This window comes from Cyprinodon tularosa, unplaced genomic scaffold (genome assembly GCF_016077235.1).
Source record: "Cyprinodon tularosa strain WSP-4 unplaced genomic scaffold, ASM1607723v1 ctg197, whole genome shotgun sequence".
Lineage (NCBI taxonomy): Eukaryota > Metazoa > Chordata > Actinopteri > Cyprinodontiformes > Cyprinodontidae > Cyprinodon > Cyprinodon tularosa.
In genome coordinates, this window is record NW_024038720.1 from 1,869,507 (window position 1) to 2,013,685 (window position 144,179).

Genomic DNA, 144,179 nt, shown 5'->3' on the forward strand with positions numbered 1-144,179 from the left:
CATATTTTCCAATATATGAGGTCTAACTAAAAAGCCAAATTAAATGCAGTTTTCATCACATATTTCAGGTTGCACTCAGTGATTATAATCACTTTTCCAATAATTACCAGTGAAGTTCCTCAATTTTTAAAATTAATTTTCCATCTAGTCACACTGCAATGACTTTTGGTGATGTTTTCGTCCACAAAACTAACTCACTAATTTATTAACCTACCTTATCTGACTACTAAGAGAGATTGAGAATCCATTTTACTCAAATTTTCCAAAATATCTTTCAAAGTCTTTTAGTACATTTTGTTTTCTTGGTAACACTCTTACTTTAATAGGCCTTAATTTTTGCTTCCTCTTCCTATTTTATTAACAAACTATTTACCACTTCATCTTTATTATTTTTTTTATTGACCGCTGTCATTCTCTTTTCTGCACTCCTGGTAGCCAAGCTAATGAACTTACCACGGCCCTTTAAAAAAAAATAAAAAATTAACTGACTTCCTTTAACTGCTGCGCAAAGACCTGGATTTTTGAAGATTTTGAAGATATTTTCTGCATAATCTAGTCTTCTTATATTGACATCTCCAGTCCTTACATTCCATCCCAACAGAGGTGTAGCCAGCCAGTTTGTATAAGGGTGGCCAGGCAACCAATGAACACTGAGGGGTGGCCAAAAGCAGATAGAAGCCAGAATCTCAGGGTCAAGCCAAAGATAAGACTTACTATACTTTCCTAATGCCTTTGCTAATAAATAGACGCATATATCTAAACACCCGTGCTTTCTAGATAAAAGGTGTAGTGAATAAAACACTTTCAGGTTTAAATTCTGGGGTGAAAATATTTTCTATTGTCATTACTTACCTGCTTTTATTAGTTATCATTCTGCATAAAATTGATATTTACAAGTACTAATGTCTGCATAAATTGATTATTTAATAAGTTTTTATTAAAATAGTAATTTATCTCTGATTTCACTGAAGAGTCCTAGATGAATGCAGAAACACATCATTTTCTCTTTACCCCATAAAACACAAAATCTAGTTCTGAAAAGGGCAGGAATTCTGTACTTATCATCTTTAATATTACTATATTGATGTTTATAATTAACCACAGTGTTTTTGTTGTCAAGTAATTATTAAAGCTACAGTGTGTAATAATTACAGGGATATACAGTCAGAAATGTAATATATTATACATAACTATGTTATTTATCATCATCTACGAGCTCAGCCTCTTAACCTTAATATTTGCGTTGCCTTAGAATTCGTTATTTATAATTACATAGGAGCGGGTCTCGCAGCCATGGAGGCAGACATCTTTGCGCTAGAGCCAACAAACTAGTGATTGCGAGATCGCCCATTACGCTCGAAAGTAACTACGGCAAGTTGAGAGAGATGAACTGAGACGGTACTGAATCTATACCCTACACAGACTAATGAAATACTATCTGTAAAATGATCTATGTAAACAAACCTCATCACTTGAGAAGGTAGGTGATGCGGACGTCGTGGAAGACATTTTGTCCCGTAACGCTTGCCGTAAAACAGGATAATAGAATCAGGAAGAGATGTAAGGAGTCTAAAGAAACCACCATAGAATCTGGAATCTGCCCTGATTTTGTGAGCATTTAAGGCTCAGTTCTGTTCTTAGCTTTGTTTCTATATTCTGATTCCATCTGCTCCATGGTTGGATGTGATGTGTTCAGAGATGGTATGCATACCCTGGTTGTAATGAGTGGCTATTTAAGCTGCTAATGCCTTTTAGTCATGCCATCCTAAGGATTTTTCCCCATAAAACTCTTGCTGGCTAGATGTTATCTGTGAGCTGCAAAGTCACAGGGTATCTTGCTATTTTACAGGGTAGGAAGCAGTTCGGTGGAGCGGACTGCATTTTAGGAGATTTTTGTAACATACCTTTATTGTATTTTTTCGCAAATATAAACTACAAATGTCTATTTTTTTTAATTCAGAAACAATGTAGCAACAGGATACTTTAAAATGTGGTGCTTTGCACCAAATTCAGCTGAATCTTTCAGAGATTTTAAAATAAAATATTTCTTACAGTTTGGTAATGCTGCTCCACATGCAACCTTTTTATAAATAAATTATAAGCTACGCTAATGCTGTATCTTCAGCAGCCTTCATAAATCCCAGTTAATACTTTTAATATGCTGCTGGTTCAATATTTTATACTTTCTATGAGAACTTTAAATGTAAATTATGCCACTCTTGACCTTTTGTCATGTAAGTAACAAGAGATTTTATTTTATTTTTTTCAGTCATGTTGCATTAAGCATGAAAGAGAACACATTTAAATTTTTGGATAAACCTAAAATAGGCATGACGGAAATAGCGTTGGTCCAGCTGCAGCTCTCTGTATCAGAAAATGCTTGTGTACATTTTATTTTGTATGTGTAGTCAGCTGTGATCAGTCCCACTTTGGCCTTGACAGCAATGTGAGACTCTGATAGGGATGATCTCCCTGAACCTAAATGATATATATATACATATATATGTATATATATATATATATATATATATATATATATATATATATATATATATATATATATATATATATGTATATATATATATATATATATATATATATATATATATATATATATATATATATATATATATATATATATATATATATATATATATATATATATATATATATATATATATATATATATCATGTTGGATAAACATGAGGAGTCCTTTTTTTTGAAGGAAAAGCACTGTACTTTTCAATGAAGATAACTTTAAACGAGTCTTAACTTTAAAGATATACACTCTATACATTGCTAATGTGGTAAATGACTATTCTAGCTTCAAATGTCTGGTTTTTGGTGCAATATCTACATAGGTGTATAGAGGCCCATTTCCAGCAACTATCACTCCAGTGTTCTAATGGTACAATGTGTTTGCACATTGGCTCAGAAGGCTAATTGATGATTAGAAAACCCTTGTGCAATCATGTTCACACATCTGAAAACAGTTTAGCTCGTTACAGAAGCTACAAAACTGACCTTCCTTTGAGCAGATTGAGTTTCTGGAGCATCACATTTGTGTAGGGCTGGGTATTGTTCAAAAATTTTCGGTTCCGGTACCAATATCGATACCTTCACTTCGATACCGGTTCCTGAACGATACTTTTTTTGATACCAGTTTTATAATATCAATTCGAAGAAAAAGAAAATTACACAACATAAAAAAGTACAAATCTTGAGTTTTATTTTAAGCTTTGATTTTTCCATTTACATTTTTCCCCTTTTACATAAAAAAAAATTCAGTGTCTAATATTCACTGTTACATTGTGAGGACCTTTTTACTTAGCAGTTTTCCTTTAGAAAAATTACCATGTCTGACAAACAAGCCCGTTGAATGGGATCCTATTGACAGCGTACCCCTGGTATGTGGGGGTCTGAGCGGCTCCAACGGAAATATTGGAAGGCAGGATGAACTGACTGCACTGATTAAGTTTTCAGGTGGATTTTCCCACTTAAAAACATAATAAAACTACTTTATTCCCACTGATCACAGCAAATATAGCTGCAAGGCAAATAAAGGATAGAGTAGCTCCACCGATCGTGCGTCAGAGCCATTTTTAGACCGCGCAGCCAGAGCAGCAAAGCTTCTTCAGCCGCGCGTCAGAAGCTGGTACAAGCAGCAAAAAAGAAAGCAGCAGACATGATTTTGCTGCTCTTGCTGCGTCCAGTTTGAAAGCAGCATGATTCACTCCGCTCTGGCTTTGCTCCGCCCACGGGCTGCTGAGAGGAGGATGGTCGCGCCGGCTGCGGTCCGCTCTTCTTGCAGTCAAACACCAAGCAACTTTCTGCTCTTAAATTGTTTCCGTGCACGATGTATTGCATTGCGCACTATTGGCATCAGTCTTAATAAAGTGAAGCCGCACTTTTGACCTGGGGGGGGGCATTTTAAAGGGGTTCCACGACGCTCGCAACCAGTTCACAACAGATACACATGAACCCTGGCTGTAGGCGTGACCACCTGTGTATTTTTCCTGGATGACGCAATCAGGTTAAGTGTTACAGCCAATCACCGAAACTTGGTACCGAAAGACGAAGCATGTTTCGATACTCTGTAGAACTGAAGCATTTCGGTCGGTACCATAAAAGAACCGAAGTTCGGTACCCAGTCCTACATTTGTGGGGTCAATTAAACGCTGAAAATGGTCAGAAAAAGAGAACTTTCCTCTGAAACTCTACAGTCTGTCCGTGTTCGTTGAAACGAAGGCTATTCCATGCGAGAAATTGCTAAGAAATTGAAGATTTCCTACAACGGTGTGTACTACTCCCTTCAGAGGACAGCACAACCAGGCTCTAACCAGAGTAGAAAAAGAAGTGGAAGGCCGTGTTGCACAACTTAGCAAGAAGATAAGTACATTAGAGTCTGTAGTTTGAGAAACAGACACCTCAAAGGTCCCCAACTGGCATCTTCATTAAATAGTACCCACAAAACACCAGTGTCAACATCTACAGTAAGGAGGCGGCTGCGGGATTCTGGGCTTCAGGGCAGAGTGGGAAAGAAAAGCCATATCTGAGACTTGCCAATAAAAGAAAAAGATGGGCAAAAAAAACACAGACATTGGACAGAGGAAGACTGGAAAAAAGTGTTGTGGACGGATTAATCCAAATTTGAGTTGTTTGGATCACAAAGAAGAACGTTTATGAGACGCAGAACAAATGAAAAGATGCTGGAAGAATGCCTGACACCATCTGTTAAGCATAGTGGAGGTAATGTGATGCTCTGGGGTTGCTTTGGTGCTGGTAAGGTGGGAGATTTGTACAGGGTAGAAGGGATTCTGAATAAGGAAGGCTATCACTCTATTTCGCAACGCCATGCCACACCCAGTGGACAGCGCTTGATTGGAGCCAATTTCACCCTACAGTAGGACAATGACCCTAAACACACCTCCAAGTTGTGCAAGAACTATTTAGAGCAGAAGCAGGCAGCTGGTATTCTATCGGTAATGGAGTCACCAGATCTGAACCCCATTAAGCTGTTGTGGGAGCAGCTTGACCGTATGGTATGCAAGAAGTGCCCATCCAAGCAATCCAACTTGTGGGAGCTGCTTCTGGAAGCGTGGGGTGCAATTTCTCCAGATTACCTCAACAAATTAACAGCTAGAATGCCAAAGGTCTGCAATGCTGTAATTGCTGCAAATGGAGGAATCTTCGATGAAAGCAAAAAAAAATCTTATTTCAGATACAAATCATTATTTCTAACCTTGTCAATGTCTTGACTCTATTTTCTATTAGTTTCACAACGTATGGTGGTGAATAAGTGTGACTTTTCAGGAAAAAACAAAATTGTTTGGGTGACCCCAAAGTTTTGAACGGTAGTGTATATATATATATATATATATATATATATATATATATATATATATATATATTTATACACTCACCGGCCACTTTATAAGGTACACCTGTCCAACTGCTCGTTAACACTTAATTTTTAAGCAGCCAATCACATGGCGGCAACTCAGTGCATTTAGGCATGTAGACATGGTCAAGACAATCTCCTGCAGTTCAAACCGAGCATCATTATGGGGAAGAAAGGTGATTTGAGTGACTTTGAACGTGGCATGATTGTTGGGTCCAGAAGGGCTGGTCTGAGTATTTCAGAATCTGCTGATCTACTGGGATTTTCACGCACAACCATCTCTAGGGTTTACAGAGAATGGTCCGAAAAAGAAAAAAACATCCAGTGAGCGGCAGTTCTGTGGGCGGAAATGCCTTGTTGATGCCAGAGGTCAGAGGAGAATGGCCAGACTGGTTCGAGCTGATAGAAGGGCAACAGTGACTCAAATAACCACCCGTTACAACCAAGGTGGGCAGAAGAGCATCTCTGAACGCACAGTACGTCGAACTTTGAGGCAGATGGGCTACAGCAGCAGAAGACCACACCGGGTGCCACTCCTTTCAGCTAAGAACAGGAAACTGAGGCTACAATTTGCACAAGCTTATCGAAATTGGACAATAGAAGATTGGAAAAACGTTGCCTGTTCTGATGAGTCTCGATTTCTGCTGCGACATTCGGATGGTAGGGTCAGAATTTGGCGTCTACAACATGAAAGCATGGATCCATCCTGCCTTGTATCAACGGTTCAGGCTGGTGGTGGTGGTGTCATGGTGTGGGGAATATTTTCTTGGCACTCTTTGGGCCCCTTGGTACCAATTGAGCATCGTTGCAACGCCACAGCCTACCTGAGTATTGTTGCTGACCATGTCCATCCCTTTATGGCCACAATGTACCCAACTTCTGATGGCTACTTTCAGCAGGATAATGCGCCATGTCATAAAGCTGGAATCATCTCAGACTGGTTTCTTGAACATGACAATGAGTTCACTGTACTCAAATGGCCTCCACAGTCACCAGATCTCAATCCAATAGAGCATCTTTGGGATGTGGTGGAACGGGAGATTCGCATCATGGATGTGCAGCCGACAAATCTGCGGCAACTGTGTGATGCCATCATGTCAATATGGACCAAACTCCCTGAGGAATGCTTCCAGCACCTTGTTGAATCTATGCCACGAAGAATTGAGGCAGTTCTGAAGGCAAAAGGAGGTCCAACCCGTTACTAGCATGGGGTACCAAGTGGCCGGTGAGTGTATAGATAGATAGATAGATAGATAGATAGATAGATAGATAGATAGATAGATAGATAGATAGATAGATAGATAGATAGATAGATAGATAGATAGATAGATAGATAGATAGAGGGATAGATAGATAGATAGATAGATAGATAGATAGATAGAGATATTGATGCATCACGCAGTGTTCAACTATTCCAGTATGACTCAATTACCCTCCTGCTGTATGTGTGTTTTAAAAAAGTTTGACTTTTTTAAAACACTGTAATCCTAATCTTTGTTCATGGCTCAGAGTGTTTACAGCACAGAGACTGTAATATCTTATCTTCCAGCTGTGCATGTGTGTGATGTTGTGGATCTGTAGAGGATGGGGTGGAAAATGACGTTTTCCTAAATTAAATAGGTTTAATCAGTGAGTTGGTGGGGAAAGGCAGGGAAATTACAGAAAAAAGGAAAATAAAAGAAAATTAAAGGATTTAAAAAATATATATGCATTGTGTTAGATAAAGATATAAAACTATTTTACTTTAGTAGGGGCTGAAGATTTTAATATATTGCCTAAAAATTATAATGGTTTATAGTAATCTTTTGTATTCTTTCCTCCTAGGTAAATTTTTCGCCGGTAAAGTATGTTAATTAATTGAGAGAATACAGTTCTCACATTCCAGGCAAACATGGGTTAAATTAGACTTTTTTTTCCATTTCTTGTGGTTCTGGTCCCTGTGTGGGCTAATTGAGTCTCACGAAACTGAATCGGTTATAAACCCTGCACACACTAGAATGACTTAAAGTCATCTCCCGTTGGTTTGTAGAGTCATATGACCACATTAGCAAAAAAATAAAAAATTCTCAGTGAATTTTCCAACAATGTGTCTGCTATGTTCTCAAGGTGAAAAAAAAAAAAATAAATGAAAAAAGAAAAAGAAAAACAACATTCACATGCATTTTTTTTATGGCATTGGAGAAAATAATGCTTTCAGAAGAACCCAAAGCTAGGAATGTTGTCCCATCCGAGTTGGGAGCTTTATTGTTGTAAGTGAGGAAATTGGTGTCATTTGTTGCTGAAAACAAGCAACAGTCAAATGTGAAAATGCTAATATATATTTCATGTCATAAAACAGAGAGGAAACATTTTTTACAGATCATTTTCACTGCTTTGTATGCACATACTTAAATTGCATATTAGGCTGAGGGTTTGTTGACCAGCTCCAAATTTCCCCATCAGGGTTGTAACTTTAGAATTAATGCTGTTTTCTGACTGAAGCTTCAAAGATATGATTTTTGAGTTTAAAGAGAATGCACCACAACTTAAAGTATCTGGAAGGGATGAAGTTTAAAGATCCCTCCTGATCAGTGGGTTGTCCCATGCGAGGGAAGCAGGAAGGAGACCCTCTAGATTTGTTGCACAAGTAAACAACAACATGAGCAGAGGATAAGATAACGATTTATATCAACTATTACAACATGTGTACTTTGGAGGAGAGTAATTGGTTAATATAATTGTAAACTTTCCATTTTAGCTTTAACATCCTGGTTTAAACCTTTCTAATAATGTTTTTTATTATTTTTTTTTTATATGTTGAACACTCATTAAAAAGCTCTGTATGTTGTGTTAAATGTGCATTTAAATGAATAACCTAATGTCACTTGGGGAGTTATCACGCCTTTTTAAAATATTGTGCAGTGTAAAAAGGTTAACAAGTTAGATATATTCACAGTTCACAGTAGGCTGTCTTTATCACCTGTGAAGCAGATATTTAAGTGAGAAACTGTCACAGAGGAGAGCCCTTGATGATGATTGGCCAGCGAGGGAGGGGACAGTGTATTCTCCGCTGATAAATGTGATGCTTCATAGTCTTCTCTGACAAATCATCAATAGCCAGGAACCTGTAACAGGCACACTTGAATGCTCCCACCCACAGAAATTTTACAGAAGTAAAAAGTTCCTTTTTCATTTTACTGGCAAACACCAACGAGGCCTTGTTCAGTGCAGCTTTGCCTGACAGAGCTTCAGGCCTCCGAGCACAGCTAAGGTCACAACCTCCTGCTATACTATAAGAGCGAGGGAGACATTTTTTGGGGTTGGTTATCGTTGAGTGAGAGGAAATTTTGAAACATTGTGCAATGGTGCCACAAAGGTTTTGAAAGGTTGTGAGAGCGTTTTTGCCAGCAAAGCGTCTGAGAGTCGGTTTGTTGGTGAAGAGGTCTCCATGTTGCATTCATACAGAATGGAGAGTTACCTCATCCCTCCTGTAAGTATATTTTATTCTCCTATTTTTATCGAAACCTTCTGGAAGCTTAAGGTGCGACGGCTGAAACTATTCTGGTCCAGTTTGACGTTGTCTACTTTTAAAGAAGAACCCAGAAAATTACTTTACATTCAAAAGAATGGATGATAGATTTTTTTTTCTTTTTCGTATTGGATGACATATTGTGGTCTCATCTTCAAGTTTAGAGAAAGACACAAGTTCATGGCTTTTATACTATCGACGACATGAAAACGAAACTCTAAAGTTCGAAAGAGTTTCAGGACTGTAATGGCAAGGAAAGAAAAAATAGACTTTATGTGAAAAATTGCCTTTTTTTTGTCTAAAAACAGGTGAATTTATGGCTTATTTGAAGATTATATAAACAACAAATCTTGTTTAATTAACTTTAAGGCTTCGTAGGTGTAAAGATGTGCTGTATTCTCCTGAAACTGCATTACAGCGGTACAAACTGTGTTCATTTTTATGTTTCTGAAACAGCTTTTTTTTTTTTTTCTATTTTCTTTTCAGCATACAGAAGAGATGTACGAGTCTGACATCTACAGACATCCAATTACAGAATATTATAATCCATATGTATTAGATGCTGATATCCAGGCAGGTGAGTTTTCTTCAAAATAAAGTTTAAATTCTAATATGTAATTTCAAATTCGTCAACAACTCAAAAAAAAATATATATAAATATTCCAATTTTTAATGAATTGATCTAAAGACGTACAATGGTTTCCAACCATCTGCACTCCCATTTTTATAATCTATGATTTTATTTTTTCTTTACTAATTTGATCATCCAGACCTGTATTTTTACTTTAAGTCCATGACCCAATGTGGTTACACAAACCTTTTTGGTTTATTGTACATAAAAAGAAAGCAGTATGCGCAGCTGGAGCACACCACATTAGGGTGTATGGAAACACAGGAAACAGATGCCTTGTCTTTCGGCCGCTACAACTACAGACATAGAACAACTTTCGCCCCTTGGGGTTTTGTTAATACATGAGAGGGTGCTTTACTTTCTCTCAAAATCAACTGTTTTGAATGTTGCACCAAAACAACTGAAAATAAGTGTTAAGTGGGAGGTAGCTTATGGTAAAATGTCTGACACGAATGATGATAGAAAATGCTAGAAAACGTATGATTGGATATAAGTAACAGCAAATAGTCAGAATTTGATCTGATTTGAAAAACTTGTTTATGTTGCACCACTCTCTATCTTTAAATTTATTACAATCGAACTTTAAAAGCATGAAAACATAACTACGGTAAGTAAAAAAACATGCTTGCTTCTGATAAACTATTTTTAAACACGCTCAGTCCCACATTTGCATAAATGTGTCTACTTTATCGAATTTTGATAAGGACCTTTGTTTGTGTGAAAAGGGAAACTAAATTAATTTCCGGGTGTCGACATCTGTAAAAATGTGAGCTTGAAATTGTACCGACCGCATATAAGACATAGTGTGAAAAGCCATAAAGCTTCTTCTGATTTCATCATTATCATGTTTTGTCCACTTTGTCTTTGTTTAGATCACTGGGATTACCATTCACACCCCCATGTGCATCCTGTCGAGTTTGAAAGCCTCCCAGAGAGCAACTTCACAGAGCTGCAGAGCGTCCAAGCTCTCCATCCGACGGGTCTCATACGACATGATCCTCTGCGGTATGATGCAGAGAACCTGCTAGATCCGAACCTAGCTGCACATTCACATGTGTTACAGCAACCAGTAAGTCTTCATGCCACAGTTTAAGCAACACATTTTGTTGTGTTATTGTCAAGGGCAACCATTAAACCTCTATAAGTCGATTACAACAAGTGAAGAAATGTTTTCAGTCTTCAGTCTTAAGGTTAAATTACAAAGAAATTCCAAGTAAATAACGGAAAAACTTTGTCATAGTACTCTTAAACGTCCATGTCCTACAGTAATTTATTTTTTTTGGATCAGAATCAGTAGAACAAAAATTATTTTAGTCAGTTTTCAGGACTCGTCTCCAAAATCAGGAAGTGAATCTTAGCTAACAAGAAACTCCTCATTTTTAGTCTTCTTACACTTTTATAGTCCGTTCCAAAACAGAGTTTTCTCTGAATACACCCAGTTGACTCGGCTAGGGCCATTCAAAGTCACATCTGTCGGCTTCGGCCTCAGTTTGTGAGCCAGTGAGTTAGAACAGAGGCCTGTTTTTGGATGTTTAACCTCAGCATTTCAAACCATATCAGCATTTTCACTTCTGTGCTGTGTGGTTGCAGCATTTTACAAACTATTGCACTTTATTAAAAAAAAAAAAAATTAGGTAAAAACATCCTGCACTATGTCTGTTTGGTACATTATACTGCCAAGAACATTAAATCAGGATATTAGAACCTTGACATAAAAGAGATTTTAATTAACCATTTGCACAGAGGACTCAGAGCATTTGTACTTTCAGTTCATTGTGTAAGTTTCACTTCAAATGCAAAGCATTTTTTTCCCCTAATCTATTTAATAGTCAATTTAAAAGCGATATGTGTGTTTGTAAGGGGAATGTCACTTTGTCAATTTAAATGTCATATTCAAAGTGAAAACCAATGTTCCCTTGCAGATTCCTTGTCCACATTTAGCCGTTTGATAATTTTTTTAACAGAATATTATTAATAGACTGGGAGGCTGTACCCAGCCAGGCACATAGATACAGACGCGTCCACACATCACAGCTCATGCAGAGAAAAGTTTGTGTCAAACTCTTGAACTCACAGTGAGAAACACATAATAGAAACCCGACACAGTTGGGTATTTTTGTTCACTGTAAGAGGTATGGTGTGAAATACTGCCAGTCACAAACCGATATGTATCTCGCCAGTTTGAATGCATTTAAAGAAAAAAAAAAATCTGTCAAATCCTGAATTCAAAAATATTAATATAAATATAAAAATGTCATATAGTCATATCAGGACAAAGAATGTCAATAAAAAGTTAAATACATATGCTCTTTAATAACTTATATTCTTATCTGGAAACTTTACAAAACAGTTCATTCCACATAGTTTTTGCCACAGTTTGAGCCCTTTTGATATGTCTGTGAGAGCACTTTATTAAAGCTGAGCTCATAATGGTTTAAAGTGAGATTTTATTTGAATTTAAAATCAAGAATCCTTTTGTTTTTAATGGAATCATCAGTTGCTGATAAAATCCAACATCCCATTAATTCCAGGTATTGGAAAAGGAGTTGAAGTTTATTACTTAACTAAAATTGGAGAGTAATTTCAGTGCCTGAGATTAGGAATTTAGAATATCTTATTTATTCAGAGCTGCATGATGGATGGTTCCTGCTGGCTCTGGAGCAACGCATGCAGCAATCCAGATAAGATTTGTTGTGTAAGAGGAAAGTCTTTCTTATTTAGGCAAGGCAATGCAACTATCATATATTTCATCACCTTGGGTTCTTAGAAAGACAAACGTATTTGTTTTACCATGAAAACCATTTTAAGAGAACAGAATATAATTTTGTAAGCAGGGGTTTACGAGGTATTACAATTTTTCTACAGTTTACAACTCAGTAACAATTGTGACTTTTATTCACACTTAGGTAGCTTTCTTTCCTCGCTCTGTATATCCACCACGTATATCCCAACGCAGCTCTGATGATGAGGAGCATGGAGGAAGGAGTCCCCCACTCGAAGTGTCAGATGAAGAGTGCTTGAGAGATCGAGTATCTTATGTCACATCAGCAGAGATAGGTAAGAATTTATATGAATCTTCACATTCTTATTAAACACAGTAAAAAAAAAAAACTAATCAAAAATGTGTTTACGAGAACAAAAGATCTGAAAGACCAGAATTTCTGTCAATTAAGATTTGCTCACAAAAAAGCTTAATCCAGTCAGCGTTATCTATTTCTTTACTAAAGCAGATTTGAATGAGGTATTTTTGCATACATGTGAGGCAAATTTACCCAATTTTAAAGAAAATAAAATACATCCCAAGCACTGGTGTCTCAAAGGACACTTCTATTGGAGGCATGAAGATTGTACAAATAAATACAACTGCAATAGACTGGAGGACATTTTGATGAAAGGGGATTTTCAATAAAAACTTTAAAATGACTCTAAGGTGGGGTTTATATGTCAGTGACAGGGTGGATGAGTACATAAGAAGCAGGAGAATCCACACCAAGTGACACAGAGCTGGGTGGATTCCTTAAGCTGATATAAATAGTAATACTCAGGAAAACACAAATGTATCAATATTTATTGATTGATATAGAACAGTAAATATTTTTATAGAGTTTGTGCTCTATTAATCGACTGCTGTTTTATTTAGTAAAAAAATATTTAAATCAAATTTTTCAAGGTGCAAAGGTCATGATTAAAAAGTCATTGTCTTTGTAGAAGCACCGTTCTATTTCACCGTTCGAAAACAAGAATTTTCTTCTGGTTGGAGCCATGCATGGACACTGAGAAAAAGTTTCTGGGAATACGTGTCGTAGTTTTGTTTGATTTAAGAGCAACTGTGAGCTTTCGAAAAACGGGTCGGGAGTTTGTGTTAGTGTTTGAATCAGATGCCTGTTTGTTTTGTGGTGTGTTTTGAAAATAGAATATGGTAGTTGTACTTATAAACTACTTTTTAAGTCATGCTGGCCATATAAGCTTTTAACACTTTCACAATGGAGCCACATCCACATAGCTGGAATGAGAAACGTGCATTCATACCCCTAGTTTCATAGTGTACCAAATCTTTTGTTGTCAATTATTGGTTAAGTGATTTTCCTAGACAAAAAAAAAAATCTGACAGGGATAAGAAAAGAAATAAAAGGCAAAACCTTCAAATTGTAAGACAATTATTCATCCCAATGAGAAAATACTTGATTTTTAAATAGAAGGCACATGGACTTATTTAGACATTTTATCTCTTATTAAGACTACTGTCATTTTAATAATGATTGGCATCATTATAGTCAGAAGAGTTAACCTTTAAGGATCAATAAATTACATACTTCCTAACCATGTCTTTTTATCAAGTCTGTAATAAGAGGTAAACCATCTTTAAGAAAAGCCCAATAATCTCCTATTTAAGCTATTCTTGGGTGACTGGTCATGTTTTACCCACGTTCTACACACAGTGCAGAAATGAAACAGTGCAAAAGATCTGAGCTAAAGAAATTGAGCAAAAAGTACAACCTAACAACTCAAACCCAGTAATCAAAATGCTGGAATTTTTTTTCATTTATCAGGAGATTTGCTGCAGCATTGCTTTTTATCTTCTATCAAGTGATAAAACGTTTGTGTTGAAATAGATAAATATTACCAACGTACTAAGAGAGAGAAGGAAAACATTGTTCAAGCTTTATTTTTGGAAGAATAAGACAGCTTTAATTTTCTTGCTTCGGAGCCTTTTCCTGTCCTTTTGTCAGCGTTTTGTTCTACTGACAACTTAAGCAAAATTCTTAGAACAGAGTATTGGTTGCACAGCTGTTTTTTTTTCAATGCTCATTTGGCGCTTTTTATTTAAGACAGTCCGTTAAAGTATAGTAGATAAAAAAATTACATAATTTTTAAAGGATGCTTGCTAAATAATGAAGCAAGTAAAGTTTTTAATTCACTGAATGACACCATTTAATGACACGCTTTGATATCAGGAAGATTGGGGTTTAAGTTTATCTTCTCTATTCTGTATGAATAGAATAGTCAGCTATTTGTTTAACTGTGGGTAACTGCACCACTACGTCATATTTTTTTCCTCTTCATGTTTATGGAACAGGAAGAGGAACATGCTTTAATGGAACAGAATAGAAAGAAAATAGAAAAAAAAATTTTTTTTAGAAACAGGTAGATCACAGTTGCAGAATTGTTTGTAGGAAGAGACATAGACTTCACTCAAATAAAAAAGACCATATTGTGTAAAAAAGCCTTTGGTAGAAGTTCTATGAATAAGCTAGACTCATCAACACTCAGCCAATTCTGAGTCACAAAATCCAAAATGCAAGAAAGAAATCCTTCTGGACCAAACATTTGTTTGCCAAAGATCTGGCATTAGTCTTGCAATCCTGGAAGGAACCAGTAGAGCCGTTTCCTCGGCTGATCCACACTACAGCAGTTACTATATGTCCATCTAATCATAAAAAAAAAAACCTTTTGAGTAAAATTTTTAAACGTTGAAATATATGTGTTCCATCTACTACTGGAGCTGGAAGTGAATTAACCAGGCTATACTAAGGGTAATTTAGTCAGAACTGGACGTTACGCACTGCAAGCAATGGCTTGTTCACATTGCGATGTAAAACGCTGTCCGGAGCAGTAGAGAAAGAAATGCATTTCTGATGTGCGCAGTGAGGGCCACACGCCAATAACAGTCATCACACATATAGGAGAGACATAGTGCTTAAGATTTCTGGGAGATACACATCTCACAGTTGAGATGTTGACGGCAGGAAGAGCTGATCAATCATGCGAGGCAAACATTCGCTACATCAGAACTTATTCAACAAGCGCACATTAACTGCTCTACAAGAAAGCCTCAAATGATCAACTAAGTGTAAAAAAAAAAAAAGAAAATTTAAATGCTGCAAATGCAGGAAGTTATTTCTAATTTTGCTTTAGCCATCCACCTTTTCTAGATTGATACTTCAAAACTGTCATTACAAATATAGATAGAAACATGGCTTATGTGGATGGGAGTTGCCAGGCTGGAGATTCTATTTAGCCTTAATGAGAGGTACAAGATAGCTGTAAATAAAGTCCAAGGATCCTTTAAAGATCCTTGATCAATGATCTTTAAATGAAGCAGACAAAACAAATTATAGGGAAACCTGCTGCACAATCTGCCTTCTCCTGAATCCACCCCAGCCATACCCTCCTTTTTGGTGCAGAGGTGGAATCGGGGCTTAACCCCTAAAAGAATGGGTGGCAAATTGTTATGTTCAGTATTAATTATTTGTACTAAAGAATCGGCGATCATACACCAGCAAAGAGTTTATATTCATTGTATCATTATAAACCAAATATACAACCACACAACATTTACTATGACAGATGAAAACACGTGAACACTGTATCAACCATCAAGCTAACTACATGGTGACATATTTTATTTTTTTTGAGGGGTGGGGGAGCTTTTTAAAAGTTTGCTTGGTTACTATTTATATCTCAAGATCTCCACACACACAAAAAAAAACTCTACCTAAACTTGTTAAAAGTGGCAACACTCTTTATGACAATGAGTTCCAAGAAAATGAAACAAAAATAAAACCCTTGAACAGGCTGTCAATTGCGTTTTTGCACCAGGGCAACATATTCAGTCATGTGAGCAATATTTTCAAGATATTAAAAAGGGAACATTCCTTCATTGTTGCATAAAATAATGTTGGTATAGATTGAGCACAGAACAGGAGATAAAACAAAACCATTAAAGAGACCTGTTGTGAGTCTGCACTGGTCTGATAGCTACAGTGATTAAGAAAAAAGAAAGGTTTGTTTTAAAATTTTTGTGTGTGGCTGGTCATTGCATATCTCCTTTAATCTCAGCTCATATATTACCTTAATTTAGCTGTATTTAAATTAGTTTGTACTTATTACACTGCGTTGTCTTGAAATGTGCTACTTTTGAGCTATACTAGCTGAGCAGACAAAAGACAAAGACGTTGCGTAGGTGTTGATTAAAAATATGACAAGATGTGTCACTGACACATGTGCTTAGTGCCTTTTCACATAAAAGTTGACCAAACATGTATTGAGATCAAGTTTCTTTTTCCTGTGTTTGTACAAAAGATTTAGAGCAAACAGGCTCTAATGATGCGGATCATGTTGTTTCCATAGGTAACAAAAAGAAGATCCGTCTGTACCAGTTCCTGTTGGACCTTCTAAGGAATGGAGACATGAAGGACAGTATCTGGTGGGTGGACAGAGACAAGGGGACATTTCAGTTTTCCTCTAAACACAAGGAGGCCCTTGCACACCGCTGGGGAATCCAGAAGGGAAACCGGAAAAAAATGACATATCAGAAGATGGCTCGAGCCTTGCGCAATTACGGCAAAACTGGGGAGGTGAAAAAAATCAAGAAAAAGCTGACATATCAGTTCAGCGATGAGGTGCTCGGAAAGGGTCATCTGGAGAGAAAATCTTACATTTAGGCTGTATATATAATTTCTACCGTGTCTTTGGCTACACAGTTATATCTGTCAATCTGATAGATACAGTAGCATTATAGAAATAAAAGATATGATACTGTACAGTACCAGAGTATGGTAAATATTTTAGTCAGTGTGCTTTCATGGTCTCCACTTATCGTATCAGAAAAGTTGGAATCAAGTACAACTTATAAAAACAAACAAGCTATTAAAAATATTTTTTCCTCTTGTTTGATGTAAACTTTTTATTTCCTTTATCTGCATTTTAATTTAAAATGACCTCGTAGATTTACCCAGAAGGGATAGAGCGGTACTCTCTAATGAAAGGGACAAATGTGGCGTCCATAACTGTTTCGTATTTTAATTCTCTATCAGTCTGAATGTGTTCAGACTGGATGCATTAACATCAGCAGGCTCTGTTGTAGTAGCAGAAGGTTGTCAGTGCTCACATTTTACCGGGCCTTGCCCATTCTCTCCATTGTGTTTGACAACTCTGTTGTTTTAAGTTCTCTTAGTTGTGTAAATTTATTATGTTTATGTAGCCTTTTTATATCAGGTTAGTATTTAAACAGCCTGCAAAGGGATAATTAAGCAACATACTCCGTGTTAAGGTAATATATATATTTTGTGCCATGTTATATACCATAAAATGTACAATCTGTATGGCTGAAAATTGCTTGTAAAGAATAAATTCTCCATTAATGATTGTGTGTTATGCATTTTTGCAAAGAATATGTGGAGGAAACTTCATCTAATATCAGAAGTAATGAAAAGAAGAGGGAGATATAAATAAACCGTACAGTTGAAGAGTGTTAGGTTTTACAGATGAAGGTTATATTTCATTACATCTTAAAGATAACTGCTGAACTATGAGGAACTTTGAGGTTAATGAAGGCCTGAAGAGATGAAGTGGCTTCTCACTCAAATCTTACACATAACCGAATCCCGACAAACTGCAGGCATCAGCTTTCTGCTTTTGGCTGCTGTTAGGACTCTGCAGTGACACATCTGGTTTGTCCGTGCCGGTCTCCACAAGTATAAATATTTTGTAAGTGTTTAACTACCGTCTTATTACTAAGGGTTAGTGTTTCCTTTAAAACATTAGAAGGCACTTTAGGTTTTCTTTTAGACAATGGATATTTTTGTTTTCTTTCTTTACTGGTTCACCACTAGCAGAAAAAAAGAAAATAAAAAATGAACAGCTGTTTTTGTTGTACATTTAAAATCATTTCCCAAAGTTGAACTTCTCAAATGAAAGTTAAAATTGTGTTATTAAAGAGTTACCCGTTTTGTTGACATGTGCACATATAAACTGTCCATGGGCTTCTTAAGAACCAACAGCTCCCCACAATGGTCAGTTAGTGACTATAAATAACAGATGGGAGGATTAAGTACTACACACCACAATAAAAAAACAATCTACTGTACAGTGCTGAATGCTAGGTTTTCTTATGCTTTATGCACATGTTCAAAGCTTGCTTTAACACGTAAAGAACAGCAGTGTTCTGCAAAGCTTTTAAAGTAGCTTTTATTTCTTAGTATTTTTCCTCATTTTCCTGTTTTTATTTCAGATTTGTGCAAACCAATAGTTCTTCAGTTTCTGACTCCAAATGCAAACAGGATTGTCTTAGTATCTTTGGTTTGATAAACCAGGGAAAGAGACCTGAGATACAAAATCCCTTATGTTCTTTTTTTTTTTTATCTGTGTACATTTTTTTACACTCAAACTTAATCATGAATCACCCTTATTTTGCACAAATCCTGTCTGTCAAATTGTGTTATAAGCACCGAGTCTAGGGGCCTTTTATGCTTCAGTGATTAAAAAATATTTATCTTAGAAATTGACATGTACTGAACCAAAACTATGCACCGTCGTCTAGAAAATAAATAACAAAAAATACAAAGCTAAATCTACACCATATCAGCCTCCTAGGAAGAATGCATATGAAGCATCTGAATAAATTAGAAATTTACTTGGCAGCATAATTTTCACAAAATATTTTTCTTCATTTTGACTGTATCGATTCGGTATGTGAAAAAGCCCAACAAACCAGATATTTCATTTGACAGCGAGATGAACGTTACCAACCCACTAATAAAACAGTGAAAACTTTACGTCCCAATGTTATAATCCAGTCAGAGCAATGACCAAATAGCAGTGGTGGATGAAGTACTTAACAGTAGTACTTCAGTGAAAGTATTGACACTCAGTCAAATCTTACTCCACTACAGTAAAAGTTGCTCAGTCAATAATCTACTCAAGTGCCATTGAACTCAAGCATTGAACTACTCATTTCTGAAAATACTTAAGTATTCAAAAGTACATGCATTTATGTATATGTACATACATATATATATGTATATGTATGTATACATATATATATGTATATATACATATACATATATATGTATATATACATATATATATGTATATGTATATATATGCATATGTATATATAATATACCTATTATATACATATTCTAATGTTACATATTATTTGACCTCCAAAAAACAACCTTTTTTTTTTATCTTGGCTGCTGTGGCTGATAACGCTGCATACCTTACGATCTCCTATTTTTGCAGGGGCTTGCTTTAAATCATATATATATAAGATTATTGAGGGTAGAATCATTACAAAGAGCTATTCTCAATAAAACTGTCCATCAACTCTTTTGAGCCTCACTGCATAGAAACACTGAAGAATTGCTGTTTGAGTGTATCATAATCTACAAAGAAGCTCAAAAGTTGTCAATAATGTGAAAGCTTGTCTTAAAGGGCTTCCTGAGTGCAGGAATGATATGCATAGAACTGTTTTCCAGTTCGTGAATGAACTGCTTTCAGTTTCTTTCACAAACTTCTGTTTGCCATAAGCAGGCACCCCAAAGCCATTCTGAAATCAGCAATTGGCCTCCACGCTGTCATGGCAGACGTGAAAAGCAGAGCATGCACTTTGTGGAAGAAAGCACTAACCAGGGAAGTACTTCTCTGCTAAGGTAGTGATTCCCAACCGGGGGTACGTGTACCCCTAGTTGTCCGCAAGTGCAGTGCATTGGTGCATGAAAATATTATATTTCTTAGTTGTAGGAAGATAAAACGAAATTAAACAAGCTTTTATCAACCATAAAGTATGTTTTTCTTTTACCATTGAGTTCAACTTCAGCTGTGACACACATCCAAACCAAGCAGAGGAACAGACTGGCTGTAGAGAACAGCCTGAGATCAGCTGTTTTTCACACTGAGCTATTGGAGCTCATCAAAGCAGCTCAGGTGTCTTGATGAAAACAAAGTCAAACTATTTAATCAGTCTGACTTTAATTTTTCTTCTTTATTTTGTTCCCAATTCATCAAGTTTAAATTGGATTACAGGTGCTGGTCATAAAATTAGAATATCATGAAAAAGTAGATTGATTTCAGTAATTCCATTTAAAAAGTGAAACTTGTATATTATATTCATACATTACATACAAACTCATATATTTCAGATGTTTATTTTGTTTAATTTTGATGATTACAAATGACAACAAATGAAAATCTCAAATTCATCATATCAGAAAATTAGAATATTGTGAAAAGGTTCAAAATTGATGGCCCCTGGTGCCACACTCTAATCAGCTAATTAACTCAAACCACCTGCAAAAGCCTTTAAATGGTCTTTCAGTCTAGTTCTATAGGCTACACAATCATGGGGAAGACTGCTGACTTGACAGTTGTCCAAAAGACGACCATCGACACCTTGCACAAGGAGGGCAAGACACAAAAGGTCATCGCTAAAGAGGCTGGCTATTCACAGAGCTCAGTGTCCAAGCACATTAATAGAGAGGCGAATGGAAGGAAAAGATGTGGTCGAAAAAAGTGTACAAGCAAGAGAGATAACCGCACCCTGGAGAGGATTGTGAAACAAAACCCCTTCAAAAATGTGGGGGAGATTCACAAAGAGTGGACTGCAGCTGGAGTGAGTGCTTCAAGAACCACCACACACAGACGTATGAAAGACATGGGTTTCTGCTGTCGCATTCCTTGTGTCAAGCCACTCTTGAACCACAGACAGCGTCAGAAGCGTCTTGCCTGGGCTAAAGAGAAACAGGACTGGACTGCTGGTGAGTGGTCCAAAGTCATGTTCTCTGATGAAAGTAAATTTTGCATTTCCTTTGGAAATCAAGGTCCCAGAGTCTGGAGGAAAAGAAGAGAGGCACTTCATCCACGTTGCTTGAAGTCCAGTGTAAAGTTTCCACAGTCAGTGATGGTTTGGGGTGCCATGTCATCTGCTGGTGTTGGTCCATTGTGTTTTCTGAGGTCCAGGGTCAACGCAGCCACATACCAGGAAGTTTTAGAGCACTTCATGCTTCCTGCAGCTGACCAACTTTTTGGAGATGCAGATTTCATTTTCCAACAGGACTTGGCACCTGCACACAGTGCCAAAGCTACCAGTACCTGGTTGAAGGACCATGGTATCCCTGTTCTTAATTGGCCAGCAAACTCTCCTGACCTTAACCCCATAGAAAATCTATGGGGTATTGTGAAGAAGAAGATGCAATACACCAGACCCAACAATTCAGAAGAGCTAAAAGCCACTATTAGAGCAACCTGGGCTATCATAACACCTGAGCAGTGCCACAGACTGATCGACTCCATGCCACGCCGCATTGCTGCAGTAATACAGGCCAAAGGAGGCCCAACTAAATACTGAGTGCTGTACATGCTCATACTTTTCATGTTCATACTTTTCAGTTGGCCAACATTTCTATAAATCCTTTGTTTTTATTGGTCTTCAGTAATATTCTAATTTTCTGATATGATGAATTTGAGATTTTCATTTGTTGTCATTTGTAATCATCAAAATTAAACAAAATAAACATCTGAAATATATGAGTTTGTATGTAATGTATGAATATAATATACAAGTTTCACTTTTTAAATGGAATTACTGAAATCAATCTACTTTTTCATGATATTCTAATTTTATGACCAGCACCTGTATAAGGGAGTTACTTAGAGGAGCTCCATTTTTATTAATAAAGGATTATTATATGAATTTATTTTGATTACTTACTGACTTCCAGGCAACATATTTATGTTGTTTTTTTATTTTAGATGGAAAGCATAAAATGCCTAAAAATTAAATGTTCAAATTAAAAGATTAAGTATAATTGTTTTTATTATACAATCAGTTACTGTACGTTCCTCTTTTGGACAATCATAAAACTTTAGACTGAGAGGGGAACTCATGGTAAGACAAAATTCACTAGGGGTTACACAAGTAAAAAAAAAGGTTGGGAAACACTGTGGTAATGGAACAAGACCCAGGGAACTCCAATGATTTTAACACCATTATAGAGAGCAAAGTAGTAAAACAAAATCCAGATCCTTACCTGACCTGGAAGTTCTTTTTATTCTTATCAAAGCTAACCTTAGGTTTGATGTACCATGTCAAAGAATCACCAGATACTCCTCATTTAACGTTTCCACCCAATACAGTTATGTAGCTGCAATGTTGTCCAGAGAAACAAACTTGGCATTATTTTCAGCAACACAATAGCTGATCTTTCCTCCATTGATACCTGCACATCTGCTGAATGTGTGAGCATAAAATTAATGAGACGATTAGATATTAAAATGATCTATTACCTATCATGGCCTGTGTTTAGTAGGTTAGAATGCAAACAATAAAGCTTGCTGTCCACCAGTTGTTGCAGCATTGAGATATCTTGTAAGTAACTTTTCTGGCTAAGCAGAACCTAAAACTCCTCAACTCTATTAATGACAATTCCCTTGGTACTGGAGAGTCTTTAACTGTAGTTCAGGAATATAAAGAGGAAAGCTACTGGGAGGGGTGGCTATACAGTGGGGAAAGAGGTTGGACTCTGTGATATATATAATTACAGTACTACATACATCTCATTGGAGTACATGTACTGTAGTACAGCAGGATAAAGAATGTAATATTTTCAATGAATGTGCACCATTCAAATACCATCATAATGAAGATTAATATTTATGTAATCTTGCTTTTATTAGCTCCTACATACAAAATGTCAAATTTATTAGTATTTATCTAATACAAAATACAATATGAATACAGATACATATTTTTGACAAAAAGCCTTTGACAAGCATCTGGATCATTTTTAAACAGACACTAATTAAATCTCGTTAAGCAAAGCAATTTTGCCAACAGATTGGTATACGTGTATTAGTGAAGGGTGGCATACAACATCCTGGTTGGATCATTACATCAATACTTCTGATCCTCATTTACACATAATTTTTTGTATAACCCATCAATCAAAAACCATGTCATTTATGAGATGATAATAAGATTTAAAGAACTAGCCATTAATGTGTGCTTATACAGATTTGCTATTGTGTTTAATAAAAAAAATTATAATAATCACAAAAAAAAAAAAAAAAAAAAAAAAAAAAAAAATATATATATATATATATATATATATATATATATATATATATATATATATATATATATATATATATATATATATATATATATATATATATATTATGTGTATTCTGAAAATTAGTAAAGCTTTAGATGAGGCTATATCTCCCTTTACATACTTATCATAGTAAGACTACACTTATCGTAGTAAGGCTTGGTTTGCATACATATGTGTCTCAGTATTATGCTGATACCCGGGAAGCTACTCCATCTTCGGTTTTGCTGGTAAATATAAACAGGGAACAACATTCGAAGACAGAAGGCATGCAAATACTCAATACAAATAAGCAATCTTCTTTATTAAAGAGATGGGGGAAGCCATGATGGCTGACTCCATGGCTAAAAAAAACGCAACACAAAAGAACACAAAAACCTTTTAGAAAGTAGTAAAATCACTAATAATAGCAAACTCTTTATAAGCAGTTTCAAAGTTTAAATCTGTGCACAGAGCTTTTTATTTATAATCTAGTCATATAAGGTGAATTGAACCAATACCTTCTGTCTGCATTTTTAAATGGTTAGAGTTTACATAGCTCTAAATGGAGCCTAGGCGGAAGTTCAACTGAAGAAACTGATTGCTCTCCTACATCCACCTGCGACACAGCCAATCAGTTTTGAACCACACCTCCACGAAAGCCAATCGGCATCCAAAGCTCATCTTAAAAGGCCTCCAATCCGCACTTGTCTGCTCCTGGAGGCAGGCGGCGGATGCGCTTTGTGACTTCATTCAGATGACACCGTTTTAACCCACCTCCAGCCCCTCCTCCACCATTGTAGCTAAAGCTTCATCAGAGTTCCATTCCTCCCGGACTCTTACTCCTTTTCCTGTCTCATCTTAACCGATCCAGCAGAAGACCGCCATGTTGAGCCTGGTTCTGCCAGAGGTTTCTTCCCAACAGGGAGTTTTTTCTCTCCACTGTCGCTTCATGCTTGCTCATCATGGACAAGTTCTCTTAATCTGTGTTATCCAAATTGGACTTCCATCTTCCAGGTCCCTGAGTGAAGCTCTAGAATCAGCTCACACAATCCACTGGATCTCCCCATAAAGCTCAGCATACCGTCTCGCTAACCAGCAGTCTACAGACTGACCAACTTCCTCTATCTCCACTCCAGAGATGGCAAAAGTACTCCCTTTCCGTACTCGAGTAAAAGTACAGATACTTGTGTTAAAAAATACTCTGGTAAAAGTGGAAGTACTGATTAAACTTCTTTACTCAAGTAAAAGTAACAAAGTACAGTTGTGAATTTACTTAAAGTATAAAAGTAAAAGTAGAAACCACTTTTTTTAATGCTGTTGCCTACATTTTAAATGGATGTCTGCCAATAGGACTAGATCTCCGTTGTGTTCATTTTCAATCATCTCGTCGTCCATACTACTATGCTAACGCCACCGCCACCAAGCTGCAATGATTTGCCGCGAATGAATATCGCCGAATCTGTCGATTCATCTTGTAGTGGTGCGTCAAATGCAATGTAGATTCCCATCCAATTAGATTGAATTTGGTATTGATGACGTGAAAAATAATAACGGTAACTCCATTAAAATGATTCAAAACTAAAGTAACGAGCCAATTTTTTAAAATGTAAGGAGTAGAAAGTACAGATATTTGTCTAATAATGTAAGGAGTAGAAGTAAAAAGTCGCCATAAAAATAAGTAGTAAAGTAAAGTAAAAATATCAGAAAAATCTACTTGAGTACAGTAACGAAGTATTTGTACTTCGTTACTTCCCATCTCTGCTCCACTCCACCACCAGTTTCAGGCCTGTGGGTGAAACAGACCTATTCTTTGCTCCTGTTCATGCATGTCTATCAAATTTAAGCGCTATGTTTCCTGCCGAGGCCTGAGCGCCAAAGACAAAGTAATTGTATTAATAAATTTCTCCTAATTGTCTTTTCTCTTCGTGTGAGTTTTTCAGATTGAAATGACATAACTACTTACCTAAAATGACAATTAAATGAATGCAATCTTCGTTGGTCCAGCGAAAAAGCAGACAAAAATCTTAATCCAGTTCCCTATACCCTTCAATCATCCCAAATGTCATTTATGGGTTCATAAGCAGCAGATATAAAACCACATATCACTACCGACAGAAGAGTCACTTTGGCAACAGGGTTTTCCCCAACAGGTGGCTTCTACAGTGCATTCAAGTACAACCGGTAGTCTGACCTTTCTATTTAGAAAAATACAATATTAAAAATAACTGGATTCTCTCAGTGAAGAATTTGTTAAATACAACACTGACAGTTTTTTGAATGATTAGATTTTTATCATTTTGTTTACTCCATATCAATCCTTATTCTATGCATACTTGTTTTTTATAAACTGTCAAAATGAAACCAAACCTCCTGCCAGTTCTTTTCTGCCCCTCTTTAAAGCAATGTAACATCTTGATAAAAATGTTTTTCACTGTTTGATAAAGCACTGCTATAACAATATTTATACATTGTATTTGTTTTTCTTAAGCAGATTTGAAAACTGTTCTGAACTATGTTTTAAAGGTATGTGGTTTTTGTGCAGTTGCACTGAAAAGATATTTAGAGGAATAGTAGTCCAGAGTGTTTCAGCTTTACAGAACTTATTATCTTTAATAAAAAAAATTGACTTAAGTCTTATCTTTAATTAAAGGGAGAATACAGCCTGTGTTAGGCAGATAGAGACCAAAGAAAATTTGAGACATGGGACACAGAACAAAAACTTCTCCTGAATTCTTTGTTCTAATTATAACTGCTGTTTTGCATCCCTTCCCACACTCTCTAGGCCTATCATTCAGCTGAGGTGGTGTGGAAAGGATGGTCGAAATATAGCTCAAGGTCAGACATGACCAGGGTGGGGTGGTGGGAGACAGGTCATTGCTCTCATGAAGAAACAGAGGCTGTTTTTTGTTTTTTTCACACTGTGTTAGGTTTGGGGTGGAAAATGGTGCAGGGGTGGGTTGGGTTTGGAAACAGGACCACTACTAAAGGCAGAGGTTTGACCCTGGGAGCAAACTGGAGCGGTTGTAATACTGTAGAAGAGCGAGGATATCATTCAGGATGCCTGAACCAGCCAAGAAAGGTATGTTTCCTCATTTATCAGCTCTATGGGACACAATAACTTTATATATGTATGTGTTTTATCAAAATAAAACAAATAAGGAAATACAACCAAACAGTATGGAAGAGGATTAGGGACACTGAAAAAAAAGTTAACTGACTTTTAAAAAATATTTCACTTTAATATGGGAAAAAAGTCAGAATATTGACTTTAATCTCAGAATTCGGACTGAATTCTGACAGCTAACAAACATGTTCATCAAGCCGTAGCCATGTCGGTTTTAGAGAATAAACTAGCTCTCTTGTTTTAATCACCTTCTGCTCTTCCATTAACGAAACAGTATCAATGGAGACCCATCAGGGCACGTAAAAATTCTGCTAAATCTATCGTTTTCCATCAATGTGTCACTGGCCCTCTCAAACAACTCACATCTTTGTCAGTGAAGCTGAGTGCTCCCATATCTCTTTTTTAATGGTGCCCATCTATATTAAGATCCAAAATTCTGAGATTAAAGTCAGAATTCTGACTTTTTTCCCATATTAGACTGAAGTGAAATTTAAAAATCAGTTAACTTTTTTTTGTTTTTTTCAGTTGCCTTAATCCTCTTCTGTAAACATCAGATACAGTATCAACAAAGTTTTTAACTTTTGTTTAGTAAATCTTTGAATTAAGATATTTGACAAACACTAAAATGTGTACAAGGTGTTACAAGTAAATAAAGCTTAACATAAATGACACTGTGAAGCATTAATTATTACACCTACATGTGCATTATGGTTTTAGCTCATCAAATTCAGCTAGATTGTTTTCTGTGGCTCAGTTTCATGATGAAATAACAGTAATGGGAGCCAAAAAAAAGCACATACCAGGTGCAATAGCATGGTCCACATTCATTACACTTTCAGCAGGAAACGACTTAGTCACGTCAGGAACTCTTGTCAAAGCACCCGCAGGTGGAGACATTGTATGAGGTTAACTCAACACTTGTCACATTTCCCACATTGCTGCATACTCAAAATCATCCAGAGAGTCAAAATCCTCAACAGGATTCCAACGTGACAAATGATAGCCATGGTTTTCCCTTTGAGATTCAGGATGAGCTGCTTGTATGAGCTATCAGATGGCACAGTGGTGTCCAAATGGCTCACTTGTGTGTGATAAGACCTGCAGTGTGAAGGATTTGTGCAGCACAGTAACTGTTTGGATCATCTTGAGCCTGTAGTTATACTAATAGCTGTTATTAACACCCTGCGGTCTCTTTGATGGAGAAATCATTTTAAAAGGAACTTAGTTCATAAGTCTACCGCTTTATTTTGTTTTGTTTTTTTGTTTTTTTATTTTCCAATCCATCAATTCAATTTTTATGATGCTCAAAAAATAAACTGAAACATACAATATTTTATTTTGTGAGCTTTCCCCATCACCACGTTACCTCAGATGTTTGCTTTTGATGTGGTTACTCCATACAGAGGAAGGCACAGGCTTTAAGATAAAAATGACCTCCAATTTGAACTTAGTGGTTGCATGACAAAGGAAGTGAGGTCAGACTTGCCATCCAAAGCAGCAATTTTACTACCCATATCTTTTAGAAAAAAGGCAAATGTGTAGGATAAACCTGTCAAACTGCATACAACTGGAGAACCACTGCAGTGGAGAGGAATGACATTTATTATTTTTCCCTTTGCATGCATTAGTTCTCTCAAGGTATTTACTCATGCAGTTGCATGTTAGTTTACCTGGAAGTCATGAACATTTCCTAATAAATATCCTGAAGACCTTATTCAAGGGAAAAGCTCACACATAGTTAATAAATGGAAGGACCTTCAGAGAATGCAATGGGAAGTGTTGCAATGTGGATTGTAACACAAAGGTTTAGGTTCCTCTTTGAGATGATAACTGCAATAAATTGTAGTGTTTTTAATGTGCCTTGCTAAAAATTATTATGCTTTTATATTTTATATATATATATATATCCTTCACTTATTTAGTCTTTATTTCACGCCATGCTCCTGTGTCGAACTGTCCCACATTTAAACATGAAAATAGTATCCCTATCTATGTAACACCTACATATAGGTCAGGATTCCAGGCGAACCACGCTGTGTGTTGAACACTTCAACCATCAGAGCTTTTACTTGTACTATTTTTAGACCCCTTTTGAGGATGACAACTGTTTGGGGGCAGCAACTTTTCCAAACAGGGACAAAGCAAGAACTTTAACAGATGGTGTATTACGCAGGCACAGTGTGAAGACCTTTACAAGGAAATTGGATGGTTCTGTTTTTATTCTTTCTGTAGATCACTAAAGACACTGTGCATTGCCATTAGTTCTATAATGTTTATCAATGTTTAGTTTTGTCAAACATGGTCCTTTCCTGATACCTGATATTTAAACTTACATTTTTGATGTCTAATCATTACCAGCCATAACTGAATTGAAAAATAATTGCCAGTAAATATAATTTAAAGAAGAAGATTGTTTGTTGGAAAGCTCTTTTTTGTCAGGATAAAAGTGATCGTCTTCACTGCAGAAATCATCATGTTATGTTAAAGAATGGTAAGATACGGAGCGGCCTGTATAGATATGATATAGATAATGATAATATAGTTACTCTCATGGGCCAGCTTTAATAAAAGGGAAATATGCCTTTAGCTTTGGTAATGAAGAGCAGGCCACACACGGATAATAATGACACACCCTATCAGATAGACACCTGATATGTGTGAAAAATAGTCTGCAGATATCTAAAGCATAAGAGCCAACCGGAAATGTTTTTGCTGGCTCATTTCCAGCTGACATGGGCCCAGAGTTGTAAAAAATCTGCTTTCCATTTCTCTGCTAAACTTAGATGAAATGATGAAGTTTAAGTCCTGTTTGAGAGATATTCACTGTAAGAAGTGTTATTTAAAGAGTGATCTCTCCAGGCAAAATAAAAAGATAAGCCCCAAGACATAAGTGTTGTTAGGGTGCAATTGCCTACATCACAGAAGTATGATGTATCCATCCAGAAGGAACCTTGTTCTTGTTCTTATCACCATGAGTAAAGAACGTTACTGTATTGGTGCAGGGGATGGAAAGTGCAAGTATGCAAAGCCTCTCACAGTGAACAGAAAACAAAGCCTCAGCACTTGATGTAAAGACCATAAGAGTAAAAAGCATTTATTTGGTAAACTGGCAATGCTTCCCTAAAAAGGTAAAGGAAGAAAAATGTTAGAAAAGAGGCAATAGTGTTTTTTTTTTTTTAAATGTCTGCCCAGTTGTGTCATTAATGTTTCAAACTTCCTGTTGTGTTTTAGTTTTTTTTTTTTTTTATCACATTTTAAACTCTTGGGGGACTTATATGCGATGCCACTTATATATCCTTAACATATATATCCTTAACACTTAACATTTTAATCTTTAATAGTATTCTCATGGATCCATTAATTCAATGCATTCTGCTTGTACTCGCTCATGAAAGAAAATAATCTGTTCTGCATCAATGAATGACAATTTTAAAATAATATATAAATTGTTATTTTCTTTGGCTTTCAACTGGCCTCACAACAAATGCATTGTAGACTTGAAACATAGGAAGAGATTTGTCAAAAACCAGTAACCAGTCTTAATTGTTACTCCTAAAGTCAATAAGCCTTTTTCATTACTTGAAAAGTGTTTAAGATGAATCAGAGCAACTGACCTGTCAAAGTTTGACTAAATAGTCGCAACAAATTGTAAACATTTACACTTAGTAAATAGGAGATCAGTGAAGTATAATAAGATCATCAATGATTGAGTTTGAAATGTATAAACTTTAATTTCCCCTTTGATGTGCTGGTAGGTATTTATTGTTTTTAATTAGGATATACCTCTTGTGTGTATGTTTAGCATGCAAATAATTTATTCTGTTTATAATGAGGTCGTTTTTATATGGTATTTCTGGTGATGTTTCTCAACACTCTAATGCTTTCTCATTCAAATGAGTAGAAATCAACATAAGAGGAAGCAATGCACCTTTCTCAAGCAGGCGACTTAAGGCTTAATAAGTTGCCGCTTTCCAAATATGACTTGTTCTTTTTTCCATATAGATTTCCATATGTTTGCAATGATAGTGAATAAATCTGCTGAATGATCTCACAGCACACACAGTGAATCAGCGCTCAGCGACACAATAAAAAAAAAATAAGTTCACAGTCAAACTTCTTTACATTTCAAAGATTTTGACTCCTTGTTTTTAGTTTCAGCATTTACCAAGAAACCAAAGACTCGGGAGGCAGAGGAAGGCTCTCTCGTTGTTTTTGAAGCTGAGACAGAGAAGTCTGATGTTAAAGTGAAATGGCAGTGCAACTCAAAAGACATTGCCAATGGCGACAAATATGCTGTGACAGCCGATGGAAACAAGCACTCCCTCACTATAAGAAATATCACCATGGAAGATGACAGTGTCTATGCTGTGATTGCTGGTGGTTCAAAGGTCAGGTTTGAGCTGCGGGTCGTATCAAAGCCAGGTGGGAGACTTTGATGCTGCAGCTGTACATATGAGGCCTCTGATCACTTATCCACAGCATGCGTAGTTATCACCGAGCACAAAGCAGATCACTCAATTCAGAAAACCACTGAGGGAGCTAACACCTGATGCACTGCATGCTAATGATGTTTCTCCACTGCGTTCTCCATCCTCGGATCAAATCTCTTGAACAGAGTGTTTTCTGTTGGTTTTTAAATATTTGGTCAATTTGGTTTAACATGACATGAATACTTTTATATCCAATAAACTTTTCAACCGATAAATCTCAGTTTACAATTTGATTTAAGATCGAAAAAATTTATAAAAACAACTAGCCTAATTACTGGGTTCAGACCTACAAAATATTGAAGTGTTGTAGATGAAGTCACATGGGGTGTTAATCAGAGGGTTGTTGGTTCGAGCCTTGGCTCCAGCTTTCAGTGTTGTTCTGTCTTTGGGGAAGATACTTCACCTGCATTGCCTACTGATGGTGGTCTGAGGGCACAGTGTATGGCAGCCTCGCTTCTGTTAGTGAAAACCGGGGCAGCTGTGGCTACAATGTAGCTTGCCACCATCTGTGTGTGCGTGAATGGTTGAATGACTGAATGTAGTGTAAAGTGCTTAGGTCAAATCTCCTGACTTGAAAAAGTGACAGAACTTTTACCAATTTTACCATACATTTCAGCACTAACTTGTTGGGAAAAGCTGAGGCATATGAGATTGGTGCTGTTCGGTACACGGGTTCTGCAAAACACTTCAGGCTTCCAAAACAAGAACACGATGCTCCTCAAAAAAAAAAAGCTCACAGCTTCCTTGGGGTTCGCCAGGGGACACTATGGGGTCCTCAGAAAATTTGGTGTAAATAATCAAAAGTAACTATTTGCATTTTTAAAAACAATGCAATATTATATCATAACTTAAAAAAGAGGATTTAAAACTGTACTTTGAGGCTCTACAGTTTGTTGAAAGGTTGGTTATCTAGTGTGAATATAATACACTATTGAAAAAATGTTGACTAGTAATCTCATGCTAAACAGAAGTAGAAGTTAGAGCTTCAAGAGAGATAAAAGTAAAAAAGAAAAAGCATAAAAGAATTAGATTTTTTTTTTTACATTAATTTGTAGCCTTGTCCATTAATTTGCAAAAGCTGTGAGGGGGCCTACACATGGTTTGGGATCTGCTGTATTAGGGAACTAAATGTAGAGTGAAAAAACTCTTAGTGCCCTAGAGGTAGAAGTACTGAAATGTACGGAAGCAAATTATACCAGATATAAAAGCCTACCCTACCCTCCAGGAAAAACTTTAAACATAATAATAATAATAGTGCTTTCTTTGTATGTTTAGCTAAGTGTTTCATTTACGGATTTGTGCATAGTGATAATTTGGGGAAATTATCTGTTAAGGTACCTTAAATGCTTTGTTTTCCCATATATTTTTTTTAAATCCTAAAATGTTTCAAATTTTTCTTTCAAAACCACCAGTGCTATTGAACACTGTATTGTCCTCTGTTTGCTTTGTGAGACTGAATAGCATTGCACTGCTAGACAGTTACTCTTGCATCCTTAGGATGTCTAAATCCCAAGGTAAAGGCAAATGCTGAGAAGAAAGCCAACAAAATAAAAGTTGTGTATGCATGGCTGAAGCTGCCCACAAGTACACCACTCATGTTTTTGCTGTATGTTCAACCTCAGTAACAGCACTTTATTTACCCATCAGTAACCATCACTCAACAGGCTCTGAGCCCACAATAAGAGGCTGCTGATAACAGGTGGAAATGTTGGCTGGCCTTTTAGAGATGATAAGACAAAGGATTATTTTAAGTTAAATGCTCAACCACGCATGTTTTCACTCAGATAAAAAAGGGTTATTGTGATGTCATAGATGAAATGCTCTTAGTATTCTCAATTGGGAATAAGAAAACATAATAATAATTCCTATTGTGTTACTGATTTTTTTTTCTCTCTTGTGTGTTGTTTTGATATCAACATAATGAAATAAACATAGAGGTTCCTGTAGAGCCCCCCACTGCTGAACCTGGGGATGTTAAAGCTGATCAGGTTCCACCTCCTGCAGCTACACAGGGAGAAACCTCTGCTCCAACAGATCAGGCTCACCCAGCTGAGGGTGAGTTACTGGGTACCACTATCGGGTCACCCACACATTTCACTTTTCAAACCCTCTTACTTTTCTAGACTCATGATTTTTAGTCCTTTGAGTGCAAAACATACCTACAGTTGGATTTTATTATATGAACAATCTATAAACCATTACAACACTATGCTGAGACTAGTTTCCTAAAAGAGTAAAGAGGTTAAGACTTATCTATTCATTCATAGTTCTTTATCATCTGTTTCGCCAATTTGAGTCCTCTCCTTTTGAGAATCTATAACCTATTTTTTCATAAAAGAGATGTAATTATCCAACAGTAAATACTGATTTTTGTTTAATGTTTGTGTTTTCTACAAAAAAGTTCAAGCAGCTTTTAGTCTCAAAGTTAAAAGAGTCCCCCAGTATTCAGGATGTCTAAAATTACTAGAGGAATGAACATGAAAATCGCTTGATCCGTTGTGCAGCTATTATTTTGTCATTAAAATAAATTTGGAGTGCAGCAAACTTAACATTATGCAGCAATATAACCCTTCCTATATTTTTCTTCAGATGGACACCCTCCAGACACCAGGCAGGACTTGACTGGACTCTTCACGGAAAAACCTCAGAGCGGAGAAGTCACTGTTGGTGAGCAGATTTTATATACGATTCATGTACATAGTAAATCATAATTCAATTTTATCCTTAACACTATCAAGACTGAAGGGGTTATGGAGGATTAATGGAGGTCCAGGGAGACTGAACATACTTTGTTCTGCATACAGTGGGAGGGTTTGGCAATACAAAGTTCCCAGGCATTCTCATTTTCCTTCACTACTCCTGGATGGAGAACACCTCTCACCTCATGGCTGCTTTCAAACTTTTACTGTGATTGAAAGCATCTTGTGTCTCAACATGACAGGGATATGGGAGCTAAACAACTCAGGATAGGACGGACTAAGTTGGGGGTTCAGGATAGGGCAGGGGATTGTCTACCAACAAGCCCAGAAAAGGGTCAAAACATTGCAACAAATCCCATCTGCCAGGGCAATACACTGTTTGCACCACTGGCAACAGGAAAATGGAACAGAAACAAATTCAGAACATCCATCCATCTTCTGCTCCTTATCCTTCAGGGTCTCAGAGGGCTGGCGCCTATCTCTATAAGTCTATGGGCAAAAGGCATCCAAAACAATTAATCTTAAAAATAGTTTCCCTACCAGAGCCGTGAAACCAATCTCCCCTTGTAGTCAGACAGTCACATGCACCGTATAACCACAAACTTCTACCTTCACCCACACGCACACAGATACATCTGCAAATATACAGGCAAGCAACCCCACTGTTCATCATGGTTTCATAATGACTTATATGATCCTTGATTATAGATTCTTGGCATGGACCTAACGTTCACATTTAATCATTTGCATTTTTTTCCACTTTAACATCTTCATTAAAGTGCAGCAGCGATAAGAAATGAAGCACTATAAACACTTTAAATGAAACTCTTTAAGTTTACATTTAAAAAGTTAAGATGTTACAATGCTGATAACTCTTTAAAGCTTTATTGCTACATGTGAAATAAAAATAAAACCAAATGTATATTTCTCATATACAGGTGAAAACATCACATTTATGGCTAAAGTAAATGCTGAATCTCTTCTGAAGAAACCCAGCGTGAAATGGTTTAAAGGGAAATGGATGGACTTGGCTAGCAAGAGTGGAAAACACCTACAGTTAAAGGAAACTTATGATCGCAACACTAAGGTAGATCCATCCTATTAAAAAAATACATTATTATTGTGTTTTAGTGGTAAATGATCTTAATTTTAAATCTTTATCAGCCCATAAATATGCAGAAAATAAGACTACAACTACAAGAAGCAGTATTATGTAACAGTGGGCAACTACCTGTAAATGCTATCCTTTTTTAATCTAAGCAAAGCAAGACATTTACTACCATAAATATGCCAATGGAGGTTTGAACTGAGCAGCAAAAATGCTATAAGTAAGCAATGATATCATACCATCTGTATGTAATCTTGTGTTATTATGTCTTTGTTTTCAGGTGTACACATTTGAGATGCATATCATTGCTGCCAAAGCTAACTTTGCTGGAGGTTACAGATGTGAGGTTTCATCCAAGGACAAGTTTGACAGCTGCAATTTTGACTTGACTGTGCATGGTGGGTACTAGTTGTTATTGTAGTGCATTTTACTTGGGATTTGAGATGTTTTAGATTAGGTGATTAAGGGGGCTCCTGCTCTGCCTTACAGATGTCCGGGCTCCTGAGGGCCTGGATATACGAGCCGCTTTCAGGCGCACGTAAGTGACTCAGACAGCATTTAACTTAATTTACAGCAAATCATTTCATTTAGATTTAGGCCCTTTTGATATGTTCTTTAACTGGACTAATCTAGTTTTCAAATATTGTGAAAAAAAATTAGGGTTTTCAAATAAAATTTGTAAAGGAGATCAAACTTTAAAGGTATAGTGGAGGATTTTCACAAATTTTTGAGAAGTCCCACCCTCTCCACTTAAAAAAAAATGGACATGCACAACCCTGTACCCGAATGTCCACCCTAACCCCTAAATGCCTACATCACTCTATAGCGTGGGGACTATATAGTGGACTTTATAGCAAACCCAGTTAACTTACCGTTCAGACTGGTGATCACTGCTATTTGATCCCTGTCAGTTTAACTTAATTTACAGCAAATCATATAATTTAGATTCAGGCCCTTTTGATATGTTCTTGAACTGGACTAATCTAGTTTTCAAATATTGTGGAAAAAAAAATTAGGGTTTTCAAATAAAATTTGTAAAGGAGATCAAACTTTAAAGGTATAGTGGAGGATTTTCACGAATTTTTGAGAAGTCCCACCCTCTCCACTTAAAAAAAAATGGACATGCACAACCCTGTACCCGTATGTCCAACCTAACCCCTAAATGCCTACATCACTTTATAGCGTGGGGACTATATAGTGGACTTTATAGCAAACCCAGTTAACTTACCGTTCAGACTGGTGATCACTGCTATTTGATCCCTGTCAGTCATGTAACCCCTCCTCCACTGCGCAGTGCCTGCGCCATCTTTGTTATGAGTCGCCCCTGTGGGGTAGTGACATACAGTGGCGCATTCAGAAATGTTTCATACCAGTGGCCAGATGGGGCCACTAAAAATCTTGGGGTGGCAAACTGAAACTAAAGCCATAATTTCAGGGTTCTGAATCTACTATTGTGGTAAAGCTGCCTGTAGAAATCAAAAAGACTTAAGTAAACACCTTATCATATCTTGGTTTATTGTGTGATTTTTTTAATGTTAGGTCTCTGGCTGTGCATGATGGGATGAAATGCTAAACTGATGCTACTACAATTTACACTGCCGAGTGGGGTGGCCAGGGCATTGCACTGGATGGCCATGCCCCTCTGACCACCCCCAGGTGGCGCCACTGGTGACAGGTTATGGCGACAGCATGCTGATGTGACAGCAAATCCTATAATACTTTGCATGGAGAGCTCTCCGCGCAAAGCATTCTGGGGTATATCTACCTCTTCCGAAGCCTTTCTTTTCTATCAAACACTTTGTAGACAGGTTTTCTCTTACAACCCTCGGCCATTTTCAAAGAATCGGGGTGAGAAAGGTGAGCTTCAATGCATGGCTGAAACCGTAGCTCACCACACATATACGCCTGAAAATGCGCATGCGTAAAAAAGATAGCTAACTGGGGCAAGTAGGACAATTAGGAGGACCACTTATTTAGATGATCAACCCGGAAACAAAAGATTGTCCACTATACCTTTGTCAGCCAAGCAATTTTATTTCATTTAGAGGTTTAATCAAAATATTCATTTTATATCAGGCAGATGAAAGATAAGTATTTTAAAGTAGGATTTGATTGATGTTAGTGGAGCTGAACAACTCAAAATAGCTTGTAAACTTTCCATGTGTAAAGAACAAGAAAGGTTTGGGTCTGAAGCACCTCTGTGACATTATATGCCTATAATAAACAATCCCTGCCAAGCATTTTTCCTTGTAGTGTTTACCAATTGCTTTTTGAGCCAGAAAAGTATTTTTGCACAGGGTGCGCTCAACAGACAAAAACATTCTCATGCTCCATCTGCTGTCAGTACTTACTCATGCATCCCCCAGCTTGACAGCTTTGGCAGCTTTTGCTTTCGCTTCAGTAACATCAATTTTCATTTCACCCCCATTTTTTACAATAATTAAAATTAAGAACTGTGTCTTGGGTTTGAATGCACTTTCCATATATAAATGTGGTAAATAACTGTGCTAATCTATCAGGAGTGAAGGTGATAAGAAGAGAAGTGGACCAGCGACAAGGTAGTGGAAAGATTTGGTGGAACCAAGGAGGCCCGTTGTGGAATTCTGAAGACATGGATTGTTTAGTGGCAGAGAAAAACAGCACCTCTTCTCTCTTTGATAGGCTGATCATTATCTGAAGTCACATCAAACAATCCAGTGTTTTGATTTTCCAGCCACCAGTTCACCAAGTTTTGAGGCCGACTTTAGGAGGAAGATCTACAGGGAGCAAAATCTAGAATTTATCTATTAAAATCAACATGGTTTTTACCTTTATTTTTAAGAATATTAGGATTTGGTGCGCTACACTCTTAAATATCTTACAGAAGCATGTGTTTCAGCTCCCTTTGATCCCCTCCTGAGTCTCAATCAAAACAGCCAAAGCAGCTGAACAAGCATCCATGTGGCTGAGTGAGATTTGACGGTGGTTTTATTGTACTGAAAGAGCAGGATGTGATAAGACATTCAGGCTTTTCAGCAGCAGACACGCTCCAGTGGGGTTGCCTCACAGAGGAAGTGGAGCTATGATGTGTTGTAACTTCACCACACATACCAGACACTCACCTTCAAATGCTTTCAGATCACAGGTTGGAGATTGTCACGTCTTTGCCCCTGTTTTACTGTTCATCCCACTGATAATACACGAGCATGGCTAAGGTTAGTGTCTGATTGGTTGCTTTTGTGCTTTTGGATAATGAAATTATTGCAAGAGGCCTTTGCAACATATCACATTTATATGCACCCTCTTTTTTCCCTGCCATGTTTTTTCCCTTCTTTGCAACGGGCCATGTGACTTTCATAAGGAACAGTCACCTCTGCACCTCTGCAAGCGATGACCAGATCATGAGTTTTTAGCAGCTGATGCTGACAAGAGAAGACAGGGTTGCTACTCATTTTTCATCTCTAAATTTCTCCAAAACTCCAAAAGGCTAACTTTTAAACCTAGAATATCATGCAATCAATATTTTAAGCTTGCTTTGAAGTGATAAGGACTTCATGATTAACTATGTTGTTTCTATAAATAAAGATATTTCAATCTCAAACCTTGTTGTTGTTATGCTAGTTAAGTTATATCTGTCAGGACTCAGAACGTTAGACCCAGAATTCAGGCAGACAGAGTGAAGTTATTTATAAGTGTTTATTGACTCCTTTGAAAGTCCACGGGTCAGCAGCCAGGGCTAAACGGCCGGAATCCCTATAAAGGGGAAAAAAGGTTACCAATGACCACGTAAGTTTGACGCAGGACGAGTACTAGCCTGTGAGTCATTAACCTGGTTATAACATTCAGTTCAAGCCCAGTGGAAGAAGTGGAATCCAGCCGGATGATTTAACACAGCATGCGGTGGACACACCCAGAGAGTTCCAGGAGCCGTAGCCAAAAAGACTGCTGAGCCAAATGAATAGCAGGAGCCAGTAGATTAGGAAGAGCAGGAGTTTCTGGAAGGAGAAGCCAAAACCAATGTCGATGAGGTAGCAGAAGTCCAGGGCAGAAGATCAGAGATCCGAAGAGGTACCGTAGGGAAATCCGAGCCGGGGACGGGAGACAAATCCAAGGTTGTAAGCAGGCAAATTCCAGCAGGAGTCCGAAGACAGGTCAGGCAAACAGATCAGAATGGGGCCAGGCAGGCTCAGAGGTCCAAAGGCAGAAACAACAGAAACAGTAACAAACAGGGTGCACTAGAGAACTCTCACCTACAGCTCAAATAATCTGGCGCTGATGGCTAAGACCACAACAGTTTAAGTAAAAGCTGGAACAGGTGGATCTGATGAAAGGTAAATGAAAACTGGGCGGAGCTGGCAGGTGGATGGAATGAACCAATAATCCAGTCAGTCCATCAGTACCAAGATCATTAAAATATCATTATATCATGACAACCAAATCTCAAGCTAGTTTTGTAATGATAGAGGTTTCAATTTCTAAGAAGGACAATGTATTGAGATAAAGTCTAAAGCTTTTTATTGCCTTACCAGCTTGATACAAAAAAATACAAAGCTTGGATTGTCCTGATAATGGTTTCCTTTTCACATTTACTTCAGATGATGGGCTTTTAAGGTCCCAAATTCAATTAATCCTGGTGGCATTTTCATTTGTATTAACTTTAAGATAGCAAGGCATCCAACTGTTTTTCTCACAAAGAAACCTTCATTAGTTAAAGATAATTAAACACCAAGTTTATTAAGTCATTTTAAAATAATTAGACCTCTGACCTATTTCGTTAAACTAAACCGTTTCATTAACTTTGTACTTAAAATATTTAGCTATTAGCTAAGAGTTTATGTAGCAATTCTATATTAGATTTTCTCAAAACAGTCACACCATTATTTTCTCATTGCGTTGATGTGGCCTCACCTCAGACTCATTTTGAACCAATGCTAGTTTCATTATCTCTGCATGTTGATTTATTAACATTTTCAGCTTTTTGTTGTTAAAACAGCTGTTTCAGTCTGGTTAAATTCTTTGCTCTGGTAGCTAATCCCTGCAAGCAAAGCAAGTATTTTGGGCACATAAGCTGTTTTTTTTTTTTTTTTTTTTTTTTTTTTTTTTGCAAGATAACAATATTTGTTCTGTCAAAAGAAAACGAAATCTGCCATACTAACTAATTGGGCTTATGGCTGCCAAACCAGGACACAAACCACTGGTATTGTTGTACATATACATAATACATAATTCCCCAAATAAAAAGCACCGCATGCTAAACCTTTGCCTTTCAATTTTGTTTACTTTTATCAACAATTTCTTCCATTACTTTCAGTTTTAAAGATTTTTTTTAAGATACAATCTTTAGAAAGAGTTCTCTGACCTTCTTTGGTAACAGGCTTATATCTGCCAAATTCAGTGTGTACCTAACATCTTTAAACAGAGGTTAAAAAAAAGGCTAGGTAATCTTAATTCTGTGAACACCAAAGGAATATGAAATGTCTTAAAAGAAAACCAAATCTGTAGTGAAGCATTTGTATTCTTTGAAGGATTAAAGTCAATATGCCATGTGATTTCCTGTTGATGCTTTCTGCAGTAGCACAGATGGTAAAGAAGATTCAGGAGAACTGGACTTCAGTGCCTTATTAAAAAAGAGGTGAATATAAATATACATTTAAAAAGTTATATTTAAATCAATTAATAGTTTTTCTCCACATTTAAAAATCTAATTTTTGTTTCTCTATCCTTCCCGGATGATCTTCTGTCAACAGAGAGTAAGTAACATTTACTTTTACAAACCAAGAATATAATGTTAATCTATTGCGTATCAAACTCTGGATGTTTACCAAATCTCATAAAAATTACACCTTTCCTTTTTAGATCAATTTGTAAATGATTTGTAAATAGTAAAAAAAAAACTATTAATATACCGACAGTATAATAAGCATTTTTAATGCAGCAAGGCTGAGTTGTAAAGTTCTGTTGATGAGGAACATTTCAAAGTTCTTGCTTTATCCCTGATCTTAACACCATTGTCTGGTTGCACAAGGTCCATCAAAGTGGTTCATGGGAACACGGATTCAGATGTTGAAGTGTGGAACATCCTCAGTCATGCTCCCCCTTCAGAATACGAAAAGATTGCTTTCCAGTACGGCATTACCGACCTGAGAGGCATGCTCAAGAGACTCAAGAAGATGAAGAAGGAAGAGAAAAAAAGTGAAGGTCAGCATGCTGGGATTATGACATGCATTGTTTAATCTGAAACTACGAAAAACTTAAAGGACTGATTATGTATGTGATGTATTTCTGGTTAGCTTTCCTCAAAAAGCTGGATCCCGCCTACCAGGTGTTAAAGGGCCACAAAATAAAGCTTGCAGTTGAGGTTGCCAATGAGGATATGGAGGTGAAGTGGTTAAAGAATGGACAAGAGATCCAAAAATCTGGAAGGTTTGACTTTATTTACACACAATAAGAATTCATTACAACATAATCAGCAAGGACTAAAATGTAGTTAACTTTGAATCTTTACTTCTCTCTTCTTCATTTGTATCTCTAACATTATGGCTTATTCTTTCACTGCATCTTCAGCAAGTAAGTCTCAACTTAGTTTCTGTAAAAATGTAAGAACCCATATAAAACCATGGATTGTTTTGAATATCATGTTGTTCTTTAAAAGGTACATATTTGAGAGTGTCGGCAACATGCGCTACCTCACCATTAATCACTGCTCCTTAGCGGATGATGCTGCTTACACCTGCATGGTGGGAGAGGAGAAATGCACAACGGAGCTCTTTGTCAAAGGTAAATATTTATAGGCAATTTGGAGCAAACCCACGGATATTTGAATTTTCTTTCTCATCTGTTTTTCTTTAGAGCCTCCTGTCACAATTGTAAAAAATCTGGAGGATCAGATGGTGATGACGGGTGAGCGGGTGGAGTTAGAGTGCGAAGTGTCAGAAGAAGGTGCCAATGTGAAATGGTGAGATTTAGTTTTCAGTAGTTTCCTTTTTATGAAAACAGATTATAATTAAAAGGTTTGAAAGGTTATTAAACATTAAATAAAAATTAGATTGCCTTGAAAAAATGAAGATCTTTTTCCAGTAAAGATGTTATGATGTAAATAATATTCTTGCCAAAATCAAATACTTTCATAGTCATATCGTTGAATTAGATTAGCTCTATTTCAGTGAGCTTTTTTATTTTATTGACTCTAACACATTTACTAATACTCAATTTTTCTTAGAGTATCCTCTTAACTTAGCTTATTTAAGAGGAAAAATAGAGAGATCCTAAACGGATAAAAGAAAACAAATGAATGAGATACAGTATCTTAAACCTCAAACATCTCCCAAAATACTGAAAATGACATTTGTTTTTCCTGTAAAGGGAGAAGGATGGCGTTGAGCTGACAAGAGATGAATCTTTGAAATATCGCTTCAAGAAAGATGGGTGCAAACATGTGCTTATCATTAATGAAGCCACCAAAGAGGATGGTGGACACTACAAGGTCAAAACAAATGGAGGAGAGTCTGTGGCTGAACTGCTGGTACAGGGTGAGTGCCATACTTTGGCTACTTCCTCTTTCACTATTGTCCAAATACACATAGCTAAAGACTTTTTCATAGCTTACCAGTCGCTGGCTGTGCAAGCGTATCATTCTTAGCAGGTTGACTTTGTGTAGCGTGCGTCGGTCTGCCCAGGTTCCAGCAGCAGGTGTATGTCAGCTAAACTTAGAAGGTGTGGGCTACATATCGTCTGAAGGGCAGTGATCTGTGCTATATCTTTTTTCCTCTTGTCTCTAGATTAGATTATTCAATCTATATCCTCTTTGCAAAAATAAATGTTCGGGGCAACTTAAATCCCTGCATACCAATGTATGCAAAATATGCACATTTTCAGCTAAAGATAAAACCATATGTTATGCACATGGGGGAGAGGTGGGCAAGTTGTTAGGGCATTGCGCTTGGAACCCAGGGGTTCTGAGTTCAAGCCCCACTCCCATGGACTGCCACTCTGGGTCCCTGAGCAAAGACCCTTAACCCCACACTGCTCCCCGGGTGCCATACAAAGGCAGTCCACTGCTCCCCATGGGGATGGGCTAAATGCAGAGGTATATTTCTCCAGTGTGAGATCAGTGAAGTTCTATTATTATTATACATTCCTAATTTTTTTGTGTGTGTGTGTGTGCAGAGAATCAAAATTAAAAGTTTTTACATTGGCGAAAGCTGTTCCTTTTATAAACATTTACTGATCTTTTATGGTGTCTCAGGGGCTGTCCTTCTGCTGTTTTTTTTTTTTTTTTTAGTTAAGTTTATATGCCTCGTTAATTGAACTCCAACCTGCCAGGAATGAGCAGCTGCCACACTATGGGGATCAACACCCCAGCCCACATCAGAGTTTCTATTATAATGCCATTCCCACCATATCTGCTTATTCTATCTTGGCAGTCTGCTGACTGCTGTGCCCTTTGTATACAACAAAGATATGTCCTATGAAAATTTTTCTTCTGATATATAGATATAATGTAAAACTCCTACATATTATTTTAGGATAAACCCATTTTACATTTCATCATAACTCACATAGAGATATTGCCACTTTTGTCTTAGGGCCTTGATTTTTGCATTCTGAGCTGTCTGTGCATGCTTTGCTTTTTTTCTTATTGTGCAGAGAAAGAACTGGAGGTCTACCAGAGCATTGCAGACCTCACAGTAAAAGCAAAAGATCAGGCGGTGTTTAAATGTGAGGTGTCGGACGAGAATGTGAGGGGAACTTGGTACAAGAATGGTGTTGAAGTAAAGCCTGACGCCAGGACCAACATCTCCCATATTGGGAGGTGAGGACACTAAACATACAACATATACATGCATAAACAGATGCATCTAATAACATGATTTCTTAACTTTTAAAACACAGAATCCACAAACTGACCATCGATGACGTAAAACCAGAGGATGAAGGAGACTACACCTTTGTCCCAGATGGCCATGCTTTCAACCTTTCTGCTAAACTTAATTTTCTGGGTAGCAATTTTTCTTGACCTTTTAAACTCCAAAGTCATCAACTGATGGTTACAAGCTAAACACATTCTCCTTTCTCCTTTTATCTATTCTTTAGAGGTGAAGATTGATTTTGTGCCACGCCAAGGTACAAATTAAAAACTCACACTCATTTAGATAAAGCAAAATACTATTTAGACCTCACTATAAGCATTTGCATTGCTTTCAAAGATCCTCCCAAGATCCATCTTGACTGCATGGGCCGCACTACTGATTCAACTATCATAGTGGTGGCTGGAAACAAACTACGTCTGGACGTCCCTATCACAGGAGATCCTGCTCCCACAGTGATCTGGACCAAAGGAGAGAAGGTAGAAGAGATGTAACACTTGCTTTCTTTCAATGTGCTGAAAGGAGCCATCTGTGCAGAGAGATGAAAGGTATGACCTCTGAGACCAGCTCAGAAAGCAACACGTCATTCTAGGAAGCTGCAAGTTAAGGAAGGTGTCTTAACAAATCACAAGCTCTAAAGGTTGCTTATCACTTTTAAAAACATTGCCTCACTGATCTCAGAAAAACTAATGCTTTTCTCCCTGTTTTTACCAAGCTGAATGAGCAAAGTGCTACTGTTATCTAAAAGGAATAATCTGAGATGAAATAGAGATTATCCACCCTCCCTATTATCAGCTTTCACGGCTTTGCTGTCCTTAAATGTAGGCTAGTTCTGTAAAACCTGATGGAGAAGAGAAGGCAGGGCACTCAGCCTGTTGGACCCTGAATGATGGAGAGGTGAGTGCATGTTAATGGTTGCCCTTTTGAAGAGCCTCCTTTAAATAACTCAAGGCAATGTCAGCATTACGTTTTAGTAAATCAATACTCATTCTCTTACCAAAAGGAACCACATTTCCAAGAAAGTTTTAAAGGAAAGTAATGTGTAAATTATAAGAAATGAAACAATTTACCTATTTGTTAAGCTTTTATGTGAGAATCATAATCATATTTTTGTTAAGTTTTAAGGTTTAAATGCAAGGCAGCCTTCTTGGAAATTTGATTCCTGTTGTCTCACCTGCAATGAAACTAAATTATAAACAAAGCTATTTAGGAAACTCCATCACCGTCCTTTCAAGTTGGCATTATTGAGCTTTAAAAGTGCCGTCAATGTAAAAAAAAGTTAGAACATTGAACTGATTTGCTTTTTGTGTTTTAACTATATACCCAGCACAGTCTCCAACAGCTACCACTGTTTAGCAGTGGGTTTTCTTTGTTCAACAAAAGATGAGCATGATACTAACAGCATGCATCACCCTTGGTTAAGGTAAGCTTGTGTATTGAAACTTTTCAAAGATGACAGGAGACATGCTGCACAGTAAGTATATCATTTGTAAATATTTTGTGCATTAAAGCTTTATACAGTGGAAGACAAATGAAACAGAATTCATGCACTTTAAAATACACTAACACTTGATGCTTCATCTTTTATCCTGCTTTACAAGACCTGTTTTAAAAAGTCAATGAGTCAGGTATGATAAAGAGGATATTTGCAATTAATTGTGACATGAACAGGATGATAAAATGTTACAGACGGGGGAAAAAAAGCAGATTTTCTGCCTATGAATGTGAGGTTGCACAGTATTGCAATTGATAACATCCGTGGCTTTGGACTTTATACATAAAGTCTGAAAAGGCCTTACTTAAGCGCACAAACCTCAGGCAGATTGTCTTTCCTGGGCTATTTTTTTCCTAGTTATCAACAGATACATTACATTTACACCATAATTTTAGACCTTGTTCTTGACTTAGAATAGAGGTTCAAAGTTGCATTATTTAAGTTACCATCTTTTTAATGATTTAGGTCATCACAGAAGGAGACGGCAGGGTCCATGTGGAATCTAGCAAAGGTCACTGTATCTTCACTCTCGAATGTGCTGAAAGACAGGACGAGGGAGTCTATTCTGTGGTGGTTCGTAACCCAGCCGGAGAAGACACAGCCGATATCAATGTCAAAGTTGTTGGTACGACAAAAATAATCTGCCTTTTCATAGAGGTGGAATAACGATTGAAGTAAACATTTGTTTTAGATTCATGACTGTTTTACCCCATAGATGTTCCAGATCCCCCACAGGCTCCTAAAATCCTCAGCGTGGGGGAAGATTCCTGCATCGTTCAGTGGGACCCCCCACATTTCGATGGTGGAGAGCCAATCATTGGTAACAGCATTTCTTATTTGTTGAAATGTTTATAGCAGATATTATTGTCTGTCATCTAAAAGTATTTTAAAAATGCAAGACTTTCAAGACATGCATTTAGTTATTTGAAATTAAAACATGTGTTTTGAAAAGTTCAAATAGTATTTTCCAAATCTTTATCTATTAAACTTTCACTTATGAAGTTTGGGAGACAGTGGTGGCAAATGTGATTGAATATGAATTTTTTAAATTTTTTGCACAGCTATAGGCTTACATACCTCAGACTCCCACCTTTTTGGCTCTAAAATGTTTCCTCTATTATTAGCTTATATCAGCTATTTGTTCATTCTGGGCAAAAAAAACAACAACACATGAATAAGAAAGAGAAATCTTCAGATGTCTATTTAGTCATCCAAGTTTTGTTTTAGCAAAAGAAAAGAGTGAGATACTGGGTTTCATTAAGCATGATAGCACTTAAGCTGAAGCTCAAAGCACATCTCTGTGTTTTTAAATCTTTGGTCCCTCTAGGAAAGGCTAGTAAAAAGGCTTAGTATAAAACTAAAGTCCTTTATTAAAGAATAATCGGTTAATAATCTGTACAGCATGTCCATATATATACCGTATATATATAATCTCCTATTTAACAGGGTTATTATACAGAGTTATTGCACAGGGTATTCAGTGTGTATTATTATAAGTAGGTATTTATATATATAGTTATTGAACTGAGTATTGAATATAAAACACGTTGTTGCACAGGGTATTTAATAGTGATTGCACATTAGTTATTGCACTGTAAAGTCTGATGGCAACAGGAAAAAAACGAATCAGACCTTTATTTTTGTATTGCCTACTTCTCTAGCAAGCCATTGATTATTCTATATATTTTGTTTTTACATTATAAGGTTATGTGCTGGAAAGAAAGAAGCTGAGGAGCTACAGGTGGATGCGCTTGAACTTTGACCCTATTCCTAAAACAACCTACGAGGCCAGGCGTATGATTGAAGGCATGGCATACGAGATGCGAGTCTATGCCGTCAACAGCATTGGCATGTCTCATCACAGTCCAGCCTCCCAGCCCTTTGTGCCAGTTGGTGAGTGTTTATGAAGAAGCTGACACTAATTTTTATTTTTTATTTTTTTTTGTATCTTTAGTCATAAAGATGTTTTAGTCATTTTCGGTAGCAGAGGTCGTTACTCACGCTCCACTCATGGAGATTTTTTTTTCTAAATTGTGTTACGAGAAGTATAGCTGCTTTAATCTTAGCAAAATCACACAGAGGGCTGTTTGTGTGTCTAATAGAGGAATTAACACTGTAATGCAAACATCTTTGGTCCGGGTGATGGAGGAACCACCCACATCATAAAGCGTTAATTTGCACATGAGATGAGCATATAATATTGTCACTTCCTCTTGCAATCCTTTACACCAGCAATGAGGGTCTTCAATGGGTATATGTTCATTTAATTTGTCCTGTATATAGAGTTGCGTTTTAATATAATGTTAAACTTGTCTTGAAGAAAAAAGTTTCGCAAAAATATCTTTATCTTTAATCTTATGCCGTTTATAGTCACACACAGTCAAACACAGGAGGATTACATTATATGATGGCTTCCATGCGCTTCATGCAGTTTTTGTTTAGCAACCTTACATCATGCCCTGCAAGGATAAAGTGAAAGAAGAATTTTTTCATTCTCATCTACCCCCTGTGTTTTCCAATTATTGTCTAACCCAAGGCCAGTGCCTTCCACTGGCTGCCTCATCCACCTGTACTCCCATGTATGTTGTTGTGTCTTAGATTGTTATGGAATACATTTTGTGCTCTTTACAGTGAGAAATGAAAGAATTCTGATTTTCTTATTCTTCTTGATTTTTTTTAATGGAATTTCAGTAACTTTGTATCCGGAATTTTTCCTGATAAAATTGCAAAGTGCTTTTTTTGTTTGTTTGGTTTTTTTTTTGTTTTTTTTATATATATAAGCCCCTTATGTATTTTTTTTTTTTTTTTTGGTTCTGATGTACAGCACTTTGAACCATCTTGTCCTTCACATAAGGAAAGGTTTTACTTCTTTTTAACCCCCCATATTTGCCTAGTTTTGCTGACCTGACAGGCAAACAATGTATAGAGAAAATAATCAGTTTACTAACTAATCCTTATGAGCAGCTAACAGAGCTCTCCAACAAAGCTCAGTTTAGCAGTCTATCACTTGTTCTGTCCTTATCCCTATTAATAATGCATGTGAATCCTTTGCATTTTCCGAGATAGGAAGCCAAGCTGTTACAAAGTGCCGTAACAGTAGTTTCCTTTTGGCACCTCTGCATTTAGAGTATTGCAGGGCTTGTTACCAATGGGCTGAGGTCTTTTATGCACATGGAAACCATGTCATTTTTATCCCCACTGGACTTAAAACACAGCAGGCACTTAGACGCTGGTCTGACAAAGAGCTCATATTTCATTGCATGAAAGAAAGCGCCACTTGCAGGCTTAAAGGGTAACAGTTTGATTAGGTAACTGGTTTCTCACTTAAAAACTGCCTGAATTAACTGTGTATAAGCAGTGACCAGTTAACAGAGATGTAAATCATGTAAGACATTTTACACCATAAAACCTGCATAACGCCCCTCTTTGAAGGGTTCCCATTAAACTATTATGCAAAAAAGCCATAAATAAAAATAATAATGTAATAAAACATATTTGTTATAGTACATCTGCTCTAATGTATATCCTAACATAAAACAGATCTCCGGCTCATCAAAATCTTAAAGTGGTCAGTGAGAATTCACTGCTGTAATTCTTTAACTGCCAAAAGAGTCAATTTTTCCTTTCTTTGGTCCTCCAAGCCCCTACCAGCGAGCCCATGGGACTGCACGTTGAAGACATCAGCGACACTTCAATCACGCTGAAGTGGCGAGCTCCGGAGAGGATCGGCGCCGCTGAGCTGGAGGGTTATGGGGTCGAGTACTGCAAGGAGGGCAGTAAGTGCTGGAGCCAGCCACCTGCATACTTCTGATAAGGACAGTTCATTATATAGTTTATCAATAGAATGGGATAATTGCAGCAAAGTGATGAATAGAAACAATTAAAAGCAACTTGTACAGGTCATGATCACTAATCATTTTCTGTTATTAAATCATAACACACAGAGGACAACTAAATGGTTCCAACTTGTATTCTCTCAATGACAGCACATGAATGGGTTCCCGCCATACAGGGTCTTACAGAGAGAACATCAGCAACTATCAAAAACCTAACCACGGGAGACAGACTGCTGTTCAGAGTGCGGGCCTACAACATGGCGGGGCCCAGTCCTCCAGCTCTTCTGGCTCAGCCTGTGACCATAAGGGAGATCATGCGTGAGTAAACCTACAACTGATTCTTTCGCTGTCATTCACTTTTTGATTTTGCTTGACGAAATTAGAATAACTAGTAAGGTGTGTGAGTCCTTATGTCTTTATTTAACATTCTTCAGGTTAGTTAGTTTATGCAGTTACAATTAGGGGCTGAGCAAAGATTTCTGTCTCAAGTAAGTACTTGAAATTATTTATATTTTTGTCTTTTTTTCTTTTGACCCCTAATTTATGTATTTGTGTAGTTACATTTATGAAAAGAAATAAGGATACAAGTCTGACCTAAAAATACACCATGATTGTGAAAACCATCCCTCAATCCCCTAATAGAGATTCCCACCTCTACTTTGGGAACCCCTGAATAAGATCATTACTGGATGGTAGTTTGGATAGAAGAGTTAATTTGACAATAAATCAACAGTACATACATCTCTATTCAGCAATTTCACATTAATGGAAAAAGAACTGCATAAACAACTAAAACACAACCCATAAGGAATCCAAGTGACAGAAATACATATTATGCTATGCCTGTGCAACTTGATAATTTGCTCTAGATAGCTAACTTTTTGCTTTTCTTTTTTTTTTTTTTTTTGGTAAAATTTATTTTCTTTATCAGGATTTTATACACTGCAGAAAAAAATCTAGAAATAACTTGTCTTAAATGAAGTGTATTTACCCTTCAACTGAGTAATAAAATAAGATGATTTGCCAAAGGAATGAGTATTTAAACTCTTAAAATAAGATAGTTAGATAATATGCACTTGAAATGTGACAATGCAGTTGTTTTTTTTCTTATTTTAAATGTTATAAATGCACTTATTTTAAAAAGAAAATGAAAAAAAAAATCTGTTTCAATTTGCAGCTCAAACATTTTTTAAAACTTATTGATGGGAATATTAGACATTTTGTTTAGGCCTGAAACAGAACACAAACAGCATCATCTGTATGCCTCTCTCAATATTAATTATAATGCAACCCTTCATAAAATCCATACATCGTCTCCATTTCAATATGTCTAATTAATCTGCTTATGAACCTCATACGAATTGTATTTGAGAACCACAGTGGATATCCTCAGTCACTCACTCTATTCTCTGTCATGTTCAGATCTTTAACATACCTAGTAAAAGGATTCCAGATGCATTCAAACAAAACCTGTTTGCCCCTTGAAAAAGATGTAATGTTTTCCAAAGGGCCTTAGATGACATCTGTCAGATCCAATGGATGACAGTCAGTCCACAAGTCTCCTTCCGAAAAGTTCTACATTGAGGAAACTTAAGTTTATGAATATTTCTTTAGTTTAGTTTAGTTTAGTTGTGTAGTTATGTTTTTGTGGGTACAGCCCAAAAACTTGCAGCCTTGGGTCTAATATTATTTGCTTGAAAATGATCACCTCAATTATGTGCTTTACTTCTTTCCAAAACAACAAACTTTCCCTACATTACCATCAGACACCTAACTGATGTTCTAAGCTTTTATGTTCCTGTTTTTAAAAGAAAGATAAAAAATTACTTTCCATTTCTTCTAGCACAATTTTTTTTCCATGTGTTGAAATTATAACACTATTTAACAGCAAGTATATTTCCAAGGAACGCCAGATTAAAAAGGAGGTTCCCTTATAACCCCCTTTATATTTTTCCATAATTATTATTATTCTTTTTTTTTTTTTACCAGAGCGCCCAAAGATTTGGCTCCCAAGGAATCTTCGTCAAACTCTCATCAAGAAAGTTGGAGAAACTGTTAACATTGTGATCCCGTTCCAGGTGAAGTACTTTTCAGGATTTAATGTTTTATTGCAGTCTTTGAAAGGACAGCTTTAGATGCTCTCTTCAACACATTTTTTGTTAAATACTATTTTAAAGAGAGCAACATTATAGAAGATGATGAACTCTAGATAATTATAAAGAAGCTAATGCATGTATGTTGGGAGGGTACAGTGAGTTGTGCATTATATTATGTACAGTAATGTTTCATATTAGTGTGTTGAACCCCTTATGGAATGAACTCTGTATCATATATTTGACATAATAAACCTTCATCTTGCACATTGTGATCATTAGATTTTAGACTGGTGTATCTTCTTTTGTCTGACAGAGCTAGGGAAAAAAAACTGTTGAAACCAAACCTGTTGATTCTTGAGGAGGATATCAGGAAAAGTTGCAGAGAGACTGCAACTGTGTCTTTATGAGACAGCAGGTGGTGTAATTGTCCTAGATTGCTGAGAGTAGAGCACCAAAGATCCTCTGAGCTGTTTTCAGGGGTATCTTGCCCTGAGCAGAGCAGCTTTCCAATCAGGATGTAATAAATCCCATCCCGAGCACACCTGTTGAAACTGGTAACAGTGGTTGACATTCTGGATTACTTAGACGAGCGAAGGCAGTGAAGACATTGATAAGCCTTTGTTTTGTGAAGTGTTCTGGCTATGCTCTGAAATGCTCTGGCTATTCAAGGTTCATGCTGAGGGTGATTCTCAGCAACATGAACCTTGCAACCCTCTCCACTATGTCCTTAAATGTAGATGTGAGCTGGAGCCTCATCCTGCTTACTGATGTGCTTAACTTGGTCCTTCGTCATAATGACATTTGGGGGAGGTGTTTCTTCTGAACACTTTGCTAAGAATTTGAACTCCTCCGAGTGAGCTTTGGGGACACAGTGGTAGTGTCGCCATCAAACTTTGCGGTGGTAACACTGGTAATGACTTAATACCAATCTTTCTCAGGAAGCACTGTGACTCAAAGGCTTTTGGTGGGTCTGGGTCTAGGGGACACAGTTTTTCAGGAATTCTTTAATTTGCTAAGAGTAAACTAATGATATTAGCACAGTCGTCTTTATGGTACTAGTGAGTGACATGAATAGTTTGTGAAACTGCATGTTACACAGTTCTGCTGTAGCTAGTGCTACTAGCTGTTGGTCAGAAAGCATATGACTTTTTTTCTTGTTTGTTTTTGGAACTATTATGAAATAAACAGTTGTGCCATGTAAAGATGTGTAGATATGCAATCCTTAAGTAGCACTGCCCTGCATGCTTTAGATTGATCCTTAGTGCCAAACACCTGACTTATATAAATGAATGATCAGCAGGCTTCTGCAGCACTCCTTAAGGGTTGCTAAGGAAATCATGCAATTATCTAAATCAGGTGTGCAGCAATGGAGAGACATTTAAAACATGTAGGGCAGTGGAACTCGAAGAGCAGGTTTAAAAACTACTGTGTGGTACCATTAGGGAATTCAGTTTGATCAATTACATATTTTTACATCTACAGCAGAAGCAGTGACACTTGGGTCATACATCTAAGTGAGAGTATGCTAAGTTTTATATAAAATTGTCTACATATGAAAGGCATCCCCAAAGTGGGTCCTCGAGGGCCACTGTCCTGCAGGTTTGAGAGGTTTCTCTGCTTTAGCACAGCTGATTCTGGTGATTGCAATTCAGCAAAAGTTGGTTACTATCAATGTAAATAAGCTGTGCTGGAGCAGGGAAATCTCTAAAACCTGCAGGACAGCTGCCCTCGAGGACCAAATTTGGGGATGCCTGACATATTGTTTAGTAGGTAAAAGGTTTAACATCAGTTTTCCTTTAAGCCTTGTTAGTTACAGTGTGGTTTATATGTTGATTATAGTATGTTATGTTACATTGGTTTACTATTGTGATGTGATTGTAGTGGTAAAGCTTTATAAGTATAATTTTTTTGCATTTTTGAGCTATATCTCCTCTGAACCTGCAGGGTAAACCAAGGCCAAAGGTTACATGGAGCAAAGATGGAGAACCTCTGGACCCCTCGTTTGCAAGCGTAAGGAACAGCGAATTCGATTCGATCCTCTTCATCCGCAAGACAGAGAGAAAGCACTCTGGGCAGTATGATATGAAGGTTCAGATTGAAAATGTGGAGGACACAGCAAAAGTCATGCTGCAGATTGTTGGTGAGTTGGACTGAACCTATAGTGAGGTGATTTTTGGTGAAGACAAAAGCACAATCCATGTAATCACTCATCCAATTTTCTCTATTAGGCTCATTTTTTGGTAAAGAATAGATCCATTTAAATAGAAAAATAAAATACTTCTCATAAAGATATCCTCCCCTTAGATCTCCCTGGGCCACCTGAAGCCCTGAGGATTGTGGATGTGTGGGGTTTTAATGTGGCACTCGAGTGGAAACAACCAAAGGATGACGGGAACTGTGAAATAAGTGGCTACACCGTTCAGAAAGCCGACAAGAAGACCATGGTGAGAAACCATGTTTCTTTTTACAGTGAGCTGTTTGTATCAATAGGAGTGAAGTTATAAAACAACAGTTTTGGATGTTTACAAATAAGAATAACATAGCACATTACTCCTGCCTATGGGTCACTTACACAATGTTTTACTACTAATTATGGGGCCATATTTTATAACTATGAAACTGAGGTAAAACTTTACAAAAACATGCATAAGATTACACATTACATATGATTAATTAGAAGGAAGTCCCTTTGGGAACCAATTATTTACTAATGGGTAGTCAACCAGTATTTCCCCTAATGGAGAACACACAGACCATCCTTATAAGGATCATCCAGAAATCAGGTGGTATTTTAGCTAACCCTAACTTTACTGTTTGTTCCCCTGGAAGTTCTGGTTGTCTACTGATAATCCATCCATCCAATTTCTAACATGCTTAGTGGTACCTATCTCCAGCAGTCACTAGGCGAGAGGCGGGGTACACCCTGGACTGGTTACCAGTCCATCGCAGGGCAACACAGAGACACACAGGACACACAACCATTCACACACACACTCACACTTAAGGAGAATTTAGAGATGCAAACATGCAGAAAGACCCCGGGCCGGGAATCGAACCCAGAACCTTCTTGCTGCAAGGCAGCAGTGCTATCCACAGTTTTAAAAAATGTTTGAGCTGCAAAACTGAATATAACCCATATAACTGAACAGTAGTCCCCTAATAAGGCTGGGCTGAGTGATCCCCATTAAGTATTGGTGAACTACCCATTGGTTCCTGATTGGCTCCCAAGGAATTATCTAATAGTTAAGAAAGTTTAACGCACCTTATTTTAAAGTGTTAATGGAACTAACAAAAAAAAAATAAAAATTCTTTCTTAAAAAGAATATTACCTCTGCAGCTCTCCTAGAGCCACATTGGTAGTTGATACAAGTAATTATTTACCAATCAAGCAGTATAAAAGTACAGAAGCATATTTTATTCTCCAAAGAAAAAAAATCAGACAGCTTATCTCATAATTACGAGATACCAATCTCGTAATTATGAGATATTTTTTGTATCTCTGCTTCTATCTCCTTGAACCCCAGTCGGCCTCAGCAGATGGCCGCTCACACTGAGCCTGGTTCTGCTGGAGGTTTCTTCCTGTTAAAATGGAGTTTTTCCTCCCCACTGTCACTACAAGCATGCTTAGTGTGAGGAATTGTATTTGAGTCAATAAGTCGATGCAATCAACTGGTTTTCCTTAGATAGAAAACTTTGAATCAATTTGACTGTATGATTGGGTGAAGTGTAAAGTGCCTTGAGATGACACGTATTGTGAATTGGCGCTATATAAATTGAACTGAACTTTGCCATTAACAAAAAATACTTAAATGAAAATGAGAAAAAATATGCACAAAAAAATTGTTGTTATTGAAGTATAGCAAACATTCTCAATAGTTGGGAAAGAAAGTCAAAAAAAGGAAAAGGAAAGGTCATGTTAAAACATCACATAGAAAAATTAATCATAGCTTTAACCTTAACCTTATCTCCTCCCCATCTAAAAGTTTTACACTTATAATTTAACATCTTTGACCTCTGATGAGAAAGAAAGGACAGAACCTGAACAAGCAGCGAGAGAGAGAGTGCAATGCATGTCTCCTTCCAGCCATTTATTCCTCAATTATCCAATGCTGAACATGCTGTCCGCTTTGACAACCAGTAATGATGAACCAGTTGGCAAAGAACTCCAACTGCCACTGTTCTCCACCTCGAACTGCCAAGGCTAATGTTGCCCAGGAATGTCCTAATCTTATCCACTCAGCCTTGACCCGGTCCAGATAGTCTGAACAGTGACGCAGGAGCATTGTTCCCCAGCCAGTATGGCAGTCATCTCATGTTTCACCACAGTCATTATTAGATCAAATTAATTTTACATGCAACACAGTAAGCTTTGAGCTGATAGTCATCATGTTACCAATAAGTCTACCTGGTACATGTCAGATAAAACTTCTGAGGTCAAATGGACTTTAAGGCCGCTATTATCTGATTTCTGTCCTGCAGCTAAGATTTAGCTGTTATACAACCGCTTTAGTTCAGCTGCAATATGAAGTCAAGTGGAAATCTTTACCATTTTTTATTAAGGGTAAGAGAGCCAGAATTGTGAGTTTTAGATAAAGATAAGGAGAAAAAAAATAACACCAAAAAGCTAATTCAAAATATTAAATGCATAAATGTCAATAAAATCAGGCAGTATTTAGGAAACCGAATTTTGGACATATTAAAAACAATGTATTGGTCATCAAACCTTATTGAAGAATGTTATGTATTTCTTATAAAGGAGTGGTTTACCGTCCACGACCACTACAGACGAACACACTGCGTGGTGTCTGACCTCATCATGGGGAATGAATACTTCTTCCGAGTGTTTTCCATTAACCTGGTGGGCCTCAGCCTGGAGCCCTACACCACAAAGGACAGCGTGTTCATCCAGAAATCAGGTGGACTCTATTTTAAAACTTGTTATAACCTATGACGAGTACAACAGGAATGTAGTAAGAGAAAAAAAAAAAACAACTACCAGAAAACGTCTCTAATCTTTGAGGGTCTCTGCAGGTATCGACTACAAGTCTCCCACATATAAAGAGCACGACTTCTCAGAAGCTCCCAAGTTCACACATCCTTTGGTGAACCGGTCTGTAATAGCGGGATACAACGCCACCCTCAGCTGTGCTGTGCGAGGAATACCAAAGGTATGCATGTTTAAAGTGCTTCACAAACACTTAGACACAACGTTCTGTATAAGACATAAAAATACGTTCAATTTTACTGGATTTTTAAAAAAGAATTTCATATTAAATGCAGTCCTACTCAAATCAATATAAAATCAAATGCTATTTACCACAATTTCAATCCAGTACAATTAGATTTAATGGATATCATAAAGGTAAAAAAGAATTGAAATTGTTCAAGAAAACTAGCAAATACAATATAATTCACTTCTGTGTAAACTGTAATCCTGAGCATTTTACAGTGGAGAGGTACGGTTTCCTTTTTACAGGAACAATCCATCCTGATTGGTTCAGGAGGAGAAGGTAATACATGGAAGTACAGAAAAAAGACGGAGGCAAAATAAAAAAAGCACTCGACCAGGGGTAGCTTATATGACAGGAAAACTAAGACTGACTGACTTAAAGAAACTTTAACAAATAGTATTACTGCCTATCAAGGAATGAGGGAAGTAGAATGAGGATAAATGGACATCATGTCCAACAGTGTCTTAAGGTCTTATTCATATCCACAGTTTGTTCCTTTCATTGTCTGGACTTTACGGCAGGGTGTAGATAATAATTTCAAATATGAACTAAATAAAAGCATAAGGTTAAATATTAAAATAGACTTACAGATGGTAATGTGGGAAGCAGTCACTATGGAGGAGCAGGAGAGTCAGTGAAAAATAATGATGGACATTTTAAATTCCACATTTAAATCATACAATTAGAAAGACTATTTGAAAAGGGGTTTCTAATTGTAAAAATGTAATTGAAATTTGAAAATGTATTTTCAAATCTTATTTTGAAATTTTTCAAAAAAGTTAAACAATCCATTGGACTTTGTTTCCAAGTTTGAAGATGTTTCGCTTCCCATCGAGGAAGCTTTTTCAATTTAAGAACATCTTCAGACTTGGAAACCAAGTATTTTACCTGTTTTAGAATGACTATGACCTGCATGATTTCAAAACCCCAATTAATAAATGTCTTTATAAATACCTTTTTTTAATCACACATTTTAAAGGTAATCCTTTTTTTGCAGTTGCATTTTCTGTTTACTTTACCCTCTCCACATTTACCTTTTCTGCGACCCCTCTAGTCCCTGAGCACACAGAAAAAAACCAAACCGTAAAACCAAACATAGTTGCTCTTCAGATTGAAACAGCTCCCTCAATGCACATGTTGTGAACAAAAAGGAGCAGTCTAACCAATGAGAGCGCTGGTTACATCTGAGGAGAAACTGTGATTGGCTTATCAGTTTTTCAATTTTAATATTGGCTTAGATTACCAAATCAATCAATCTGGTTTACATTTAAACAGATCTGGTGGTTAGGTTAAACCAGTTCTTCAGACAATATTCAGAGTATGAAAAATATAATAGGACTATTATGATTTATTCTCTCTTTGTTAGCCCAAAGTGACCTGGTACAAAAACAAAATGGACATTTCCAATGAAGCCAAGTATCGAATGATGTCTAAGCAAGGTATTGTGACACTGGAGATACGGAAGCCATGTCCCTTCGATGGCGGCGTGTACACATGCAAAGCTGTTAATGACAAGGGGGAAGATGTGGTGGAATGCAAGCTGGAGGTTCGGCGTAAGTATGAACTATACATCAGTGTTTTCAAACCTTTTTTGACTTGTGTGCCCCTGTCGCGGCCTTCTGTTCCAACAAAAATAAAGTACAAAAGTTTCCAATGAAGACCGTGGGTGGTAACAGGTGGTTTTGTTTTTGTACACACTTCCAGCTTGGCTTAAAAGGCAAGAATAAAAAATATATAAAAAAAAGAAAAAATACTTCAAGTGTCTTGGAACTTAGTAGAAACGAAATTTAATGTTTTTAAACTTCCAAAAAAGTGGTCAAAAAATCATTTTTCAAAACCTCCCATCCACACTAGACATTTTACCAAACATCCTCCAACACCTGGTGTGCTCCTAATCACTCAAATTAATGGGAGGGACAAACAATTAAGAACTTACTCCAAACTACTCCAAATGTAAAAAATAAATAACACATTTTGGTTCTAAATTAACTTAAATATATTCTATATACCAAAAGACAAAAACTAAATTTGTAGAAATAACAAATTACAAGAATTTAGCATAAATGGCCACAACATCCCGGCCCCTAATTCATGTCAAATAATTATAACCAACATTTGTTTAAGTGGCCATTAAAAATAGAAAATGAATAATATTAGACATAACTTTTCAATATTTTTCTGTTAACAAAAATACTTCATTTAAACATTAACTTATGCAGTAGTCAATATTATACAATTTTTTTTTCTTTGAGTACATATGTCCTTTTAGAAAATAAAAAAGGCAAAAACAGTCAGTGTTCCATGATTTCCAAGTTCTTCGTTTCTTCATGTGCAAGGTCTGTGTGTGTTCAAAAAGTAAATGTAGCAGAATGAAATGTTTAGCATGTCAGTAAATGAGTATCAGTGTAAATGTAGAGCCAGAGGTTCCAGAACTTAGCTCAGTTGGAGACAAACATTTTTCCTTGTCTCTACACAGCCTCCAACAGGAGACATATTTTGTTGATTGGCTTTTCCAGCTCATTTGTTCTCGTCTTGACTCGAACACGTCGAACCAATCCATTTGCATCTGCCATGGTTTCTGTAATGCGTCCAATAGGCCAAGAATTTCTTGGTGCAGTCTCAACAACAAGCACTACATCATCAATGGCAAAGTTCCTGCGAGTCTTGTTCCATTTCCGTCGTTCTTGCAACATAAGAAGATATTCTTTCACCCACCGTTTCCAGAACAGGTCCACAATGTATTGGACTTGCCTCCAACGTCTTCGCATGTAAAGGTCCTCCTTTTTGAACAAACCTGGCGGCAGCACAGGCTTTCCTTTTAACTGGAGCAAATGATTTGGAGTAAGAGCCTCCAAATCATTGGGATCTTCAGAAGAAGGTGTAATCGGGCGATCATTTAATATAGCCTCCACTTCACATAAAACTGTGTGTAAACTTTCATCATCTAGTACTTGCTGGTTTGTGATGGAGTGCAGTACCTTTTTTATTTCCTGCACCAGGCGCTCCCATACACCACCATGATGGGCTCCATAAGGAGGGTTGAAAGTCCACTTTATTCCATCTTGTGCTAAGCATTTTTGAATTTTGCTTTGCTTTAGCTCTAACATGGCTTGCTTTAACTCACGATTTGAGCTGACGAAGTTGGTTCCGTTGTCCGACCGGATTTCCTTGACTTGTCCTCGGTGGCAAATGAATCTCCTGATGGCGTTTATACAGGAATCTGTGTTGAGAGAATGTGCCACCTCAAGGTGAACTGCACGACAGGTTAGGCATGTGAAGAGAACTCCATATCTCTTTACAATAGTTCTTCCTCTCTTCACTTCTATTGGTCCAAAGTAATCAGCACCAACATAGGTAAATGGTGGAAGATCAGTTGAGATTCTGTCAATAGGAAGCTCTGACATCTTTTGCTCACCTGGCTTCTGTCGTTTTCGACACACCATACAGTTTCTGATGATCTTTCTGGCTAATGAATTAGCATGAGGGATCCAGTACTGTCGTCGAAGGGCAGAAAGCATGCGATTTCTTCCTCCGTGTCCAACCTTTTTATGAATATGTTGAAGAATGAGCTTTGAAACATGGTTTCCTTTAGGCAGTATTGCAGGATGTTTTGTTTCTTCAGGTAATGCTGCTTTGCTCAGTCTGCCACCCACTCTCAACACACCATCAATAACAACAGGATCAAGCTTGTACAGACTACTTGACTTCTTCACTGCACCAGAGCTTAGGGCATCCATTTCATTACCATAATGTTTTCGCTGCACAATGCCCACTATGGCTTCCTCAGCCTCGGACAGATCATCAGTTGTGAGCTGATCTGATTTATTGCCCTCTTTATCACACATTTGATTTCCACAGTGTGCAATTAGCAACTTTTTTCGTAGCATTTCTTTTAGTTTCAGGATCCATGCTACACATCTTTTTAGCTTTGTCCAACTAGAAAAGTACATCAAAAGCTTGGTGATTGGACACACTTCTTCCAGCACAGCTGCACATGTCAAGATTGGATCTTTAACCTCTGGATCAGCTTCCAAATGGACAGGTAATTCTTTAACCACTGCTGGCCATTGGATCTCAGATTTTGTGAGGAATTCTGGCCCACTGATCCAGTTGGAAGACTTTAAAAAAGAGCCAACCTTCATGCCTCTAGAGGCTGCATCAGCTGGATTCAACTTTGAGCTGATGTATCTCCACTGAATAACTTTTGTAAGCTCACGAATGATGGACACTCTATTAGCTACATATGTTTTGAACCGTGTCGGTTCAATGTACTGCAGGACGGTTGTGCTGTCAGACCAGAAGACTGATTCACTCAGATTGAGCCCAAGTTGAACTGACAGCATTTTGTCCAGTCGCACAGCTAAAACTGCAGCAGCAAGTTCAAGTCGTGGTATAGTGATTTGCTTTAATGGTGCTACCCTTGCTTTACCAATAACAAAGGAAACACACACTTCCTGTTTGCAATTAGATAGCCTAAGATAAGACACAGCACCAAATCCAGTTTCACTGGCATCACAAAAGTGATGCAGTTGTGCACTTTCTATTTCCCCAAATCCTTTAGATGTAATGCATCTTCTGACACTAAAGCTATCAAGAAGAACTATGTCTTTGACCCATTGGCACCAAACTTGTGCCATTTCTAATGGAACTGTCTCATCCCAACCAAACTTGAGTTTGCACAAATGTTGAAGAATCTGTTTAGCAGGGAGAACAACTGGAGCTAAGAAACCTAAAGGGTCATAAATAGAGCTGACAATGGACAAAATACCACGTCTTGTTAGTGGTTTGTGCTTGTTTGCAATGCTAAAGGTGAAAACATCCATGTCAACATCCCATTGCACCCCCAAGGCTCTTTCAGTGGGAAGCTGATCCTGGTTAAGATCTAGCATCCTGACACCTGTTGCTCTGTTTTCCTCAGGGATCTGCGAGAGGACAGAACGCTCGCTACACACCCATTTATTGAGTCTAAATCCCCCCTTGGCACACACCTCAGTGAGTTGCTGATAAAGAGAAATAGCCTGCTCAACAGTCTGAACAGACCTAAGACAGTCATCTACATAGAAGCTGTGTCTGATTGTATTAATAACCTCTTCTGGGTACAGATGTTGGTTATCATCAGCAGTCTTTAAAAGTGCATATGTGGCACAACTAGGTGAAGAGACTGCACCAAAAACATGGACCAACATTCTGTGCTCAACAAGCTCTTTTGTGATGTCACCATGGGGCCACCAAAGAAAACGCAGGTAATTTACATGTTCCTGAGCAACTCTGACCTGGTGGAACATCCCTTTAATGTCTGTCATAAGGGCTATTGGACCTTCCCGAAAACGAATGAGCACACCTAACAGGGTGCTAGTCAAATCTGGTCCCTGTAACAGCTCTTTGTTCAGTGATGTTCCAGCAAACATTGCAGAACAATCATAAACAACCCGCAGTGTTTTCTTACGGGGGTGGTAGACACCATGATGAGGTACGTACCACACCTTTCCTTCCTCATGTTCGATTTGATCTTGTGGTATGATTTCTGAATGGCCTTCCACATCAACATTATGCATAAATTCTTTGTACTCTTTAAAGAATAACTTATCCTTCTGAAACCGTTTTAACGGACATTGCGCCCTCTGCTGGGCCACCTGTTTGTTATTGGGCATTTTTACTTCAGGATTACGAAAAGGTAACTTCAAGTGATAATGACCATCTTTTAGCATTGCTGACTTTGACATGATGTCTATGAACTCTTTGTCTTCTACAGACATTTCAATAAGCTCATTACACTTGTGCTCTACAAAATCTTGGTTATACTGATTGACCAGCATTTCTTCCAAACTGCTTATAGAGATACGATTCACCTGGATAGAACCTGCAACACGTCCATTTTCTTCACTACCCTGATTGAGTGGACCATTAACAACCCAGCCAAGGCATGTCAGCACAGCATAAGGCCCACTACCTCTACTGTTAACTATTTTCCAAGGTTCCAAAGCTTTGGGGGAATTTACACCAATGAGCAGCCCAATGCCAGCATCTATTGGTGTTAATTCAACAACTTTTAGATAAGACCATTTTCTTAAGTCTTCCTCTTTTGGGATGTTTTCTTTAGTCACAGGAATGGACTGTTGTGTATAAACATCAGGCAACTTCAAGTACTCATTTTCTGTTAAAGCAGCTACTTCCAAACCAGATACTTTATAGCTACTTACAGGTTTTTCCTGGCCCATGGTTTTTAGCATGATTTCAACCTTTTTTCCAGGTGCATTTAACTGCATCATCAAAGCCTCTGTACAAAAAGTTGCAGAGCTGCCTGGATCTAGAAAAGCATAAGTCTCCACAATCTTTGTCCCTTTTTCCAACTTTACTTTTACTGGGACGACTGACAGAACACACTCACTAGACCCGGCCCCAGTGTAACTACCAACATTCAAAGATACTAGAGCATTTGAGACTGGTGACCCTTTACTCTCAGCCTTAACTGCTTGATACCGTTTCTCTGTTGGTTCAATATGCAGAACAGTAGGGTGACTTTTATTGCAGGTGAGGCATGTTAGACGTTGTGAACAGTTCTTGCTCATGTGCCCCTTCTGTAAGCAGCCAAAGCATAAACCTTTACTTTTAAGGAATTCCACCTTTTCCTTGTTGGTTTTCTGCTTGAATGAGTCACATTTTTCCATGCAATGATTTCTATCACAAAATAAGCACTGAGCTTGAGCTACCTTTGTAACCTCATGGTTAAGCTGAACCTGTTTCTGTTCTGTAGACACTACATCAACAGAAGTGGCAAAACTACTGCTTTTAGTTTTAAAAGGAAGTTTTGATGGTTTTAAAGCCATCTTTTCTTTTGCAGTTTGACCTTCTCCAAAAACAGGATCTAATGCAGCTTTTGTTTGTTTTTCTAAAAAATCAAGAAGATCTTTAAACTTTGCTCTGCGATCATACTTTTCTGCTATGTCAACCACAATTAGTCGCCATTTTTCACGAAGTCTAAAGGGCAACTTTGAAACAAGAATTCTCATATTGGTTGAGTTTTCAAGCTCATCAATAAACCCAGCTTCATCCATTGTGTTGAAACAACCTCTTAAAAAGAATGTATAAGCTCTTAAAGCTGCAGCATCATCAGATTTTAAAACCGACCAATTCAGAGCTTTATCTATAAATGCAGATGTTATTTTTGCTCTGTTACCAAAGTTCCACTCAAGCTGTCTTTTTGCTTCCAAGTAAGCAGTTTGTGGACTCATGTGCATACAACTTCTCACTAGGGCTCTAGGCTGGCCTGTGGTAAACTGTTCTAAGTAATACAGCCTGTCTTGCATGTTATCCGTCTTAGTTTCTATTCCTTGCTCAAATGCCTTAAGAAAGGACCTAAAATGCAAAGGATCTCCACTAAAAACAGGGATTTCTACAGATGGCAGAAGTGACAGTCTTTGCTGTTTAACAAGCATCTCAGTGATTTCATTTTGCCATTTCATAATCTCTGTTAATGCACTACTATCAGTCTGAGAAGATATTTGTCTGGGGCTTTCCCCTTCTGGTTTCACTTTTAAAGTTTCATTAAAAGGCGACTCCTGGGGCATTGGCAAAGATGCAAGAGTAGACAATCTTTTCTGTGTTCTTTGAGCCTTTTGAGCTGTAGCAGCAGGTATGAACTTAGTAGATGTCGCAGAAACTGCTGTATTGGCGACACCAGCGCTGGAAACATGACTTTTCTGATCTTGCATACTGTTGAAGATTTTCATCTTTGCATCTGCCTTCACCAGCTTGGTTTTTAAGGCCAATGCTTCTTTTCTTGCTTTTATCTGAAGTTCTTCCAACTCGATTGCATGTTTTTCTTGCAGCGCATCCACCTCTGCTTTCAGAGCGGCTCTTTCCACTTCAGCTTCCATCAGCGCCACTGAAGCCGCACGGGAACTCTTACTCTGCGCACTACTTTTACTCACATTACCGGACGCCGTGCTGGTTTTCTTCATCACTGGTTTAGCTGCGGACCCAGAAAGCCTTTCAGAGTCTTTGCCGATCGTTTGCGCCGTCTGTGAGATGCTGTCATCTGGCTCAATGTCGCTGTCATTAGATGCTGCCTTTAATTCAACATCAAACATTGAACATACTTCATTCTTCTGTGCATCTGGATCGCCATCCATCCATTTTTCGATTTCATCCAAAAACTCTTTAAAACTGATCAGCTTTGGTTCGTACCAATCACCGTGATCGGTTTCTTTTTCATCATCATTAAGCAGTCTTTGAACTGAAGATTGCAAGTCCATAAACTCCGCTAAATAATTATTAAAGGTTATCATATGCTCATCTATGGAGGATTTTGATTCTCCAGCATCAATTAAAGCATGAATGTCATTTCTCTTTCTTGTCAGCACGCCAAGTTTGGCTCTGCGCCTTTTAATTAAATTAAAGACTTTTTCTTTTTGAAGACCTTCATCTTCTTCCATCTTCAACAGAAATTTCGTTTCTCCAGATCCAAAAGAAAATTTTCCAAGACAAACTTTTCACCTTCAGTTCAGCGTCTTTGCTCTTTCCAACAAAGTATGGCATTTACTCACAAACTTTGCAGGTCTTCTCCAAGTTCTTTCCATGAAGTTTCAGTCATCCAAGTCTGATCATCCGATCTTCCAAGCTTTACCAAAATCCAAACTTTCCAAGCAGGTCCAAAAAACCAAAAATAAATGATTTTTTTGACTTAAACGTCGCGGCCTTCTGTTCCAACAAAAATAAAGTACCAAAGTTCCCAATGAAGACCGTGGGTGGTAACAGGTGGTTTTGTTTTTGTACACACTTCCAGCTTGGCTTAAAAGGCAAGAATAAAAAATATATAAAAAAAAGAAAAAATACTTCAAGTGTCTTGGAACTTAATAGAAACGAAATTTAATGTTTTTAAACTTCCAAAAAAGTGGTCAAAAAATCATTTTTCAAAACCTCCCATCCACACTAGACATTTTACCAAACATCCTCCAACACCTGGTGTGCTCCTAATCACTCAAATTAATGGGAGGGACAAACAATTAAGAACTTACTCCAAACTACTCCAAATGTAAAAAATAAATAACACATTTTGGTTCTAAATTAACTTAAATATATTCTATATACCAAAAGACAAAAACTAAATTTGTAGAAATAACAAATTACAAGAATTTAGCATAAATGGCCACAACAGCCCCTTTGGACATTTTTTTTTTTACCATGAGTACCCCTCTCAGTCAAAAGTATTGATGATTATCCAGAAGTGGAAGGTACGATAACTAATTATAAAATAAAAAGTATTCTACTATATCTTTTAATTTGACCGTTTAATTCTTATCCTTTGAGGCTTTCCATGTCAAATAAAAAAGAAAAAAAACAGTATGTTTCCTGGAAGTTAGTAAGGAATTGAAATAAATACAAAATTAAATCATATCATTAACCAGAAATTTATAAAACTGGAGCTCCTCTGGGTTACAAAATACAGAACAAAAATCAGACTGGCCTAATTAGTTTTAGCTCCTATAGCTCAGTGTGAAAAACAGCTGATCCCAGGCTATTCTCTACATCCAATCTGTTCCTCTGCTTGGTTTGGATGTGTGTAAAAGCTGAAGGTGAACTCAAACATATAAGAAAAAACATACTTTTTGATTAATAAAAGCTTGCTAAATTTTTCTATTTTTCAATTGCTCACAAAAACAAAACAGATCCCGAACCTATTTTATTTTACTGCTTAAGATATAAAATATTTTTACCGTATATATCCCTTGCAATGCACCATGGACCACAAGGGGTACGTGTACCCCCGGTTGGGAAACACTCTATAAGCATATAAGAAACAGCACTCTCTTGTTTAAGATCTTTTTAGATGCATGCGTAAAAATAAATGTTTTATTAGCATAAACATGGCAGTTTATCACAGTGAAGATAATTTTTTTAAGTTGTTTTCCATTGCAATAACAAGCTGACTTGTATCTGTTCTTGACTTACAGCTCAGATTGCTAAAGAAGAAAAGAAAGATGCCAATCAATGAGGCCTCTGTCTCTGAATGGGGAGGGAGAGATGGGTTCTTAACCTGATGCTTAAGTTACATCACTATCTGTGCTTATCCAACAATCTTTTGTCTTTAATCATCTTCTGACGTTTTGGATTTCTGCAGTGCCAGGACTGAACCGCTTGGCCTAGTTAGTAATACATGTTATTTTGAAAGCAACCTCTGGTTTTCTTTATTAATCTCTTTGCTTTCAAGCTATAAAGATGAGACTATTTCCAGCTTAAAAATATATATAATCAAGATACAGATCAAGTGTTTGATGTTAATGTTAAATGGGATGCGATGGGAAGCGAAACCTCTTCAAACTTGGAAACAAAGTCCAGCAGATTGTTTTTAATTTTCTTTTTTTAGAATGACTATGACCTGGATGCCTGACAATATTCACCAGCGTAATGTTTCATGTGTGTAAAAATCTATATAAAATTAAACTTGACTATATATTTTTCTTGATTGAATTCTAAGTTTCCCAAAGTTTTTTTGTGACACATAAAGTCCTCTAAAGTTTTGAAAGCTTTAGCTTAAATAATGCCAGAAGTGTGAGGTGTCTTCCTAATGTTGCTCAGCAGAATATGTGTGATAGGAAGGAAAATCTGGAGTCTCTCCCAGTAAAGTATTTTTGTCAGTAAAATAAAACACATGGTGTCTCTAAGCTTTTACAGGCTGGTGCAAGTTATTCCACTGATGCTGTGAATGTAAATATTTCCTGCCTTGACGTTCAGCTGCGAATGATCCAGTGAGCCTTGGATATGACTCACTGGTCACATAAAAGGCCAACAGTGTCTCTGTGTCTGTCAGGTGTTTTGACACTTAACCAGAACTTATAATTTATATGTACAAATACCCACTGGGTTCAAAGCTTAAGATGATTTATCAAATTATATTCTCAGACAATTATTTTCCACTCCTGATCAAGAGAAAGAGGAAGATAGCAGTGGTGATGATGACATTGCTCAGCTGGGAAAAAAACAGGAGCAAAAAACAGTAGTCCTGTGTTGAAAGTTGAAACGTTCTAATTTTATACATAATATACATGTTAATTTTATTATTTACATTTCTCAAAACCTTAAACCTCAAGTTGGTTATCAAAAATCTACGTTTTTTTTCCCCTCAAAAATATATTTTGAACATAAAACCTGTAATGTAACATTACTATTTATAGTCTTTACAAGCATTTTTTTCCTAAATATACTTTTTTTTCGAAAATAGAGATGTAACGGAAATCAACTGGCTAGTTTAAGATATTTTTTTTCCATCTTTTTGGTTATAGAAATGTTGAAGCTCTTATTTATCATAGTAAACATTTGAAGAGAAATGTTCAGTAAGGCTCTGTAAACAGCATTTTATGATTGTTTTGTATCACCAATGTTATTACCTTCATATTTAAAGAAATCACATAATTAATGAGAAAACTGCCACTTTTCAACGGCTCCCTATTCCAGCTTCCTGTAGCGGCCAGCTGTGCTGGTGTGCAACAGTTAGTGTCGGAAACAAGTAGAGCTTTAGCAGATCTTTAACTGTCTTCTCTGTAGTGCTACAGATAACATTTTTGTTATACCTCTTTATTTAAAAAATAAAAGTTTTATTTAACTTTATTAAACCATATTAACTGTATCATTGCCTTTTGGGAAAACCAAAAGTCTGGCATAAAAAGATGCTAAATGTGCCCTGAGCAGAGGATCCATTTTTCATCCACCACAAGGGGGACCTTTAGCTTCTGCAGGCATTCCTCTTCCACTCATTCTGTTCTCCCTGATCAGTTCATTCCATTAAATTACATTTTGTATGATTTGTTAAAAGAGAAAATTCCTTACTAATCGGTTAGGAATCTGTTAAATGGCCATTAAAAGAACAGGGAGTCTCACAGACACAAAGAAAATAACTTTGCTCCAATGTCTAAGAATAACTAGTATGATTTTCTGAACCTACTGACCTCAGTACTGCTCACATCACAGAAATAAACATTTTTTTTCCAACTATGTAACCAGAGATAAATAAAATATATTTTCTCTATTTAATATTTTTAAAAAGACTTATTTCCTTCCCTGGTTAACTGCTTTATACTAAAACTCTATGCATTTTAAGCAGCATTTAGTCAGGCAGGGTTAGGTTATTTGTTTTTTCCTTTAATCAGGTTGTACTGTTTAGTAACTTCTTATGATTTACCAAAACAGCATGATTTGAAAACATCACAGTAACTCCCATAGAAGCTATGAATACATCGTTTTAGAGGCTCTTTGTGCTATTGACAGAGCAAACCATATTCCAGTAGAAAGGTTAGTCTGGACTCCTTTGGCTTTAAATGCACGGGAAAAAGGCCTATTGGTACTGTCTTTCCCCCACCCCACCTTGATTGCAATAAAATACACTGGTGTGCTGCAAATCTGCAGCAAATCCAAACCTGATTAAGCAAAACAGAAGCTTTAAGATTTTACCAATTTTATTCATTCACAATTTAAAGAATTGATTTACCTATCGGAACAGAAAAGGGCAGGGGGAGCTGACAAAAAAAAAAAAAAATACAGGTTAGATTCAAATTGAACAAATGCTAAGTAAAAATATGTAAGATAATCTATATTCTGTGACAGTAGAGAAGAAAAGACATTTTCTGTTTTGTTAAAAACAAGGAAAAAGAACAAAACAAAAAAAAATCACAGTATACAGTACATAGATTCCTCCCACAACTTGCACATAACTGAAATGATTTACAGCTAAAGTGAACATTATAAAGCTGAGGATGCAAACAGTGAAAAATAAAAACAAACTCTCTTACAAAGCACTGCTGACAGCCTCAACAAGCGAGGAGGTAGCTTCCTTAGTTAGCATCCCATTCTTGAGTTTCCTTTTCAAATAATTTACATGAAAAACACAGAAATAATTAAAGCACTGAAAGATTTTGCACATTTTCAGCAGACGGGATCAGATGTCGAAACAAAACGAGGCATTTTGGTTAATACAACGATTTAAGCATCTTTTCCAAAGATGACTACAAATACATTTAAGGACTGGAACATAAAGAAGACATGAGAATGTCTCGGTGCTGAAGGAGAATGGTTCCCTACATTGCCTGAATTCCTGAGAACTCACATGGCGTGCGCTTGTAGATACATGCTTAGAGGGTGTGACCACCTCAATGCGTGCAGTCATGCTTGAGCAAACTAAACATCCGTCAGACTCTGTCACGCCCAGCCTCAACTAGGTCAGGATGAAAAGATGTCTACAGGTATTTACTTAGTGATACAATAATACTCTGATTATCACATACATTCAAACTAAATTAAAATACAATAATAAATCACCAATAATGATAATGGAGCTGAACTGTAAAAAAAAAAAAAAAAAAAAAAAAAAAAAAAAAAAAAAAAAAGAGTAAATATGTCATTTCATGCCCTATTTTCCCATTTCTACCATCATGTGTACATTCTAAGGCCCAGAAAACATAGATCTATGTTGTTTCATTTAACTTGGAAGCTTTCCATACCTTCTTTTGTTGACTCAGCTTGCAGCCAGTCTTTAAATGGTGTGAGAAATTAACTTTGCATTCATTGAGCTTAACTTGGACTGTGATTCATTAGATTGAGTTGTTCCATTATTAACCGGCAAAACCTCTTTAAGTAAGTTCAAAATACACAAAGGATTCAGCTCAGAAACTTCCCTGTGAGTGAAAAACATTTTCCGCCTAGAGCTTGGACAGAAAAAAAAAAAAAAAAAAGCTGTGAAAGCAAAATTAGGACCAAAAAAAGCTGAAAGTCTGACACAAGTGGGATTTGCATTAATAATATGTGAAAATGACCTAATAAGAGATAAATAATAAAAGAGGTGCCATTTTGGCAAAATGCTTGGATTACATTGCCGTGCGTTCTTATCATTAAGAGGCCGCCACAAATAGTCTCCGCCCAAACACTCCTGTCTGCTTATAACAATAAATAATGCGTGTCAAATCGACTGAACACAGTTGTTAAAACAGTAATAGCTGCTACTTTTATCACATTCTGAGTATAAAAAGCAAAAGGTGTGTTTTTCTTTACAGACTGAACTCTGTCATTCTCACTGCGGTGTGTGTCAATCACATGCTCATAGGCTAGTAGTTATCAATGCTCTATCATTCAACCCCAACAAGCAGAACATCACCAGGGTTCCAACACAATCCTTAGTTGAGTTTCATACTTTTCAAAGCTCGACTTCCAGCGTTCTATTTCCTTTGTATCTGTTCTTATAATAATAAAATATAATAATAATAAAATATATAACATATGGCAGGTTTTCTCTATTTTACTCTATATAGACATTCAATGGAAAAAAAACTCCAGAAACAATAAGAACGAAGAAAGTCACAAGAACAAAAAATACAATAAAATGAATAAGGACAGACGAAAACAAGTCCTGACACAAGGAAAAAAATATTAAAGGTGTGAGGAAAGATAAAAGGAGACAAGAGAGTGAAAAACATAGGAAAGAAAGGTTTGGTAGGAGACCATAAAGGAAGGACACAAAGGAGGACGGACAAAAGGTATGAACAAGGAAGGACAAAATAAGTACACAAGAAAGGAAAATAAGGAAGGACAATGGGGACAAAAAGGAACACAAGGAAGGCAATAAGCCACTAATAAGGGAGAGAAGGGAATAAAGGAGACATAACATTTAAGGAAAGAAAAGGACAACTATATGGAAAAGGAAAGGATGAAATGAGAAAGGATTTAAAATAAGGAAATTGAATGAAAGGAAACAAGTAAGCAGAACATCATGTTAATAGAAAGAAGGAAAAATAGGAAAGCAAGAGGAGAAGCAATCTAGAGACGCGATGGACAAACTGGGAAGGATCTGTATTAAGGCAACTGGAATCAGAATGTCTGGAAATACCTTTTTTTTCCCCTACTCATCCGTACCTGGAAAATACTTTATAATCAATCACAATACTTTTCTATACTTTTCGGTATGCATAGGAACCCTGGATCACCTTGAACTTACATTCACACATACACATTGAAAGAAATTAAACAATGATCATCATTTTGCTAAATCTATGTATAAAAATATCCAATTAAAAAAATAAAAATTGTTGGATAGACATGTTAAAGTTTGATGTGTGATATATTTAGAAAGCTTATGAGTACACAACACATAAAACATCCTTGACCCCTTATGCTTGCGTCATCATCATCATCATGTCAGTTGATCAGAAGAGGCAGGCAGGCACTGGTGGTAAGATTTGCTTTTGTTAAGCAGTTTGTAACATGAAGCACTTGGTACATTTCATCTAGAAATGATCTTTTAACTTGAAATTCCCTTTCAATGATTTGCTGCATGTCTTTAAACAGTAATTACAAACATAAGTGCGTGATGAATTGTAAAGGTAGTTGGCACATTTTCTGTTCTGATATATATATATTTATAAAATTACATTATCTTGAAGAATCTAAATTCACACGACTGACATATCTGTGCACACTGACGCTCTGGAGCACTGAGGCACCCTTAGTCCTTGACTCGAGGTATGTTGTATGAGTAGTGTACCAGAGGAAGTCCTCCACTTTGGCAGAAGCAGGCCCTGCCGCAGGCTTGAACCTGGTCTGAACTGTCTGAAATGAATGAGTCTCCCTCGTCAGCGCACTCGGACTGAGCAGAGGGCGTGCTGCTGTCTGCCCAGAACCCCTCAGAGCGCTGGCATATTGCTGCCCCGGCCAGAAGGGTGGGACAGCTGTGAGACTTCACTAAATGTCTGCAGATAGCGGAGCCTGAGGAGGAAGAGCAGGCCCGGGCACGCAGCACTGCCTCGCACTGTTCGCATACAGTCTCTCCACAAAGCTGTGAGTACACACCACAGTCAAAGCCTAGGTGGGTGGAGGATCCTCCGTCTGTCAGCTCTGAGCCCCCACCGCCGTCGTCGCAGCCGCTTTCAGCACCAGCCTTCGCCTCTCGGGTCAGACCAATGTGACCTCGCAACCTTAACCAGTCCTCTCTGAAGGCTGGGCTGAAAAAAACATACAACACTGGGTTCAGGCACGCAGGTAGGGGGAAGAAAATGAGGGTGACGGACTTGGCAATTTCCGGGCCGCCGGCTGTAGATCCTGTCAGAAGTGGAGCGAATGAAAAAGCTGCTACCGGACAGAAGAATATGCAGTTGGTGAAGATGAGCCAGGCTACATGGCGCAGTGCGCCAGTCTGTTCTGGATCTGCTAACTCCACCCTGCCGAGGTGGCAGTAGAGCTGAGTGTATACTGCGGCTGTGAAGAGGTAGGCCAGGGCGTTGAGCAGGACTAGAATGACCGTAACACTCAGAGCTGGACTCTCACCCCCAGCGAACGGCAGGCAGAGAGGAGAAGAGGACTTATCGTCGAAGGTAAGAAGAGGCAAACTTGCTCCGGCAGCGGCAAGCAAGCCCAGCAGCCCCGCAGCCAGGCCGAAGCGTTGGTAACCTCTCAAGCACCTGCGATGGTTGCCGCCGTTCCTCCTGGGCGTCATCATCACTTTTCCAAGAATCATCCGCACCGTCATGCTGCGCTCCACGGCTGCCAGCGACAGCAACAACACCGACCACTCTGAAGAAAACACGGCGAGAGCTCCTGCAATCTGACAGCCGGGGCCCATCTCCCACCACACGCCAAACTCTGCGAATAATCCCCACGTTGCAGCATCAAGCACGGTCAGAATGCCGACATACAGGCCTGTGAGCAGGTTTGCAATGGCCAGCAATCCCATCAACAACCTGGCTGGTGACAAAGATGGAGTCAGGTAGGGGGAATAACCAGTGGCTCGCTGAGCAGGGGAGAAGGTGGTCACCAGCACCAGGCTGTTAAACACCAGCGACACCAGGCAGATAAACCAGACAGTCAGACGAATCATCCAGTTACCCAAGAGGTGCTCGCAGGGCTTGAAGGCTCCTAAACAAAGAATCAGTAAAGTTGTTTACCAAAGAAAAGTGATCAAGTTCATTTCTGGATTATGGAATGATTATTTAACAAAAGCAATAGAAACACAGCATCTCACCTGGTGAAGGAGAGCAATGCATTATCATTGAGACCTGCTCCCCTGCTTCAGCACCTGCAAGGAAAAAATAAATTAAAACATAAATATGCCACCAAAGTCAACAGCAAAAACTCCAAAGGGATCAGTAAAGAAAACATTCACAGATTCAATATTAATATATATATTGGTAGAAATGTTGAAGGAAACAGTGGGTAGGATGTTAATAAAAATGGGTATGAACGACAGACATGTTCAGTTTATTTCTATAGTAAAATCCAGTTAGTAGAAAAATCTACCTCAGTACCTTTTTTTTTCAGCCTCGCAAAGACACATTTAAACCTGTGTTCTATATTCTGATAGACTAAATATATTAAAACATAATGAAAAGAACAGGAACAACTTTAATTTTGATATTTTCAGACACACAACATTATTTTTAATTCCTGAACGATTCAAATTCATTTAATACAGCATTTATTTGAAAATACTTCATGCCGTCATCACTGCAATTTTAAAGTCGTAGGGAAACGGCTGTTCTACCCGCATTTCAGAATTCTCAAAGTGGTGCACGGCTTTACATGAGTGAATATAGCGAATGTGATTGGTCGTTTATTTTGGTTGTGGCCGGTGTCTCTGAAGCATCTTGCTAACCAGTTAGCAACTCTTTGCTAGTAGGTTCCCGATGGGAAATAACATTGGGACCAAGTAGCACTAAATTAGTGATTTAGAAACGATACTGTCTTGCGGAAACATGCAAGAGGAGGAGAGTTTTGTGTCAGAGGTCGTGGATGAGTCTCCTCCGTCATCCGTTTTTTATTTAGAGGAAAGCAGGGACAAAGTTGCTATGGAAGAGGACGCCAGGGAGGCAGAAGCTTGGTTTGGTGTAGAAGGCTTACAGCCGTACATGTTTGAGCCCTTGCCTCGCAACGCTGCCAGTTCTGTTAGCTCTACGCCTGCCAAAGACACAGATGTCCATCCCAGTGAACACTGAGAAGTAACCAATGGTAAATTATTCTTATTTCAACCGTTGCGTATATTAGCTCCGACATATGAATAAAGATGCTATGACCAAAAAGATTTCGTTGACAGATGACCGTTGATATATGATTGGCCGAATTTAGGTTTACAAGATGACGTGTAACTAACTGGCCTGCATAAAATAAATTTTGGGACGATATCATCTGATAAAGAGTACATTTATATACATATTTAAGCCAGAATGAGTTGGGATTCAAATATGATTTCCCTATGACTTTAAATGTATAATTCTTCAATTTTCCTTTTTCAATAATCATTCTGAGAGAGAAATTGCTCAAAGAAAATTGCCATTTTTTAAGGCTGTCAGAGAATCTGGATTCTTTCGTCTTTTTCAAAGCAACAATCATCTAATGTAATTCTTGCAGATTGGACAGCCAAAAATGTCAATGTATAAATTCCTATTTTACTTTTCTCAAAGTTAAACTTGAACCTCAGTGGTTCAATGTATCCTCTAATAGAGAGAGAGCACATGGTCACAAGCCAGCTATCCATTTCTAGGAAAAAAAAAAAAAAGAACTTCCTGCAACATTCCCACCTGTAGATTTCTTCCTGTCAGTTTCCTCAGAAGACCTCATTGCTGACTCACATCCAACGAATGCACAGCACTGGTAGGCGTAGGGAACAGAGATCGACCTGCAAACAATCATTAAAACACACAAGGCTTTTAGAGTCAAGCTGAGTTGTGTTGCTGATAATGGCACGTCATCTTTACAAAAACCTTCTGAGGAGAGCATTGGAAGTGAATGCCTCAGGAAATATTTGGGCTTTCTGGTTGTTTTTATACAAATATTTGGATGTTTTCCTAAAATAGGAACCACTATGCAGAAAACAGATCTGCCTGGCTTTCTCATTAAATGCTAACTCACAGAGTTGGATTCTTCTTCTCTGTCCCTTTGAATGACATTTCTTAAGGGTTTCCAGGGTATCAGCTTAATTAAACAACAGTTTAAGCACTCAGTCTTTTGCAATACAGTTTGTCCAAGTCCCAAAAACACTGTCTCTATAACCTTGTAAAACACATTCCAAAACAAAGATCCCTGGCTGTTGAGATTGTATTTTATTTAAGGTTCTTATTGTTTCCAGATGTATTATTCGCTTCATTTTTTCCTACTTTCCACTGTGTTATTTGTTTCCATCATTTCCACTGACGAGCAATCCATGCTATAAAAAATGTAAAAAAAGAAAAAAGAAAAAAGAAAAAGAAAACAACTACAATATCTCAGGGAAGTTAATTGATACATCTTGAACCTTTGACAGAATGTCACATAACCAATGACTTTAAAATGATTTATTGTGGATTTATGGAATTAAATCATTAAATAAAAGGTTGACTGTTCAGATTATTTTAGTGGGAAAAGTCTCCGGCTCTTCATAATTAGAACAGCCTTTTGATGCAGTTAAATCTATCTCTACCACATTTTAGAGCCTTTTCTTATCATCAAAATCTTCTTAACCCAAATGCTTCGTTTAGCACAACGCATTTGTAAACATCCCATTTCATGTCTTGTCCATTAACACAAATGAATTTGATTTCATCAAATCTATATTAGCTCTGTGTGTATTTTTTTAGATTTGTCGTGCCCTGGCATGGAACCTTTGGCAGCCTTTAGTACGTTTTCTCTCTTCTATTTAGTTTTGCCCATCTTCCAATCGATTCCAACCAGCTTCCCTACCTTCTCATGAACAACAGCACCCCACAGCATGATACTGCCACTACTGTTCACCACGGGACTGGTGTGTTCAGGGTATTAAATGTCTGTATGACGTATTAGTTTGTATGTTGGACAAAAAGTTACATTTGGTCTAATGTGATCAGAGTGTCATCTTGGGTATGAAATTATTTAACAATCCCTACACTCCAAATCAAATAATATTACCAGTAGCATTAGTATTTAAAAAAGCCTCTCTAAGCCTCTCATTATGGCCCTTGGTAAGCTTGAGGTTGCATCATATACGTTTTATTTATAAATTTTCTTCATGAATTTATATAAAAATTGAAATTAACTCTTACAATACCAACCCAGAGAAAACGGTTCAAACCAAGTCATCAAAAGAGTGGGAGCTCATGGCAGAATAATAATAAACTACATAATGGGTCAAATGCAAGCTTTGGAAAGTGATGGAAACAATAGCACCAAACTGATTATGCAGCAGCTGAGACATCATGCAGTAATCAATGAGGATGAAGGGGGCTCAGCAGCAGAGTGAGTCACAACAATAATTCATTTTTGTTCTGTTTGGAAGTGAGGAAACACCGACAGCGAGTGGCTCAGTGGAATCCTGCGTTACGCCCAGAAAAGCAACTGATAGCTCAGCTGATGTTGACATTTGCTTGTAAGCTGGCAAATGAACGTAGCAATCTTTGAATAAGAAAAAAATCCTTGATCAGATTAGAATATGCTTGGATTAAAAGAGAAAGCTGCATTTTTGATGCTGCATCTAAATGACCAGAGAATCACTTGGACGTTCACCGAGTTTTTGTAGTATTGTAAATTTGACAACAGATGCAAAGGTGGGCTTGTTCTGAATGTCCTGAAAGCCCAAAATTAACCTGCTCCAGGTTTTGGTAGCGATTGAGGCGTTTTTGCTTTACATTATTAAACTACGGGCTCCTGGTTAATGTGTAGGTTACAGGATACAAGTGGGAGGAAATGAACACCTCTTAAAGTGCTCTGCTGGTTACCTCTTCCGAATGGCATGATCTAAACAAGTTTACATGGATCTGATCAGATTATGGACCCTATAATCAGAAAACAATTTCCTTCTGACTGATTTAAGGCAACAATATCATGATTAGGCTCAAATTTGCTGAAAATGTCTGTGTGGACCTGGCGCTGTACATTATTGACATTATGTACCCAATATCTAATTTTGTTGATACACCAGCTCAGAATATCTTATGCTGAAGAACAAGTAAAAACACTTTAAGATATGAACATCCCTGTAAAAATAAATATACGTACAAGTAAACAGCATGTCATTTTTACTTAAATGCAGATAAAATGTAAAAAGTCTTTGAGATGGGATGGTGGTTTATTTCATTGTCATGAGGATTTGCTGTCAAATTATCATTTTTTTAGGTTCACCTTTTTAAATTGCTTTTATGTGGATAATATAGTCTACTAATGGACTGATTAACAATCTGTTAAACCTAAACTTCTTAGTTTGAAGCACAATTGTTCATTAATAACACTTCTGCAGCAAAATACTTCTAACAACCTGTTTTTGTGAGCTTATTCTCTCTATCAGTCCAAATTTTCTATTTTGGAATAAAGAGGTAGAAATATAAATTTGTTAATTCTGTCAAATAAATTGAGTAATAACCGACTCTGATTAATCAATTATAAAATACTCATCAGCTGTAGTCCGGTGGACATCAGAGCAAAACTTAGAGATTTTCTAAACTTAAAGCAATATTTTAAACAACAACCTATCTCTAAAATATTACACACCTTTTTCCTGAAACCTTTCTATGGACTAAATTTCACACCGGAGTGTAACTTATTTACTTACAAGTGGACTTCCAAAAATGATTTATTGCATTGAATAATAATTCAGTAAAATGATCTACTTGTAGCATAATCACTGAAATAAATGAGCAGTTATGCATTAGATAAATTAATATGCAGAGACAAAAATCTAAGTGTAAGAATATTACAAGAGAAAAGGGAGAAAAATACTCATGGAGTATCAAAACTGTATGGTATTGTAGAATATCTTAAGGTTTTTTCTTTTTCTAAACATAAAACAAAAAAAATAATAAAATGGAGAAGGATGAACAAACACATGCAACAGTTTCTCAAATTTAACCTACAGCCTCTTCCAAACCTTTTAGACTGAAAAGAGAAAACATCCAATCTTTCTCACTTACCGGAGTTTTGGAAGGTTTTTTGCAGGTAGAACATTTTTCATCTGTGGGTTTCCTGAAAGTTTCAGCTGACTGAGGGAACTCAGTCCAGTTGTTGGAATCATAGACAAGGCGTTCATGCTCAGATCTCTGCAGAATTGTAGGAATAATGATCATTTTTTATCCAATAAAAAACATAAAGTACTCCTGTTTTTTTTTTTCCCTATAAGGTTCCACTCACAGGTTGGTGAGTCCAGTGAGGGTGAGGAAAGCATCTTTGTGGATAACTCGAATTTTGTTTCTACTTAGGTCTCTTAAAAATCACAACAAAAGTAAAAAGCTGGATTAAAACACATTTTTTTCTTTGACTCAAATTTGATATTGAGAGTGTGAAAAGACTTACAACAAACGCAACACTGAGAGACCCTGGAAAGTATCTCTGTCGACTTCTTGAATACGATTGTGTTGGAAGCTTCTGCAAATTTAAAGAAGAATTTTTGTCCTTTTTTGGAATATGTAGGTAAAACAACTTAGGGCGTATTTTTTAATAGCTTTATTAACTTCATCAAGGTCGACACTCACATCTCCTGCAGCCGGCTACAACCCTGAAAGGACGGTAATTCCGTCACCTCATTGTAGGACAGGTCACTAAATAAAAAATAAAAAACACTTCAATAACAAGATAAATCAACAGGGAAACAGTCTAATTATGTGCATCGGTTTTCCTGTATCTTAGGAGGAGGCAATTCATCATTTTGTAAAATAAAAGCAATGTTTTTAACATCAAATTCTTAGAACTTTAATTATAAAACATAACCCTAACACAAAGAATTTCCAGAAATGTCCTTCCTTAACAGCTACAACCAGTTATTGAGTTATTGTGGTGTTTTTCAACACTTTGGCTAACAAATTGGTCCCTAAGTCTAATGGAAATGACAAAAAGCTTTGGGAAAGAGAAATTCTCTACAAATATTATTTTCATGTGGTGATGGAACTGGTATTGGAAAATGTAACAAGAATATTTTAATGAACTGTAAAGTTCATTAAAATAGCAGAATCATTTTACAGGTGCTGTGGAGGGCAGATAGTCTGGAGTTAAATTCCTTTCAGCGGCTTTTCTTCATCATGGGATTTGTAATTTAGTCACAGCATAACAACACCTGAAATCCTCAGTCAAAACTATAAATTACAGAAACAATTCATTTAAAAAAGGAAGGTGGGGGAAAGAAGATTGAAATTCTAAAAAGAATACAGATTTTTAGGTCACAAAATTGAAAATAAGGATGTATTTCAAACATTTAAGGCATAAAAAAGATCAAATTTAGGACTTTATGACTTCTACGACCTTCCAGAAGCCAGGAAGAAATGCTTACCTTAGATGCTACACTGTCACAACTTTTACTTTACCTTAAGTTTTCCTTATGGTCTCCCACATAGTGGGATGGGTTTTGGCAAAGGGTATTTTTCAGTTGAAATAATAAATAATGCTTTTCTTTTTACTGCTGTAAACCAACAGGCTAATTGTACAATAGCAGCAAGCCACTTTTCCATTATCTGGCAAAAACATAATCATTTGGTTTCATGTTATGAATTGAAATAATCTTACTATTGAGAAGCACCACTGTGACCAGATTAACATCAAGATTTACACACAATAACCTGAAGTAGCAAGCTGAAGCGAATGGGAACAGGAGGAATTCAGAGCATGCCCTGAAAGCCAGACTGAATGATGTGATTTACATTGACACTGGAACTACTCATTTAGGAGTTAATGGACCCCCTGCTGTCAGTCCAAATGAGGTATTCATGAAGTAAGGCTGCAGCATATCAGCAAAACATGTAACTGCAAGGCTGTTGGTCTAATGGACTTTTGGAATGCTGAGCTCCAATTTTAATTAGAATGTACTTGTTTTTTGCAAATGCAAAAAAATATATATGTTATGATGATTGTTTCATTTCTTAGCTCTAACAACATGCCAAAGGTTACAACTGGAAGATTCCCTTACAGTGTCTGAAGCAACCTGAGATCTTCACACAGATTGGTGGGTATGGATGATATCTTGGTACCTGAGAGAGTCCTACAGGTAAAAAAAAAAAAAACAAGTTGCTGGATATTATCATCTGACAAACAAATAACCAAAAGCAGGGAAAGGATAAGACAATATTTTACTTTTCACTTACAGACTTTCCAGATTATTAGTCAATGTGAGAATAGGGAAGTCCTTCATCAAACTGGCACCACGTAACATCCTGCAAGACACATTTAATAAATACTAGAATGCATCTTCTTAAAGCTGTAGTATTAGTTAGGGGTGCTGTAGAGCACACATAGTTTGCTTTAGTCACAGTTGCACTGAGGAGGTCGGAGAGATGTTGACTTGTGGTCTAAAGTAAGACTTACAGGGAGTGCAGATCTGAGAGATTTTGGAAGGCTGAAGCACCCACAAATGACAACGGGTTGTCATAAAGATGTCTGAAATGAGGCCAAAAATAAAGGGGAGAGCACAATGAGTATGGCACCATCTTCTGGACATTCATTCTGTGCCTAAACTTGTATCCTTAAAAAATAAAAAAACAACACATGCAGGCTTGTCCACAGTGTGAGTTTGACCTTACATGGTTCGTAGCATGGGGTTGTTGTGAAAGGCCCCTTCTGGAATTGCAGCAATATCATTGCTGTGAAACCCGCTGCAAGAGGAAAGTGAAGGGGCAGCGATTAGATGCTTATCTCCAGTGGTAGGTTAATGTGACAAAGGCAACATAGCAGATAAGACCAAAACTAACATTAAGAAAATACATTAAGTTCAATTAGATGAATTAAATTAAGAACAAACAAGAGAACAAACTTGCAAATATTACTTTAGAAACCAAAAAAAAAAGAAAATCAACAGTTTCTTAACTCTCTTTTTAACATCTAAAACACTTATATTAAGATCCTTAAATTTAGATTTTTACAAAAAAGCAATTCGTTTTTTTTTTTTTTTTTTTTACATAAACAATAACGTTTTAGAAATATTTGGTAGAAAATTAAGCAGTTTATGCCCATTTCCATGCAAAACTTCCTAGGCCTAAAATGATGATTTTGCAATGAAGACAATTACTTTTCACCTAAGGCTAGCTTTACATGCAGTCTTATCCCTCTGTTACATAGAATAACACGAAACACAATTTTGTATTTGTATTAAATTTGTGTGATAAAAAGACAATTTGAATATCTGTATAGAAAACGGAAAACTGCTAAAAAAAAAACCTTGAACTAAATACATTTAAGCAACACTGATATGAAATTTGTAAATATGTGACTATAACCTTTCATATGGCTCGGCCTCTTCTGTTTTTTTGTTGAACTTTATTGATCTCACACAGGTGAAATTTACCTCGACATTTTACCTACCCCTTGGGGAGCAGTGGGCTGCCATTGTGTGGCGCCCAGGGAGCAATCGGGGGTTAAGGGTCTTGCCCAGAGAGGCAGTGAGTGGGGATTGAACCAGGTACTTGCAACCTTCTCAGAGCACAAGAGCAATGCTTTAACCACTAAGCCAACACTCCCCTTTGCACTAAAGTTTTATACTTTTCAAATTTAAAACTTCAAGTACAAATACTTGTCATTTCTAACATATACACAACATAGGATATGGCATTAGCCATAACTTGATCCTAATCTTTAATCGCTTCATACTTACAGTTCCTTCAGTTTGGGCAAGGCTTGTATTGCTTTGGGAAACTCCTTCAGGTTGTTAAAATTAAGATCTCTAAACAAAACAAAAGCAGAAACAGAGAGCGTTACAGAGAGCTGTAGAATGAGAAAAATGAAATTAATCATGTTCTTGATTATTGGAAAAGTCAAAGATAGCCCAAACGTAAATAAAAAGACTATGAAAGGATGGAGGAAGTTTTAAGTTCCTTTCATTATCATTACAGGAATTATACTACTAACCTTAATGCAGATGGACCATTGAATCAATGATAATAGATAAATTGGTTCCCCAACACAGTGTTAAGTTAAGAGTTGTTTTTTGTATCAAGGCAACAAAAAGTTGCAAGATTTCAAAGAAAAAAAAACAAGCATTAGGTTTATTAATTATCACTACAAAAAGCTTCCATAAGATTAAGTCATTTTAAGTCATTTATTAACTTTTCTGTTAAAAAACATCATAAAACTCAAATCTGTCTTTATTTGGTTCCTGCTAACAAATTAGTTTTTGTCTTATTTTGCTTGTTTCTTATGTATTTTGATGAACTTTGGTGATTTAATGACTTCAACTTTTTTTGGCCCAGGCCGTACCGATAACAACACCTGAATTAAGCTGCCTAGAAATTAAGTGCAACCAATATTATTGAGATATTAGTTATCAGTATTATTTCTGTTCTTTGTTTCTAGTATTGCACAGCTCTTCTCTGATCAAACTAGAATAACTTTGTTGGGTTACATGATATTATGTATAGAACTTATAAAAACCAGTCTTATATAAGACTAAGAGCTGAAAAACAGAAAACTGCTTCCAAACGCCTGTTGTCAAGGCAGATAAGACATGTCTCTATTGTTTTTACTGCAACAGGCTCCAAAATGTCGGGTATGAATCTGCTCACAATGATATAAAATATCTAAGTGGGAGATTTGTTATATTTGATGCAAAAAAGAAGCAGAACATGCAGAGTGCATTTCAAGACATCAGCACCAACAACCATGTTGTTCAAATGCGCTGCAATGCAACTTTTAACAAAACCGTAATCTACAATGAATATCGCTGATTTTTGTCAAGACGTCAGAGGAAAGGTTGAATTTCAGAGTGATCAGCTGACCGTTCAGGAAACTGAGCATCAGTAGCTTTTCCACTAGGCTGTGAAGCAGTAGGAAGTGAACAGTTGGGAGGGAAATTTTGATAAGCATCATGTACTTTGCTCTATTTATCCTAGAGCAATTAAAGGAGGAAGTGGACACAATGATGTCTGGGGGACTGCAGCAGAGGTGGGCGGGGGAGCTGTTGGCACATACAAACTAGAGTCCAAAAACCCAAACTGACTTAAACTGATACATAAACACGCACAGACATGCAAGTATACATCTGCACACACACATAAACAAAACACTGAATAGCTGTGGACTTACAGCGTCTCCAGATTCACCAATCCAGCAAAACAGTTGGCTCCTATCTCCTTAATTTGGTTGTTATGAAGATGCCTAGAAACACAAATTGAGTTTATATGTGAAATATTCAAACATAGTCAAATATTTACTACTCACATACTTGCATACATTAGAACATTAGTAGAAATATTATCTACGTGCAACATGCTAAGTGAATGGAGTGCCTGCACTGTATCTGTTCTAAGCAGCAGAGCTGAGCTCACTAATAAATTCAGCTCTTTTCTTCCTGTTTATTCTGACATGTTTATAGAAACCTTCACCAGTACCACTCTGTGTGCATGGGTGCGTGTGTGTTTTTGTTTATGCAAATGTGAAACAGCAATAACAACTTTGGTGAAATCACCCCGAAACTAACACAAGATTTCCACTTGGAAGGTGGAGCTTTTCTCTCAATCGATAAAATTAAGCTTATATCACTGATAGAGGCTAAGCAACAGCTTCTAATGTTAACTTTTTCAATGTCAGAAATAGAAATAAAAAAATAAAACAACAACAACAAAAAAGGCACGTTTAGCCTCCAATGTGTCTGCATGGGGAAAAAAACAGCAAAACATGGGTAGAAACCTTAAGAAAAAATACTTTACAAAAGGAAAATGATTTTAACAAAGCTTTGTTATGTTGTTTTTATTATGTAAATATGGGAGGAAAATACATGTCTTATTTCTTCATTGCGTTGCGAGGCAAAGTCTCAAACATGTACGACTGTAAGCTTTCTAAATCTAACAAAGCTAACTGCCGTCCTTGCGTCCCCTTCCACAACAACTTTGTCCCCGCTTTCCTCCTCTAAATAAAAAATGTATGACGGAGACTCATCCACAACCTCCGACACAAAACTCTCCTCCTCTTGCATTTTTCAGCTTTCCATAACGTTCCTTGACAGTGTCGCTTCTAGGTCACCAATTTACTGCTACTTGGTCCCAATGGATATTCCCATTGGGAACCTACTAGCACATAGTTGCTAACTGTTAGCAAGATGCTTCAGACAAACCGGCCACAACCAAACTTGCTTGCGAACCTTCCGCCACAACAATCCTGCCCCCTTAATAATCGACCAATCACATTCACTGTATTCACTAAAGTCAGGCACCACTTGGGAGAATTCGGAAATGTAAGGGTTGGAACAGCCGCTTCCCTACGACTTTAACCATCTGCCTGTTGAACATAGTCTCAACAAATCTTCAAATACCTCTCTGACACTTTAGAATCTTACAAATTTCTAATATTTTAGTCTTGCAAAAACATCCATCTGATGTTACTCCTGGTAATATAAAGAAAAGAGGAATAATGATTAATTATAAAAAATTGTGTTTTCCAACTTTAAGACATTACTAACATTTTTATAAATGTTTACCTAAGCTATGATACATCAAATCCCTCCTATCAGGGATTTTTCTCCTTGTATTAGATAGATTTTATTGCAATCTTCTCTTGAAAAGGCTTGAACATCCTTTAGGAATTTATGGAACAGTACTAGTTGTTTAAATATTCTATTTTTCAAATTTCAATTTGTTTGTTAATGATCAATCATTATATTCCAGAGGTATTTGTTGAGTACCACAAAGATCAGTTCTTGGCAGGGCCGTCACTAGGTTTGAGAGACATGGGTGGCTTAGCCCCTAGGTAAGATATTGCGCGCGCTATGCGCGCGCCGAAATTTTTTCAGTGCACTTTCTAAGGCGCTGTCTATAAATTCATTATTTTAAGAGCAACATACCTGGGAAACACTTCCCTCACTAATGCTACTTCACCAACTAAACTACACCAGTTAAAATGTGCTAAATTACAAAGAGTAAATGGTAGGTGCCATGCATTACTGCATAAATGGAAGAAGGCAAGTGGTTCGCCACTCATCATAATGGAAACCTTCTACAGAAGACAGTTGTCTAACCAACAGACTCCCAACATCTTCATAAACCCTTAACCTGGCCATTCATCTTTCCCCATCTCCCCTGCACCCACAACCTGTCAGGAACCCCTGTCTGCTTTGCAATAACCCTGTTTCTGTGTGTGTGCTTGGTGTGTGTGTGTGACCTGGACTTTGGCATGTCTTTCTCTACACCTGGCACAGAGAGAAACACATATATGTGAGGAACTTAACAATAAATGCAGCATTATCTTTGATAGATTTCTGCTTAATCTAAAGTTTAACCACAAAATACAAGTTGCATAAATGGACAGTAGGCAATAGGCAATAGCATCATTGCAAAGAAGGATATCCTTGAGACTTTTTCACATCAGTCTGACAAAGTTTTAATGCAAATAAAGGAAGTATTTTTAAGTACAATGTATTAATGAAAACACAAAATCAACAGTATATGAAACGTACAACTTAGAACTATAGTCAACCCAAGGAAGCACTACCATATCACACAGTGTCGCCCTATCAGACTGGTGGCACATAGATATGGGAGAATTATCCTGCCATAATGCAAGAGCACATAACTTCAATTAGAGAAAAGAATTTCATCTTCTTGCACTCAAAACTTATAATGCTCACACTCAAAACATGCGCTCTCTCTCAAATATTTTCTCTTCTCTCAAAAATCTTTGTTTCTTCTCTCAGATTTAAACAGATATTTTCTATATTATCACAGATATTTTTTCCTCTCGCTTGCCTCCATCTCCGCTCTGCACGGGTCTCAGTTACGCTCTGCTTGCGGATTTGTTTTGCTCTCTCAGACTGCAGTTGGATCGTTGCCTAGCAACCTTTCCAGCCAATAGAACGACAGCCTCGGAAAAGGTGCGCTTGTTTAACCCTACGGAGTGTGCCTGTGCTACTACGCCACTTATAAAGCGTCAGCTGAAACTGCTATTTACAGTAGTTTTGTGGCTGATTGTTGTTTAGAAATAGAAAACCTGGTTTCATTTCTTAGTTTTGCCCTGGATTTTGTAGCGTTTGTGGACGCTACGTCGCTACTTGATCAAAACAATAACGTCGCTACAGGAAAGTTACTTGATAAATAAAGCAGCGACGCTACGGTCAAGCTACTTGAAAATGTAGTTAAACTAATAGCTTCGCTACATGTAGCGGCGCTACTGCCCATCACTGCTCCTGTGACAAAACTATTATAATGATGCTAGTAGGCTACAACAACATCGTGTTTTCCCACACCACTGACTTTGTTCACCATGGTAACGTAATTCCTACTGAATCAGACAAGCTATTAGGCCTATATTGTCTCTTTCCTCACTCCAGGTAAAGTGAAGAAAATGTAAACCGCTGACATCAAATGGCAAACTCACCGTATGTATCTGCACGCAACCATAACTTTCCTAATCAAGCTCGATGACTGTGTGGAGATTCAAAGGGCGCGCTGTTGCTGCACTGCAAAGCTGCTATGGTCCAGTTGATGGCCGTGTACCACGTGACGTGACGCTGGACGCGGAGCCAATGAAGGAAATGAATATCCTAACGATATTAATAATTGTATAAATAATTGTGTTTGTAAATAAACTAACAGGAACTTATCTTCAGATTAACTTGCCTTCTTGGTGGCTCGTTTTCAGTGCTTTACTGCAATTGTTTGGGGTTATATGGAAAAAAAATCAATAAATAAAAAAATAACAATAAAAATCGCAAAATAATTATGGGGTGGCTAATACCAACGAAGGGATGACTTCAGCCACCCTAAAATAGATCTAGCCACGTCCCTGGTTCTTGGGCCAATTGTCTTGACTATGAACATGCTTTCAATAGGTGAAATGATCAGACAGTATGGGATAACCTTCCACTGTTAAGCTGGGGCTATTCAGTTTTATTTCTCCATAAAGATGAATCTAACCTGCTTCCGTTTTTAAATTAAGTGAAGACTTGTTTGTTGTCTTTCGACTTGAGTCTTTGAGGAGTAAATCCTTATTCACCTTATTTGAATGATATTACATTTGGTAACTTGGGACTATTTTTGATTAAGACATTTCTAAATTCAATATTAACCAGATTACTGGCATTTTCTTCTTTTCACTTCCAGATTATAATAAAATAGTCCATGGTTTTGTTACTTCAAGGCTGGTTTTTAATAGCCTTTGCTGAGGAAACCATCATTTATAGCCAATTGGACCTCATGGTTTGGTGGTTATGTTCCTCTGTACACGCCCTGCACTAAGGCTAACTCTCCAGAGAAATGAGTCAATCATATTGTAAACTCTTAATGCAACACTGAACATTCATATCCTAAACCACAATCAAACCAGAAGCTTAAGACTTACAGCACCACCAGACTAGTCAGGTTTCTGAAGGCGTTGTCTGGGATATACAAGATGCGGTTCAGTGCCAGAGTCAGAGCTTGGAGGTTTGACTGGTGTCTCAGGGAAGTGACAGGGACCTCGGTCAGGTGGTTGTCATCAAGCCAAAGGTGGCGAAGCTGTTGGAGACCTTCGAAGCTTTCGTCAGGAACGGTTGTAATGTGGTTTGCATCCAGACGACTGCAGATACAGAACATACAGAAAAAAGAAGTGGATTGAAATTGAGGTGATATTTAAAAAACATGATTGTTTTTAATATCTTTGGCCCTGAAATCCAGTAATAAATGTGTAATTTCATTTTATTGATATGCTCATGACAACTCATTATAATGACCTATTTGCAGTTTAAAAAAATCCTTCAAACAGAGAGACTTAAAAGTCAAAATTTGACCCTGATGCTTCTAAATGAAATTAGCTCAATTTGAATTCATAAAATATTCTTTAGCCCTGCTTGAATATTTTAATCCGGATGACAAAAATCACTTGCTTTGAAATTTATTTTATGACAGGGGTCAAAGCAGGTTTAATTTCTATTACACAAGGTTCCCGGTCCAGATAGCTGATATAGCAGATAGTCGAATCTTTTGCGCAAAGCACATATGCACAAAAGGAGCAGGGTCGCAAAGCCAAAGACCTGCTGCCCCATTTGTATTTATTGTTTTCCTTTATAAATAGGGGGGTGAAAAATAAAATCAAATCTGGAAAAAATCGTAAATCAAATTAAAAATAAAGAAATCAGAGATTTAATCTTTAGGCCATATTGCCCAACCCTTGAGCAAGTCATCATGGGCCATCAAATTCAGAAACAGACAACTGTCCACTTGTTAGTCTTAATTATGATAAATCTTAATATGTCAATGGGAAAATAACATATTTTAAAAGCACTGAATTCAATTTACACTTAAATGAGACAAAAAGCTAAATTAATTACCAATATTTTGAGATGGACAAAAATTGCCTTGAGGATGACTGATAGTCTTTATTTAACCAATAAAAGAAAGCCTAAGTGTTATTTTCTGTTGAAGAACACAGTTTTGTCCTGCTCTCCTCCTCAACTGAGTGTCTAACCCTCCCTCCAAATTCCTCAAGTATCTGTGCTGGAAGAAAAACAATCTTGATTGACATGCAGCTATCTCAGGCTTAAAACAAACTAAGCCTTTCTTTTACCGTAGCATATTTCTTTAGGGAAAGACATTTAAAATGAACAAAGCATCAGTTGAAAACACTGAAGAACAACTCAAAAAAGAAAATGAGTTGCAAAGTACCAGGAGAGAAAAAAAATAAAGAAAAATGCATTTTTATCACATTTCGACAGCTGGATTATTCTACACCTCCCTTTCAATGTAAATGGTATCTTGTATAAAATCAAGTCAGAGAGGAAGCTGTGAATGCTGACAATTTACAGCTGAAATAAACTGAAAAAGAGCACAAAAATTATCCATTTCTTATGTGTAAGCATATTAGACTTTGGAGGCTAAAATGTGTGTTTTTACCACTTAATGGGACATTTTGTCTTCGCTGGAAGTAGAATCAGACTGTTTAAACAGATTTTTAAAATCAACACTTAATACAAAGCACAGCAGAAGTACTGGGCCAATCAGAGAGATAATCATCGGGTACTGCTGCTGCAGATCTGATATCACCAGTCAGCAATGCACAGGGGAGGACACAATAACATGGATTTTTAAATGTTAATCAGAGTCTAACCACCCAATATGGAAGGTGGCAACAGTAGAGGAATGTCATCAGCTGCGAGAGAGAATGAGCAGAGCCTTATCTGACACTCAAAGCAACAGCACCGAGACAGGCTCTATGCATGCCTTCAGTACAGTGTAGCTGCCCTTTATAACCCTAAACTAACAGTTCAGATATGCTGTCTATAGAGCTAGTTTTGCATATATTTGTTAGGTAAATTTACAGCAGCCGACGTTTAGATCTTTACATGTATAAGTAGATAAACTGTTCTACTGTATCAAAATTGGTGTTGCCTTTGCTCTTTGGATGTGGGTCTACTGGAAAATTAGATGGAAAAATAGATCCTCACTTTGGATAGAGGGTTATGTAACATGTTAATTGAGCTCTGTAAATAAAAGTATCACATTTATGCTGTTAAAAGGGGAGATTTCTTTTTGAGGGGTGCATATAATTATAAACCATGCTCTGCTTTTGAAACAACATTGAGTAGCTTTTATTGCATTAAAGCAGGACAGAAAGCATCAATCTTGCAGTCACTCCCACCCCAAAAAAAAAAAAAAGCATAAATAATTGTAAATATCACATAAATGCATGTTTTAACAAGAAAAACTTACAGAGACTGTAGCGAGTGAAGGTTTTTTAGTGCTGTGCTGGATACAGTTTTCAGTTGATTATTTTGCAGCATTCTGAAATTTTAAAAATAAAAACAGGTCAGAGAAACATTTTAATACCACATATTGAGAGAAGGTATTTTAAGACTTAATATGTCATAAAGTGTTTGAACCTTTTGTAACATTTTTTTTTATTATATTTTGTTTGTAGGTGAAAGCTCAACGAATAAATACATGCAACTGCAATCTAATGCTGTTGTTGAAGAAAACAAGAATATGACCCTTGTGCTTGATGGAAAGTTAACAGAAAATTTGACTTTGTTTGTCTTTCGAGCCATACAAATATGTACATAATTAGTCTGACGCAACCTGGCTGATGCAGTACAAAAGTTAGAGGAGAACTTACACTTACTTCTCTGTTGGTGAGTTTTGGGCTCATATGAAAAACTATATTAAGTCCATTCCAAAAGATTTAATGAGGATACCATGTTCTAGCAAGCTTCGCTATGTAAACGCATTTATGTGGAAAAATTTGCATTCCCATATTTGTGAGTCTGTGTGTAGAACAGTGTGTGCATTGGCAGGGAGGGTGCGTGCTTACAGAACTTTGAGCTGATGCAGACCAGACAGGGCGTCAGGGTGGATGAATGTCAGGTCATTCCCAGCGAGTCGTCTGAAGGCAGATAAAGAATCAAAATTGCACCTTATCATTGAGATAAAACACATTTCACAAGTTCTATGAACAATCTCCAGCAAATTTGATATATCTGTATAGAAACTGTAAGGAAAAACTAAATTTTAACCAAGCATTACTTTGGATTGAAAACTGCACGCCAATCCTCTGGGAAGCTTAAATTCCGGCTCTCAAACTGATTATGGAGCCCAAGGGCTCATAGACATGTGTCTTTGCAATGGCCTTTCATCACTTTAGCCTCATTCCCACTGAAATTAGCGGGTTAACGCCTGTTTTTCAAACACAGGTTGACCCACTAACAAGTGAGTCGCCGCATAGTCAGTGGGCTTTGTTTCATTCTTTTATCCCTCCAAATCTCTTTTACCAGCTCTACGCCATGTTTAACGAATGTAAGCAGAGTTTCTTAGGCTTGTTACATCAGACAAAACCGGCGCAGTGTGTTGACGTCCATATGTTGCGTTAAATGGTATCGCGTAAATTAGCGGGTCGACCCGGGTCGGATGTGTCTGCAGTTGTTTGACTCAGGTCAGTGAGCTGTGTTCACCGTCACTAAAACCTGATTGTTCCCGGTTTTAAACGGTTCTGCGGCCAGTGGGAAATAGTTATTTGTCTGTCACTCATCAAACATAAATCAGGGCATAGACTGTGCGATTTTTTTTGCCCTTTTTTCGGGCGACTTTCCAGTCGTGTGAGAATTTTTCGCCTTTCAGCCTACTCCGTGTAGTGTACATGAGGTAACGAGGGGCGATAAGCCTCTCACGACATCCTCCCGATCAAGAAATGTGAGGTCGGGACCGACTGTCGTGGGCAAATCGCTCAGTGAGCAAAGAAGGATTCTTCTTTTTCTTCTTCCTCTCAGATGTAAACACAGAAGCATGGCTTGGGTGCGAGTGAAATGGAATTCTTTCTGTAAAATTGACAGACCGTAGTAGCAATGTTTGCTCAGCCATGTCTTTGTCCAAATACGTCGCCTTTTCCTTTTAGGACTTTCAGCACAAAATCGCACAAATTGCCAAGGCAGCATGTTTTACTCTAGCGAGCTACATATTCCTCCTCTACTCATTTGGCTTCCGGATAGACGAGTCAGAGTAACGCCATCTCACTGCGGAGCAGAGTCCGATGTGGGATTTTTTTTTTGATGTACAGTGTGAGGAGGTAGATCGCATCAGGCGTCTGGCTGAACATGCATCGTTAGCTGTAAACTCACACTGTATGACGAAACCTTGTGGTTTCGACGCACAGTGTGAGCATTAGCTGCGTGCAGCGATAAAAAAAAAAAAAAAAAAATCGCACAGTGTATGCCCTACTTTAGACATACCCACAAATATCCATCTCCATAGATCGATTTTAAGCTAATGCAACTTCAATATTTGGTATTCTTATTAAAAGAACAGTAAAAAAAAAAAATAATAATAATAATTCACCCAACTTAGACTTACACAACTATATTCCCCTGAAACAGTTATCATCAGACAGCTGCTTCAGTGCATGTCAAAATTATTTAAGCGAGAGGGGACACCTCCCTTTCCTGCTGGGAACAGGAAGTAAATAGGAAACCAGGGTGTAAATAAGCATGGGACAAGCTGACTGGGACATGGAGCCCAAGTGCGCTATCTTGCCTGAGAGATTAGCAGCAGATTTATCACCGTGCAACATGAGTCAGACCAGGCTGAGTTCCCAGCAACAAGAGCTGCTATGTGTGAGGCTGAGAATCAGAACCGTCCGTGTAAGAGCACCAGTAGGTGTGAGAAATTACTAACCCTGGCCTGGAGCTTGAGAGTGCAACATATCTATTCTTGGATATTCAAATCGAGTTGTTTTATTTTTTTTTTCTTTGCTTTAGCACCATGAACAAATGCTGAAACACTGCATCCTTTTAAGTGTATGTGCTGGAGGACCCCATACATTAAGAGGTCTGAAAACATACAAACTGAACGGAGCTTTTGAAAAATGTACGTATGTGACTAATATCACAGTGATTCTTTTTTTCTAAGTGGCTATATCAAATCAGGTTCAGAGCTCATTTTTAATATTCCTGCTCTATTTCATATAGTGTATAAAAATAGTCTTGTTTTATTATGATTGCTTGTTAATACTCTTAAGACATATACAAAGCACAAGGTATGCATGCAATACAAAGTAAATATAGTTAACTAAGGGTTTTTTTCCAATAAAAACTAAATAAACTGAGAAAACCTTTCGAGGATTAAAACATGAGATGATATTAAACAAAGTTGATTGCTTTTTTTGTGTGCCATTTTCCTCTGCACAAAAAATTTTATAAAAATTGCATGGGGAATTGCCATTGCAATCCGAGTCAGGATATCTTAAAATTGATGGATATAACATTTAATCTCAGCTATCCTTTGATTATTTTCTTTTATAAATTTAGCCATGTTATTAAAAAAAGGTCGAGTTTTATCAAAGCCTACATGCAAAAATGTCAATTTAACCACTCAGACTTGAATTATATCATGTTGTTAACACTCACAACCAGGTTATCAATTAACATTAAACAGTTCCAATTACACAACTGAGAACACACAAACATTAAAACTTATACGCAGCTTTGCTCTTTCAAATAATAATAAGTGAACAGTCAATGTCTTAAAGTAAGAATCAAACCCAAATTTATGAAAACCATCATCCTTAAAGAGACGCATATAAAAATGTGCCATAGCCTGAAATAGATCCTAGTTTGTAGTTTTTTAATTGTAAAAAAGCACAAACAAACATGGTTTGAAAAAATACTTCGACTAGCCTACGGGTTTCATAACCGAAAGTGCATTTCCTCGTAAACCTTTAGCAGATTTATCACCTGTTGCTCCAGGCTCTTTCATTGCTGTTGAGAAGCAGAGGCAGACTCGTCTAGTTGTGCAACCCTCCAACAGGTCTACCTTTCAGTAAAAGTTTAGTAACACTTGAATTTTAACCTTTTTTTTCTTTAAAACATTACTAAAAACAAATAAAAACCATAACTCCACCTCACAAATACACCTTATCAATGCCTTTCTACATGTACAAGACACATGGAGCATGTGACACAGATGATGAAGGGATCTGTACCACTTCCATTCTTATGTGTAATTTTTCTGTAATGACGCTTGGCTTCAGATATGTACCAGACAGGAGAATGTAGAGGTTCGTGGTTTTTAGATGTAAACTTAAAACTATTTTGCAAACATATTTACACTAGGGCTGCAACTAATACTCATTCTGCTGATTGATTATCATGTGAGTTATTAGATAAAAAGGTATTCAACTTAAATGAAGAATCTTTTAATATTTTATTTTGGCATAATACCTTCTCTGAGCTAATTGCATCTCTTAGAATCCCTTTACTAATAATTCAGCCCTAATTTACACCTCTTTAATTTTTTTAAATATTTTGTCACTTTATTACTACAGTTTTCAGTCATTATTTTAATCAGCTGTGGATTTGAAATAGAAGAAAAGTAATATGTGGTTTTCAAAGTTTTAAAAATTGTTTAAAAAGTGTAGCTTGAGTATGCATTGGACCCCTGGAGTCAATATTTTCAATGCAATTTTATAAGCAAGGAGGAGTTATTTCTGTGAGTCAAAGAATCGATGCGAACAGCTGGGATTCCTTAAAATAAAAAATGTTTGCATATTTTGGTTGGACTCTGTAAAATGCCTTAAGATAAAATATATAAATAATCTTGTGGTAATCTTAAAATCTTACATTTACTTTTTTTTTACATTTTCCAATGGTCACTCTTACATAAAAAGACAAACTTGGTGATAAAACCCATCTACAAACTGCAATTTTCAGTTTTCAATTTCTAAAATATATATGTTTTAAAGCTACAGTGTGTAATTTTCAGCGACATCTAGCGGTCAGACTGCAGACTGCAGCAACATGAACGTCTCCCCCCCACCGCTTCTCCCCCCCAACAGTACGGCGAGCGTTACGGGACAAAATGTCTTCCACGACGTCCGCATCACCTACCTTCTCAAGTGATGAGGTTTGTTTACATAGATAATTTTACAGATAGTATTTCATTAGTCTGTGTAGGGTATAGATTTCATGTAGACTTAAGATAATAAATATACCCGTTATTTTTTCTACGTCGTTGTGACGTTTTGGTGAGCTGCTTTGCATGGTGATATAAACAGACGAAGTAATTGTAGTCCTTAGTTTAACAGCGAGATTGTGTTCGCTGGAAGAATATATATTCCCCGTTTACAGAGTCCAAGTCTTGTTTGTGGCACGGGGGTTACAAGGCAAGGAAGAGGGAAAGGAAGAGGGCAGAGAGGCCGGGGTGAGCGTGCAGCTGGGGCCAGGCGAGAGAGGGGAGCCAGCGGGGTGAGAGCAGAGGAGGAAAGGCTTGAAGATCTCCAAAGGAGCCGGAGAGAAGTAACCGAGGTATATATCCAGATAATTATTTTACAGAAAATTACTGAATCATTACCTGTGAAACGTCAGGGACGTTGCTGAATAAGTATACTGGAGAGTAACAGCATCATCACGCAGCATGTTATTGTTTTAGACAGGTCTGAGCATCCTGTACTCCAAAAACTGCAGTGATATTAGACAATTGTGTGTATAGGATTAATTACCTGTCCAAGAGAAAACTGGCAACTTGAGCGTCACTTTGAAAACCTTTTTCCTCCATCAGTGACTTCCATCGTGTAAATGCCGTGCCAATGTTGATCCGTGTTTTTTGTCGTTTCTTGTCACTCTTGCGTTTATTCTCGTCGTGTTTCCGCTTCTTAGATGACGGGGGTTCGGTGTCCGCCGCTTTTCGTTGTGATACAGAGTAGGCATGATCCTCCATTCGTCTGATGTTTGGCCACACAGTGCCAAACAGTTTGCAAAGTCACTCACGCCTGCCGCCTTGTTCACCTTTCTTGTTACTGAGGCGCAGTATACCTGCTTCTTCTTCTTCTTTGGTTTCAGGCAGACTAAACGCTTCTCAGGCATAATACTGCCATCTACTGTTCAGTACCGTTTCAGTTCATCTCTCTCAACTTGCCGTAGTTATTTTCGAGCGTCACGGGAGATCTCGCAATCGCTAGTTTGTTGCCTCTGCGCTGCCGTAGCGCAAAGATGTCAGCCTCCATGGCTGCGAGACCCGCTCCTATGTAATTATAAATAACGAATTCTAAGGCAACGCAAATGTTATGGTTAAAAGGCTGAGCTCATAGGTGATGATAAATAACATAGTTATGTATAATATATTAAATTTCTGAATTTATATGCCTGTAATTATTACACACTGTAGCTTTAATTAATAATTTACCCTACTTACAATTTACCAAATACCAATAATAAATAGGGTATATTTACACTACGCCGTTTATACTACTCAGTTTTGTACATCTTTGTGCAGGGCCATCTAAAGGTTCCAATTTCTGAGTGTATAAATTCTTTTCAAAAGCACATTTCGTAGATAAGATAATTCACTACTAAAAATGTGTATGACTGTAATTTTATGTTATAATTAAATCGAGCAAAAAAGTGTTTTACAATACAGATAAAAGTTTACCAAAAGTTTAAAAACACTTGTGGGGTCTAATAAAATTTCAATGCAGAAAATGAATCTTTTTATAAGCACAAGTACATGTTCCTTTAAATGTAGTGACTACAAATGTTAAATTATAATTAGTTAAATACTTAGAAAAAAAAAAAAAAATTTCTAAATGTATTAGAAAAAAAAAGGCTGAATAAAACCGAGGCAGACACTTTGTGAAATAAGGGCCTGATTGCTACATAGATAGGACTATCAATCACAGGTTACCGTTTAGGATATAAACAAACTGCAGAAAGAGACAGACAATATCTCTGTCATCAAGTCTGTTGATCTTCTGGGCATTCAGCAAAAGAGATTGCGTGACTAAGAAGCGGGAATATTTCTTTTCTCTTTTCACCTCCCAGTCTAAGGATGGCCTGCATGTTTTTTTTTCCTTATTTTGCTGTCAGCTTGCTCTGGTTTTACCCTTAGGGCCTATGCTCTGGATCACTGACAATGCCGAAGACCTAAAGCCAAAAAGTTCTCCACCAAGTTAGGACAGACAAGTCTTCTGATTTTTTCTCAGAGAAGGAAAAAAAAGATTAAGCAAACACAATTTGACCAAGGGTTTAGGTCATTCAGTTCATCAGTTTTGATGAGTTTGGAGAAGACACTGGTCGAGGAGAAATTGGGCGAGTTTTTAAGTAGTGTTGCGATGGAAACCATTGTTTTGCCCTGTTCCTTCCTGCCTTGCATTCCAATACACAATGCGATGAAAACTAAATTGGTTTTCAACAAAGCGGACTGAATTGGTGTAAGAAAAAGAAGCATTGAAGACTGAAAGATGCACCAGAGCTGTAAAAACATCCTTACAAAAGCCAGGTAGAGCAGGAGGCTCTGGAGAATTTTAATTCATTGGTCATTTTGTGGGTTGCGTGTTACCTGATATCAGGCAGACAGATTTTTATCTTCGAATCACAGCAGACACTGAGGTATTTTAGGAGCAAAGAAAAAACATCCACCTAGATTAGATTTATGCCCATTCAACAAGGTCCATGCGCACAGATGTTTTTGTTTCTACCCTCATAATCCCTTAAAAGCGAAAAATTCACGCCGGATGTTACATGGCTGCTGCTTTAATGCCAGTTACCTTGCAATGCTTTTTTTACCTGAGCTGTATTACATGCTTTATAACCTCCCTGGCTCAGTTCATCAGTGTTGAGTGATTTGTTGCCTCCTGCATGTTTTCCACACCTGAGCAGGAGGGAATGCTCTACACCGATGCAGTGGGTTTTATAATGCTAATTTAAACACCCAGGTGCGTTTTATAACGATCAGCCCTCTTGTCAACATCGTTGAGAGTAAATACATCTTTAACACGATAAACAAAGTACTCACAGTTCTTCTAGGTAGGGGAAGTTCTTGAAAACATATGCTGGAAGCTCAGTGATGTTGTTCATACTCAGATCACTGTGGAGAAAAAAACAACAACAAAGAAACACAAATTTAGTGGAAGATATTGATGATGCTTCAAATGCTATCTTACTAATATATATATTTTTTACCTGTCGGCAATGAATAAAATGTACCAAATTCTCCTTTACCAGTGTTTCAGCATTTATTTTAGAAATCCCATCAAATAATACTTTATATAATGGTTAAATCCACAAAAAAAACTAAATACTACTATTGCTTTAAACTCTAGAAAAAGAAAACCATGAAAAAAAGCCCTTCTATTTAGCCTAAAGGATCTTCATTTTTTTTTTAAATCAACAAGTAAAAACAGACATGTAGCAGCATGAAAAGTATGCACATGGTACTTGATGTACTTCCCTATTGAATCCACTATGAATATATGCGTTTAAATTTGTACAAAACTTGTAAAATACCTTACTTCTACTCTATTCTCTAATGATAGTAAAATGTAAGGATAAATGCTGCAGAATGCTGCCATCATGCCTCCTGGGGTTGAGAGGAATACAATGAGGGCAAATTCAAGCCTGAATGTTTCATCTTGATTAGAATGAATTCCCTCACCTGGTCTAAAGAAAAGACCCCAACATACCAAGATATAAAGATGTTAGAATATCATGACCAGGAGAGAAAAAAATAAAACCAAAGTACAGAAAAATACAAGATTTTTAAATTAAGGAACCCTCTGAACTCTTCTTCTTTTTTTCACTTCCAAACTGACCATCTTGAGTTTCACTGCCAGATCTCTATCGGACCTTGTGTGTGGGCCCCTGAATCCTACATGGATCACGTTGCTCTTTCCCCGCAGACCCAAATACACACACAGACATATATGCACAAACAAACCCACAGGTTTTAAGAGGTACACCCTGACAGGACCCTCACCATCTCAGCGACCTATGTCTCATCTCCACTTACCTGGAGATTCAATTACCCTACAGCCTGTTCAGCTACAACTTTTCCATCAACATCTAGCTCCCCCCCCAAACCCCACTATGGTCTTCTTTCTACCTTGTCTCCTCCATTGGTGGTGAGCTGTAAGCAATGTTTCATTAAACTGCTAGTGGTCAATTGGGTATATTCCTCATTCCTCACTGTATTTTCCTCCAAGTTATACACAGATTGTTTAGATGTCTAAACCAAATGAAGGGCTTATGGTGAATGACTCTATCACTCTTCCTCCCGCCTCTGTGCCTGCTGCTTTACTCATCAAGGTCCTGGCCTGTCCCTGCTAAGCCTGATTTCAAGAGGACACCGAAATACAGCGGTGATAAATAGTGACAGGCTTAAATGCTTCCACAAACAGGTATCTGCAAATTCCTATCCCATGTGCCCTTTGGATTTATTTTAGCGAGGAAGCAGCGGATAATCTGGGAGAGTGAGGCATGCTTTAAAAAAAACTGTAACTCTAAGGCAGAGGCCCGAGTTAAACATCCACACCTATTGTAAAGACATTAAAACAAGTTTTACAGACAGTCAAAATAAAAATCCTTTAGCAGTTTTAAAACTTGCTTGTCTTCAATTTTAAAGTTATTTAATTACCCTTTTGAGTGAGTCTTATTTAAGGTTTGCTTTACAACACACCTACATCTGTAGGCAAATGAATGCATATTTAACATTATAGGTTTTGTAACTGCCACAAACAATGTAAGACATCATGTTTTGACATCAGCACATACGTTGATTAGCAATTACATTATGAGCAGCTATAAATTGTAAACCATCAGGAGTGACTTCGGTAGGTAAAAGTCTTTAAAGGTATTTGAACGTCAAGTTACTGCCTTTTTTATTACACTTACAAACCTTGGATGTCAAAGCTGATTCCATCTGCTTGTATTAACAACTGACACCAGAAGTAAAGTTTATTCCTAATGCAACTCTATCTATAAACGTTCACCATATACTGATGTTCAGAGTAAATTCTAAGCTTAATTTTAATTGAATCAATAAATGTTTTCTCCCCATCGAACATTTCTGAGACTCTTACTCCTCACAACACCTGCTCCAACCCACTCCACTGCTGTGACCTATGGAATCATCTGACCAGTCATTACTCTGTGCTCAAACCAGATTAAATACACTGGGTTGTCAAGCTTTTATGGTTAGAAAACATATATATATTTTCTACAAATGTGCTTCTAACTGATTCTAAGTATGTTAAATGTATATTTAAATTGTTTTATGCATTTTATTTGCTTTTTAAAATGTGACATAAAGCACATTGCCTCTCTATTTTGAAAGGTCCTGTACAAATAAACCTTATTTTTTTGTAATCTTTTCAAAAGTTCTTCAGTTTTCAGATATCTATACCTATGAATCCTTTTGGGTTTATACTCAACTGTGCATATGCATATAAAAACCAAAGTGCTTTTAGACTCTAAGTTGTCGCTCTTCTTGTTTGACAAGTGCCACTCACGCTAAAGGAAGACCATTACAAAAACTGGGCAAGCACGACAGTCTAGAACAACAGATCATGCCTACGACAAACTACATTTCTGTAGTAAGACGCTGTATGCAAAAAAAAAATGGTAGGATATAAACCAGGTGTATGTAGCCGCCAAGCAAGCCTGAAACATTTCAAAAGCAAAGCCATAAACTACAGAAGTGATAAATGCCATCGATATTTTACATAATAATTCCAAAAGATTTCTCTGATGCAGTTTTTGTGAGAAATAAGGGAAACACTGCTTCTCTATTTATAATACTGGCCACCTGAAATGATTTTTACTGCTACTCTTCCCTATATTTTATATAGTGTATGATATATATTAGCTACATGAACTGTATAAAGAGAGCCCAAGAGTCTAAATTCCACATAGAATGATGGGGTCACTGTAGGTAATATGGGTTAATTGTAACTGATGGAATCCTGGTTATATTTAACAATAATGAAAGTTACCTACTATCAAGGGACATTATTAGGGATGGGAATCGAAAACCAGTTCCTGTTCAGAACCGGTTCCATGTGTTCCAACTCTAAACCAGAAACCAGCAGTTTCCTACCTCTCTTTGGGGTTATTAAGGGAGTGTGCCTTTCTCGTTAATCCAGCCCTTCATTGCTAGCATGTTTAATTAGAACTACTGGTAGCTGGAATTCTTACATGACTCTAGCTATTGCAATTGATGTAACGAAACATGCTACCAAGTTGCTCCACAGTTCAGGGAGCGAGAGAAAGGTGACGCTCGTTTATTGAAATCGGGGGAGATGAGTTTATTTCCCGAAATTGTACATTAATGCTTTTTAATTAAACGGATGCCTTCTTGATTAGATTTAGATGACTGTGACGAGAATCAATAAGGAATCGTTTTACAGAATCGATAAGGGAATCGGAATAGTGAAAACCTTATCAATTCCCAACCCTAGTCATTATGTATTATGGGGTTTTAAAGTCCAAGTTTGGTAAATTTTTTGGTACCCTTTTATCAAATACAAACCAAAACTCTATAGAACTCTATAAAGAAAACCCCACAACTGACTTTGGTAACTTCCAACAGGTTTAAATTTAGGATTGTTTGATTGATGTTTAGCTCCCTATCTGCTTTTACTACTGATCTAGTTTACATTATCGAGCCTTATGTAGAAATCCAAGAATTAAGCCATTAAGCAGCAAATTAAACATTTTCATTAAGCAACCACAAAATTTAAAATATATGAGTTTCAGTAATATCTTTGCAATCCACAGTACAAAACTGTCTTTTTGTGCTCTCTACAGTACTGTTTTGGTCTTAATGTTAGTTTCTCTTTAAGCACAATAATGACTGCATTGGTGTATGACAATTTACTGTTTTCAATATCATTGTCCATAGTTTTACCCAAGTAAAGCACAAAAAGAAACATTAATTCATAATGATAATACTTCAATTAAGTGCCAAATATAGATGGGTTAGAGTTAAGCCTGTTTAAAGACATAGGGTTGTCAGGCCCGTACACATTTCAAGCTAAAAGCCTGGTGCCTATTTGCAGATAAATTAACCAAATAAAATTTGTTGACACTACACTACATAGTAATTTCAATGGGTATCATAAACATCTTAGGATGTCATTTGAGTCTATATTGGCCTGGAATAAAATACATACTGTACCTGAGGATGATACTTTTAGACAGCTACTCTAGACCATCAATGCAATGTTCCAAATGTTAGCTGTGTTTTTTTCACCCAATTACAATTACTTTTGAAGATTACTTCTGTTTAAAAACTCAGACATGTGGCACAGTGTGCTCATGACTGTTAAAGTGAAAGCAAAAACATGGTAAGATAAAGCAAGCCTTTAGAAAGGCTGCAATAGGGAATTTAAAGAAATCACAAAATAATTTTGAATCAGCCACTCCACGGTATCGAAAACTGTCCGCAAGAAGGAAAGTCCAAAAGAAATTGCAGATATGTACATGTTTCGTCATCCAAGGAAGGTCACCCTGAAAGGAAAATTTAAGATACTAAAAGAAATCTCCAAAAACACCTACAGTCTAAGTTTATGGTTGTACAACCAGAAGGGGAATACATTGGAGTTATTCAAGGAAGAGATCTTTTGTTATCTAAGAAGACAACAAGGCAAAACTCCCAGGAAGAATTGACTTATCTGGAGGATGAACCCGAGAGGCATGCACCAGAGATTAGCCAATACAGTTTTTTTAAGTCTAATGCAGAGACGATTATTTTCACATTAGTGTAACTGATCCCCAAAATGTGCTGGAGATTTTTAGGGGCTCATTCTTTAGGCCGCTATTCTTTTCGCTTCCTCCTTTTAGATGGTAAAAATAAAACAATAATAACTTGTTACCATAGTTAAACAAGTCTATAAATAGAAATAAAAGAAAAATGTATTAACAAATAAAATAAAACATTATCAACGAATTGTAAATGAAGGAAGTGGCAATGCAGCGCTTCAAGTGATCTCAAGGCTTGGCTGCTAAATTTACTAATGAATTGGTGAGTGCATGCAGGTATCGGGCCATGCTGATACAAGAAAACAACATGAGCATCAGCCAAAAATATCTGCTGATGTATGGGTCTATCTCTAGCATGAAGCAAGCACACCCTTCTCAGTAACAACCACATATTAACTGTGATACAAAGGTCTGAAAATGTTTGGGGATCCACTTCACCCGACTACCTCCCCTTCCCACATCTCCATCCCACTGACACGTTGCTGGGTGAAATAAACGTGAAAAAGAACAGGACTGACTTTCTCTGACTGTTTTTAGAGACGGGTGCTCTGCAAGAAGAAGGGAAGAAAATGATTTCAATGAAAGGGGGTAACAAGCAGGAAAGGTGTCTCATCATTTTTCTTTTTTTAATATATATTTCCATTAGAAACCTTAAGCAAAATACATCACATTACTTAAATAAAAATAATTTTACTACATGCTTATAAATGAACTAAAAGGCTATAATATATTGAGGTATTGGAGGTTGCTGATGTATCAGCATGGTGTGATTAAAAGCTTATCTGCTCTTAGCTCCTGTGTTAATACAACCAACAGTATCAGCTGTATGCGGTACAGGATGCAGCGAAGGCTGACAGACTATTTATCACTTTGTTTAAATAGACAGACAACAGGACTCTATGGGCATTTACTGAAGGATTTAACATATTGTGACATAACGTGTCAAAGTACTGTAGCATCAAGATCAAATACGGCAAAGTATCTGACAGAACAGTGAGGATCCTGGAGCCTCTATTCTGATCTACTGATGCTTGGCATCAAATAAAATCAGCATAAAATGTTCAAGTCACACAACAACAACATGCAACACCAATAATAATAACTGAAATGTATTGATCTCAAATTGGAGACATTTGCCTCTGCATTTAACCCATACACTTTGGGGAGCAGTGGGCTGACCAGAGGACCCAGAGTGGCAGTCTGTGGGAGTGGGGTTCGAACTCAGAACCTTAGGTTTCCAAGCTCTGTTTGCTAACCACTTGGCCGCCACAAAACCAAGGTTTTAAAAATGAATTTACTATAGCAGCTCTTGTATTCATTATAATGTTTAGGGGTTTTTTTTGTTAGGAGTTTCACTTGCCTGAGTAGAGCAGATAAATAAAGGTACATATAACTGTAAAATTTGTAATAGCCAATTATAAACTTGTTCAATATTCTCGAGGACAAGTTTAATAATCTTCATTGCCAAATATTGTGTAAAGAATATATGTTTACAGTTTTATCTGTGAACTGAAAAAAAAAATGATTGCGTTTGTCCCTTTAAAAGTTTGAATCAGTGTCTTTACTGTTGGTTCAATTAGGGCATCAATAGCAATTGGTCAGAAGAATTAGTTAATGTAACTGGTATTCTGAAGTAATGATGTGAGAAAAGAGTAGTTTTTATTTTTTGGAGCAGCATCCATGTTTGTGGCTACGACCAAAGATTCCAAATACATGAATGTAATACCAAAAACTTTTTTTTTTCACCTTTTAATCAAACACTGTTTTGTCTTTACTAAAGCAATGAACGTCATACTAAACACCATACTAAAGCAAACATAACATTTGGATGACCATTCCTGTAGCTTCAAACCTTTAGTCTTCTGTAAGCTGAAGGTTGAGGAACACATTGGATGGCTTGAAAAATAAGAAAGCATGTCCCACAAACTAACTGTAAGAGGAAAAAGAAACGGTATCTGCATGCTTGTCCTAAAAAGAGCAGTTTGAATACTTTTCATAAAAGGGAGGCATCCAAAACTCTTGCTAAACAGATGTTTGCTTCAAAGCAGGTAGAAGAAAACCTCTATTAATGCCATTACTTGTGTCATCAGAATTCAAACTAGCTACAATTACATAGTCAAATAATCAGATCATAAATGTTTAATGTAAACATCGCAGACAGAAGATTCTAATCTAATTCAGTCTGATCGAAAAAATTTATTTTATTCCGATACAACGAGGTGGTTTTTGCCAATTCTTATTCTGACTGACATCCTTGTAAACACAGATTTGATCTGAAATATAGCCGGCGTGACTTTTTAGCTCCTCACAAACATGAGACAGACAATTTGGTGTATATTTATTTTAAAATACCTGCTTAATTGTATTTGACATCATTCTTTAAATGGCTAAACAGATATGAGATTAAAACACACTCAAATTTTACAAATATTTTACTCGCCGGAATCACAAAAACAGGAGTACATTTTATTCAAAATAAAATCCCAGAAAGCCCTAATATGTTGCAGCTAAATTGTGATTCAAGAGAACTGAAACAAATTATTTTAAGTAAAGACATCATAAAATAGTGAGTTTAAGGAAGTTTAATATTCCTCCATCCATCCAGCTCTGCGGCAGAAACTACTGACTAGCTCCTTTCACCTCTACTGACTAAGAACAAAAGTATCATTCAGATGAAATGCACTGAGGGCACCAATGGTGAGGGCTGCAAGTTCCACCAGTTAAGTGAAAGACTCCCAATGCCACCTTTAGCTTTTCCTTCATTCCTAGCTTTATTATAAAAAAAAATGTCTTTATGTGGAAAAGAACTTGTGCAATCATTATATTAACAAAAAAAAAAAAAAAAGAACAGAGAGATAGCAACAACTAAGCTACTTTCTCTCACTAAGATTGTTTGCTTTATTATTGGCTGAGCAAATCTGTTTCCCCACACAATCTGCTTTTCTGTGACATGGCAGTTGCCACTACTGCAGCCAAAACTAAGTCCCAAAGTGAGCTACAGGTAAGAGTTTGTGCAAACACTGTCGAATGATTTATTGCAGAAATGTGTGGTCTTCCATGAGCAGGTTTTTCCGACAAATCAAGAAGGGATTTTCAGCTAAATAATCTATTACACAACCTTGTGACTGCATGAGTTCTCTGCATTTTGAATACTAAAGCCACAATAAAGGAAGCATTTGTGATTCATTAAAATAACAACCCATCCTGTTGCACAAACTGGCTTAGTTTTCATGCCAATTTTCACCGTTTTAGCGCACTCCTGCGGCACACTGACCCGAAAAACTCTTTCTACAAGCAAAGTTCCAAGTACTGTAAAGACAAAGCACTTTTGCATGAGGTCTTTCTTTAAGACGTCAGCATACCGCTGCCGGTGCATTAGCCCTGAGAGAGCAAGCATTTGCAGCTGCAATATGTCACACTAATCCATCATGATCCCTAACCCCACCACTCCGCACACAAAAGGCCGAGGGAGAGGACAACTAAAGTTCAAGAGACCAGGAGAACAAATGAGCATAAGACAAAGACAGGGACAAACAACCTTTCACATGTTTTGAAACTCTAAGGTGGACCGGTTAGGGAGTGTAGTATTTAAATCTATCAAGGTGTAGAAAAAGAAGAGAAAATACAGGTTCGGAGGCTCTTTCTTTTATTTAACAATGCATAAAATCTGAAGAGAAAGTCTGTAAAGGACACAATTTTATCTTGTGACATAGCTGCTTCTTGATGTAATTGAGACGTCAGAAAAACATTTAATATGGTACATTTTTTGGTTAATTAGAAGCCCAATTGATCGGTTATAACAACTGCCAAGCTAAGGCTTTGAGTTAGGCTGCATGCCTAACTGAAACATCTCCAGTGAGGTGTTTTCAAATCTTCCCCAGTAATATTCAGATGGCTCAGATTAGGTGAATCTACTCCAGAGTCAACAATCTTAATCTATAATAGGAAATTTTAACAAATGTAAAAAACCTTTTCTGTAATAAAAAAATATGCTTCCACTATTATGTATATATAAAACCAACTCACACACTGCAATAATCAGTCATTTACCTAAAGTCATAATTTGTTTTGCGTAAGCTCACAGAGGGGCGGTTGGTTTGGTTTTCTATTAACCCAGAGATTGTGAAACTGTTACTCTACAGGGCAATCATCAACTGTATCAGCAACACTGCGTAAACACCTCACTTACTTGGTAATCCACTTGATTTAGTTTCTATGAAACTAAGGTGTCTGTACCACTCAAACTCCAACAATCTTGTTGGAGTCCAACTCCTGCAAGATGGACTCCCCTATTTTTTGGCATTAAACAAACAAGAGCTTTTCCATTCTACTCAAAAGCCCCACAGTACGCACCTAGATCTATCTATATGACCTCTGTTGTTCTATCAGTCAACCATGTAGAGTTGAAATTAGCTGATACAACGCTGACAAGTTTTTGTTTGTTTGTTTTTTAACCAAACATCAATTGGCAAAACATTTTTTGTTTTCTTTAGTTTTGAATTTAATACCCATTTGTGGTATTATTTGAGATCTTATTGGCCAGTTCCTGTTATGAAAAAAAAAATAAAATTTCACAATAAAGTGTAATAAACAAGTAGAACCTGTGCATGACAAGTTTAGAACTCAGCTGCTGCTGATGTGTCTGTGTGCAAGAAACAGGCGCTGCTGGACCAGGATGCTTCTATCAGCATGCTTATAAATATATATATAAGTTTAAAGATTCTAGATGTAGGCTGAATATAATCATATATTTGGTTTTGTGGATGTTAGGAAAGATTTCCAATATCAATTTCAGATATGCATAGTAGCAATGTGAAACAAACCTTGATATTTCTTTATTGAACACATGCATATATATATATATATATATATATATATATATATATATATATATATATATACATACACATATATATATATATATATATATATATACATATATATATATATATGCGTTTAAGGAATTTGGTGGGTTCTGATGTTAATTTTTTTGTAGTTATCAGCTAACATAAAAAACCCTGATTGGTCCATCTCCAATGAAAACAGGATTAATAATTTTTCTTGTATAATACCCAAATGTCCTGCTGTAGTGATATTGCGCCTTATACCTGTGTGTATTGACTTAAGATGGAAAAACTGTAACAGAAACTAGTATACACTCGCACACACACACATATATACACACATTTGTATATATATATATATACACACATTTGTATATATATATATATATATATATATATATATACACACAAAAATGTGTGTAGGCAGTTTTTTTTTTTTTTTTCTCCATTGTGGACAGTGGTTCGTACTTACAGGTAGTAGGTGAAAGTACTGAGGCCAGTTGGGACGCTGGTCAGCCCTCTCCCTGAGCAGTCTGCTCCCCCATCTTCATCGCAGCTGCATGAGGGGGAACACACGGCCGTCGACTGCCCTTGACCGGAGGCACTTGGACGAACGAAGCACCACAAACATATCCAAAACAAATCCACACGCATGTTGTTGTTTCTCCCCTCTCCTGGATGGTTCAGGTGGAAACAGTGAAGCAGAAGAAGGGGGCCTTTGTTTGCGGTTTACTCTACCCCGGACGTCGACTTCTCATGTGGTCGGCTCGGTTGAGGCATGAAGGAGGGATGAATTTCAACCGTCGTGTTTATCAAACTAAATGTAACGTCCCCACAACAAACGCACGCTCTAAACCGGGCCAAAAAAATATGCATATGAACTATTAGCTAGCCTTAAAAACCTCACGCGGCCACCGAGGACGAGCGCGCGACCTTAGCGCGAAACATTTCTCAGCCTGTTTATGTCGTATTAGTCCATAAAGTAGCTCTGCTGGCGACAGGAGCGGCAGTCTACCTTGCGGTTTTTTCCCCCTTGCGTTTTCGCTCTCCCAATAAATTGAGAAAATAATCACTATGCGCAGTAAACGCTGATACGAAACTAAACGCCTGAATCAATCTGTTCAAGCTTGAAAAGCACCAGTCGAAATCTTACGTCCTGGTTTGTTTCCTTGCAGGAGAGCACCGTCGGTTTTCGGCCATTCCTCACGTTTCCCCCCCTTCTCTTCTCCTGACATCAACAGCGTGTTGTGTAGCTCTACAGGCACCCTACCGGACAACCTGCAGCAGCAGCACTGTGGCCCCCGGCCTTTGCAGCTCTGAAACCTGCACTGCTGCGTTTCACTGCCAACCAAAGCACACTCCCCGTCCACAAGTTCCAACACAGTCTAGTAAAACATCTCTGCAGGGCCACAACTGCTGATGGCTGTCTCTGCATGTAAAGAAAGGATTGTTTAGTTGTTGTTTTTTTTGTTTTTCCTGTCACATCTGAAGGACTACCACACAAGCAAATCATACACATCATAATTTAACTTTTAGAGTTTCACAAAGACTTACAAATTCAACTATGATATTATATTCAGCTATTTTGGTGTTTTCTTTTTGGACAGATAAGTTTGTCAACTTATTTACATATTTTTTGAGTGGATTACTTTCAAATGACGCTTGTTAAGAAACTAATATTTTTTGCAGTCTATCAGTCATGCAGTAGCCTACCTGGTCTTATAAAAGTAATCCTGCTAATTTCACTAATGGGTACAATAGATCAGAAGTGTTCAACAGGGGGTCCCCGACTCCTATGGGGTCCATGGAGGGACTGCATGGGGGTCGCAAAAGTTTTGGTTGATTAGACTTTTTTTATATTCCTCCCATGCAGTTTTTTTTCACTAATTGAAATGTCTTTAAATTCACATTAAGATGAATCCAACACACTGTAGTAAACAGATAAATGGAGGCAGATGTCTTTCAGTCATCAATGCACACATTCAGCAACACACAGGAGCTTTTTCAAGCTGGGCGCTGTTTCATTCACAACACCTGTCCCATCAACAAGGAATCAGAATCAGAAATACTTTAACAATCCCAGGGCAGAATTACTTTCATTATATTACTCCATCTGTAATAGAGTGACTATAGGACCAGTTTGATATAACACAATTTTATACAATATATAAAATTAGGGGGTCCCCAATCCATCTCATCATCAGTTTAGGGGTCCTTGGCCTGAAAAACGTTGAAGACCCCTGCAATAGATCATACATATATCATTGAAACCTTGTAACCCCAGAGTATCACTACACCTTTCACTTTTCCATCAATAAGCTTCTGAGTTGCTTTAGTGGTGTCACCAACCAGTCTTGTTTATTAAATTTTTATTCTTTAAAAACCTTTTGCTTATTTCTATTACAGTTAAACTGAGTAGCTCTGCCTTTACTGACTGGCATAATCACAGAAACAGGAAGTCATGGGTAATTAATTTTAAATTCTTCCCTTCATGGGTAATTTAGAAAATTGTAGGTTTGAAAATGCTTCTATTGCATTTCTTTTTTATAAGGATTTTTGGGGGTTGTGGAAATGGTAGCATCAATAATCCTGTTGTTTGTTTTTTTCCCTGATTAATTAAAACTACTTATGCTAAATGTGTGCTTTCTAAAATGTTTTAGTGAAAATTTGAATTTCAAAGAAAAAATTCTTCTATTCTTTTTTAAGAGGGTAAAAGATGGATGGTGCAGCATCAGTAAAAATGTAAAAAGAAATATGCTACCCTTGTTTAAATAATCAGCTTAAAAAAAACTGGTAATCGATGGGAAACTCTTTAATAATTTTAAAGCGTGATTAGGCAACTTTAATGCAAATAAAAATAGAGTAATTACGGTACCATGGAGGGTTAATATTGGGTAGAACAACATTGTGAGTGTTTTATCCACAGATGTTGGAGAGAAAAGGCAAACGATAACCGACTTCTTATTTTTTTCAGAGTTTTTAGTTAGCTAAATAGTGAAAGATTATACTGTTAGAGACACCGTACCAGTACTGGTTGGGACACCCTTTGATCTCAGAACTGCCTGAAGTCACTAACTTGTAGGTAGTATTCTTCATTGGTTTTAAGCCCAATTGTAATGAGATTTTAAGTAATTTACAGCTGATTTGCTAGCTGCACAGACTAGCCTAATGCTTACCACCCTTTCCACCCTATTTCAAAGATACACCTCACACATATCAGTGATTTTGTGACAATGGAGGCCATTCAATAAACATTTACATATTCAAAGTGGGTGTTAGATTATTGAGTTGCTATTTTTAAATCAGTCTGCCCAATATTTCCTGACATCAATGTGTTTGTCCACAACACTTACTATTCATTAGATTATTTCTCTTTTCTAAGTATGCTTTTTAAACTTAAAGTAGAGTTGTGTGTGAAAATAACAGAAGATCAGCAGGTCTTCAAATCAGGCCGCATTAAAAGTCACTTAAATTCCATTCCTTCTCCATTCTGATCCTGGACTTGGTGTTGTTTCTATCATGTCTGAATTCCTAATTTCATTAGGTTTCTACTTTTTTAAGGACTGATTACTATTTTTGTTGACAGGGGAAGTAACCTTTGAGAGTATTTCTATTATATTGTACTTTGTTTATTTTCTCCAAACATGTAATTAGCAGTGAATATTACAACAATGAAGAAAAACAGCATATATACCTATGTTTAAAAGGGTGTGTGTAGAAGTGCAAGTTTTTTTAGCCACTGTCATGAATCCTGCCTGTTTATCACTGTCACACTCATTCCCCTTGGCTGTTAGCTTATTTCTTAGTCTCTCAGTTATTTCCTGCCAGAATTTCCCCTAATAACTTATATGAGACTAACTCATCTAGTCTAATTTCTCTATACCATTTCTATACTACTTTAGATATACTTTATCTTTAATTTCTTGATGTTTTGACCATATTCATTTTCTAACGGCACATAGTTTCAAACAGTTTGACTTTTCTTTATTGTTGACACACTCCCAAGCCTAAAATATACATTATTTCTGAGTTTATCCTTATCAATTTTTCCTTTAATACATAATTTTTTGCCCTCATATTTGTCTTTAAAACGTGTCCCGTGGTAGAGCTTTACGCCATGAGTTTGGCTGCTTTGTATACTGAATTGAAATTATTGGTGGATCTTTGGAATTAATCCACAATGTAAAACAGAAATTTATGTTCATAGTTTAGTTTTTAGCAGTAAAATGCACATTGTTCTACAATCAAAAAAACAAATCAAACAGATTATATTAAAAGGATTGGAGATTCATAAAACAAATCAAAAGATTGCCAACAAAAGGCTCTATGATCTTGTAAACATTCACATTTGCTTAGATGTCTGCTATTAATATCCCAGTCAGTGGTGTTACATGCAATAGAGTGGAACTCGTACAATGAAATATAAATGTCTCTATTCTCCCTGTAATATATCCCAAAATGGTTTATGGTGAACTCCCTGTTCTTGCAGGTTTTCACTATGTGCTTGAACACCAGTGCTTTTCTTCACTAATCTGATGTGATGGATAATTGACTGGGTGGAGACCTTACAAAAGGAGCTTCATGATGTACAGAGTTCAGTGGAGATTACATTAAGTATGCTTGGATAATTCAGTGTTCACTCCGTGCCACATCCCTGGGAATATTTAAAAATAACTAAATACCGAGAAATAAACTGCCATTGCAACAGGTTTTATAATTTACTGGTGAACAGTGCTGAAAATAAAATGTCAGTAATAGTGAGTCTAACAGATATATGTTATAAAAGAAGTCAGTAAAGAGTTAACTTGCACAAAGAATGCAAAAGCCAATGATGCCTGTCTCCAGTAGATTGCACATTGTTGTTTTTAGGATTACTTTTAGCATGTTGTCTGTTTAACCCACAGCACACAAAAAAAGCACAACAATGGAGGTTTAATTACCTGTAAAAAGAAAAGTAAATATTAACAGCTTCTGTTGGACTCATCTGCTTACATAGAAAAGTTAAATGTTTTGAAGATAAAGTACTCTGCCTTCTGTGTGAGTATTTTAGATTTCAAAGAAATAGTTAGCCATAAACGCCTACGAAAGACTTTTTGATAAATGGACATTACATAGTTTTAACAAATAGGTCAATTCATTTTTAAATGATTAACAGTATAATGTGTGTCCATTTTATTAATGATTTATAAATAGATGCTGATAGAAGCAAGATCTAAGTATTTTCAGCATTTGATTGCATCTAATGAAGGAAACCCGAAGGTGTTGTTTGACACTATTAACTCCCTTGTGTCTCATGCTAGTTCTGCTACCTCTGTGCTTTGCCAAGCAGATAGCAACGACTTCCTTTACTTTTTTACTGAAAAGGTCAGAAACATCAAGACTAAAATCCCACCTTCTTCTTACTCTCTCTCAGGTAGTGTTGCACTGCCCTCACAAGCCTGGTCTTCATTTAATTCAGTGTCCTTGGCAGACATTGCTGAATTATCTGCTAAAATGACCCCCACCGCTAATTTGCTTGATGTCCTCCCCTCCAAGCTTTTTGGAAATGTCTTTGACTCAGTCGGACCATGGGTCACCAGACTGTTTAATATGTCTTTGTCTTCTGGTGTGTTCCCCAGCTCCTTTAAACATGCCATAATAGAGCCAAGACTTAAGAAGCCCAGTCTGGACCAGTCAGAACTTAAAAATTATCGGCCAATATCTAAGCTTCCTTTTTTTTGAGTAAAATACAGGAAAAAGTGGTAGCTAACCAACTGACATCCTTCCTTCAGACCCATAACATCTACAACAAGTTTCAGTCAGGGTTTCGGAAACACCACTCTACTGAAACAGCCCTGCTGAAAGTGTCTAGTGATATCATGATGTCTGCAGACTCCGGAAGCTGTACGGTACTGGTCTTGTTAGACCTGTCTGCAGCCTTTGATACGGTCGACCATTCCATCATGATAAACCGGCTGCGGGATTGGGTGGGAATGACAGGTCCAGTTTTGGAGTGGTTTACTTCCTACTTAGCTGGTAGGAGCTTCAGTGTGGCAGTCAATGACATGATGTCTGAGCAGGGAGATCTCCAGTATGGTGTTCCACAGGGCTCAGTCCTGGGACCACCTCTCTTCTTACTTTATCTCCTCCCTCTTGGCCAGATTATCCAGCAGCACGGTGATGTGGCATATCATCTTTTTGCTGACGACATACAGCTGTACTGCTCCTTTAAACCTCAGAGGTCCACAAATTACACTCTCTGATGAACTGTCTGTCCCGGATTCAACAGTGGTTAAACAACAACTATCTCGCACTGAATACTGATAAGACTGAGACACTCATTATTGCTCCTGACAGTGCCATCCCTGACATTAAACAGCACCTGGGTGATCTATGCTCCTCAGACAAATCCAGTCTATGTAATCTTGGAGTGATTTTCGATGAGGGGATGTCCCTTGCGCTACACTCAAAACAACTGGTCAGGAACTGTTACTTCCATCTGCGCAATATCTCCAAGGTAAGGAAAATCCTCTCTCACGATGATTTGGAGAGAATCATCCATGCCTTCGTCTCTTCAAGACTGGATTACTGTAACAGCCTGTTTACATGTCTGAGCAAGAAGGAGCTGGGTCGCCTACAAATTGTCCAGAACTCTGCTGCAAGACTCCTGACCCGAACAAATAGGACAGCCCATGTAACTCCTCTCTTGAAGTCCCTACATTGGCTTCCTGTTGCTTCCAGGATAAAGTTTAAAATCCTGGTCCTTACCTTCAGTGCCCTTCATGGACAGGCGCCTGGCTACATGACAGGTCTGATCCAGCCGTATACGTCGGTCCGTAGCCTACGGTCTTCAGGTCAAAACCTGCTTATGGTTCCTCGGACCCGTTTTAAAACCTGAGGAGACCGGTCCTTTAAAGCGGTGGCACCCCGTCTTTGGAATGAACTCCCCCTGTCCCTGCGCTCTCTGGACTCGGTGGAAATCTTTAAAAAGCAGCTAAAAACACACCTGTTTTCACTAGCCTTCCAAAGCACATAGCCTGTTGTTTTATTCCCTTATTTATTATAGCTTTTATTGCATTTTATCTGTTTTTACTTGTGTTGTTTTTATGTTATCATGTGAAGCACTTTGTGACTTTGGCTGTGAAAAGTGCTATACAAATAAAGTTTACTTACTTACTTACTTATAAATGGTATAAATGTTTACAACATGACTATTTACACTTAGATTTATTTTCTGATTCAAAGGTTAACTGTATGCAGAGCTTTTTGTGGTAAGATGTGGTTTAAGTTGTCTCAGTTGCTTGTTTTAAAAAATATACCCAAACAGACTAAGGAATTTAGAAATTAGAGCTCTTCATGCAGAAGATGCTTTATTATCCTCTTAAAGAATAGGTCTAACATATGACTAGGATAAACAGACACAGTGCAGAAGGTTTTAAGGGTTAATGTTCTGAGGTCTAGAAGTTAACTTTAAGCAAGGAAAAATGTGGGGAATCATAAATAAAACTATTTGCATCTTGTATTTTCTGGACAGAATATAGACACGCAATAATTCAATAGTTTCATGAGGTAAGCATTCAAATAATTTATACTAAAATAAACAGGTGTTGCGGGAACAAGATCTAACTGGAACTGGAATCACTGTGGGAAGGAGAACAGGGTTACTGTCTGAAAACAAATCAGTGGTGCTGAAGGTGCACCGATGGAAAGCCAACAACCTTCTCAGAAGCTGGGAGGGAAATCAGGAATCCAGGAGAGATAATTGGTAACAGGAGGCACACTAACTGGCAGAGCTGGTTGCAGAAACAAATAAAAAAATTTTCCTCAGGCAGATTTTTTGCCTAAGGCTTAACAAAGACTGTGACTATTCCTATAGCGCTGAGAGAATAAAATCTATCAGTAAAACAGTAAAATAAAAACATAAAAAACAGTTAAAAACAGATTGTGTAAGGCTGTGTACATTCTATTTACTCAAAAGTAAAAAATAAGAGCACTGATGTCTGACTGAAGTAAACCTTTGTACTTTGAGAGCTAACTACAGCAGCGCCACCTGGGCAATGCACTGTTTGTCCCACCTCCAGTAGGAGAACAATTCAGGATTGTTGCATCAGAAACAAAAAGACTGCCACTTATATTAAACTGTTGTAGCACAAGCCACACTTTGTGTAAATACAACATGCTACTATCTATTAACATGTTTTTGTTTTACATTTTCAGTCTCTTCTTATGGTGTGTTCACACCAAATGTGTTTTGGGCATCAAAAATGCATAAACGCCAAAATTTGTACACTGGGTCAAACACTAGTCAAGATGTTTTGATGCTCTGGATTCTCTATGCTCTGGTTGTTAATCTGCTCTGTCCTGTCATTAAAAGCTAAAGAGCAACTTGGCTGTATTTGCTTTGATGAGTTGGAAAACTTTGATAACAAGTTGGTCACTCTAGGCTAAATAATAAAACCCTACTAAAATCAACACTTTCCTTGCCAGGTGCCTCTCTGGGTGGGCATGGTCCACCCATGCCCGCCCTTACCGCTTGGACTGCTAACCGGACAGCGATTAGGAGGTAGGAGGCAGATTTCTCAGACACATTACTCAGAACATGCGCTCACTTAGGAGATAGGACGCAGATCCGAGGGCCAGTCTTAGGTCATACAAGCTTGACAGAACCACCCATGCAGACAGGGGTAGAGACAAACAGACCTAGTCATTTGGCTTGAAACCTCATCCTGGATCTAGTACTCTCTGCAGGTGCCTCACGCTGACTTTACACTGCCCTTATCTAAGGTCCATAAAGCTGTCTCCCCTTATATTTGTTGTCCGGTTGATTTGTCCGCCGACGCAGGACAGTAGGGTCTCATACTGGGTCACAGATAGGCATGAAGTAACTCTGAAAGTACAGGAGGAGGTGATGGTGTTTCCCATACTGGTGCCGTCTGGGGTATCTGGTGAACCCCATCTTTTGTTCGGCTATCAAAAGTAATAAAAAGACACTGCTAGTCACAGACCCCAAATCCCTGTGTGCAATGTTGAAACCAACAACCAACAGACAAGATGATGTAGGAGCCTTTCATTCGCTGTGCAAAATTCCTCTGCTGTGTGAATATGCTGGTGAAGATTTTTGGTCATCCAGGACATAGTCATTCCAAAAAATTTAACAATCCACAAACAAACTCCAGCGGATTGTTTTTAACAGCTGTAGGAATTGCTTTTAACCGGTTTCTCTTTCATTTATAAAGTACCTTTTGGAGTTTTTTTTCAAGCACTTTTCAAGGGGAAGTGCCCATGGTAAGACCCATAAGTCGCTGGAAAGACGATGGCTGTGTCCAAATGTCCATAATTTTAAATTAAAAAGTAGTGGAATTGAATTTTTCCACAATGCACCATGAAAAGTAGTGATCATCCATAGTCATTAGACGAGCAGATATATCCCGGAATACTTTGCACAGAGAGCTCGTTTTTTTTCCTCCAGTGTTTTTATTGTCATTACACTGTCACAAGTACAGCGCCACTAAATTCACAATCTGGATTCAACCCATCCCCTTGTGGAGAAGTGGGCTACCATTTTCGGTGCCTGGGGAGCAGTGTGGGGTTAAGGGTCTTTGCTCAGGGAGCCAGAGTGGCAGTCTGTGGGAGTGGGTGGGATGTCAGAATGGTGATTCAAACACACACCTCCAGGGTAGACTGCAAACGCGTTTCACTCATCCATCCTGACATGCTCTCTCTGCATATGGGATTTGTTGTCACAGCAAATTGCAACCGGACAGTGGCGACTGACAACAAATATGGCCTAGGCACCGTGCGGTGGAGGTGGAGTTACGTGACCAACGGGCAGCGAAAAGTATCATCATCTCTCTGAACGGTCAGTTAACTGAGTTCACTATTAGTCCATTGTATAGATCCCGTTCTATCTAGTGATTGAGGGATCTAGTGTTTAGGGCAGACATTCGGACACAACCTATGATTTCTGTCTGGGTTGGGATTGCCCTGTGATCCCTCTGCATGAGCTGATTGAGGTTGTTAGGGAGATAAATGTCTGTTTTTCCCTCACAAGACTTTTGACATTGACCCATGGATGGATGGATGGATGGATGGATGGATGGATGGATGGATGGATGGATGGATGGATGGATGGATGGATGGATGGATGGATGGATGGATGGATGGGCTGATGGGTGGATCCTTTAAAAAAGACATGAGATGGAACAGGAAACATGTCCATCTGAAGGCTTGGTGTCACCATGCAAGTGACCATAATGTTACGAAAATGTTGCATGAGGCTCATTGTTACTTGTATTTATAATTAGCAATCTTTAAGCGTTGCATCATGTAATCTTTATGCTCTTTAACTGTGCAGTTCTGGAGAAAAGAATGACATTTATTCCTGTTTTCTAACATGCAAAGAGGTTTTGCCTCACAATATATTCGAGTTAAGCGCCATTTCTTCTTGTAAGATGGATCCTTATCATATTGAAATATTTCTTTCCAGCAAAGCCTAGAGAGACTAGGAGCCATCTAATCAGCAGGTATTTTGGTATATCCACAGGAATTCCTGTCACTATCAGTAAATGGAAACTACCAAACACCTTCTACCCTCATCCAGGTGCATATCATCAGTCTTGCAACTCTGCGATTAACCATTACCATCATGATTTACAGTGATGTTTGTCAGTGACAAGCCAAACATGCTGTTTCCCATCTTAGCCTACATGATTTCCTAAACAGGAAAATTATTTCAAGGATTTGCAATGAAAAATATGTATTTTCTTTTTTTTCAGAGTTTTATTGTCCTTTCACTGTCACAAGTACAAAGCAATAAAAATAACTCTCTGCATGTAACACATCCCCTTGGGGAGCAGTGGGCTGCCAATATGCGGCACTCGGGCAGCAGTGTGTCGTTAAGGGTCTTGCACAGGAACCCAGAGTAGCAGTCTGTGGTAGTGGGGCTTGAACTCAGAACCTCAGGATTCCAAGGGTAATGCCCTAAGGACTAGGCCGCCACTCCCCAAAGCAAGCATTAGTGGGAAGGTTCTTGCCGAAGGACTCAAACTGGCAGCTCATTCCCCCCAGCTGGGATAAGAACCCAGACTTCCTGTTTGCAGGACAGGTGACTTACCACTTGAGCTAGTCAGCCGCTATTCTGTACCTTGAAAACTGATGTAGCAAGTGTGGAGACCGATTCGGACCAGATGTTTACAACTTTTGAAATTCATTAATTACTGTATCTAAATTTTCTTCATGAGATAATTTAGCATCCACCTTGACTTACATTTTGAACAAGTCTCTGGAGCTCTGTAAGGCTTTCTTTTGCTAAAAATGTTCCTCCGTCATCCGAGTCCCAAAGAGACACAATATGAAGGGGATAAATGACTACTGGCGTTTGGTATTAGGCACTTAAAAAAAAAAAAAAAAAAAAAAAAAAAAAAAATATATATATATATATATATATATATATATATATATATATATATATATATATATATATATATATTTTTTTTATATATACATATATATATATATATATATATATATATATATATATATATATATATATATATATATATATATATATATATATATATATATTTTAGAGATGTCCGATAATAACTGCCAGCCAATATTATCGGCTGTTATTCGCTGATGTACTGGAATTCCAACCAAATCCGCTTCCCTGCTCTGGCCCGTGTCGCACGCTAGTACCTAACTGCCCTGTGCACAAGTGTAGACAACGAGCGGCTGTTTAGTGATGTTACATTGCGACAGCTTTCACCACTATAATCTCACAGCATTTTATAGGAGAACTGGAACATATGGGCTTTAGCACACCACATCTGGTGTGCTAAAGCCCAAATTTCAATGTGTCAGCCACAATATAGATATTTATGTGCATGATATACAAGAACATCATCCTCTTCAAAGTGAACCTTCTCAAACAGTTAGAGGAACAAAACAACATGATGGAGAGGGATAGTCTGATTGAGTTTTATTTTAACCTGGGATAAGCCACAAAGATATTCTGAACAGGTAGTTATTGAAAATAATTTAATTAATCAGCAGCCACAAAGCATTTCTTGGTAGACAACCAAGGACTTGGACTTGGAGAAGATGACCAATGTCATTTACACATTCATTAACTTCTGTTAGACTACCACCTATGAGTTATACACCTATGAGTTTATACAAAAATATAAACTCAAATCTTTCGGTTTTACTCACATTTTTTATGAGATGAACTCAAAGATTAAAACTTTTTTCCAAATACAGAATATAAAAATTTCCCTCAAATATAGTAGTATACAATGCAGTCTAAATCTTTGATAGTGATCACTTCTGTGTTGAGATAATCCATCCCACCTCACAGGTGTGCCATATCAAGATGCTGATTAGACACCATGATTTAGTGCACTGGTACACATTAAACTGCCCACAACAGAATGCCACTCTAAAATCTGCAGTTTTGATTTATTGGTTTGACCACCATTTGCCTCACACAATGCACAATGCAAATGTTAATTTTGGCTGGTGGAATATTAGTCCTCTCCCCTTCAATGGCTGTGCGAAGTTGCTGGATATTTGCAGGAACTGGTACATGCTGTCACATACACTGATCCAGAGTATCCAAAACATGCTCAAGGGGTGACATCTCCAATGAGTACACAGGCCATGCAAGAACTGGGACGTTTTCATCTTCTAAGAATTGTGTACAGATCTTTGCAACATCGGGCTTTGCATTATCTTGCTGCAACATGAGGTGATGTTCTTGGATGTATGGCACAACAATGGGCCTCGGGATCTTATCACAGTATCTCTGTGCTTTCAAAATTCAATCAATAAAATGCACCTGTGTTCTTTGTCCATAACAGGTGACTGCCCTTACCATAACCCCACCACCACCATGGGCAACTCAATCCAAAATATTGAGATAAAAAAAAAAAAACTGCTCACCCACACAATGCCACATGCTGTCTACCATCTGCCCTGAATTGTGTAAACCGGGATTCATCCGTAAAGAGAGGAGAGCTGAGTTACAACAATGAAGTGGAGTCAGGTAGAGACCCCGATCAAGGCGACAAGCATGCAGATGAGATTCCCTGAAACGCTTACTGAACGTTTGTGCAGAAAGTCTTTGGTTATGTAAACCAATTGTTTCAGCAGCTGTCCGAGTGGCTGGTCTCAGACGATCTTGGAGGTGAAGATGCTGGAGTGTAGTCCTGGGCTGGTGTGGTTGCATGTGGTACGGTAGTGAGGCTGGTTGTATGTACTGCTAAATTCCCTGAAACGCCTTTGGAGATGGCTTATGATAGAGAAATTAACAGTCAATGCACACACAACAGCTCCGGTTGACATTTCTGCTGTCCGCATGCCCATTGCACGCTGCCTCAAATCTTGACATCTGTGGCATTGTTCTGTGTGATAAAACTTCACTGATAAAGTGGCCTTGTATTGTGGGCAATCTAAGGCACTAATTATGGTGTCTAATCAGCATCTTAATATGGCAAATAGATTGATTATCTCAGCATAGAAGAAGTGATCACTATCACAGTTTTATACTGGATTTGTTAACAATATTTAAGGGAAACTGTTATATTCTGTATGTGGAAAGATTGAGTTGAGATATTTGAGTTTATCTCATAAAAAATGGTAGCAAAACAAAAAGTGTTGCATTTATATTTTTGTTGAATGCACTTTATTTCAGTGTAGCATCAAACATGGACTGTTAAATCAATTGTGTTCAGTTACTAGTGGTTAGGGCATAGGGCTTTGAATCCTGAGATTTTGAGTTCGATCCCCCACTCCCACAGACTGTCACTCTGGGTCCCTGAGCAAGACCCTTAACCTCACACTGCTCCCCGGGCGCCTCACAATGGCAGCTCACTGCTCCCCATGGGGATGGCTTAAATGCAGAGAAGTAATTTCCCTCTGGGATTATTAGAGTATATAAAATAAATAAAAAAATAAATAAATACTTGATAAGCGCTTTCCTGCCCTCATAATAGGGATGTTTTAGAGTATTAATAGAGCAAATATTTCCAAAGACTAATAAATTCAATGTAAACAATTCATTGTTGTCATCTAGGATGGACCTAGCATTCCTTTTATTGCCCTCTTCATCAGCAATGTCTCGATCAAGATTTTCTCCTTGTAAAATGTAGAGGTTTGAATAGCCCTTGTTTACTTCCTGGTTCCAGAGCCAATCATTTGAGAGCTACCAGACTTACCAAAACAGTGTGCAGAATTGGTTAATTTTTGTTTTTTTGTTGATTTTCTGACTTGCATGATATGCACTCATCTTAGACTTAGCTGCACAATGCCCTTGCCTCTCTTTCCTTGGCAACCTGCATCTTTTATGTGTGTTATATGGATTTGAGCAGCTAGGTGTCATTATTAGTCATTGCTCCTTTAACACAAAATAATATTTGCTTAAAAGCACATACAGTGTCTGATTTCATTTACTTAGCATTATAATCTTGAGGAAACGTCTTGTGGTTTAATGTATCATGCAATGCTGCAAAAATATTTGAATTTAACAAATCAGTCTCGAGATGCTTGAATCAGAAGATATGTGGTGAAAGTGTTTGAGTTGATTTAATTGAGACTATGTTTTTAAATGACTAAAAACAGTTTTTAGACCGGCATGAGATTAACATAAAAAACTGCTTGTGAATCACTGCTTCGAATATTTGTTTTTAAATCAGAACTTTCTCTCTCTAATATAATGTACCCATCTATATCTACCTAAATATCCAACCAAGCAGAAGGATCTCTTTTAGGTTAGGCTTTTAGTAAATGCGTAATATACTTTCAACAATACACTTAAACATATATGAACATTTATCTTTTATTTTTCTCTTTTTCTAAAGTCCGTCTACAGTACATAAAATACATAGTTATGAAACATTTCAAATGTTGTCTATTTTTTTCTTGTGAAACATTAAAGAGTAAAATAAAAAGCACATTTCTGGCAAAAAAAAAAAAAATCCTTATGAAAAACATAAACAGACAAAGCCAAGATGTTCTGTAGAGAAACAGTACCCCACAGTGGTTAGTTTTTCTCAGTGCTCCAAAGTATTTTCCGGTTGTAAAAACAACATACATCTGCATCCCCAACCAGCATCAGCACCACCAACCCCAGAAGTGTTCTGTGGTGGGCTTGAATGGGACCTTTCAATTGTATAATAAGTTTAGATTTCCTATCAATAAAGAAAATATCAATAAGTGATATACCTACTCAGCGCTTCTATTTTCATCAAGAAATAGGAGGAAAGAAAGAGAGGAATCTTCAAAAGATTTGGATTTATTGTTTCAAACAATCAACCTGTCCTTTTTACATATCTGCATTCATTACTGCCTTATTACACAAATGAAGAGGGGTTGGTCTTAATGGGAAAACTTCTACCTTTTGGTTTATTAGACTGCATGGAATCTACATGCTACCAGGCGTGCCACATCAAACAAAGGAGGCTACCTAGTATGAGGTTATCACTGAGCCGAGGCCCCTGAGAAATTTTATTTGAAAACAATACTGTAATTTATGACTTTTTTGTCCTGTAGAGGCTCAAATTGGTGTTTCAGTAAACTGCACATATGGACATAGATGTTCAGCCATCTATTATCTCTAATCATCCCCAACAGATGAAGGAGCCCCTGTGTAGGGAGTGTACATGTGTGAGAACTTTGATCTAAAATGAGGATAATTAATTTTGTTTGAATCAACTGATATAAAAATGAATGACCTAATATTATGCTACATTTGAAAACAAGAAATATTAACAATAAGGCCTCCAGAGCATGTTTCTGGAGAAATATTCCTTTCAGACTAGGCAGGCAGCCTTTACCAAAAATCACATTATTAAGGCCTGCTCTGTAGGAGCTGTTTGGGCTTTCCACACCCCGTCCTCCCGAAGTTTGTGTCCCCAAAACCCACAACATAACAACCAGACAGAGCTTGTAAAAATAGAGTCTAGGAGCAAGGAATAATACATTCGATTAAGGCCATGTCTTAATCGATGCGTTGCATTCGAACAGACCATTTTAAGCACACATTAGCTGAGAGGTATAGAAAGGTAATGATAGAGGCGAGAGTTTTTTATTTTCATTCATGAACCTCATGCACAGGCTTAAGGACATACACTATATTGCCAAAAGTATTTGCTCACCCATCCAAATTATTGGAATCAGGTGTTCCAATCACTTCCATGGCCACAGGTGTATAAATTCAAGCACCTAGGCATGCAGACTGTTTTTACAAACATTTGTGAAAGAATGGGTCGCTCTCAGGAGCTCAGTGAATTCCAGCGTGGAACTGTGATAGGATGCCACCTGTGCAACAAATCCAGTCGTGAAATTTCCTCGCTCCTAAATATTCCACAGACAACTGTCAGCTGTATTATAAGAAAATGGAAGTGTTTGGGAACGACAGCAACTCAGCCACGAAGTGGTAGGCCACGTAAACTGACGGAGCGGGGTCAGCGGATGCTGACGCGCATAGTGCGAAGAGGTCGCCAACTTTCTGCAGAGTCAATCACTACAGACCTCCAAACTTCATGTGGCCTTCAGATTAGCTCAAGAACAGTGCGCAGAGAGCTTCATGGAATGGGTTTCCATGGTCGAGCAGCTGCATCCAAGCCATACATCACCAAGTGCAATGCAAAGCGTCGGATGCGGTGGTGTAAAGCACGCCGCCACTGGACTCTAGAGCAGTGGAGACGCGTTCTCTGGAGTGACGAATCGCGCTTCTCCATCTGGCAATCTGATGGACGGGTCTGGGTTTGGCGGTTGCCAGGAGAACGGTACTTGTCTGACTGCATTGTGCCAAGTGTAAAGTTTGGTGGAGGGGGGATTATGGTGTGGGGTTGTTTTTCAGGAGCTGGGCTTGGCCCCTTAGTTCCAGTGAAAGGAACTCTGAATGCTTCAGCATACCAAGACATTTTGGACAATTCCATGCTCCCAACTTTGTGGGAACAGTTTGGAGCTGGCCCCTTCCTCTTCCAACATGACTGTGCACCAGTGCACAAAGCAAGGTCCATAAAGACATGGATGACAGAGTCTGGTGTGGATGAACTTGACTGGCCTGCACAGAGTCCTGACCTCAACCCGATAGAACACCTTTGGGATGAATTAGAGCGGAGACTGAGAGCCAGGCCTTCTCGTCCAACATCAGTGTGCGACCTCACAAATGCGCTTCTGGAAGAATGGTCAAAAATTCCCATAAACACACTCCTAAACCTTGTGGACAGCCTTCCCAGAAGAGTTGAAGCTGTTCTAGCTGCAAAGGGTGGACCGACGTCATATTGAACCCTATGGATTAGGAACGGGATGTCACTTAAGCTCATATGTGAGTCAAGGCAGGTGAGCAAATACTTTTGGCAATATAGTGTATATGACTATCTTGCAAGCTGTCGTCATTTTCATCTTGACAGTGGATGAAGCACGATTAGCACCATTATTACCTTTAACTACAGATAAAAACAACTGCTTTTTATTCCAAACAAGCCTTTTGACTATCTTTCCTAGCTTTACTTATTCATCTATATATATTCGATGTATATATATAGGAGAAAACCTGGAAGGTCAAGGCATCAGTGGTACCCGTGGTCATTGGGGCACTCGGGGCAGTGACCTCCAAACTTGAGGAGTGGTTACAGCAGATCCCTGGAAATACATCAGACATCTCGGTCCAGAAAAAGTGCAGTTCTAGGAACAGCAAAGATACTGCGCAGAACCCTCAAGCTCCCAAGCCTCTGGTAGTGGACCCAAGGTTTGAAGAAAAAAGGGGGAGACCGCCCTCAGTGAGTGAGGAAGAGTTTAAAGAGTCAAAAATATTTGTTGTTGGAAGGCTTTTTCATAGCTTCAGTATGGAAGATCATATTAGAGAGAAATTTAGGCTGAAGTTTGAGCAGTTATCAGGATGTAATAACAGTGTGGCTGTAACACCAGGGGACGCTGTCTATCCTCAGAGTACTTCGACTTGTCATGATAGTTAACTAAAATGGCCTTGGATGTCTGTGTTCCTCCTCCTCAGACTATAATAAAGCATCTTTTGTTTTGATGAGACAAATCCAGGGCATCTCAGGTGGAGGATCATAGCCTAGTACCTGGATGTGGGTGTTTCTAGTAATGAAATGCCAGTAGTTGTTTTATTTTTTTTTATATTGTAACCTGTAGATAAGCTGTGGAAACACAATATTTTCTCAGCCTTTGAGGATTTTCTTTAAGAAAAGCTATACAAACATTTTGAATTTAGCATCATCATCTTGACTGCAATTTGCAAAAAGAATGACAATTTAAATTTCCAGTCAAGATTTTTAATAAAACTGTTGTTGGCTGTTAATAGAAGCAAAATTGGGGGTTTACTGACTTTGATAAACGAGCTTCGCAGTTACCATGACCTAGAAATGTAAACTATTACTGCCTACAGCTAATACTCTAATATTAAAGGTTAGTCATGGATATAATTCCTCAGCTGCAGTGGGGGACAAATTACTTTTAAGGAGCATCTAAGTGTGAGCCTAAAGGTACCTCTCTCATTAAAATTTACTCATGAGTATAATGGCTTACTTGCAAATGAAGACAAATTGTTCCGGATTTTTAATCAAAGAAGGGTTTGCATCAGTTAACAAAGACACACTCATTTTGAATGTGTTCATGGATGTCATTTGACTGTTTGGTGAAAGGCTCGTAGTGTAAGAACTATTTGACACAAAATGTCTAAAAAGTTAAAATGTAACATCCTATAAAGACCCTCAAAATCTTCCGGAGATCATGCCCAGTAATTACATTCCTTCATGATCTTTTGACTGATCCATTTCATCTATATAAATGATCATTGTGATACTGTCGCCTCCAGCTATATTCTAGCATCCGGGTCAAAAATCATCCGGACAGTGGTGATTGTTGTTTCTCAGCTGTTGGCCACATATGTTTGATCTTAAATGAACAAAATGGTCTTTCTTCAGACTAATGACTGAATAATTTAAAGTGAAGTTTACTAGCGCTGTGGTAAGCGTAAATATATTCCAGTGTTCTTTTTATGAATGGAGAGATTTGTTTCCTTTTAAACGTAATAGATTTTACAGGATTCTGGTTGAAAGCCTCTAATGCCAAACATTTTATAATAAAACTTATATTTACAAATGTAAATTTCTGTTTTCTGGGGTTTAATTACAACAAACATGTGATGTGACTAAAAATGAAGTGCTTAATAAATAAAATTTATTAATCTTAAATTATTTCTTAATGCTGACAAAACAAAGTTAATGTTGTTTTCAAATGATAGGAAGGTTCCTCAAACCCTGCCAGTAGTGTCCACTCTGGAGGGGAATGTCATTGAGGTGGTACATGAATATAAATACCTTGAAATTGTAATTGATGACTCCCTCACCTTCAAACTTTTTATTGACTGGGGCTTCTTTCGTAATAAGACATGTTTTTCTTTTGGAGTAAAAAAGTGCCTTGTCTCTGCCACATTTTTATCGGCCTTAGATTATAGTGACCTTTTTATAAGAATGCTACTTCTACATGTCTTCAAATGTTGGACTCTGTTTACCATGCTTCATTAAGGTTCATCACAAACTGCCATGACACATCACTGTGACCTGTAGTCTCAGGTGGGCTGGCTTTCCCGCTCTACGAGAAGGCAGTGTCATTGGTACACTTTTATTTACAAGGCCCTTCTTGGATTACTGCCCTTTTAAATTTGTACCTTACTTACACAGAAAGGCATGGCTTCTTCTGCCCTGAGATCCAACAATCAGCTGCTACTCACTGTTCCTTTTGCCCGCACAGAACTAGTGAAGAAAGCCTTTAGCTACACTGCTCCTTGTGCGTGGAACTTTTTACAAAGAAACTGGAAGTTGACTGAGTTTTTATCTTTAAATGCTTTTAAGTTGAAAGTGAAATAATTTGAAGCTAACTTAATGATCTGTAATTGTTTTACATTATAGGTTTATTTTTTATATACCTGTCATCTAATTTAATGCATCTCTGTTTATTATGTAACTTTGCTGCCTCTTGGCCAGGACTCCCTTGAAAAATAGATTTTTAATCATAATGGGATTTTAAAAAAGGCAAGTGAACATACTATGTGTTTTTTTTTTTGCTTGTTTATTTATTTTTCCTTATGTCTTGTTTTTTCAATATAGTACTGATAATTGATGTTCCAAATTTAGCTAATAGTCCACAGATTTGCTTTTTTTTTACAATTATGATTGCCATAAGGTTCAGCTTTGTGATTATGTATGAAGCTTATGTATGATGCAATGGAATGGGTGTTGAGAATGGGAGAGTGGATAAGAGTTAAGGGGAGAGAGAAAGAGATAGACAGAAAAAGAAAAGAATGGAGAAGAAAGACAGATAGAGAAAATAAAAAAATAAAAAAAATAAAAATAAACAACACAGGAAATATACCGTAACTCCTAGAGGTCTGCGTCCACACCTGCATGAAACAATAGAGAAAGAAAACAGAAAATTCAAAAAGCCACAAGAAGAGTGGCTGTCTCATAGAAAGCTAGTAAATACATGTATATAAAGCAAAAGCTATGATGATTAAACAATATTGTTCAATCAGAACTCATATCATTATGCAACATCTACAAACATATTTTTTGCAAAGCATAAGCCCTAGTTACCGACTGGCTACAAGAAAAAGGTGCTTGTCATACTTGTTCCATATCTACTGTATGGAGGGAGGTTTTATGAAGTTTATTATGCGTTTTTCTAATTGTTCCAACATAATAATTATGCTAAATGTATATATATCTTTTTAAGTAAATAAACTTCTGGGGTATTTACTTGCAATAGAACAGAAAACAAGTTATCAGAAGTAAAATCATGGTTTTCAACAAAAAAAGAGACCCAGTTGACCACAAATCTGAACCCTTTTAGTCACAAAAAACAACCCAGTGTGAAACTTTTGCCAACCATTTCCAAAACATAATAACCTAAGTCCAGAGATGTAGAAGACATTAGCCCTACAGTATGTGTGTCCTGTAGCTCCAGGCTTGCTTTTGAAAACATGCTGTCAGATTAATTTTCAACCTCTCAATGTAAAAGTCCTGCTGATGCTGAGGGTTGGCTTATTCTGCCAGTTTATTGTTGGACTTTGCTTGGGACTGATAGAGCACCACAAAGCCTGACTGCTGACTTCTTTCCGTGTGGCTAGAGTCCACCGGATGTGTACAATAAAAAGAAACCATGGTTCAAACTGAACAGTGTGATGTGAAGCAAACAGGGACTGAAAAGTAGTTAAAAGGCTACTGCATGTTTGGGCCCTGGGTATTGACAGACCAAATGCCATATGAGTTGTTTTGCAGAGAGAAATTGAAGGGAAATAGGTAAAAACTTTTGAAATAGTTTAATGCTTTTCATTTTGTAGATGAAGTTAGGATGGGGCAATATAAAGAAGTTAATGTGCTTTTCGAAACCTAGATAATAAATAGAGAAACAAAAATAATAATTATTATAACAGCATGAAAAAAATATAGGTTGCAGTGCAAGTAACCTACATCTTCACAGATAGAGCCACTACGACACCTGGATAACGGATAGAGTGAAAATGGCCCAAAAGAGGCAGAGAATCACTGCACGTAAACGTGCATTTTTTCTGAAAGAACAATCAACTCAGGGCAATATTTAATCCCAAAGTGTACAATAAAAATGCTTTAAATTACAGTCGCAAGTCATGTACTTCACTGCCTCGGCAGCGCCTGATCAGCACCTCGAGCCAGAAAGTTTACCCTTGGGTGGCCTGGCAAGGAGAAATGTACAGTGAAGTGTGGCTGAAAACAGATGGGTACATTGGGGGAAGTTACAATTGAGGTACTGCTGAAGAATTCCTTCTGCACCATATGATGTATCTCTGACTTTACTAAGTAGACCCCCCTGCCCCTGCACTATCCTAAAACCGACTGTATTTTCAGCTGCTTTATAATCAAAAATTACATTCAGGAATTTATCTTTGAAAATGTAACATAATGTGTATCATGATTTAAACACATTTCTTTGGATGCATAATAAATGCCTCATTATAACATGAGGCATTTGCTTATTCTTATTCTTATTTTATTTTTTTTTACACCGATTTTGACCGTCAAGAGTTTTCACAGATATTGCTGTTAGTGGTAATAAATAGATTCTCAACATAACTGCACTTATATAAAATGCTAGGACACTAGGATTTTAGCAGCAGCCATAAAACCGAGTAATAAATCATACTAAAAAGAGAGATGCTGGGGAAAAAAATGCATTTTATTTTAAATTGCATTAGATGCAATTTAAGCCACTTTCTTTGCTTTGCACTTTTGTCATGGCAGTCAAGGAAATGTTGTTGGGTCTTCATCCTTTACACCTAAACAAATACAAAAAAACATGAAAAGATCAACCTTCCAAGTGACAGCTTTCTAGATCTCTATATTGTAGTGTATTATTTGAGTTAGTTTTTGATGAGGAGAAGAAGAGTAAAAGAAAAACTGAGCTGGGCTGCATCGTGTCAGAGTTTGTAGCACTGTTGCTGCATGGCAACAGTAGGCTGGCCATCCATACTGATGCGCTGTGTTTCCAACGTATCAGTATGGTAAGTAGCTCGTAGGGCTCGGTTTCAAAAGTGGGACTAACATGGACTAACAGCAGTGAAAGGTGTTCCCCATCAAGGAGAGGATGCTCTCTGCCTTGACAAACCTGATGTGTGGATGACTCTGAGGAGAGTCAACCCAAGGAAGGCCCCAGGCCCCGATAACATACCTGGGCGGGTGTTAAAGGGGTGAGCAGGTCCACTGGCTGGTGTCCTCACAGACATTTCTAACAGCTCACAGGACCACGCCATAGTGCCAGCACGCTTTAAGTCTGCCTCCATCATTCTGGTGGATTGTTTCTACTGCATTTACATCATATATATTTATTTATTTTTTGCTCTGCTCTGAACCATCAACATTAATGCCTTTTGCACAATGTCTCTTCTACACTGTTTACATTTTGATCTCTGCTCCACTTCTTAATAGAAATGTTCATTGTTACTGCAAAACTGCTGCTCATCTGTCAAAAAGCTGTATGTAATGAAATTTCGTTTTGTAGGATACACTGTATCCTACTGCGTTATCTGCGTTAACTGCGACACATGGGGGGAGGCGGAATTGACCCAGTTGACCAACTGGGAGTGAAAAGTAGTGATCATCTGTCTGAACGGTCAGTTAACTGATTTCCACTATAAAGTCCACTATATAGTCCCCACTCTAAATAGTGATTGAGGGATTTCAGGGTTAGGGTGGACGTTAAGACACAGCCTCCATCTTCCTCCCACAGTCCAAAAACATGACCATTAGGCTGATTAGTGTATGTAAATTGCCCTATGTGCCCCGGTGTTGTCCTGCAAATGACTTGTGACCTGTCTAGGGTGTACTCCACCTTTCACCTATAAATTGCGCGAGAAAGGCATCATGCCATAATGGCCCTCACAAAAAGTGGATCAATGGAATACTTAGAATTGCCACCATGACATCTATGCTGTTGCAATCCGTTGTTGCTTATCTAACTGGAACCTCTCTTAGAAGACACAACCCTCCGGCGTAGGTTTTAAAAACTACTGGCTCCCGATATTAGCATCCTATTTTGCCGGTGGCTCTGTGCTGCTAAAAGGCTAGACAACGCGTTTCCAGCTGAAGGCTATACACAGTAGCAACCAAATCCCTCTGGAGAAGTCTGCGCTCGCTGGACCGAGTCAGACTGCCTTTTTTCTGAGAATTCAGAAGGAGCTGAACGCACTGTTTTTATTCTTCCTGCGATTCAAACCGAGTTGGATGCAGTGTATCCTGAATCCTGCAGCAGCAAAGACAATGAAGAACTAATCCAGCCCTGCTAACCGCCGAACAACGGGGGCCAGACGCAAGACCGTGACCGCCTGAGACGGAGAGTGGGAGCGGCAGGCTGAGGCTACGAACTAACCATAGTAGCTAAAACATGAGTTATGAAATTAACCCCTTTGCAAATCACCTCTTATTGTTGCATTGGATTGATCAAAATCTCTTTGAACTGCCTTTGGATGAACGAACTGGACCAAAAACAGGTCTGTAGATAACCAGACCGAGCTGAAGCCCTTTACTCCACCGAACCAAAGCAGTAACCTCTTCCCTCCCCCTTCTTTCCATCTGATGCTTAATAAGTGCTCTGCTTGGGTGAACTTGATAGTTTTTATTTGAAATAAGCTTTCTGATTCAACTGCTGATGGTTTTAAACGTTTAACTTAATGTTAATGCTCACTACAGACCGAACAAGTCATGTCTTGCTGAAGCTAGCTGCTACATCGTGAGCTAACCCTCTCTTTGTTTCAGTTGGACCTGAGCAGAACCAGAACACTGGGGCCAGCTAAGCTAACAGGTCTTTCAGCCTCATCATAGTTTAATGCATTCCTGAGTCATTACTCATTTTTCACCATAAACTGAATGAAACTTCAATGTTTGACTGTAGTTAACATCTCTGTGTCAGGGTTTTTTCAGATTTCATCTGCTGCTATTAAAGGACACTTTCAAATGCATTAAGCCTTAAACTTCAAACATTACTGGGACTTTGAATGGACTCTTAAACCCCTCTTCCCCTTTAATTTTTTTTATTTTGATTTTTTTCAGTAGTGGTTAATTTTGCTTAGCTATTAGATATAATACTGTGTGACTCTAGCTAATAAAGGTACCATTGTATTTTAACCCGTGGTCTTTTGTGTTCATTTTACACAGTGAGCGATTTAACACTCAGGCTTGATTCACTCCTATTTCAGTGGCATCCGAATGAACAGAGACACATTTATTTGGTTGGTGATTAATAATTTTGCTGAAAGCCATAGCCTAAATTACTAAATTGGTGAAAGACAACTGGATTTTCAACAGCCGGATTCAGAAGTCCAACCTCTTAGGTAAGGGGCTGAAACCCTGGTCAGTAAGCAAATTACAGTTAATCATTCAACTGATAATAAATAACTAGTTTTACTCTTAATTTCAATAACCTAGTAATTAACTATAACTCCCAGTTTTAGTTATTTAATATATTCATGATCTTCTGGTAAACTTTGACAACAATGCTTTAAACTGTTTGCATGTCTGTCAGTAAAAGTAGGTTGCGGTATTGACATATTGAATTTGAGCAATACAATTCTTAGCTCAGCAGCCTATTTATTGTTCATGGTGTACCAAATTCTAATGCCTGTGTAGAACAGTTCTGGTATACATTGCATAAGACAACTCCTCCTTGTTTCTTAAATTTCTCTATTTCCTTTTTTGTCCTCGCAACGTTAACCCACTCCCTGGTGAGAGAAAACAAACGATTTTCTATTAGTTCTCAAGATTCAAACAGTGACTGTGAGTCACCGTTGGCTCATACAACACAAACCTTCATAGTTCTCTAATCTCTCCTCTGCCATCCTCCCTCCTTCTGTCACTTTCCTGATTCTGTATCTCTCAATTTTCCTCTCCATCGTGCAAAATCTCAAGGGTAAACCGCATGTCCTCTTCAACTGGACTTCTATTTTGGTTTTCATGTCAACAAGATATGAGTCACCACACCCTTCAAAAACATGGTCATAATCACTAAAACATGGTACTATTGATATAGGAATCAGCCGGTTCATTTGCTGCACAACCTTTGGTTTCTGTTAGTCATTCAAATGTTTTATGACTGGCTCAATAAAATAGGAATAAAAAAGCTATTCCCAATGTTTAAGAACTAATAACTGTGTTGCAAATCAAGTAAAACAGTGGCGATCCTTGTGCCTCAGCTCCCATTAATGTATAGCTTGTGGTGAATTGTGTATATTTTAGACATTTTGCTGTTAGGAAACAAGAGAAAACGTGAAGGTCAACAAGAAAACAAAGTGATCTCAGGAAGGGAATTCATACAGTGTAGTTATTAATATAAAAAAATTCAGGGAAACATGAAAAATATTCAAGTTAAAAAGAACAGAAATGACAGCCAATTCAAAATTTTCTTGCAGATCTTCTGTTTCCCATCAGCTTCCAGGGCATTCAAAAACAGAGCTGCCACTCGTAATAAGTCTACCTAACACTGTCCTGCCAGAGGCAAATAAGCTTTAATATCAAAATCTTTGACTACTGTTTCCTTGAATGTTGTAAAGTAACAGAAGCTTAGCAGGCAATGCTGCAAAAATCAGTTGGCCTATCCAAAATTGTTTAAAGGAATAGTAGTTTTACTGTATGTATAAACTTATGAGTTTTATTAAAGCATTAAGTTAAAATATTTGTTTTGTCCAACTCACCTTGTATCAGTATGATGTTTCTCTCAAAGTTGTGGAATAATTACCTGATTTTACACCTTGACCTCACAAAGAATAAAAAAATAAAATCAAGACTTCCTTTAACAATAAATACTGAAGTAATCATTTATACAGATTTGAAAAGTATTTTAAGTTTCTCAGAGCTTTGTTGTTTATCAAAAGTTCCTTAATACTGTTGGCATTCACACAAATTTTAGCACAGTTTAACATGTAGTGACAACAAACACCATTATTTTTTTCTATGTTGATTTCAAGTAATGTGGTACACAAAAAATAAACCAACATATAATCCTGAGGTCAAAAGAATATGTTCTTTTTAATATTTCAAACTTTAACTATAAGAACCACACAACAAAGATATGAGTTTAAAGCTTTAATGAAGTCATCTGTACTGCATATCTTAAATGTTTCTCTGATTTAAAACACCTGATTCCGATGATTGCAGCTCAGCAAAGCCTGTAAAACTGCTATTAATTGATATCCGGTGTGTGAGAACTGGGAAAATATGCAAGGCTGTGTGCCTTGGGGACCAGTGTTGAAAAGCACTGATCTGGGGAGACCTGCAAATGAAGGAAAGGATGAGACAGTGTGGCGGTGCAGTCTTTAGGATTTTCTTATTCCTGAGACTACTTTAGACCTCCAACATTGAGAGTAATGGAGATTTTGATCAAAAGTTGGTCTGGGACCATGTGAAAGCTATAACTGGTTGTAGTCGCAAGAATATTTGACAAACAGGGTTTTGTTGTGATAGATCTGGGATCGGTATTCTGTGCGTTTGGGTCTGGGACCCTCTGCGTTCAAGCTATAACTGGTTGTAGTTGCAAGAATATTTGACAAACAGGGTTTTGTTGTGATAGATCTGGGATCGGTATTCTGTGCATATGGGTCTGAAACCCTCTGTGTTCTTTTAAGATAAGAACACAGCTAAGTAAGGTTTGCAGCTGCCGCAGCGGGGATATTTCACAGATACGGCATCTGGGTATCCAGTGCGTGCGAGGGCCTGGAGTTGGAGACTCCAAAGTGTACACGTAACGATAGGTGTTTTTTTTTTGTCTATGTTGGTTAAAAAATATATATATATATATATATATATATATATATATATATATATATATATATATATATATATATATATATATTAGGCCTTAGAATAGGTGTGTGTGACTGTGTGAGAGTGTGTGAGGAAACAATCGAACCGTTGGGTTCTGTTGTTTCATACTAAAACAGCAGGAATTAATACAGTATAACTCTTGTGGATGCAGAGGCAAGAATTTCTCACCTGAAAAGGTAGAAGCAGAAATTACCACAACAGTGTTTGGGTGCTGTCCTGCTGAATAAACATCCAGTGCGTAGAATACCCTAGGTGTTTGTACTGGACTAAATTCTTTAAAATGGGAAAAGGTCAAAATAAATTAGAGATAATTTAGAATCTACGATTAGAAGTTGTAGAAGTGCAGGATCCAACAAAAAAAATCACTTGAATATATAGTTTGGAAAAAATATGGGTTTGAGGTATGCCTCTATTCCAATAAGAACAAAATGATAAAATAATAGAACTAAAGTGAGTCAGGGAGGTAAAAGAATTAAAAAGGATGGGTTCAGGGAAGAGTATAGAGAAGATCATAAAGGGGATGTAAAGTTTGTGCCAGATTGATCCAAGTAATTTAAAATACTTGTAGGAGTGGAAGTTAGAGTATGAAATAGATGGTATGTGGAAGTAGATCAATGGAGAAATGTTATGTGCCGGCTAAAAACAAGCACTAGTGAAAAAATAGATAAATAAATAATGAAATAAAAAAATAAATAGATAGATAAATAAATAGATAAGCTCCAAATGGCGAAGTGTAGGTATGATACATGCACAAAGTAGATACGATGAAAACCTAAATAAATAGATCTAATGTTGTGTTTGTCCGGTTTTAATATTATGTGTTTCTGTCTTTAAAGTTATGTTTGTGGGTCTTTTAAGTTGTTTGTGTGTCCAAAAAATAAGGGGGTTATAAAGTTTGTATGTGGATGTGTCAGTTTCCAGAAAGAAATTATTTGTTTTTACAATTGTAGATGAGTAAAAAAAAAAAAAAAAAAAAACTCTTTACAGTGCTGCTTTAAAATCATCATATCCTGCGCAAGCTGCAGAAATTGTTGCATTAACGAAAACATGTGAAATTTCAAAAGGCATCAAGGATGCAGGGGTGGTTCTAGAACTTCAAAGGGGGCTTTCAGCCCAGACCAGTAAAAGCAGACAAGGAGGGAAGAGTCCACAGGGGAAGTTCTTCATCTGAGTGTGAATAGGTGTTTGAGCAAATGGAGGACCAGGAAGAAAGAGTCCACAGGGGAAGTTCTTCATCTGAGTGTGAATAGGTGTTTGAGCAAATGTGTTTGAGCAAATGTGTATGAAGCATGGGGGATATTAAATGCATAAAAGGAAAAAACATGAATAGTTCTAACAATTATTAGACAAGTAGTTAGACTTATAATAAATTCAGGAGCCTGTAAAATTTGCATTAAAGATAATGTAGGACTAAAACCATCTAAAATGCTAATTTTTGTAAAATCAGCAAATGGTCAAATGGAATACCTTTAAAAATAGAAAACCTTCAAACAGGAAAAAGATTGCAAGGTTCTATGTTTTTGTAGTAATATCACCAACTCACCACATTAATTTGTTAGGATGGGAATTGATGGGAAAATTAAGCAATTTTTCCCAAACAGGGGGGCATGAAGGCTGAATGTGGAGAACATATAAATAGCGTTTCAACAAAATCTTCTTGTGTTTATATGCACTATGCTAGATGCACAAATTTTCAGATCCACAGGATGAAACTCTGTTAGTTGAACAGTAGACCACTATGAATTTGTGCTTAACCCCACATGAAAAGTTTGCAAAACAGTTTCTGAAACAAGACATTACTATAATGGCTACACAAATTATGTACATAGATGGGGGTTCTTAGCGGCAGTTACTGTTATGCTTTCTACACAGATGTAAGGAATGTACCGCTTATCATGGGTAAATCATTTGTCATTGGTTAAGACCAGTGAAGCACAGTGGAGAGACACAGGCCTGCGTTTAGTAGCTGCAGAAGGCGCATCTGATTTCTATCTATGTCCGCACAACACAAACCAGCCCTAACACAGAACCAGGCGCGCTGGAAGCTGTTTCAAGCGAGGGGGGCTGATGGCTGGGTTGGAACAAACAACAGCTCCCAATCAACAGGATCAGGAATACTTGAATGAAACATGGCCTAAATATAGCCTAAACTGAGCATTGAACGTCTTGAAAGTCCATTCGACTATGGATATGGGGAATGATTTCATATCTGAAACAAAAAACACACAAAAAAAACAAACTAATTTCATATTTTATCACTAATTAGCTTAATACAGACATAATATTTAGTGATATGCAGCCTTATTCTAGCGTAGACTTCTTCAGCCACAGGACTACGACAAATAGGCCCAGCATATAGAAATAAATAAGAAATAAATAACGCTAAATAAATGCTCGGCGGCAGTATAGGGGAATTAAAACCATTTCTTACCTCAAAATAGTCAGAAATATGTTTCTGCTGCCTATTGCTAGCCATGCCTAAATGAATGTGAGGTGGCGGAAGCACTTCCGGGGGAGTAGACTAGTTTTTTATGAAATATTAAAATTATGAATCATTAGTTTATATCTTATACACAGCCCATCATTTTAATCCCATATCAAACACAGTCTTTTAAAAAATAAATACATAAATAATTTCATGTTTTTAAGTACAATATTATGTTACTCCACAGCCCCCCACCATGGGGGGCTGATGCTATGACGAGGGAGGCTGCAGCCCCCGCAGCACCCCCCTTCCCGTGTCACTGCACAGAACTATGGAAACAGCCTTATAAAATACTGTTCAATGTAAAACCCCAGGTCCAAGATTTAGCATGTGTTAACATAACTCAGCATTCTTTGCTATCACAATTTGATAAAAATGATTTCAAAGATATTCCAAATGCTTTGTGATCTACAAGAAGAATTGATGCAAGACAACTATAGATTTAGTTGAAATAGTTCCTAATACAGGCCAAGGATAAAACAATATCTGCTAGAATGTGAAGCAAAGGAAAGTATAAACTAGTTATAAAATTTTAGTGGGTGCAGAAATAAGTTTGTTGTTTGGGCCATGTTATTTCAGAAGAAGGTAAAAAGCTACAAGGATGTCTTTTTAGAATTCTGCAATTACTATAGAGCTTAGATTCCACATTATGAAAAAGAAACTCAGCTTTTAAGTTTTTTTATTTTTTTTTATGACACACTAATAGCTATGTCAGAGAAGCAGACAGCAATTCGCAGAGCTGAATGTAGAACTTTTCTCGGCAACTGTCTTAGCTTTGTAGACTTATCAAAAGCCGTGCATCCAAACAGTTGGCGGTTGAGCAGGTCTACTTTTAGGGTTAAAGGGGACCCGTGTGGACAACAGTTCCCCCATATTCTTATTCTTTAGTTGGATATATTTATATAAAGAGAAAACTGTAATTTGAGCGTGTAACAAAATTATTTTCCCTCTGGGATTATTAAACTATTTCTGATTCTGATTCTGATTAAAACCAGCAGCTATTTTGATCCATGAAATTATCATGTCTCAAACAGTGGGGAGTTATGATGAATATAGTATAGTAACACACACAGGTGTGTAACTACTACTGCTTTTAAAATTTTTTGCATGTCTCACATGTTGTAAATACAATTCACAAGGAAATCAGATAACTAAGTGAATTCTGAAACTGTTCAAATACGGAATGGTTCAAAGAACATGTAATCTGCCCAGAGCTCCTTTTGTTTCCCCACAGGAAGGCCTGAAGCCTGGAGACAGAGTGCTGATTAAAATCATCAAAAGGAAGAATTGGGAAGCTCCGAGGTGGGAAGGACCCTACATAGTGCAACTAACAACCCCCACCGCTGTGAAGATCCAAGAGAGAAAAACTTGAATCCACCAGAGTCATTTTAAGCTGATTAAAAAATTTTCCTCAGCAAAAAGCCCAGTTACTTTCACAGGCACCCCACGACTAAGGTAAAGATCTGTGGTGAAGTCCAGCTTCAAAGGGGTTTGGTTTTTTAGGACCACTTGTCTCAACGCTGGTGAAGAAACCAACCTAACCCAGTCTTTTAGAGTCCGGTTAGTGGGTGCTTCCTTGCAGGGACTGGTGAAGATGTGAAAAACCAAAGTGGTTTTGCTGCCCGGTGATGACCGTTTGACTGGTGTTACTAGGGACTCAAACTGACTGTCTGAAACAAAGGAGGAACAGAATGGTCTTTGATGAATCAACAGCAAGTCATCCTACAGTGTCAAAATGTGGTGGCAGCATTCCAAGCGCGTTGCTGAAGATTTGAACAAAACAGACTGTTATGTTTGTACTCATATTCCTACTTCTATGAATACAATATGAGTTGAAAGATCTAAAGAGGTATGTTAACCGTCACACTTCCGGTGCAGTTCCAGCACCATGGACAGTTTGGTTCACCATGGGATCATGGTGGCAGGTACTGATGAAGATAGCTTTACCATTTGTAGGATTGTTAATCATATTTTTCCTTTTTATTTGTTGCTTAATACCATGCCTACAATCAATGATTCAGAAAATGATAGGATCCACTCTAATCCAATATTCAGCTATCACTTATGCTCAACTCCGCCGAGATGCTGATGAAGATAATGATGACGATGAAGCTGTGTAATCTTTTACAGGAATAATGATCGCCTCCTAGGGAGGGGTCGAGTAGGAATTTTTTCTCTATTGGAGAGTTTTTGCCTACTCAAGGGACAGATTATTTTTAAACCTTTTACATTCTTAATAAATTTTACCTTTTTGCTAGAATTTTCCTTTTAATATTGTTGTGTTTTGCATATTAGACTTTGATTACTGAATTCCCTATCTGCAATGCATTCATGATGTATGTAGTGAAAATCTTTTTAGAAGTGCTATATGTTGATGTTTTTTATGTATAACAGGGGGGAAATGTAAGGGTTATGATTATCAAATTATGTTACATTTCTGTCCTGTGATTCAATCAGGAGGGTCATAAACTTTTATGACCTGCATCCAGTAGGTCATGAGGCAGAGTCACACGGTTGTGTGACTTCCATCCAGCCAGATGGTCATTTCACACTTATGACCTGCATCCTGCCAGATAATCATTACTGGGTTTTCTGCTTAAGACCCGCCCTATTATGTTGTAAACTGTTAATAAAAGGCATTGCTGTGAAGGGATCTGAGAGAAAAGGTGCTGGTTTAGAGCCAGCAGTCTTTCTCCCCTGTGCAGAGGTTGACGTTTCAAAATCCCTGTCTGTGTTTGATCATTTCGTCCTCTTAAACTTTTAAACTCACATTTCTCTGGATTTAAACCCAACAGTAGACTAAAGGGTAGTTAGAGGTGTGATTGAAGGAATGTTAAGATATGTTATGTGCATCTTTTTTTCGTACCCACATATTAAAAATTTTGCGAAACCAAGTTACACTGTAGACAAGCTTTGCACATCTAGAGACTAAAATGTTGCCAGTTCTTCAACGTTCAATTATATCAGATTCTGATTGAACACCAATTTTCATGTCTTGCAATAGATTTTCTATTGGCTTTTGCTCATAACTTTGACTAGGCCATGCTGAGACTTCCATATGCTTTGATCTACTATTCCTACTATTATGGTTTTATCTATTGTCCTGCCAGGTGGTACACCTCCACTTCAGTCTCAATTTATTTTTATAGCTTCCAGCAGTTTTTTCAAGGACTGCTATGTATTTATGTTGTGCCATATGCCATGATCATGTTTTTGGGACTTTGGGAAACAGTGTCCATATTTCATCTTGACATGATGACCAGAGAAGAGGGAGCAGCTTTGGTGAATTAACAGTTCTCCGCCTGCTAATCCCTGATGGATGGAAACTCAACTTTCTAAATGCACATGGACAAAAAGGTTTGCAGGTCTGGCACAATTAGGGACAGAACAAACAATGTGTCTTTTGATGATGTTGATAATTTCATGTGTTTACTGATGAGTAAAGACAAGCTAACAGGATGAACTGCTATGGTAAAGTAACATGTGTTGAGCTGTTGTTGAAACTTGGACAAGCTTTATTTCACTAAGGGTTTCAACACTGACATAACATTAGTGTTCATGTGTTCCTCATATGCTCATTACATTTCCATTACCAAGTATGACTAAGAGTCATTTAGTGGAATCCTGATGTCTATTCACTGCTTGACCATGATTAGTGCTCGAATCACTCTTTCATTTATTGTTCTAACACACAGCTAGTAAGGCGTGTGTTCATAAAAAATATATACCAGCCAAAATAATATCTGATTAAATAAGATATTTCCCACCCCTAGGGAGGGCTATAAACAGTATCAGAAATATAGATTCCCAGCTGGCTGGGAATTGAGTAGAATATAATTTCACAACATAATTGTGGCATCCTACCTGGATGGGCATTGAACATAAAATCCCAACATTTAGCACTGGTCACCTTCCAATAACCCTCACCGTTTTCCTGCTCTTGCCTCCTCAGCAATGTGACTTAAATTAAGGCACCTTTAAAAGTAGGTGAGACAATCCTTCAATCCGAGTTATTCTGCTTATATGTACTTTCTTCTATACTTCTATACTCAAGGTTTACATTTAAAACATTTATTGAAAGTTGAAAATGTTCAAGAATGCAGGCACAATGATGATGACAGGCTCAACAGACTGATTGCAGATACAGTATGAGAAGGTAGATGATGAATGAACAAAGTAAATGTGGTTAGAACAAACTGGTGACAGGCAGAAACAATCCAGAATGTGACCAGAGCCTGTATCTAATAAGAATCTGCTCAGGGAAGACCGAACATTAGAACTTAGGAAGGCTTGGTGGTGCAAACCCACACTGGACTGAGTCTCATACAGGCCAGGAGGACATATTTTGGCGTAGACTGGCAGAGAGAAGCCAGTTAAAATTGGCATGATAACAGCTGTGAGGAATGAAGGTAATAGAGACAGTAGTAGTCGATCTGTTCACTCTAATCAGCCCAGCACAGCAGAAAGAGTTAAGCAGCCAGCCAGCCCAAAAAGCTATTTAACAGAATAGATTCATGACAAAGGTGTGACACTAAAGTGGGGATGGTAAAGGCATAGTCCCTTCCCCCAAAATGTAATTGTTTTATCATTCCCTCAATTTCAAATGAGGGAAAATGACCAAATATTCTTTCTCCTTCACACTTTTTACCTCGGCATGTTGCTTATTTCAGGGTGGTAAAGTAAAGCGGGTAAATACAAATGGATGCTGCAGTTTTTATTTTGTTAATTCAAACAACTCAAGAAATTGTACCATTTTCTTTTGCTCTCACAATAATTTGCTATATCTCTGGGCTGTCCAATAAAATTCAGATGAAATGCATATCCCATCCGAATTGGGTGAACACATAGAACTTTTAGGTTGATATTTGACAAATTTTAGAAAAGTTAAACTAGTGTTATTACTTTTCCCAGACAATAAAAATTAAATTTCAATTTTTAACAAAGTCATGACATCAGAAAACTAAAAGAAAAATATAGAGATTGAATATATATGGTTTGTGCAAGCCTTGCTGTCTAAGAGAAAATATACCACAACATAAAAGCCAAGTATAGCAGAAAGTATCTCCAGCCTACCACTCATGTGCAAAACTAATTAATAATTTCTTAGCTGATGTCCTCCGTGAAAGACATCAGAGGAGTGAATCACGTCACTGGGTCCCTTCTGCGTACACATTTTTGCAAGCTGAGGTAGGCAAGGGTTTTCTAGAGACCTCTAGGCGTTTCTACTTTGATGAGATGCTGTTGAAGAAAGCAGGAAGCCAGCAAATGCAGAGAGACAAATGGATTAGTATTGTTGAAGTCCCAGGTCCCATAATGCATCTTCATATTAGCTTGATCAACCCAGTGTGATCACATATTTTGATCTGATACTTTTTTTAAAACTGGATTGAGAAAAAAAAACAAAAAAAAACATGTGTCATTCTCTATAAAATGCCCATTTTCACTAATCTTCAAACAAACAAAGCACACATGTATTCTATTTTCATGGTCACATATTCATCTAGCTACTATTTTTGGTGGGTTCACTGCTTAAACAATTGTTTGCACAATAAATAAGTTGGAAAAGATGTTGATAACCTGGCTTAAATTTCTACTGAAGACGATGTTTTATTTAAATATACATCATATTCTAATAACAAAGATAATAGAGACCCCAAAGCTAAATATCTGAGAAGGAATAAAGGAGAAATTGAAGGACCCAGGGCTGTTAGGGATTAAATGTAGAGCTGGTGTGACGCTCTGTAGTCATGATCATACCAATCCATGGGTCATAAGAAATCTAAAGACAGTCTTCAGCACACTTTTTTTTTTTTTTTATCAGTCTCTGTACAATCAAAGTTATCTTTTTGGAGCTACAGTGATACATTAGCCCCCCTTCCCACCGTTTCTTCCCCTTAAACACTTTGTGTTTGTAGTATATTCAAAGGCAACTCAAAGCAAATGGGGCTTCAGTCTCTATTTAAAGCAACTAAGGATTTCAATCCAATTCAATTCAATTCAGTTTATTTATATAGCGCCAAATTCACAACACATGTCATCTCAAGGCACTTTACAGTTCAACCAGATCATACAGTCAAATTGATTCAAAGTGTTCTATCTAAGGAAAAACAGTTGATTGCATTGACTCAAGGACCAAATACAATCCCTCACACTAAGCATGCTTGTAGCGACAGTGGACAGGAAAAACTCCCTTTTAACAGGAAGAAACCTCCAGCAGAACCAGGCTCAGTGTGAGCGGCCATCTGCTGAGGCCGACTGGGGTTCAAGGAGACAGAAGCAAAGACAAAAAAAGCAGCTGCAAAAGGCGGCCCCGTCCAGGAAACACACAGCCAGGCAGATGAGCTCCGAGCCAGCTCCCATGCCAGAGGACGAAGAGAGAACATCCAGCTAGTCACGGTCAGAGAAACAGGACTACACTGGAAAACAGGCCGATCTCCAGCATCTATAAACAAGGGTATTGATGCTCTTGCAGCATACAAAGTGCTGATTTCAGCACTTTTACAGTATTCTAGGTGTTTATTCCAGTTTTGTGGAGCATAAGAACTAATTGCTGCTTCTCTATGTTGGTTTCTGGTTCTAGCCATGCAGTTTAGATTAGAGCCAGAAGACCTGGGAAGTCTGTGTATTTGGTACACTGACAGCTGTGTCTCTGTAATGTATTTTTTTTTATGTATATCCAAAAAGCGCGCGCCTGCGAGTTCACGACTGTACGGAAACCGCGGCAGACCAAACCAGATGAAAGTGCGCATTCAGCGTCTGCTCTGCCGATAATGCAAGCGTAGAAGAAGAAATGTGCTGTTTACCTGTGCAAAGAACCTCGTGCTCACCTGGCTCACAGCAGAAAATAAACAGGTGAAAAGCGGAACTTCTTCTACGCTTGCATTATCGGCAGAGCAGACGCTGATTGCGCACTTTCATCTGGTTTGGTCTGCCGCGGTTTCCATAGAGTCGTGAACTCGCAGGCGCGTGCTTTTAGGAAATCCTATACACTACTGTTTAGGCTCTAAAACATTCTAAATGACTTTGTTTCGAGTAACTTATGGACGCTACCCACTCAGGACACTTGGATTACATTGGACGAGCAGTATGGAGGAATATTGACACGTTTTTTGTGGACTTTTATGGACTTTTCTGCCTCGGGCGCTATGGACCTCCATTATTTGAATGTCAGCAGACAGCAAGAAGCCTCCCAGATCTCCAGATGCATTTGAGATATCAAAAAAGTAATCCAGAGTGTTGTTCAGCATGGGGGTGAGTAGAAAATAAAGGCTAATCATGTTTTGGGT

General features: G+C 37.5%; 3 protein-coding genes across 7 annotated transcripts; 2 read left to right on the forward strand and 1 right to left on the reverse strand.

Moving 5' to 3' along the window:
* The first annotated feature begins 8,470 nt into the window (after window positions 1-8,470).
* Window positions 8,471-17,689, forward strand: spi1b (Spi-1 proto-oncogene b). The gene is made up of 5 exons (XM_038283724.1): window positions 8,471-8,871; window positions 9,397-9,487; window positions 10,414-10,610; window positions 12,448-12,598; window positions 16,673-17,689. The coding sequence occupies exons 1-5, from the start codon at window positions 8,830-8,832 to the stop codon at window positions 16,984-16,986; spliced, it is 795 nt and encodes a 264-aa protein (XP_038139652.1). The 5' UTR covers window positions 8,471-8,829; the 3' UTR covers window positions 16,987-17,689.
* Window positions 17,690-26,344: 8,655 nt separating this feature from the next.
* On the forward strand, window positions 26,345-67,004 carry mybpc3 (myosin binding protein C3). 5 transcript variants are annotated; one of them, XM_038283852.1, is made up of 33 exons: window positions 26,355-26,494; window positions 30,692-30,961; window positions 32,965-33,084; window positions 33,619-33,696; window positions 34,667-34,815; window positions 35,117-35,234; window positions 35,326-35,374; window positions 37,356-37,394; window positions 40,388-40,447; window positions 40,563-40,565; window positions 40,841-41,013; window positions 41,106-41,238; window positions 41,380-41,382; window positions 41,468-41,592; window positions 41,665-41,770; window positions 42,178-42,344; window positions 43,462-43,627; window positions 43,708-43,814; window positions 43,909-43,938; window positions 44,022-44,161; window positions 44,508-44,579; window positions 45,643-45,802; window positions 45,893-45,997; window positions 46,882-47,070; window positions 48,819-48,953; window positions 49,164-49,331; window positions 51,003-51,091; window positions 53,054-53,249; window positions 53,414-53,553; window positions 55,866-56,025; window positions 56,141-56,277; window positions 57,707-57,893; window positions 66,294-67,004. In XM_038283852.1, exons 1-33 carry the CDS (start codon window positions 26,473-26,475, stop codon window positions 66,332-66,334), a joined length of 3,837 nt encoding a protein of 1,278 aa, XP_038139780.1. In that variant the 5' UTR covers window positions 26,355-26,472; the 3' UTR covers window positions 66,335-67,004. The 5 variants fall into 5 exon arrangements, with proteins under 5 accessions (XP_038139783.1, XP_038139780.1, XP_038139782.1 ...); XM_038283855.1 differs by lacking the exon at window positions 30,692-30,961 and having other exon boundaries at window positions 26,345-26,494; XM_038283854.1 differs by lacking the exon at window positions 44,508-44,579.
* Window positions 67,005-68,774: 1,770 nt separating this feature from the next.
* On the reverse strand, window positions 68,775-108,407 carry lgr4 (leucine-rich repeat containing G protein-coupled receptor 4). The gene is made up of 18 exons (XM_038283744.1): window positions 107,525-108,407; window positions 97,467-97,538; window positions 90,502-90,573; window positions 89,904-89,975; window positions 87,559-87,774; window positions 83,314-83,385; window positions 81,887-81,955; window positions 80,820-80,891; window positions 80,605-80,676; window positions 80,385-80,453; window positions 80,210-80,281; window positions 78,786-78,851; window positions 78,607-78,678; window positions 78,445-78,516; window positions 78,228-78,353; window positions 74,892-74,989; window positions 73,340-73,393; window positions 68,775-73,233 (listed from the first exon to the last, which is right to left on the reverse strand). Exons 1-18 carry the CDS (start codon window positions 107,704-107,706, stop codon window positions 71,828-71,830), a joined length of 2,934 nt encoding a protein of 977 aa, XP_038139672.1. The 5' UTR covers window positions 107,707-108,407; the 3' UTR covers window positions 68,775-71,827.
* Between the last annotated feature and the right edge of the window lie 35,772 nt (window positions 108,408-144,179).

Excerpts from the sequence above, each read along its gene's own strand:
- spi1b (XM_038283724.1), top strand. The coding sequence starts at position 8,830 with ATGTTGCATTCATACAGAATGGAGAGTTACCTCATCCCTCCT. Across the intron at positions 8,872-9,396 it reads AGAGTTACCTCATCCCTCCT|CATACAGAAGAGATGTACGA; the intron begins GTAAGTATATTT and ends TTTTCTTTTCAG. Across the intron at positions 9,488-10,413 it reads AGATGCTGATATCCAGGCAG|ATCACTGGGATTACCATTCA; the intron begins GTGAGTTTTCTT and ends GTCTTTGTTTAG.
- mybpc3 (XM_038283852.1), top strand. The coding sequence starts at position 26,473 with ATGCCTGAACCAGCCAAGAAAG. Across the intron at positions 33,085-33,618 it reads TCAGGCTCACCCAGCTGAGG|ATGGACACCCTCCAGACACC; the intron begins GTGAGTTACTGG and ends ATTTTTCTTCAG. Across the intron at positions 43,815-43,908 it reads TGCTAAACTTAATTTTCTGG|AGGTGAAGATTGATTTTGTG; the intron begins GTAGCAATTTTT and ends TCTATTCTTTAG.
- lgr4 (XM_038283744.1), bottom strand. The coding sequence starts at position 107,706 with ATGCGTGTGGATTTGTTTTGGATATGTTTGTGGTGCTTCGTTCGTCCA. Across the intron at positions 78,517-78,606 it reads CTCTCAGTGTTGCGTTTGTT|AGACCTAAGTAGAAACAAAA; the intron begins GTAAGTCTTTTC and ends GTGATTTTTAAG. Across the intron at positions 73,394-74,891 it reads TGACAGGAAGAAATCTACAG|GTGCTGAAGCAGGGGAGCAG; the intron begins GTGGGAATGTTG and ends TTTTCCTTGCAG.